General features: G+C 41.6%; 13 protein-coding genes, 2 long non-coding RNA genes and 1 other non-coding gene across 25 annotated transcripts in view; 9 read left to right on the top strand and 7 right to left on the bottom strand.

Moving 5' to 3' along the window:
- The first annotated feature begins 4230 nt into the window (after positions 1 to 4230).
- hps6 (HPS6 biogenesis of lysosomal organelles complex 2 subunit 3) lies at positions 4231 to 8525 on the top strand. The gene has a single exon (XM_072436543.1). The coding sequence runs from the start codon at positions 4533 to 4535 to the stop codon at positions 7305 to 7307; it is 2775 nt and encodes a 924-aa protein (XP_072292644.1). The 5' UTR covers positions 4231 to 4532; the 3' UTR covers positions 7308 to 8525.
- An 831-nt stretch (positions 8526 to 9356) lies between these two features.
- LOC140350779 (uncharacterized) lies at positions 9357 to 9797 on the bottom strand. Its single transcript, XR_011925325.1, has 3 exons — positions 9714 to 9797; positions 9582 to 9635; positions 9357 to 9508 (listed from the first exon to the last, which is right to left on the bottom strand). It is a non-coding gene; the product is annotated as an uncharacterized lncRNA (long non-coding RNA).
- Positions 9798 to 9966: 169 nt separating this feature from the next.
- LOC140350790 (uncharacterized) lies at positions 9967 to 10438 on the bottom strand. Its single transcript, XR_011925330.1, has 3 exons — positions 10328 to 10438; positions 10118 to 10255; positions 9967 to 10035 (listed from the first exon to the last, which is right to left on the bottom strand). It is a non-coding gene; the product is annotated as an uncharacterized lncRNA (long non-coding RNA).
- Positions 10439 to 25836: 15398 nt separating this feature from the next.
- Positions 25837 to 27159, top strand: LOC140351436 (uncharacterized). The gene is made up of 4 exons (XM_072437274.1): positions 25837 to 26295; positions 26396 to 26616; positions 26660 to 26791; positions 26908 to 27159. Exons 1-4 carry the CDS (start codon positions 25848 to 25850, stop codon positions 27157 to 27159), a joined length of 1053 nt encoding a protein of 350 aa, XP_072293375.1. The 5' UTR covers positions 25837 to 25847.
- An 11818-nt stretch (positions 27160 to 38977) lies between these two features.
- On the bottom strand, positions 38978 to 50488 carry prom2 (prominin 2). The gene is made up of 23 exons (XM_072437488.1): positions 50190 to 50488; positions 48898 to 48962; positions 47410 to 47615; positions 47206 to 47326; positions 45686 to 45749; positions 45517 to 45606; positions 44465 to 44658; positions 43803 to 43877; positions 43665 to 43728; positions 43424 to 43580; positions 42724 to 42876; positions 42514 to 42637; positions 42337 to 42419; positions 42153 to 42237; positions 41943 to 42080; positions 41792 to 41860; positions 41539 to 41628; positions 41407 to 41460; positions 41253 to 41333; positions 39615 to 39683; positions 39440 to 39529; positions 39240 to 39352; positions 38978 to 39152 (listed from the first exon to the last, which is right to left on the bottom strand). The coding sequence occupies exons 1-23, from the start codon at positions 50434 to 50436 to the stop codon at positions 39101 to 39103; spliced, it is 2484 nt and encodes an 827-aa protein (XP_072293589.1). The 5' UTR covers positions 50437 to 50488; the 3' UTR covers positions 38978 to 39100.
- Positions 50489 to 56155: 5667 nt separating this feature from the next.
- On the bottom strand, positions 56156 to 68208 carry ldb1a (LIM domain binding 1a). 4 transcript variants are annotated; one of them, XM_072436860.1, is made up of 12 exons: positions 67922 to 68203; positions 66070 to 66170; positions 59496 to 59598; positions 59323 to 59367; positions 59171 to 59246; positions 58852 to 58954; positions 58599 to 58771; positions 58398 to 58520; positions 58249 to 58326; positions 58037 to 58172; positions 57803 to 57945; positions 56156 to 56462 (listed from the first exon to the last, which is right to left on the bottom strand). In XM_072436860.1, the coding sequence occupies exons 2-12, from the start codon at positions 66095 to 66097 to the stop codon at positions 56409 to 56411; spliced, it is 1062 nt and encodes a 353-aa protein (XP_072292961.1). In that variant the 5' UTR covers positions 66098 to 66170; positions 67922 to 68203; the 3' UTR covers positions 56156 to 56408. The 4 variants fall into 4 exon arrangements, with proteins under 4 accessions (XP_072292961.1, XP_072292958.1, XP_072292960.1 ...); XM_072436857.1 differs by lacking the exon at positions 56156 to 56462 and adding an exon at positions 56480 to 57072 and having other exon boundaries at positions 67922 to 68208; XM_072436859.1 differs by lacking the exons at positions 56156 to 56462; positions 66070 to 66170 and adding an exon at positions 56480 to 57072 and having other exon boundaries at positions 67922 to 68178.
- Positions 68209 to 69853: 1645 nt separating this feature from the next.
- Positions 69854 to 77648, top strand: pprc1 (PPARG related coactivator 1). 2 transcript variants are annotated; one of them, XM_072436677.1, is made up of 14 exons: positions 69854 to 69993; positions 71356 to 71451; positions 71561 to 71710; positions 71836 to 71913; positions 72590 to 74342; positions 74472 to 74525; positions 75054 to 75114; positions 75399 to 75460; positions 75539 to 76172; positions 76243 to 76425; positions 76510 to 76573; positions 76655 to 76776; positions 77019 to 77170; positions 77239 to 77648. In XM_072436677.1, exons 1-14 carry the CDS (start codon positions 69913 to 69915, stop codon positions 77337 to 77339), a joined length of 3591 nt encoding a protein of 1196 aa, XP_072292778.1. In that variant the 5' UTR covers positions 69854 to 69912; the 3' UTR covers positions 77340 to 77648. The 2 variants fall into 2 exon arrangements, with proteins under 2 accessions (XP_072292778.1, XP_072292777.1); XM_072436676.1 differs by having other exon boundaries at positions 76498 to 76573.
- Positions 76814 to 76950, top strand: LOC140351703 (small nucleolar RNA SNORA50). Its single transcript, XR_011925396.1, has one exon. It is a non-coding gene; the product is annotated as a small nucleolar RNA SNORA50 (small nucleolar RNA).
- Positions 77649 to 82894: 5246 nt separating the features above from the next.
- Positions 82895 to 92396, top strand: oga (O-GlcNAcase). 2 transcript variants are annotated; one of them, XM_072437461.1, is made up of 19 exons: positions 82895 to 82993; positions 83256 to 83423; positions 83545 to 83596; positions 83667 to 83764; positions 83849 to 83979; positions 84095 to 84266; positions 84358 to 84456; positions 84548 to 84832; positions 84909 to 85067; positions 85138 to 85334; positions 85412 to 85663; positions 85753 to 85956; positions 86402 to 86576; positions 88921 to 89006; positions 89938 to 90042; positions 90167 to 90255; positions 90334 to 90526; positions 90607 to 90766; positions 90864 to 92396. In XM_072437461.1, exons 1-19 carry the CDS (start codon positions 82954 to 82956, stop codon positions 90998 to 91000), a joined length of 2802 nt encoding a protein of 933 aa, XP_072293562.1. In that variant the 5' UTR covers positions 82895 to 82953; the 3' UTR covers positions 91001 to 92396. The 2 variants fall into 2 exon arrangements, with proteins under 2 accessions (XP_072293562.1, XP_072293563.1); XM_072437462.1 differs by having other exon boundaries at positions 82896 to 82993; positions 85138 to 85325; positions 85406 to 85663.
- A 439-nt stretch (positions 92397 to 92835) lies between these two features.
- Positions 92836 to 95013, top strand: npm3 (nucleophosmin/nucleoplasmin, 3). Its single transcript, XM_072436671.1, has 5 exons — positions 92836 to 93020; positions 93167 to 93252; positions 93366 to 93485; positions 93666 to 93759; positions 94725 to 95013. Exons 1-5 carry the CDS (start codon positions 92951 to 92953, stop codon positions 94826 to 94828), a joined length of 474 nt encoding a protein of 157 aa, XP_072292772.1. The 5' UTR covers positions 92836 to 92950; the 3' UTR covers positions 94829 to 95013.
- A 3965-nt stretch (positions 95014 to 98978) lies between these two features.
- Positions 98979 to 103872, bottom strand: trim8a (tripartite motif containing 8a). The gene is made up of 7 exons (XM_072437223.1): positions 103735 to 103872; positions 102938 to 103527; positions 100483 to 100578; positions 99985 to 100218; positions 99885 to 99916; positions 99693 to 99808; positions 98979 to 99619 (listed from the first exon to the last, which is right to left on the bottom strand). Exons 1-7 carry the CDS (start codon positions 103745 to 103747, stop codon positions 98991 to 98993), a joined length of 1710 nt encoding a protein of 569 aa, XP_072293324.1. The 5' UTR covers positions 103748 to 103872; the 3' UTR covers positions 98979 to 98990.
- A 546-nt stretch (positions 103873 to 104418) lies between these two features.
- On the bottom strand, positions 104419 to 110697 carry sufu (suppressor of fused homolog (Drosophila)). Of its 2 annotated transcripts, none has more exons than XM_072436910.1 (12): positions 110400 to 110697; positions 109875 to 110009; positions 109486 to 109622; positions 107974 to 108116; positions 107803 to 107888; positions 107590 to 107662; positions 107323 to 107479; positions 107145 to 107247; positions 105794 to 105928; positions 105438 to 105576; positions 105291 to 105359; positions 104419 to 105209 (listed from the first exon to the last, which is right to left on the bottom strand). In XM_072436910.1, the coding sequence occupies exons 1-12, from the start codon at positions 110546 to 110548 to the stop codon at positions 105120 to 105122; spliced, it is 1416 nt and encodes a 471-aa protein (XP_072293011.1). In that variant the 5' UTR covers positions 110549 to 110697; the 3' UTR covers positions 104419 to 105119. The 2 variants fall into 2 exon arrangements, with proteins under 2 accessions (XP_072293011.1, XP_072293013.1); XM_072436912.1 differs by having other exon boundaries at positions 107323 to 107476.
- Positions 110698 to 115354: 4657 nt separating this feature from the next.
- mettl18 (methyltransferase 18, RPL3 N3-histidine) lies at positions 115355 to 117236 on the bottom strand. Its single transcript, XM_072437175.1, has 2 exons — positions 117043 to 117236; positions 115355 to 116371 (listed from the first exon to the last, which is right to left on the bottom strand). The coding sequence occupies exons 1-2, from the start codon at positions 117139 to 117141 to the stop codon at positions 115418 to 115420; spliced, it is 1053 nt and encodes a 350-aa protein (XP_072293276.1). The 5' UTR covers positions 117142 to 117236; the 3' UTR covers positions 115355 to 115417.
- A 614-nt stretch (positions 117237 to 117850) lies between these two features.
- On the top strand, positions 117851 to 121323 carry zdhhc16a (zDHHC palmitoyltransferase 16a). Of its 3 annotated transcripts, none has more exons than XR_011925381.1 (11): positions 117851 to 117998; positions 118602 to 118860; positions 118957 to 119151; positions 119224 to 119312; positions 119394 to 119422; positions 120042 to 120175; positions 120298 to 120381; positions 120476 to 120561; positions 120677 to 120795; positions 120858 to 120928; positions 121031 to 121323. XR_011925381.1 is itself a non-coding variant. In XM_072437583.1 (11 exons), the coding sequence occupies exons 2-11, from the start codon at positions 118627 to 118629 to the stop codon at positions 121131 to 121133; spliced, it is 1149 nt and encodes a 382-aa protein (XP_072293684.1). In that variant the 5' UTR covers positions 117851 to 117998; positions 118602 to 118626; the 3' UTR covers positions 121134 to 121322. The 3 variants fall into 3 exon arrangements, 2 of the variants coding, with proteins under 2 accessions (XP_072293684.1, XP_072293685.1); XM_072437583.1 differs by having other exon boundaries at positions 120672 to 120795; positions 121031 to 121322; XM_072437584.1 differs by lacking the exon at positions 120298 to 120381 and having other exon boundaries at positions 120672 to 120795; positions 121031 to 121322.
- A 1286-nt stretch (positions 121324 to 122609) lies between these two features.
- Positions 122610 to 130976, top strand: ubtd1a (ubiquitin domain containing 1a). Of its 2 annotated transcripts, XM_072437585.1 has the most exons (5): positions 122610 to 122911; positions 127961 to 128032; positions 129749 to 129976; positions 130405 to 130590; positions 130674 to 130976. In XM_072437585.1, exons 1-5 carry the CDS (start codon positions 122860 to 122862, stop codon positions 130880 to 130882), a joined length of 747 nt encoding a protein of 248 aa, XP_072293686.1. In that variant the 5' UTR covers positions 122610 to 122859; the 3' UTR covers positions 130883 to 130976. The 2 variants fall into 2 exon arrangements, with proteins under 2 accessions (XP_072293686.1, XP_072293687.1); XM_072437586.1 differs by lacking the exons at positions 122610 to 122911; positions 127961 to 128032 and adding an exon at positions 128552 to 128824 and having other exon boundaries at positions 130674 to 130975.
- A 2113-nt stretch (positions 130977 to 133089) lies between these two features.
- The window catches only part of rrp12 (ribosomal RNA processing 12 homolog), a 7701-nt gene continuing 3225 nt past the window's right edge, over positions 133090 to 137565 (top strand). Inside the window, exons 1-19 of the mRNA XM_072437582.1 lie at positions 133090 to 133309; positions 133855 to 134081; positions 134160 to 134243; positions 134316 to 134392; positions 134471 to 134576; positions 134647 to 134763; positions 134835 to 134973; positions 135066 to 135193; positions 135282 to 135380; positions 135454 to 135545; positions 135621 to 135732; positions 135808 to 135908; positions 136180 to 136294; positions 136365 to 136507; positions 136579 to 136700; positions 136786 to 136850; positions 136924 to 137086; positions 137157 to 137311; positions 137561 to 137565. The exon at positions 137561 to 137565 is cut by the window's right edge and continues 63 nt beyond it. Of these exons, the coding sequence (XP_072293683.1) occupies positions 133171 to 133309; positions 133855 to 134081; positions 134160 to 134243; positions 134316 to 134392; positions 134471 to 134576; positions 134647 to 134763; positions 134835 to 134973; positions 135066 to 135193; positions 135282 to 135380; positions 135454 to 135545; positions 135621 to 135732; positions 135808 to 135908; positions 136180 to 136294; positions 136365 to 136507; positions 136579 to 136700; positions 136786 to 136850; positions 136924 to 137086; positions 137157 to 137311; positions 137561 to 137565 (2189 nt within the window). The 5' untranslated portion in view covers positions 133090 to 133170. The remainder of the gene's footprint in view (positions 133310 to 133854; positions 134082 to 134159; positions 134244 to 134315; positions 134393 to 134470; positions 134577 to 134646; positions 134764 to 134834; positions 134974 to 135065; positions 135194 to 135281; positions 135381 to 135453; positions 135546 to 135620; positions 135733 to 135807; positions 135909 to 136179; positions 136295 to 136364; positions 136508 to 136578; positions 136701 to 136785; positions 136851 to 136923; positions 137087 to 137156; positions 137312 to 137560) is intronic.

The following is a 137565-nucleotide window of genomic DNA, read 5'->3' as shown; positions in this document are numbered from 1 at the left end:
TGTTCAAAATGCCTTCTTTTACACACTATTAAACTGATGTCAATCTACAAACCGCTTGTGCATCATCATTCGTTTTACATGTTTGCAAAATGACTTGAGTGATGGCCTTTCATGGCAACACTTTATAATAAGCTGTCTCCTTCAGAATCCCTGGCAAAAGAAGTGGGCCTTATGCCTAGATCTTCATGTGATGGCAAGAGACACTGTTCAATTATAAAGAGCATCAAAAAATAGCACCGAAAAGGAGGAGAGTTGGACACTTGTGACAGAGCAAGGGCAGCAGATGCTTTCATTAACATGCTGTCGTCTCAACTATCACGGCAGCCCGTAAAATATCAGAGGCACATAAAGGCGATTGTTGCAGAGGCTTTCCAATGCCAGCGCACAGAAAAAACTGTAGTGGATGATTCATAGGTCAACGAAATGGATAAAATTCCACAATTTAACACCTTTAGCTAAGCGTAAGTTAGAGTTTAGGGGGTACTAATGCGAGCTGCTTCTTCCTGGAACTCGTTTTTAACTGTGATTGGTTAAAGCTGCCACTCAGACATGTCAAAATCTAATCTTATTTCATATTATTACATCCCCCACAATTCAACTTAAATGGGCTAATTTGGGTATTGGTATTTGTAAAGTGGTGAATCTAACTCTAATATTGTCTGACGCAATAATCAATATGGCAAAAAATTAAATATATTCTGATAACATCCAGGTTCTCCACCTGACATAAATGTACATATATAAATATGAAAGGCAGGCAGATTAAATGTATTATTGTCCCTCAAGTCCTAAAATAACTGATTTAATATAAGCATACAGTGATGATCCCCATTTGGCTGTAGTGATAAGTCTACGGTCTGATCTAAAGTTATGAAAAATATTGCAAGTAATTATAAAGGTAATTAAAGGTAAAGTAAGTAGTCAAGAGTCACGAGCCCGTTTGGTCCGTGGGTGGAATTTTTGGCAGTTCATACAGACAAATATGAAATTAAGATGCTTTTTATAACCATCCTGAGAAGAAAATATGATTTATTTGTGCTCACCAAAGCCCTTCATGGATACTGTCCTAATCACTTTGACCTTTCATCCTGGTTGAGCCATCTCTTCTGTGCAGTAGCGCGCGCATGTGGCCACTCTTGGTACTGCACTTGAGGGTTTTTCTGAGGGGGAAAACAGGGACAGAATTAGAGATGCTGGGATAAAAGAGTAGCACAAAACATCCGGCAACGAGCCAAGGGCCATGAATCCGAATTAATAGCGTGATGTGTCAGGATGTGTCATGAGTCAGGGTATGGATCATTGAGATAAGTGTATAGATGCCTAATGTGCAGGGACTGGCAATGGTAAAAGGCCTAATGTGCAATTAGCCAATGAGGCCAATGAGGGGTTGTTGTTGTTGTCGTGACCTCTGGATAACAAACAGCCACTTGATTAATTTAGAGTTTATTCTTCTTTGGTGATATGCCATTAATTCTCCATAAGTCAAATATAAAAATGTTCAGGCTAAAAATTATAACGGACCACACTTGTTGTTGATACTTTCAGTCATTTCATTACAAGATGGATACAGACCATTTGTCTCGTAAATGAGCCGCTAAGAACTGATCAAAAATCTGTTTCAGCACATGGCGATGAGTGGATTTATGAGAGATCCATTAGACAGTCAATATTTCTCTGAGTCAGATGTTTAAAAAATAATGGAAAACATGGAAGTATTTCTTCTACTCACAGAAAGTTTGTTTAAGCAGCAGTTAAAATCTAATTCAAATGCCAAAAAAATGATGTGAAACAGCAAGTGCGTGTTTGACCAAAGGAATGACTCAAAGTGAACAAACCAAAAGCACAATAGAAGCTGTATCCGACAAACATCTTCAAATTAAAAATCTGTGAATTTATATCAACTCTGGACAATTTTCATCCAATTTTGATTGAAAAATGGCTCAAGAAAGAACTTGTGTTGTCATTGTACTTAAAATTGTAAAAGCAATAACATCTTCACAGAGACAGATGAACAGGTGGTGTACCTGTTCATCTGTCTCTGTGAAGATGTTATTGCTTTTATTATTACGCAGTATGGCATTAAACTGATCCGTCTCTATGGTGACGAACAGGCGAAGCTCCCAGGCCAAGTTACAGGTCAGATCTGTGGAGAGTAATGTATGTTTTTCAAAGTAACATTCAGCAATAAAACGCATGTGATTAAATAAATGCAATATATATATATATATATGAGTTTAATGCCACACTGTGTAACATTCCAGGCAAAGCAATAACAACCTCTCCAGAAAGGTCAGTGTTGATGTTTTTGCATCGACCAAACGCCAAGTGTGCTTTAAATTTAACAAGGATTTTTACAGAGCAGAGATTTGACACAGGCTTTTGTGAATTGCAGCTCAAATCTTGAAACACAACTCTGAAGTGAAATACAGAAATATGCACTATGTCACATGACCACACCCGAGACACACAGCAGCACTTTATCTGACAAACTATCAACAATCTCTCTTCTCACAGCTCAGAACAAGCTTATAAACAGCCCTTAATTGGACAGAATACATTTTATTGAAGTGCCAAGCTTAAGTTCACATGGCAAGATCAATCATGTGTAACTAAATTGTTCTTGCACTAAAATAATTGTCTCCTAAGGCGGTGCAGAGTTGACAGGATACCCATTTTTTATTCTTAATGCAGCTCTTTTCAAAAGACCTCGATTTGTTTACCCCACCATAACTCAAAAAAGGAAATCTAGTCTGCCTCCAACGCTCTTTAGTCTGAGACAAGCACTTTATCATCCTGACTGGCACAGCAGACTAAACACACTTTAATAATGGTTGTTTTTTGCATGTGCAACTTCACTGGAGGCCAAGGCAATAGCTTACATCTGCAGTTTAAATAACACTCCATTAAGTCTTTAATGGATGCATGATTGGATAAAGTGTATTCATGCTGCAATTTCCAAATGAAGAACAACAGGGCAGTTCTCCAAACAGAAATCATTTTGTGCCAGACCCAAACCCAGATAAAAATAAGTTCCATAGATATTCCATTTTATGGACTCAATAAGCTCAACCTTTAGAGCATTATATTTCATTGGTTACTCTATGAAGGCCGTGGCCTTGATGTATGTAATATATGTGACGTATATGGTGGTGTGACATTAGGATTCAGTACGAATTTGACAGTTACAGGTGAATTGAACTACGTCCTACTTTTAACATGTAATGAATGACAACACTGCCCCCTTGTGGCCAGTTCTTTTTCAATATTTTATTTTCAGTCAATAAACATGACGTTTTACCTATTATCAAGGCCACTGTCTTCATCGAGTAAGTTCAATTAAGTCCCCGTATAATGAGACTAAAACACATCAACTGATGCAGAAATATTCATGAATCAAACGGTAAAACTTTGACTCTTATTGGATTATGTTTATTGGTATCACAAGCGCATCCACTAGCCTACTAACTTCATTATTGACATCACATAAAGCAAGACTAATCTTAATTTGTAGCTGTCTGTCTCAAAAACTAGGACGTAACGAAGATAAAGAAGTGAAGAAAGTACAGTTGGTTCATCTCAATGACAATTGTTTTCAATCAAAGTGGCCACTGAAGTCACGGAACCAAAAGCATAATTACATTTAGGAGAACATACATTTAAAAATAGCTTCTGGTGTGTAGTAGTGTATAATACCTTCAGTATATATGAACATTTTCTTGAGTAAAACGAATGCAAAAAAAGCAAGCTCCACTTCCCTAAGCAATTGACAGTTGTTCCAAAAATAACCAAAAGTTTAAAATAGGCGTCCTCTTTTTCCCTGTGACGTGAGGCGGGTAAATGTGTTGTTTTCATGATTAAGAGTTTCGTGTAGATGTATCACTCTGCTACTGCCGGTTGGTCTCTGACACAACAACTATTCTAGTCACAAAAACACATCATGACCTCATGGGCTTTGTAACGCCAAAGCGATGGGAGGAGTACTTTTACGGACTACGACAGAGTCTGAGGACTACGAAACGTCTGAAGAATAAAGTCTGGCGGTAATGCAACACTCGGATGCCAACCGCCATAAAACAACAACAACAACAACAACTCTGCTACTGCGCGCTTACGTGACCAATTCACTGCACAAGCTGAAACGACTGGGATCATCTTGTCATCGTGACTTGTCTTTACGATCTTTGCTCTTAAGCCCCGCCTTTTATGCAAATAAGCTCTGGTATCCGGAAATTGACAATCCCGTGATGTCAGGCGAGTGTTAGCATAGCGCTGGAATGTCAAGAGAGATTTTCCAGCCTTCAGACTCAAAAAGTAAACAAAGACTAGCATAAAAATCACAGCTCGCGTTCGCCGTCGCATGTCAAAATGGATTTACCTTTGTCGGGACGTGTTGTTTGACTCATTTCGTCTCTCGGGACAGTAGCAGGAGGATGAGGAGGAGGGCTTCGTCTTCATAACGGGGGGGGGGGGGGGGGGGGGGAGATGCTCGCCGGAGTCCCAGCTCGGATTCCGTGACAAATAACTTCGGAGACATGCACGCGATGGCACGGTTTGTGTTGGAGCAGATATCACATTTCCTGGATTACACCAATGGTCGCGACCTCATTGACATTTTAACGCAGAGGGGCAGCGACCTGTCAGACGTCCGAGTCAGCCCCGACGCGCGCCACATTCACGTCATCTTACGCAAACCCACCGCGGGGCTCGTGACTTTTGACAAATACGAAAGACCGCAGCTCGCCCTGTCCCAGAAGCAGAAACAGGATTATTTGTTGTGTTTAAATCGCACCGTGCCGATCGTGGACGTGCTGTACTTGGCGCAAAGCAGCAATGACACAGTCGCGGTGATTTACGAGAATGGGAAAGCGGAGTTTTGGAGATTTCAGGAGGCGATACCGGGCTGGCATCTGCAGCAGACGTCAGATTTGTGCAACAGCCCACGGGCCAAAGTGGTGTCCGTGTGTTCGTGCGTCAACTCGATTCTGTGGTGCGAGGAGAGGCCGCCCTCGGAGAGCTCGCCCGTCCTGAGCTCCTCCAGGAATAAGCTGAAATACTGTGTCTGCAGGCGTGACTTTGAGCTGCAGGAGGGCGGGGTTGTTTTGAGAGGGGTCAGAATTGCACTGCACAACAATCCCAAATTCACTGTTATCAGTTCTGGGGAGCACGCTTATCTCTTGCCTGACATCAAAACCAAACCATTGGCCGTTATCAACAAAGTCATCCTCTGCTGGTCTCCGTCCCATGACACTTTGAGGCTTAGCACCACTTGTAAAACTGCCCCACTCAAAGAAGACACCTTATCCACCAAAGAATCTGACTTTAAAAGATTGCTTACAGACTGTTTAGCTTTCTTATCAATACTTGACCTTCCTGAGATCTGTTTCTACTCATCCTCAGGTTGTGGAGGATTACTTCTTCTGCTTGGCTCAGGGTGGGTGTGTCTTCTGCAAAAAGATGGCATATTACGGCAAGTTTATAAACTGGAGAATAACTTTGTGCATACATTTGGTTCCCACACTAGCCTCTGCATGTACCAGGAAACTCTTGCTTTACTGACGGAGCAATCGCTTCATCTTATAGACATAAACTGTGGCACAGAACGTGGGAAAATAAAGGTTAAAAAGGCAGGGTTGTTATTCAGAAATCAGATCGAGAAATGCACACCACAGTTCGTCTCGGAGGAGGGAATCTTTACGGTGCAACAGGAGACGGAAACAAAGGATATACATTCCAAGCTGAAATCTTGCGGATCAAACAAAGTGGAGAACTTTCAATCTGGGGAGCTCCTGATTGAGGCTGTTTTCGAAGAGGCCTGTAAATATTATCAGCAGAGGAGCCTAAGCAGCACTAGGCTCACTGTGGATGCTCTTAAAAAAGGAGGCAAGTTTCAGGCACCAATCTCTTTAGCCACTATACTCAGGACCTACCTCAGCACAGGGGGGGGGCACAGTGGGGCGCAAAACGGCGTTCACAATGGGGGCGATGCTGTAGCAGGACAGGACAAATTGATGAGTTCGTTAGAGCCAGAGTTGAAGGCTTTGGTTGCGCTGGAGGATGTCAAAGGTCGTCTGGTGAAGGCTAATGTTAAAGACGTGGAGGCGCTGTGTGAGAATCTAGTGGAGAAGGAGGTGTCCAGGCTGCTGTCGTCCGCCGAGATCGATAAAGACTCACTGCTTTACCTCAACTCCATTTTCAAACTCTTCCCCTGCCAGGCGTGGAGGTCAGTTCAGGCCACGCTTCAGTTTCACTACAACAGCGATGGTTTGTCCAGCAGCTCTCCTCATGACATCTGGAAAACTGTGTTAAGTCCTGCTCCTAGCTCCCCCGTTGGCAAGCACTGCACGAACGGGGAGCAGAAGCACAACCTGAACACCAATCATATCACTAATGCGAAAGTGAAAGCTTCACGTGTGCCCGCTGTTCTGCCCGTGTTTGAACTGCTTTGCATGTCAGTGTACCAGTTTGAACCCAACCGGTTGCCCTCATTCCTGGAGTTGTCCCAGAAGCAACAAGGGGCCACTGGACTAGGTCTGAGCCTGGCTTCGTCATCGTGGGGGTTTCCTAGCGGGAGAGGAGCCGAGAGCAGCGACAAAAACGTGCCGCTGTACAAACGGGCCTTGTCTGTGGTCTCCAGCTGCAGCTCAGACCGAGAGCAGAACCAGGACTTACAAGTGGAGTTGTTGCTGGTGAGCGGGCGACCCAATGCCATCCTGCAAGCGCTGAGGATTCTTATGGGCAGGCAGCAGTGGGACAGGGTCACTCAAGTGGCGGAAAAGTTCTGCAAACAAAGTCCACTACTTAACAAGGAAATCTTCAGTACGTTACTTTGTGAAGTGGCACAACACAGAGAACTGGATCCTTATCTGGAGCTACTGTGGTCACTTTGCCCCGAAGACATCACTGTGACCCATATTCTCAACATGGTTTTAAAAAATCTGCCTCCTTCAAAAGCTAATTCATCTTCATCTTTTCCCCTGTCCACCTCAGCCTCCTCTTCCCCAGCCCCGTTTGCTGACCCTCAGAGCAGTCAGCTGACCATCGGGCTGCTCAAACCTCTGCTCCGAAAAGTGCTGGAGAGAGAGACAAAAAGTAATCAGGGCTATGTGGACATCCTCCAGTCACCGTCGTACCCCCCACCCGCACCCCCTCGGCAGCCCGTGGAGCGCCGCAGGACGGGCACAAGCGACAGCACAGAGTCAGACCAGGCCATCACTTCTGCCGGTCTCTCAGAACAACACGAGCCACCATCCTCTCAAACCAATGTCCACAAAGCTGGAATCATGACTTTACCTGCCAAACTGACTTAATTATACCTATCATCAAAGTCAGACAAAACTGCAAAATAAGTGACATTATAATGCTGCGTTATTGCTTTATTTAATTTAGAAATGGTCCAATGATGTATGACTACTAATAATGCAGTACGACTACTGATCTTACCAGTGTAAATAGCCAAAGTCTATTTTAAATGTGTATTTGCCTTGTTATTTAATGCCTTAATGTCTGCATGAGCTGTATAGTACAAACTTAGTGTTATAAATTCCTCATGTATCATGTTTGTGTTATAGTGCCTCAATGACTACCAATACAAGCCACTTTACCCAATTGGGGGAAATCAATTCTAACCTGTTAACTGCAGGGCTTTTATGTTAGTCAGCGCCTAAATGCAGTTGCGTGTCACTTTTTGTAGCCATTGGTCTGTCCAGATACAGTAGACATTTTAACAAGCCATTTATACTGTAATGTAACGGAGCTGATTCAGTATTTTGAAGTGAACATATTACAAAAGCTCAAGCAGTAACTATGCAGCTAATGTATCCTAACTTAATCTATCTTGAATAGCTTTGCTTGTGTGTCTCGTTTGCCCTCACTGTCTCCAGACCTCGTCCCTTCACAGTGCAGCGGGACATTCCAGACCAATGCCCAGGAAAAGTGACTCACAGTTTGACTTCAAATTAGATTTCAGAGCTAATTATGTTAGAGGGCGAGGTGCATAGTGACCAATACAGGCCTCTTTTTTACATGATAGTTGCACTCAACCTGTCAGTATTGTCTCTACTGTTGTAGCATTTTATGTTAATGTTTTAATAATTGTAACTATGTCTTTTATTTGTTTGTCTGTTTTTAATTTCTATTGCTGAAGCTGTTGAATCAATTGGAATACCTTTAACATAGTATTGATTTATCGAATCCAAGTGGAATAGTTATCATTGCTGCAGAATTGCCTACCGGTGCCTTTTTTCATTCAGGGTAGTGCCGAATTACTACAGCAGTAGCCAGCTTTAAACTAAATAATTAAAATTTTATCGTTAACATGGCCTTTAAGATCTGTTTGTTTACAGAAAATTGTAAGAACTGGATGACTTTACATATTTTGCTTTGCATGGCCAAACAAGTCACGGATCCCTATTAAGGAGAAAGTGTTGGAAAAGACGGGATTGTTTTTCATTTAAGGGTTCTCCATGAGAATCATCAGACCCATGTGTTGTAATGGTGAATGCTGCAATTAAACAACAATAATACAGTCTGATGTCTTGGGCTTCTTTTTCAACCTATCTACTTTCTGCTGCAATTCAGGTTTATTTAGTTTGTCAGCACAATCTATTTATAACCACAGTGCCACCACAAAAAGGCTCAGTACATTATTAAACATGGATGGGAGGGGGAATCAAATATCTTAACTTACAACACTAACAGTATAAAGCAAAGACATCATGTGCCAGTCTCGCATAATATTAACATTACAATTAAACATACAAAAATCATATGATAATTATCATTTCAAAGCAGTACAAAAACATTATACAGACAAATTAAGATCAATTAAAAACATCCATAAAGCATTGCATAGTATGCTCAGTAATAATAATGTAAAAAGGGTTATTTTTTTAAAATAGATTTGACTAAAAACTCCAATTAATATACAGTGAGAAAAATAAGTAATTGAACACCCTGCAATTTTGCAACTTAGAAATTATGGAGGGGTCTGAAATTTTCATCCAGAAATCACATTGTATGATTTTCAAATCATTTAATTGAATGTTATTACTGCAAATAAGGATTTGAATACTTGCCAATCAGTATGAACTTTGGCTCTCAAAGACCTGTCCTGTGTGAACAGGAAAGGTTTGACCTCTGTAATTGTAAACAAAGGCATTGACATTGATTTTCTCATGTGTTCAAATAGTGGCAGTAGTTAGAGCAGTGTGGAAGAGATAATTGTAGAATTAAAATAGCATAATGATAGTGCTTTCTACTGTTTATTCCTTTATGTTGGATAATTGTTGAGAGTGAGAGAGGTAATGTTATGACTTGTTCTATAAATGAGCCCTGCAGGCTAAATGAGTGAGAGTGGACATTAGAGAGGCGCATGCACGGCCTCTCTCCCTCATGTCCCGCTCATGTGACCTGCTGCGCCTGTACTCACGGTCTTCACGATATCAGCTGCATTTTTGTCAAAGAAGTCTTGTGCTGCGTCCAGGCTGCTCAGCACCTCCCCCACAATGGCCTGCAACAAATGCCAACATTTAATCCAATAGAAAGATAAAGTACTACTATTAGTACTGCTTTAATAAACCCACATTGATTCCTCCCACAGCCGTCTCGAGCTCATCAATGGTTGAGTTCACTGTTGCCTAAAAGAAGAAATTAAACACTAAAATTAAGACAATAAACAACAAAGATAAAAATGTGTTAAAGATGAAAAATCTCACCAGTTCTGGAAATATAGTAGTCTCAATGTCAGTCTGGATGTTCCTTAGACTCTGGGCTTCATTTTTTAGTTCTTGTTTTGAATCCACTAGCTAATAGAGTAATAATACAAATAATAATAACTAAAGATCCTATAAATGTTGTAATTTAATTCAGGGTTAGATTCAAGAACATTATTATTATTTATCAAGATGAGCCTGTCTGAAACAGGACTTATTTTATCTCTAAATCGTATAGTTATTGATGTTTACTCACTGCTACTGTTGCCAATTGGTCGAGTTTGGCTATTGTGGGGTTGAAGTCGATGTTGGAAATGTCATTTATCTGAGGGGAAAAGCAAAAGATGTGAATAAAATTAGATTTACAGTCATTATGAGCAGTCACTTGTTCAACATGTGCCTCGTACCTTCTGAACTGGAGTTTTAAAATCAAAGCTTTTTGCCTTAAAACTCTGTAGATCCTTTTTCATGTCTGGAGTAAGGAAAGTGACAGGGGACAAGGTGATGTTGTTGTTGTCAAAGTCCTTTGCAATCGCATCTGTGTACTGGGAACAGAAAAGGGTCATATTGGATTGCAAAAAACAGCACAAATTACTCTCAATAGAGCAAGTAATTACTTTGGATACATTGAGCATGTCATCAAGGTTTATCTGTTGATTCAAATGAAAGACAGACCAAGCAGGCTTGTTTTCGTTACAGTCTCTATAATTATAAGAAGAAGAAAAGTACTATATAAATACAATTTTGATCTAATAAATAATGTTAGATTCTGAATCAGAAAAGGTTTATTGTCATTGTAAATGAACAGAATTCACAAACAGGAACTTGCTTTGGTGATACGGATATGGTGCAACATAGAACAATGAACACTGTTAAAACAACTGATATAAAATAAAAAACAAAAATAATTTAAATCTGCAATAGGAAAGAAACAAAATAAAAATAGGTTTTCTATATACACAAAATGTACAGTTGAATTTGCAAATGTAGTGTAGAAAGTGAACAGTGCAGTGAGTGATTGGTTAAATGATGGCTAAATTATAGTTGCAGTGGCAGATGTTAGGAAAGGTCCATGAGTCCAACAGCAGAAGGAAAGAAACTGTTCTTGTGGCGGGAGGTTCTGTTCCGGATGAACCGTAGAAATGTGTAGTAATAAACTTAATCTCCAAATTTCAGTTGAACCTTCACCAAGAAAAAAACAATTGTGTCTTTGCCTACTATTCCTGAGGTAATGATTTCTGACTTTGTGTCACCGTAATTACATGTAATGTGCAGGACTTTGTGTATTAAACTAAACTGTGCCCTCATCTTTTCTGTTGTTTTTCTCTCACATTGAGAATGGATGCAGCACTGGCAGAAGAACCTAAAGCACAGAAGTTATAGCAGGTAATGTACATAAAATTACTAGTACGTCCATTACTATTATTTGACACACTTTTGACACACTTATTTGGAAGAGCTTTGATAAATTGTTTGTTTTCTGCTTGAAACCAGAAGCAAAATGTTTGAAACAGCTGGAGAGTGAAGAGGTGTCACAGGCGCTCAAAGAACCTTTGTGGCCTCTAACAGACTGGTGCGACTGGTATGTGGAGTTTAATATTTGTCTGAACAGCCAATAGAGTTTAAGTTTTTAATGCTGATAGTGTACCATGTTTACAATACAAGAAACATGTTCTTTTTTTGCTCTTGTCTTTAGAATCTTCACAAGCACTAGTGCTGAGTGTGTGCTGGAACATTGCAAAAGTGAGTACAAAATAAATAATGTCTTCATGTTTTTTAGAGGCTCAAACTTCAGATGATGTGGAAAAATGAAAGACTGCAGTGCTGTTTGCATCAGTGTCAGAAATTATGTCCTGGGAAAAGTAATGTGACCAGTTTATAATTGGATGCTGTAAAATATATTAATAGTTATTGTTCAAATATTGTATCACAGACTTAATCACAGTTAGGGAAAAGCACAAAAGTGTTTAATTTAGCAATGTATAAGATTTCAAAATAATTAGTTGTTGTCCTGTTTTCAGTGGAGTTGATATTGAGTTAATATTTTCTGTTTATATTACAGGAGCTTCATGATTTCACTCCAAAGGTGCAGGAGGACACCAGGACACCAGACTTTCCACCCGCTCCAGGAGAATCAAATAAAACATAAAGGACGAGAAGTAATCAAACAACAGAACTACTTTAACCCTTAACCCTACATTTTAAGGCAGACGCCTGACGCGCGTCCTGGACAAAAGCGCGTCCTGGATGACGCTCAAACGCAAGCTGGACGCATGTGAACTGGACGCTTTGGATGGCGCGGTGTGAACACTGCTAAGAATATATAGATGTTTCTCCGCTTTGGCAGTGATTTTTTTTTTAAGCAATACTTGAACTCAACAAGAATCACAATATGTTGATTTTGCCCGAATGGCCCATTGTCACAGGAATGAGATCACGATTCGATTTTTATCATCATATTGCCAAGCTCTGTGCTCTGGTCCTGCTCTAGTGCCGCTCTAGTCTAAAAAGCATTGCCCTATAGAATATATTAATTTTGGTTCTGTTTTCTTCAGCAGCTGTGCAGCACAATCACCTCACCTCAAATGCAACTGTTCAGGACTCCGAGATCAAAATAACCAAGTGGATACAGAATGCTCCGGACCGGAATGGTGGATGCACAGAAAGGGTGATGAGAAAATAACTTCCTTTGTTTACTTTATAGTTCTCTTTGTTATATTTACCGTATTCCATAAAAGCAAAAGAAAAAAACTTTTAATACAAACTACAGAAATATTTTAGCACTCCAAACATGCTTGTATGAGTGCTATGGTTGTTATGTTGTACAAATGTAAGACCAAACTGCATGTGATAGGTCAGAGTACACGTTTCAGTCAAATTGAGAACGTTTGATTATAGTTAATAATTAGTAATTCCACAATGTTTACTTTGCAACCCAATGCAATAGCTATGATTTGCCTAATAATAGCTGATTATTCTGTCTGAAAAATGTCAGTTGCATGGAAATTGTTTGCATTTTTGACTTTGATGACTTTGAATGAGATTTAATTTTAGAACTCAGCTCTACTTCCTGTATTGTTAAACTTCTATTTGTCCATTTTTCTTCACAAATTGCAACTTGGCTGGTGTAAAACTATGATAAATATTTACCACAGGGAATCTCCACTAAACATTGCAAACAAAGAAAGGCGTGGGATTGAACCACAAAAGTTCAGAAATACTACGATACTACGACATTGTTTTGGGGGGGGGTATTTGAACTACCAGTTCTGTATTTGTTTTATATTAAAAACCTAAGCGGGGCCAGGTCCTGGTGTAGTTTCATGTTTGGCTCGTCAAATAAAGAGATGTTGTGTAATTCTGCAGTTGTTGAGGCATTTGTATAGTAAATGTGACCAAATGATAAAACAATTACCCACATAGCACTTACATCTGGCCCATATGGGGCAAAGAATCACGGTCCCCCACAGGCTCAGTGCTGGTTTGTCAGAACTGGGTCAGCTCAGAGTGTCCACATCTGGCCCAGACATGGGCCACCTCTGGCAAACCAGCACTGGGTCAGTGGGGGCCAATGTATTGGCATTCAGATTATGTGCTTATTTATACCAATGGGTCTAAGGACCCTGAGCATGGGTGAACAGGCACTGCTTTTTTCATACCTTACCTGGAGATAGCGGTCAAGAAGAGGTTAACAGATCATCTCTCTGTCTTCACCACAGCTCATAGCAATACGATTAGCGATGGAATGGGCTGAATCTACAGTGTCACAACATTGTGGCAGCCTCTGACAGTCTCTCTGCACTGCAAAGCATTAACTCTGGATCAGATTGTGGACAGGATTTTCTTTATAGCATCTTCTATCTGATACTCTCCGTCCAGAAGGATGTGAGGGTCTCTTCATTTGGGTTCCAGCACATGTTGGGGTGGATGGCTTATTCGCTGGCTAAAAATTACCTTAGACTGACATCAATTGAAACTTTGGCAGGACAAATGGAATCGTTGTGATACTGGACAGCATCTGTATCAAATACAAAGTAGTGTTGGTCCATGCAGATCCATGGGCAGGAGTGCGGGGGAAGAGAGGGCCTTTACCCGCATGAGAATAGGCCACACTGGACTCAATTGGTCGCTGAGTAGGATAGGCAAACATCCTACCGGTTTGTGTAATCACTGTCAAGAGCCAGAAACTGTTGAGCATGTGCTGATTCACTGTACAGCGTATGAAAAAGAAAGAACTGGTTTGGCCTTATGGCTTCAGAATAATAGGCAGGAATTCAATCTGCAAAAGAAAAAGGATGCTAGTTGCCGTTGAACACCAAAGAAGAAGAAAACAACTACAGAGGACTAATAAAGTCGAAGGTTTAGAGAGTCTAGACGTAGAACTATAGTTGGTGGCGGTTGTTGTTGTTGTTGTTGTTGTTTTATGGCGGTTGGCATCCAAGTGTTGCATTACCGCCAGACTTTATTCCTCAGACTTTTCGTAGTCCTCAGACTCTGTCGTAGTCCGTAAAAGTACTCCTTCCATTGCTTTGGTGTTACAAAGCCCATGAGGTCATGATATGTCTTTGTGACTAGAATAGTTGTTGTTGTTTCAGAGACCAACAACAACACAACAACGAACAATACCTCGTGCACTTGGATGCCAACTGCCATAAAAAACTACAACGACAACAGTTTGGATATTACGACAACATAGAGGAACGCCTCGGTCCGTATGACGGGGAAGAAGAAGAGGAAGCGTGACCTGGTCGGTGACGATATGAACAGCGGGGAGGACTCCCCTGGAGCCACTGATCCTGTGCAGCGTAGGGCGTCTTCTTGCTCGTCTATGGAGGGCTCTCTCAGTGAGGAGCAGGGCGGGGGGGTTGCAGATGTCGGGGATGTGAGTTCAGAGTGTAAGGTGTTCATAAAGCTCGCGCAGGATAATGCGTCCTTTAAGGGGTGGGATCCGATGGCGTTGACAAGGAGCCTGACTGTAGCTGTGGGAGTGGTCAAGCATGCGAGTGTCCTTAGGGATGGCTCGCTGCTGGTTGTGTGCAAGGACGTGGCTCAGCAAAGGAAGGCGATTGAAGCTAAGTGTCTGGGGGGGAAGGACATTCTTGTGTCTGATGCTGTAAGAGGCACGGTCAGGGGAGTTATAGTAGGCGTCCCTACGACGACATCTGTGGATGACATAAAGGAGAATTTGACTGGAGCTAAGGTGGTGGATGCTAGGCGGTTGAAGATGACCCGGGATGGGGTAAGGTGTGACAGCCTGTCGATAATGATTAGATTTGAAGGTGGGATCCTGCCTCGTGTGGTGTGCGTTGGGTACATGCGCTATGGCGTACGCCCATATGTTCTGCCGCCCCTGCGTTGCTTCAAGTGCCAGCGCTTTGGGCATATTGCAGCGGTCTGTAGAGGGAAGCAGAAGTGTGGTAAATGTGCAGGAGACCACGAGTATGGGAAGTGTGACGACGGAGCAAAACTCAAGTGCTGTAACTGTGGGGGAGAGCATAGCTCTGCCTACGGGGGATGCGTGTTCAGCAAGAGGGCTGCGGAGGTGCAAAAAGTTAGAGCCTCTCAAGGCATATCCTACGCGGATGCGGTCAAGAAGGTGTCTGGTAGTCAGGTGACGGTGGATGCAGTGGGGGCTGCCAGTGCTGCTGGTGTCCTAGGCGACAGGGGAGGGGGCAGCGTTGCCCGCAGCCAGGGGGAGGTCCCCACTGGGATGCCCGTGAGTGTGGCTTCCACGGGCAGAGGCCCTGTGGGTGCGGAGGATGTACTGGTTGTGAAGAGGAAAGATTTCTTCCTCTTTATAGTGGAAGTGATTAACTGTACTGGGCAAACCAAGAAGAGATCCGAAAAGACTAAGATCATCGCTAAGGCTGCAGGGAAGTACTTTGGAGCTGGGGGCCCCGAGTGGACGGAGATAGAGGATGCGCTGCGGGAGGGCGCCCTGCCCCATTCTGGCAGTGGGAGTGGGGGGGCTCCCGATGCGCCGTCAGGTTCCGGGGGCTCATAATGGCGGTGGTTGTCTTGCAATGGAATGCGCGTAGTCTTCGTGCTAATGGCCAGGAATTTAAGCATTTTGTCTCTACCTTGTTGAACAAGCCTCACGTTATGTGCGTGCAGGAGACTTGGTTACGACCTAGGTGGGGTTTTGGGATACAAGGGTATGTGTGTGTTAGGAATGATAGGGAGCAGGGTAGAGGCGGAGGTGTGGCTGTGTTTGTCCGAGATGACCTAAATTACGTTGTTGTCAGTGTGAGTAAAGCGCCGGAGGCCCTGGCGGTGAGGGTCTGGCTGGGTGGTGAAGCTGTTACTGTGGTTAACCTTTATAATCCGTGTGGTGAGTTAACGCTAGAGTCCTTACATAGTATCGGTAAGGATGTTCGGGGAAAGGCCGTGTGGTGTGGGGATTTTAATGCGCATAGCGCTTTGTGGGGCGGTAGTGGTACCGATAGGTATGGGCAGGTGGTAGAGGGTTTTATCAATCAAAGGGAGTTGGTTTGTCTGAATGATGGGGGTGGGACCCGCTATGATATGGGGACCGGTGCGGAAAGTGCAATAGATCTTACACTTGTGTCCAAGGAGTTAGCTGGTGTTTGTAGTTGGGAGGTTCTTGGTAATCTTTCTTTTGGTAGCGATCACTATCTAGTCCGCACCGTGATTGGCTTTGGGAGCTGTGTGGTCAGGGGGACGAGGATCCAGAGGTGGCAGTTGGCAAGGGCGAACTGGGGGGCTTTCCTGAGGAAAGCTGATGATGGTTCTAGGGTTCTGCAGGAAGGAGGATTGACTCAGGTGGATGATCTCAATAGTGCAATTGTCTCGCTCATCACGCAGTCAGCGGTAGGCACGATTCCTAAGAGTGGTGGTAGTGGACATAGGAAGCGGGTGCCGTGGTGGACTGAAGCATGTGGTCATGCTGTTAGGGCGAGAAATGCGGCGTTTCGCCGGCTAAGGGTTGCCCACACTGAGGGTGCCCTCATTGACTACAAGAGGGCCCGCGCTGTTGTGCGGAAAACTGTGAGAACGGCCAAGAGTGCCTATTGGAGGCGGTATTGTTCCAAAATTGGGAGAGAAACGCGTCTCGGGGATGTTTGGGGGATGATTAAGCGGATGCATGGGGTTGAGCGCCGTCGTGGGACCCCGGTCCTAATACTGAATGGTGTTGAAGCAGTCAGCGACGTTGACAAAGCTGAACTGTTGGCCAGCACCTTTGTGTCGGTGCACAGCTCTGACAATCTCTCACCTGCGGAAAGGCACTACAGGGAGAGTACTTTGGCCCAGAATTCTGAGCTGATTGGGCACCAGCCTTCGACTCAAGATGACCTTGACCTTCCGTTTAGTTTGTTTGAGCTAAGGAGAGCACTTTCTAAGGCGAAACAGACAGCCCCGGGTAAAGATGAGGTGTGCTATGACATGCTCTCTCATTTGACTGATGACACGCTTGGGCTAGTCCTGGGTCTTTTCAACCGTGTTTGGGATTCAGGTTGTGTTCCATCTGCGTGGAAACAGTCTACGGTGGTGCCGGTTCTGAAGCCGGGTAGGCCAGCGTCTGACCCTTCAAGTTATAGGCCGATTGCCTTGACGTCGCAGCTCGGGAAAACGATGGAGCGCATGGTTACCGAGCGGTTGGATTACTTCTTGGAGAGTCAGGGTTTGCTTCCCGCGCACCAGAGTGGTTTCCGTAGGGGCAGGAACACCATGGATTCCGTGTTGTGTTTGGAATCTGATATCCAGCTGGCCAGGGCTCAGAAAGAAAAGGTTATTGCGGTGCTCTTTGATGTGGAGAAGGCGTACGATATGGTTTGGAAGGATGGGCTCCTCATTAAGCTGCGGAAGTGTGGTGTGAAGGGTAAACTGTTTAACTGGGTCCGGAGCTTTCTGTCTGGCCGGCGTATCCAAACCAGAGTGGGCGCTGCTTACTCTGGGGTCTATGGGGTGGAGAATGGGATCCCGCAGGGGAGTGTGTGTAGCCCTATCTTGTTCAATGTTATGATTAAGGACATCTTTGACGACGTGGATGGGTCTGTTGGGAGGAGCCTTTATGCTGACGATGGCGCTCTATGGGTGAGAGGGAGGAATCTCCGGTTTTACGAGGCGAAACTGCAAAGGGCAATACAGCAGGTGGAGCAGTGGACCCTGAAGTGGGGGTTTAAACTGTCCGTACGGAAGTCTCAAGTGATCTGTTTCTTCAATGGACATAGGGACGTCTCCCTTCGACTGCATGGGCAGGTGCTCGAACAGGTCAGGGAGGTGAGGTTCTTGGGGGTCACCTTTGACGAGAGGCTTAGTTGGCGTCGGCACATTGATGAGGTCAGTGGTAAATGCAAAAGGGTGAATAACTTGCTTCGTTGTCTATCCGGCCAGGACTGGGGGGCCAGCAGAAGGTCGCTCCTGGGTATTTATCGGGCCGTCATGAGGGCGGCTATTGATTATGGCTGTATAGCCTACATGTCTGCGGCTGAGACTAACTTAAAGAAGCTTGATGTGGAGCAAGCCCAGGCCTTGCGCATCTGCTGTAGGGCTTTTAGGACCTCCCCTGTCTCGGCGCTGCAGGTTGAGTTGGGGGAATTGCCGTTACGGCTCCGGAGGCTAGAACTTCTGTTGGCTTACTGGGTGAATGTGCAAGGTCATACGAGCTCTCACCCGGTGAGGGACTTTCTCAGGGTTGATGGGGGGCAGAGTGAGGCTGGCGGTATGATTTTCAGCCAGGTAGGAAATGCGAAGGCGCGGCTTGCGGGGGTTGGTGATCTGCGTGTGAGCCCGTCGGTGGCTTTGTCTGCTATAGCTCCGTGGAAGTTTGTCCCGGCTCCTGTTGATGTTAGCTTGCATGGCAAGCTTAGAGGAGTCGCTGGGAGGGCACCGCAGTTTGCCGTTCAAGCGCTCATCGATAAGCACTCAGGTGATGTGTTTATTTATACCGACGGGTCTAGGGATCCTGAGAGTGGGCGTACTGGCGCCGCTTATTTTGTGCCTGACCTGGGGCTAGCGGTCAAGAAGAGGTTGACAGATCGCCTTTCTGTTTTCACGTCGGAACTTATAGCGATACGGTTGGCGTTGGAATGGGCGGAATCTGCTTTGCAGTGTTGCGGCATTGTGGTGGCCTCTGACAGCCTTTCTGCATTGCAAAGCATTAAATCTGGGAAATCGGATTGCAGACAGGATGTGTTGAATGGCATCTTCTGTCTGATGCTCTCCCTGTCCAGGAAGGATGTGAGGGTTTCCTTCATTTGGGTCCCTGCGCATGTGGGGGTGGATGGTAACGAAATGGCTGATGCACTGGCTAAACGTTCCCTTCGGCGGCCATCAATTGATGTGGCGGTTGAGTTAAGCAAATCTGAAATCAAGCCTGTTATCAAGAGTCATGTGGTCGGCCTTTGGCAGGAATTTTGGAGCCACTGTGTTACTGGACGGCATCTCTATCACATACAGGGTAGTGTGGGTCCTTGCGGGTCTATGGGCAGGAACGCGTGGGAGGAAAGGGCCTTCGCCCGCATGAGGATTGGCCATACTGGACTCAATTGGTCACTAAGTAGGATAGGCAAACATCCGACCGGTCTGTGTGGTCACTGTCGGGTGCCAGAGACTGTCGAGCATGTGCTGATTTGCTGTGAGGCTTATGATAGGGAAAGGGCCGGGTTGGCCTTGTGGTTTCGGAATAATGGGCGGGAGTTCAATCTGCGGAACGTTCTGGCGATCCAGTCACAGGGTTTGTGTCAGGCTGTGGTTGCTTACTTATGTAGCACAGGGCTGGGTAAACGTTTATAGAGGTGGGGGGTGTTGGAGACTGAGCCGAGGATGAGGAGCAAGAGGATGTTCTAACGCGCTTGGACTTCATGGGCCTAGAAACGCCAAAGTGATGGAAGAAGGACTTCTAAAGGATAAAACGACAAAGACGTCCCATGACCTCATGGGCTTTGTAAAACGACAAAGACGTCCCATGATCTCATGGGCTTTGTACTTCCAAAGCACCGAACGTCAAAGAGGGCGAGGAAGGTGAAGAAGAGTCTCCCTGGAATAAAGCCGGTTGGTCTCTGACACAACAACTATTCTAGTCACAAAAACACATCATGACCTCATGGGCTTTGTACGCCAAAGCAATGGGAGGAGTACTTTTACGGACTACGACAGAGTCTGAGGACTACGAAACGTCTGAGGATTAAAGTCTGGCGGTAATGCAACACTCGGATGCCAACCGCCATAAAACAACAACAACAACAACAACAACAACCGGCTTTATTCCAGGGAGACTCCTCCTCATCTTCCTCTCCCTCCCCGACGCTCGGTGCCTCCACCACAAGTGATCTGTTTCTTCAATGGACATAGGGACGTCTCCCTTCGACTGCATGGGCAGGTGCTCGAACAGGTCAGGGAGGTGAGGTTCTTGGGGGTCACCTTTGACGAGAGGCTTAGTTGGCGTCGGCACATTGATGAGGTCAGTGGTAAATGCAAAAGGGTGAATAACTTGCTTCGTTGTCTATCCGGCCAGGACTGGGGGGCCAGCAGAAGGTCGCTCCTGGGTATTTATCGGGCCGTCATGAGGGCGGCTATTGATTATGGCTGTATAGCCTACATGTCTGCGGCTGAGACTAACTTAAAGAAGCTTGATGTGGAGCAAGCCCAGGCCTTGCGCATCTGCTGTAGGGCTTTTAGGACCTCCCCTGTCTCGGCGCTGCAGGTTGAGTTGGGGGAATTGCCGTTACGGCTCCGGAGGCTAGAACTTCTGTTGGCTTACTGGGTGAATGTGCAAGGTCATACGAGCTCTCACCCGGTGAGGGACTTTCTCAGGGTTGATGGGGGGCAGAGTGAGGCTGGCGGTATGATTTTCAGCCAGGTAGGAAATGCGAAGGCGCGGCTTGCGGGGGTTGGTGATCTGCGTGTGAGCCCGTCGGTGGCTTTGTCTGCTATAGCTCCGTGGAAGTTTGTCCCGGCTCCTGTTGATGTTAGCTTGCATGGCAAGCTTAGAGGAGTCGCTGGGAGGGCACCGCAGTTTGCCGTTCAAGCGCTCATCGATAAGCACTCAGGTGATGTGTTTATTTATACCGACGGGTCTAGGGATCCTGAGAGTGGGCGTACTGGCGCCGCTTATTTTGTGCCTGACCTGGGGCTAGCGGTCAAGAAGAGGTTGACAGATCGCCTTTCTGTTTTCACGTCGGAACTTATAGCGATACGGTTGGCGTTGGAATGGGCGGAATCTGCTTTGCAGTGTTGCGGCATTGTGGTGGCCTCTGACAGCCTTTCTGCATTGCAAAGCATTAAATCTGGGAAATCGGATTGCAGACAGGATGTGTTGAATGGCATCTTCTGTCTGATGCTCTCCCTGTCCAGGAAGGATGTGAGGGTTTCCTTCATTTGGGTCCCTGCGCATGTGGGGGTGGATGGTAACGAAATGGCTGATGCACTGGCTAAACGTTCCCTTCGGCGGCCATCAATTGATGTGGCGGTTGAGTTAAGCAAATCTGAAATCAAGCCTGTTATCAAGAGTCATGTGGTCGGCCTTTGGCAGGAATTTTGGAGCCACTGTGTTACTGGACGGCATCTCTATCACATACAGGGTAGTGTGGGTCCTTGCGGGTCTATGGGCAGGAACGCGTGGGAGGAAAGGGCCTTCGCCCGCATGAGGATTGGCCATACTGGACTCAATTGGTCACTAAGTAGGATAGGCAAACATCCGACCGGTCTGTGTGGTCACTGTCGGGTGCCAGAGACTGTCGAGCATGTGCTGATTTGCTGTGAGGCTTATGATAGGGAAAGGGCCGGGTTGGCCTTGTGGTTTCGGAATAATGGGCGGGAGTTCAATCTGCGGAACGTTCTGGCGATCCAGTCACAGGGTTTGTGTCAGGCTGTGGTTGCTTACTTATGTAGCACAGGGCTGGGTAAACGTTTATAGAGGTGGGGGGTGTTGGAGACTGAGCCGAGGATGAGGAGCAAGAGGATGTTCTAACGCGCTTGGACTTCATGGGCCTAGAAACGCCAAAGTGATGGAAGAAGGACTTCTAAGGGATAAAACGACAAAGACGTCCCATGACCTCATGGGCTTTGTAAAACAACAAAGACGTCCCATGATCTCATGGGCTTTGTGCTTCCGGGGCGCCGAACGTCAAGGAGGGCGAGGAGGGTGGGGAGGAGTCTCCCTGGAGTGGAGCCGAGTTCATTCTTTCCGCTTTGATCCCATGGGCTTTGAAAACAATGACACATAAACACAGTGGTACAAGTATATATGTCATATGAATGGGTTCCAAGTGTGGAGCTCATGGGCTTTGTACTTCCCAAAGCACCGACCGTCAAAGAGGGCGAGGAAGGTGAAGAAGAGTCTCCCTGGAATAAAGCCGGTTGGTCTCTGACACAACAACTATTCTAGTCACAAAAACACATCATGACCTCATGGGCTTTGTAACGCCAAAGCAATGGGAGGAGTACTTTTACGGACTACGACAGAGTCTGAGGACTACGAAACGTCTGAGGAATAAAGTCTGGCGGTAATGCAACACTCGGATGCCAACCGCCATAAAACAACAACAACAACAACAACAACAACAGCCTCCACCACACAGCTCCATTCTTTAGGCTTCACTCCATAGGCCTCAACATGTCCACTGATGTCGCCGCTTGGCAGCCGCGCGTCCACGAGACCGGGCGAGGACAGGAGACCACCCCCACCCCCATCCCGCCACTCCGATCACTCTGACTCCCCAAAAGCAGACCCCCATCACTCCGACTCCCATTCAGCGCCCCCAGCCCGCCCTCCACATCTGCCCAATCAAGCTCCCCCGCTCCAAGGAATCTCCCCGCAGCTCCAGCAACGATCCTGATCCTTTCAGCTCTGCCCCGAGTCTGAGCAGCACAGCCCACAACATCCACCATAAAGAGCACAAAATCCTCTCTATCCACAACCAGGGCACTCTCACTAACCCTGGAACCTGCACACTTGGGACCTCCACTCCCGAAACCCTCACACTTCCCGGGAGCCACGCTGGCCCCTCCCACCTCGCCCTGGCTGGGAGCAGCGCTGGCTCCCCTCTCTGCACCCACTCCAAACTCGCTACTTGAAACTTTCTTGACTGCATCTGCACAGGATACACCCCGAGAGACCTCCATTTTCTGCACCTCAGCAGCTCCCCCGCCAAACCTGCATCCCCCGAAGGCAGAGCCATGCTCCTCCCCACAGCCACAGCACCCCAGCCCTGCACCCACGCCACACTTCCCACACTCGTGGTCTCCTGCACATCCACCACATCTCTGCCTCCCTCTACAGACCGCTGCAATGTAACACTTTGGATACCAACCAACATAAGACACCGAAGAAGAACATTGGTGCTTTGTGATGTCATTGTCATGGCAACTACAGAATATGGTCATGCATCACTCGCAATCGCAAGGTCGCATCTTGTGTCCGATTTTCGTCATTAAAAGTTTTTTAGCTATTTTTCGTCTCAAGGGTGGCATTGCTATTGGTATTCCTCTAGAAGAAGAAGAAGAAGAAAGTCTATAGAATAAAGTAGATGGTGGTAAATGCACCTTTGCAGTTGGCTGTCAGTTGACATTAAAAGCAACAACCACAACCTTGGTCTTGTCAATTTTTTGAGATTCCTTATCAAAATTGTCGTGTTGCTTTTAATGGCGGTTGGCAGCCAACTGAAAAGATGCATTTACTACCATTGTGTGGACAGAAGATCAACAAACCATAATAATCCTTGTACATTCCTTGTACATTCACCTAATAAGCTAACATAAGCTTTAACCTCTTGACCTGTAGTGGCATTTCTCCCAATTAAACCTGCATTGCAGAGACAGGGGGAGTCTCAAAAGCCTAAAACGGATACGTAAGGCTAAGTCTTGCTCTACATTGAAGCAATACAGCCATATTTATTTATTGATTTATTTATGTATATATTTATTGATTTATTTTTATCTTTATTATTTTTTTCCCTCCATCCCTGTCTATGGGAGATTTTCTTTGTAGGAGATCTTCCACTGAGAGTGTTTTTCAGACTTCCTATAAGTGATCTGTTCTTCTGTATCTACCTCTGTATCTTCCTGCGTTGCATCAATGAAATTTCCCCATGTGGGACAATAAAGGATTATCTTATCTTATCTTATCTTATAATCAATAGTAGCTCTATAATAGCCCGGTAAATATTCAGAAGCAACATTCTGCTAGCTCTAGTCCTGGCCAGATAGACAACGCAGCAAATTATTCACCCTTTTTTAATTTAATTTCCAACCTTGTCAATGTGCTGTCGCCAACTTTCATCAGAGATGACTCCTGAGAATTTCACTTCCCTGACCCGTTCAAGTACTTGTCCATATCATTTTAGAGAGACATCCTTATGCCTATCATAAAAACAAATCACTTGAGATTTCTGTACAGACAACTTAAATCCCCACTTCAAAGTCCTCTGCTCAACCTGCTCTAACCCACAATGAACCATCGTCTGCATAAAGGCTTCTTCCAACAGATTGATCTACATCTTTAAATATGTCATTAATCATGAAATTGAACAAAATGGGGCTGCACTCACTTCCTTGTGGGATTCCATTTTCTACCTCATAAACCTCAGAGCAAACTGTGCCTACTTGTACTTGTGCTTTTAATGGCGGCTGCAAAGGTACCATACATTTACCGCCATCTACTTTATTCTTTAGACTTTATTCTTACTAGTCTTACTGTTCAGCACACGCTATGTCGTAATATTCTCTATATTTTAGAGTGGTGGAATGCCAGCGTGTTGGTGCTGTGTGACATCACAAAGCAGGTTTGGACATGTGATTCATGCTTTGTGATGTCACAGATGCTGTGAGACATCACATAGCATGTGTGACATCACAAAGCCACTTGCAATTGTTATATATAGAAGCTTCGTCTTCTTGCTTTATGTTTTTTTTTTACGGTATAGCATTTGAAGACATACAACGACAGTCTGAGGACTACGAAAAGTCTGAGGAATAAAGTCTGGCGGTAATGCAACAATTGGATGCCAACCGCCATAAAACAACAACAACAACAACAACTACAGTAGGTGGCTTTTTGCAGAGGGAGTAGAAAGAAAAAGAAGACCTTCGACATTCAATCTAATTCTAATTTAATCTGTATGAACGGTCAGGATTTTGACTTCAAGATTGAGGAGAGAAATAAATAAGGTGAGCCAAGTTATTTACTATAAGTTACTTTTACAACAGTAATGAATACCTGAAAATAAACTGCAGACAAGTGAATATTATTTGATTTAAGAATGTAATCCTACATGAACAGCGCATAGCTATATCATATAAACGCAGATTTTATATATATTTATATATATATATATATATATATATATATGTGCAGTTCTTTGGATATGTCTTCAAATGCCTATTTGATTCATCTCATAGGCCAGGGGTGGGCAAACTACGGCCCGCGGGCCACATACGGCCCGTTTGTCTTTATAATCCGGCCTGCAAAACATGCCAAGTAAAATTTAAAATAATAATAATATTCGGCATGTTTTAATCCGGCCCCTAGAAAGATTTTAGTTAATATTTTTTAACTGTCTGTAACATCTGGTTGCACGTGTATCCTTAATAAAGATGACATGAAATGAATTAAATAATAGATTCAATACATGCGTTCGCACATCCGGGAACTTGTGCAGTGGCAACCGAGTCCGCCATTTTGAAAGGGGCACAACCACACGTCTACTACATACAATATCCAAGATATATGAGGCCAAAATGCCAAAAACCTGCGTTTTGTTAGGACATCATTTGACTGACCAAGAAATGATAGCTTTGTCGTGTACCTTAGTTTGCCGTTATCGTCTAAAGAATCAAAGTATTCGCAGCTCATGACGCTGTAGAAAAGGATTTTATATATCGCGTGCCCCTTTTAAAATGGCCGCTATGGGGAAGTCCCGGCTGTATGACGTCACTGAGAACGCATGTATAGCCTATATTTGACAGAAAAGTTATATTTTATTTGATATTTAATTTTTTGTAATTTATTTTTTTTCACATCAATGAACGCGGGCCGGCCCGGCCCTCAGATACTTGCCTGGATTCGAATATGGCCCTCGGAGGGAAATAATTGCCCATCCCTGTCATAGGCAATTGAATTAGGCCTAATTGTTTGATTTGTTTTGCTTGCTTTTCTCTTAGATTTCTGTTGCAAAAATGGCTGATGCTAATCTCCCAGAAACAATGAATCCCAATCATTTCCCTCGCAAACTCTGGTGTATGGTGAACGACCCAGCCAACATCGCAATCCGCTGGGACATCACTGGCGAGTTCATCGTTATTTTCCAGTCACTCTTTGAGAAGCTCGTTCTGTCTCAATGTGGCAAAGATGATGAAAGCCACTTCTCCTATTTCAAAACTACAAAGTTTTCCAGCTTTTTTCGCCAGCTCAACCTTTATGGCTTCAAAAAAGCAGAACCCCTGCCCCTCGCAGACTCTTCTGACCCCATTCATCACTTCTTCAACCCAAACTTCAGGCGTGATAATCCTGCACTGCTAATCAATTTAAAGAGATTAACAGTAGATAATAAGGCCAAGATTGATCGTGGTATTGATGTGAGGTGTCGACCTCAAAGAAAACCACAGCGTTCGATGAAGGGTAATTGTTGCTGTAATTGTTGCTTATAGAAATAGGAGGGGTTTGAGGGCACTACTGACAAATGTCCAAACCTGACAATTCTTCTTATGTTTTATAGGTAGAGCAGGTAATCGTTTGTTGTTTACTCCACATACCTACAATAACATACAGACACCCCACACCAGAGCCCAAGACCCATCATGTCACCTGGCACAGGGGTACAATGTACCATCCTTAGGACATCCCTACTCCCCTGTGCCATCTTCTGCCCTCCAGCAAGGTGTGACATATGGTATCAACTATGAAGCCCCAAATATTACAGCAATACATCCTCAAAATGAATACAACTCCTCATGTAAGAACTACATAAAACTGAATTACATATCAAAAAGTTACTATTTGCTTTCATATACATGTAAACTTATATTGTCCTTTTATTTGTCCTCTGAAAGCTCGTCAGCATGTGCCACTGGACATGCCAAATGGTTTGAATGTACCCTTTCCATCAATATCTTACCACTGGGTAGGTTCTATTCAAATAAGCTTTTTACATTTATTGTATATATATATTGTGTATTTTTGACCAATGTCTTCTTACTTGGTGACTATTTTTTAAAACTATATATTTTGTTTATTTAGGCTCATTACCCTCTCAACCTTGGAGGTGACGGTCCTGGCCCGAGCTTACCAAACAAGAATAAAGAGGAGAACCATAAAACTGATGTCAATCTGGACAGAATCTTCCAAATGGCTGATGAATTGATGCTAAATCAACCGAATAACAACCTGATTGAAATTGTGAGTCCTGAAATGCACTCCTCTCTACCTTCACAAGGAGTGATGGGCCGATCAGCTGTGGGAACCTCAGCTGATGCAACAGTACACCGTTAATGGATTCTGACTGAATGAATGATGTAAATAAAAAATGTCTGGACAATATTTCAGTTTGAGTGTTGACATTACTTATAACACTGTTCAACGAAGATCACCAGCATCATCCGTCAGTTTAAACATCTGGTGCTACAACTGGAGGAAACAGACATGTGTTTCATTGTTTTAACAATATAGCAATAAATAGCTATAAAACTATTTTATTTTGGTCAGCTCTTCTTTGTTTGCATTTGTCATCTGATCCACAGTGGAGAAAGGCTTTGGTGGAGTCTTCTTCCGACTGATGGTGTCAGAGGTTGCAGCTCTTGTAAATCATTGTAAATACAGGTGATTGTTCTATTGATAGTGGCCTCTATTTCTGACAATAGAGAAGTCAGCTCCTCTTCCACTTGTAGAAACAGTGAATTAAACAACTGGTGGTGTTCATCTATTAAGTGTTTCGAACTATTAAAACTGGGGAAAATCAATAAAAGCAGGAGTCTCCAATGACATCTAGTCTATCCAAACAATATTACTTAAATAGACAAGGCAAGGCAAGTTTATTTGTAGAGCACATTTCATACACAAGGCAATTCAAAGTGCTTCACACAGCAGGAAAAATGCATTAAAATCACAAAGAAATTACAGAAACGGAAATACAATAAAATAACTAAATTAAAACAAATGTAATTAAAAAAAACACCTAGCCACAAAGGGCAGGCTTAAATCCTTTTTAAATCAGTCCAACTGATTGTACGTACTTTTACACGTCCAACGTGTTTCGGAGTCCAACTCCCTTTTAAATCAGTCCAACTGATTGTCTAAACTAATAAAATCACAAACAAAAGAGAAGAGTGCAAAGAAAAAATCCTTTCAGTCATATGCGCAGCTAAACAAAACTGTTTTTAGCTTAGATTTGAACATTGTCAGAGTTGAAGCCTGTCTCACATCTTCAGGAAGACTGTTCCAGATTTAGCTGCATAAAACTGAAACACAGATTCCCCATGTTTTGTCCTGACTCTGGCACCAGCAGGAGGCCGGTCCATGTTTAGTCCTGACTCTGGCACTAGAAGGAGGCTGGTCCATGTTTAGTCCTGACTCTGGCACCAGCAGGAGGCCGGTCCATGTTTAGTCCTGACTCTGGCACCAGCAGGAGGCCGGTCCATGTTTAGTCCTGACTCTGGCACCAGCAGGAGGCCGGTCCATGTTTAGTCCTGACTCTGGCACCAGCAGGAGGCCGGTCCATGTTTAGTCCTGACTCTGGCACTAGCAGGAGGCTGGTCCATGTTTAGTCCTGACTCTGGCACCAGCAGGAGGCCGGTCCATGTTTAGTCCTGACTCTGGCACCAGCAGGAGGCCGGTCCATGTTTAGTCCTGACTCTGGGCACCAGCAGGAGGCCGGTCCATGTTTAGTCCTGACTCTGGGCACCAGCAGGAGGCCGGTCCATGTTTAGTCCTGACTCTGGCACCAGCAGGAGGCCGGTCCATGTTTAGTCCTGACTCTGGCACCAGCAGGAGGCTGGTCCATGTTTAGTCCTGACTCTGGCACCAGCAGGAGGCTGGTCCATGTTTTGTCCTGACTCTGGCACCAGCAGGAGGCCGGTCCATGTTTAGTCCAGACTCTGGCACCAGTAGGAGGCCGCTCCATGTTTAGTCCTGACTCTGGCACCAGCAGGAGGCCGGTCCATGTTTTGTCCTGACTCTGGCACCAGCAGGAGGCCGGTCCATGTTTAGTCCTGACTCTGGCACCAGTAGGAGGCCGCTCCATGTTTAGTCCTGACTCTGGCACCAGCAGGAGGCCGGTCCATGTTTAGTCCTGACTCTGGCACCAGTAGGAGGCCGCTCCATGTTTAGTCCTGACTCTGGCACCAGCAGGAGGCTGGTCCATGTTTAGTCCTGACTCTGGGCACCAGCAGGAGGCCGGTCCATGTTTAGTCCTGACTCTGGGCACCAGTAGGAGGCCGGTCCATGTTTAGTCCTGACTCTGGGCACCAGCAGGAGGCCGGTCCATGTTTAGTCCTGACTCTGGCACCAGCAGGAGGCCGGTCCATGTTTAGTCCTGACTCTGGGCACCAGCAGGAGGCCGGTCCATGTTTAGTCCTGACTCTGGCACCAGTAGGAGGCCGGTCCATGTTTAGTCCTGACTCTGGCACCAGCAGGAGGCTGGTCCATGTTTAGTCCTGACTCTGGCACCAGCAGGAGGCCGGTCCATGTTTAGTCCTGACTCTGGCACCAGCAGGAGGCTGGTCCATGTTTAGTCCTGACTCTGGGCACCAGCAGGAGGCCGGTCCATGTTTAGTCCTGACTCCGGGCACCAGTAGGAGGCCGGTCCATGTTTAGTCCTGACTCTAGCACCAGCAGGAGGCTGGTCCATGTTTAGTCCTGACTCTGGCACCAGCAGGAGGCCGGTCCATGTTTAGTCCTGACTATGGCACCAGCAGGAGGCCGGTCCATGTTTAGTCCTGACTCTGGCACCAGCAGGAGGCCGGTCCATGTTTAGTCCTGACTCTGGCACCAGCAGGAGGCCGGTCCATGTTTAGTCCTGACTCTGGCACCAGCAGGAGGCCGGTCCATGTTTAGTCCTGACTCTGGCACCAGCAGGAGGCCGGTCTCTGAGGTCCTCAGAGTCCGAGATGGTTCATATGGCACTAACATGTCCAAGATGTACTTTGGTGCTAGGCCTTGGAGAGACTTGTACACAAGCAGAGCTGCTTTAAAGTCTATTCTCTGAGCCACAGGAGCCAGTGCAGAGACCTGAGAACAGGACTAATGTGATGGTACTTCCTGGTTCTAGTCAGGACCCGAGCAGCAGCGTTCTGGATGAACTGCAGCTGTTTTACAACTCGTTTGGAGAGGCCAGTGAGCAGGCCGTTACAGTAGTCTAATCTACTGGAGACAAACGCATGGATAAGTCTCTCTAAATCTGGTTTTGACACTATATTTTTTTTTTTGGCAATGTTTTTTAGATGGTAAAAAGCTGCTGATTTGATGTGGCTATTAAAGCTCAAGTCTGAGTCCATTATTACCCCCAGATTTCTTGGTTTGTAGGTTTTAGAGCGAGACTCTGGAGGTGACTGCTAATACTTTCTCTTTGTTTCTGTGGCCAAAAACGATTATTTCAGTCTTGTCTGAGTTCAGCTGGAGAAAGTTGTTTTGCATCCACAAACTGATCTGTTGGATGCAGCGACAGAGTGAATCTACTGGTCCATATTCACCTACCGACAGTGAAACATAGAGTGTCGTCTGCATAATTGTGATAGGACACATTTTCACTGCGTATCAACTGACCTAACGGCAGCATGTAGAGGTTGAACAGAAGGGGACCCAGGACTGACCCTTGGGGCACTCCACAGGTCAGGGTCATGTGGTCTGAGACACAGCTACCAATTTCAACAAAGTACTTCCTGTCTTCCAGATAGGACCTAAGCCAGTTTAGGGCAGTGCCAGTGATGCCCACCCAGTCCTCAAGTCTCTGTAAGAAGATCCCATGATCGACAGTGTCAAAAGCAGCACTCAGATCTAACAGAATTAAGACTGAGGCTTTGCCCGTGTCAGTGTTCAGGCGGATGTCATTTGTTACCTTGACAAGAGCAGTCTCAGTGCTGTGATGAGGTCTAAAACCTGACTGAAAAACATCAAATGAGTTGTTTATTAAGAGGAAATCTGTGAGCTGTTGGCAAACAACCTTTTCAAGGACTTTGCCCCAAAATGGCAGATTAGAGATGTTGTTGTTGTTGTTGTTGTTGTTGTTGTTGTTGTTGTTGTTGTTGTTGTTGTTGTTTTATGGCGGTTGGCATCCAAGTGTTGCATTACCGCCAGACTTTATTCCTCAGACTTTGTCGTAGTCCTCAGACTCTGTCGTAGTCCGTAAAAGTACTCCTTCCATTGCTTTGGTGTTACAAAGCCCATGAGGTCATGATATGTCTTTGTGACTAGAATAGTTGTTGTTGTTTCAGACAACAACCGGCTTTATTCCAGGGAGACTCTTCTTCATCTTCCTCTCCTTCTTTGACGTTCTGTGCTTCCACCGTACAGCTTTATTCTTTAGGCTTCATTCTATAGGCTTTAATATTTCCAATGATGTCGCTGCTTGGTAGCCGTGCGTCTACGAGACTGGGCGAGGACAGGAGACCACCCCCACCCCCAGCTCGTCACTCTGATCACTCTGACTCCCCAAAAGCAGACCCCCATCACTCCGACTCCCATTTAGCGCCTTTAGCCTGTTTTCTATATCTGCCCAATCAAGCTCCTTTGTTCCAAGGAATATCCCTGCAGCTTTAGCAATGATCCTGATCCTTTCAGTTCTGCTTTGAGTCTGAGCAGCACAGTTTACAACATCCACCATAAAAAGTACAAAATCCTCTCTATCCACAACCAGGGTATTCTCATTAATTCTGGAACCTGCACACTTGGGACCTCCACTCTTGAAACCTTCACACTTCTTGGGAGCCACGCTGGCCTTTCTCATTTCGCCCTGGCTGGGAGCAGCACTGGCTCCTCTCTCTGTATTTACTCTAAACTCGTTACTTGAAACTTTCTTGACTGCATCTGCATAGGATATACCTTGAGAGACCTTTATTTTATGCACCTCAGCAGCTCTTTTGCTAAACCTGCATCCCCCGTAGGCAGAGCTATGTTCTTCCCCACAGTTACAGCACATCAGTTTTGCTCCCACGTCACACATCCCATACTCGTGATCTCCTGCACATTTACCACATCTTTGCCTCCCTCTACAGACCGCTGCAATATGCCCAAAGCGCTGGCACTTAAAGCAACGCAGGGGCGGTGGAACATATGGCCTAACGTCATGGCACATGAACCCAATGAACACCTTACTAGGCAGGCACCTCCCTTCAAGTGTTACCATTACTGACAAGCTGTCACATCTTACCCCAGACCGGGTCACCTTCAACCGCCTAGCGTCCAGCACCTTAGCTCCAGTCAAATTCTCCTTAACTTCATCCACAGACGTCGCCGTAGGGACGCCTACGATAACTCCTCTGACCATGTTTCTTTCAGCATCAGACACAAGAATGTCCTTTCCACCCAGACGTTTAGTTCCAATCGCCTTCCGTTGCTGAGCCGCGTCCTTGCACACGACCAGCAGCGAGCCATCTCTAAGGACACTCGCACTCTTGATCACTCCCACAGCTACAGTTAGGCTCTTTGACAATGCCACTGAATTCCACTCCTTAAAGGATGCACTATCCTGTGCAAGCTTTATGATCACCTTACAGTCTCTGCTCTCACCCCGGATATCAATAGCTTCAGCCTCATCCTGCTGCTCATTCCCAGAACCCTCGGACGAGCTAAGGGACTTTTTACGTTTCCGGGCACGTGCAGCCAGAAAAGGCTGCTCCTCCACGCCGTCCAGAACGTCTTCGACCACCGATCCACTCTCCTCCGCCATCTCCCGTCTCTCCCAGACCGGGTCACCTTCAACCGCCTAGCGTCCACCACCGTAGCTCGTGGGTCTTCTGGGTGGGATGGGCCGGTAATGACTCTAATGCTCTTCTTTAGGAGAGGCTTTATGACCGCAGTTTTCAAAGACATTGAGAATGTTCCAGATTGAAGCGACATGTTAACCATGTGAGTGAATGGTGCAAGTAAACTGTTCAGCACAGTCTTTAGAAATCTGGTGGGTAACACATGGAGGCAGCATGTAGATGAACTCAGACTGATGATGATCTCATGGACAGTGTTGTCAGTTACTGGTGCAAAGTGAGTTAGCTCTAAGTGTCTTGGTGGTTTTAGGGTAATTTTTTGCATTGTGGGATTTATAGCATTTTTAATGCCCTGAACTTTGTCATTAAAGAATAATGCAAACTCATTACACTAGGATGTGGAAATGAGTTCTAACGGCAGCTGAGCTGGAGGGTTTGTTAATCTGTTTACTGTGGCAAACAGGACACGCCAGTTGTTACTGCAGCTTCCAATTATTTCAGAGAAATATCTTTCCCTAGTTCTACATAAAATGAGGTTGTACATGTTCAGCTTCTCTTTGTAAATCTCTTTTTGAACCTGGAGCTTTGACTTGTGCCATTTCCGTTCGGCCCTGCGGCACTCCCTTTTCTGTGCCCTGACCGAATCATCATTTCTCCACGGCGCCTTCTGCATATTTTTAACCATTTTAGCCTTCATAGGGCAGGCTGCAAAATAGACGGGGGCCCGGGGCCCACAAGCAGTTGAATCTCCGGCGGGCCCGCGGTTTGAAATAGGAGGGGGCACGCCGAAAAAAATCTAGATTTAACTAGTAATTTGGCCATATTCGGGGCATTTTCATCGCTTAAAGGTTGAATGGACAATTGTTTTGGTATCTAAGCGCATTGATCTATCATAATATAGTTCCCTCAGTGTACGGGACAAAATTAGGACGGAGAAAGACAGTTCGAGCTGACTCATAAAAGACGGAAATCTACGGGAGACGAGAGATGCGATGCGATTGGTCGCGCTAATAAACAAACGCACGTGTGTGTTGTATCAGTCCGCAGGCGGAAGTGCGCATGCGCACCCGCCTGCGTTCTCAAATCGCCAAAAAATCGTCCATTGCGCCTTTAAGTTTCGTTTTGACAGACATGCCCACTTTGCACGTCTTCTCGCTTCTTATTGGCCGAGCGGTCTCCGTGATGTAATATCGATGAAAGCGGGCATCTGATTGGCCGCTGCGTTCGCGTTGCGTTCACATGTCCTCGGAAATGCCCAGTCTAATTTTCTGGGCAATGTATGTAGTAGTTTATTTTGTAGGACGTGATTTTATATATTCCACAAGATCTCCTTGTGTCAAATGCTGTAAACAGTATTTATTTTGTATATAAGAAACATTATTTATTGAATTAAACAGTTTTAAAGATCATCATCTCTGGTTTATATGATTCAGTATTTGTGCTCTTCATATCAAATAACAGATAAAAGTACTTTAAATTGTTTTACATGCTAATAACCAGGTTTAAAACAACACATTTATCTTGTTCTTATGACACCGCTATGCCGTGCGCGCTTGTGGGCCCCTGAAATTGCTTGGGCCCCTAACTTTGAAATGTTAGGGGCCCCCCAGGCCCCTAACTTTGAAAATCTATTTCTCAGCCTGTAGGGGCAATGGTGTCTCGAACATTCAAAACACTAGATGTAACAGAGTTCAACAAATAATTTACATTAGAACATGAGACATTTTCAAAGTTAATCATTTCCATAAACAGTGCACCTGTGCCATCATTTATGTGTCTCCTCTGAACAACTGCAGGACCAACCGGTGGTTTGGGAAAAACAGACACACAGAAATGATCAGACAGAGCAGCATCAACCACATTGACATTTGAAATATTTACCCCCTTTGTAATTATGAGATCTAGAGTGTGTCCTTTGCTGTGGGTGGGGCCTCTCACATGCTGAGTAAGACTGAATGTTTCAAGGACAGCATCAAGCTCTTTAACGTTTCTGTCACAAATATTATCAACATGCACATTGAAACCACCTGTAATGACCAAACCATCAAAGTCTGTGCATATGACTGAAAGCATCTCAGTAAAATCATCAATAAAACTTTGGCTGTGCTGGGGAGGCTTGTATAAAACAATGAAGAGAATGGATGGAGACTGTTTTAGCTCCATTTTAAAGGATACATACTCAAATGATGAAAACACCCCAAAAGACAACCTGCGGGTAATTATTTCATCTCTAAAGACAGCACAGACTCCACCCCCTTTTTTGTTTTCTCGTGTTTCAGATTCAAACTTAAAGTTGGGTGGAGCAGATTCTATCAGAACTACATTTCCTGTGTTTTTGCCAAGCAATGTTTCAGTTAAAAACATAAAATCAAGATTATAAGAAGAAATAAAATGATTAGGAGTGATTTGTTACATAAGGATCTGACATTTAGCACAGCAAGTTTCAGACTAGTTTCAGTAGGACTGGGCTTTATCTTTTCACAGGGAATATGAATCAAATTTCTCAGATCGGGTCGCCTGACTCGCATTTTGTTTTTCCATCTGTGTGATGTGACTACAGAAATAGCACTAGGGGGGGCTCTTTTTACATAGGGCCCCGGGTTGGTTTGATTTCTAATATGACAATAAGTCCCGGCAACGCTGAGATCCAGTGCATCCTATGGGAGATACCAGGTGAAAGGCAAGGGGGGATGGGTGGTGGGGCTTTTGTAGCCGAGGAGGGTTTGGGACCAGGTGAGAGGCGAGGGGGGATGGGTGGTGGGGCTTTTGTTGGTGTAGTCGGCTTGTGCAGGGAAGAGTTGTTAAGTATTGACATAACCCTTGATCTTGCTATATTGGGAGTGAGTGGAGCCATCTTAATGCCTAATTTGATCAGACTTTCAAAATGGCTGGGAAGGCCCATGGGTGAGGGTGGAGATGAGAAGGAGAATGATGAATCTTTAGTGGGAGTAGATGTTGCAGAGGGAACCCAGGGATGGTCTGAAGGCAGGGGCAATGACAGGGATGTTGTTGGGCCTGTCACAGATGGGTCCGAGGCCTTTGAAGATTGTTGTGGTGCTGTTGCTGATGAGTCCTTTGCTGGAGGCGGTGGAGGTGAATGTGGAGCAGCTGGAGCTAAATCCTTTTCTGGTGGTGATGGAAAAGGATTCAAAATACATTTCACACTTTTCACTAAGTACTTTCCCAAACATTCCGCTGTCACTCGCAAGGTCTTTTGCCATGCAAAGTTTCTAGTTAGGCCCGAGCGCTACAAGCTGACAGTGGCACAGCGAAGCAAGAAGGTCCTGGGATCGATTTCCGGGCGGTCCAAGGCTTTTCTGTGTGGAGCCTCTGGTGTTTCTTTGTTATCCCTTCAACTGTTTCCTGCTTTTTATGTTCTTGTGTTTATATGTTGTGTTCAACCCGAGAGTTTAAAGACACTCGGAAATATTTAATGGCAAAATCAGTCCAATGACATCAGAAGTTTTACAAGTGGCATCCTTTAACATTAACTGTAGGTATATTGAACCCAACTATTTTTGAAACAAAAATAACAAAAGAAGAATAGACATTACATATTTACAAGAGACCCATTTGAACTACATTGGACTTCAAATACTAACCAAACTTTGTTATGGAAAGTCGTGCTAGTCATCACACAGGGGCAAACACAGGAGATTTGCAATATTGACCTCAAGTTGAATGAATAGCTTTTGAACTGATTTTTTTATGTAAAGACAAGGAAGGCAGATACTGATTCTGGGAGCTATTAACGGAAGGGGTTTTGTTGTTGAATGAGTATGCTCCACCAGGGAGATATCACCTTTTATATGGACGTGATTATAAACTGGGGAACCCTGGTCTGTGACAGCAATTGGAATTTTCACATCCAAACTACTTTGGACGAGTCAACCTGGAGAGGCACTGGGGGAACGGGAAAAGAGTTCTTTAAATTAGTGAATATAGGACTGATTGACATCTGGAGGGAGATAAACCCTAATGCACACCAGTACATACTATTTCTCTAGCATCAATAAAGGCAGATTTAAAATCACAGAGGCAGATGTAGGCAGTTGACTTGGGCACTTAAAAAATATGCAGTGACTGTATTTTTGTTTAGTTGATGTCCACTTGTGTGTGGCTTTTCTCTTGTCGCTGTTTTATTTGTTTATACAAATTTGAAGGGGGAAAAAGAAAATCAGGGGCCTTTAATCATAACGCAGTGCTCGAATATATTTTCATAATCTGAAAAAATATTCGAAAAATATAACCAAGTATAAAAAGTTGTACCAACTTGAGGAAAACTGAACCAGGAAGAGCTGTTTCGGATTCCAATCCCCTTCCATGTAAACACTAAGCATATTTAATACAGTTTTTTTAAACACAACAGTAAATGTGTGTAAACAGAACAAATAAAGTGCTAAAAACAAAATTTACATATATCACAGTATACAAAAATCATATAATCATAATTACAAAGCAGTACAAATTATTCCTCATTATAAAGACAAGTTTAAAAAAAGAAAATCTAGAAATAATTGCATAGTATGCTCATTAATAGTGCAAAGGAGAGATTTGCTTTTTTTTAAAATAGATTTTAAAGTAACTAAAATTAATACACAGTGAGGAAAAGTATTTGAACACGCTGCAATTTTGAAAGTTCTCCCACTTAGAAAGTATGGAGGGGTCTGACATTTTCATCGTAGGTGCATAGTAGAAAAAGCTTCAGTTGTAGTCATCTGGACTCAGTTAGAAAAAATAGACGTTTCGACTCTCATCCAAGAGTCATTGTCAATAAAAGAATTTAGGTCGAGAACTCCGATATTAATACTGTTCTGTGGTAAGACCCGCCCATTGGGAGGAGCCTTCCTGAAGTAGAAAGAGTTGTTTGTTTCAACAGAAACTCCCCCCTTGTATCTACCGAGCTAGCCTATTCAGAATTTTAATGGGCTATTAGAATCCTCTTTGTCTTTGTGAGACCCTGGCTCAACCACCCTGAGTACCTGATTAGCATCTAAATGTCCTGGGCCTGGTCCTCTACCTTTCCAGGGGTTCAGTATACCATTATAGATACCAGGGAGATTGAATCTTAGCCCTCCATTCCTGTTTAAAGAAGGTCTTTCTTTTTTAACAAAATAGCTTCCTTAACTCCTCTTTCAAACCATCTTTTCTCCCTGCTTAAAACCTTCACATCACCGTCTTCAAACGAGTGATTAGAGGCTTCAAGATGGAGATGCACGGCGCTCTGTGGTCCTGAACTTGTATTTCTTCTGTGCTGATAAAGCCTCTTGTGTAGAGGCTGTTTGGTCTCACCTATGTAACGTTCTTTACAGCTTTCTTCACTGCATTGGATCGAATAAACTACATTGCTGTTTTTGAGTCGGCAACTTGTCCTTAGGGTGAACCAGTTTTTGTCTTAAAGTGTTTCCTGGTTTAAAATAAACAGGGACTTCGTGTTGTCTAAATATTCTCTGCAGTTTTTCCGACAGGCCAGACACATAAGGGATAGAAACACCCTTCCTTCTCTGTTCAGTTTCCCTTTTGTCCTGCTTCTTGGTTCTCTTCACTCTGTTGAGGGCCCAAGCGGGGTAACCACAGGCTGAGAGGGCATTTCGGACATGTTTTTCCTCTTTCTTCTTGCCCTCTGAGCTGGTGGGCACACCTTGAGCTCTGTGTTGTAAGGTTCTGATCACCCCCAGCTTGTGCTGTAGTGGGTGGTTGGAACCAAAGAGCAGATACTGGTCCGTGTGTGTAGGTTTCCTATATACTTCTATTTGGAGTTTCCCGTCCTCTCCTCTGATCGTGCAACAATCAAGAAAGGCCAAGCGATTCTCCTTAGCGTCTTCTCTTGTAAACCTGATTTGTGGGTCCAGCAGCACAACAGTTTCAACAGAAACAGTTGTGCTGCTGATATGAAATAGGATAAATATCAGAGTTCTCGACCTAAATTCTGTTATTGACAATGACTCTTGGATGAGAGTCGAAACGTCTATTTTTTCTAACTGAGTCCAGATGACTACAACTGAAGCTTTTTCTACTATGGAACACGCCTGGACAAATGAGGGATTACACCGACATCGTAGGTGCAGTTCTATTGTGATAGAATCTAAAAAAAAAAAAATTCAATTCAAAGACTTTATTTTTCAAATAAATGTAAATGTAATGAACATTTCAGACCCGTCCATAATTTCTAAGTGGGAGAAGTTGCAAAATCGCAGGGTGTTCAAATACATATTTCCTGACTAAAAAACACAATCAAAAATTCATTGAGCAATGTGTCACAGGATGTAACCAAGCCATTCAGAAATTATTTCTAAACACAATCAAGAGTCAAAGGCAGTGCCAAGTAGTAAATAGTTAATCAGAAATTAAGAACCAGAAAATACAGAGAAGAAAAATATGTAGTTGAAAACAGATAGATATAAGTCATTATCTGACTTGAATAAAGATGTGGACTTGGAAATGAATAAAGACGTGTGCAGTAATGTTTTCATGCTGATGCACTGTGGGCCATGTGACATGAATTTGGAGCAGCCATTTCAGTGGAAATTCATCTGGGCCCTTGGGATGTAGTTCAATTGTATGCGTTCACTGGACAGAAAATATTGCAGTTAAACACACGCAAAACAAAAAATGCATGGGAACAAAGCAGTTTTCTAAAAAGAGCTGTTCACTCACTCAAACACATCAGCATACTTCATTCTTCTGTAGAATTTGGCCAGTTTGATGGACAGAATGAGGCTTGGGATGAGAAAGATCATGCACCATCCAAGGCTGAACCAGAACGCATTCTAAAAATACATAAACATACACTATAAGACCATTTCTACACTTGTTTATTTCACATGTGGTGGATCAAACTTTTGGTCATATCTCACCAGCGACTCCACCATGTTGGAGCAGACAATAATCTCAGCAGAGTTCACAGCTCCTGCCACTGGCCCACAGCGACCAATCTCCTGTGTGATCTGAAAGCATACATCTCGTTATAAATAAATACTATATAAACTCCACTAGACCAAGCTAAATTTTATTAAAAACAGTAAAGGTTACCATCTTTTTGGCCCAGCCAGCAAAGGCAGAGAAAATTCCAAGCTGACAGTCCAAAAACACTCTACTTTCCTGGAACAGAGAGTCAGAGTCAGATAAGGTTTATTGCCACTGTCAATGAACAAAATTTACAAACATAGGAACTTGCTTTGGTGATTCGGTGCAACATAAAACAATTATAAAACCTATATAAAGTCAAAATATTTTTTTTAAAAATCTGCTATAGGATAAAAATAAAAATAGGTTATAAGATAAAAGATTCAGTTGTAGTCATCTGGACTATGTTTTTTTTCTATGTTGAGTCCAGATGACTACAACTAAATATTTTTCTACAATGGAACACTTCTGGACGAATGAGGGATTGCACCGAGATATAAGATCAAAATAGAAATAGGCTTACTATGCACACAACTTTACTTTCAGATAGAATAGAAGGAGTTAGTCCTAAGCATTTGTGAACTACATTGAACTACATTCTGTTGAGGAGCACACGGCTAATTCAATGAATAGAATTATGAGTATTGCCTAATCCTCAGAAGTGACCTCAAAACAAGTGTGTTTCTAGTAGGACAGGGGGTAAAGTGCACAAAAATGTTTTAATTATACTTGCTATTGTAAAAAAAAAGTAGGAATTGTAATACAAGTGATAAACTAGCTACGACGTCACAAAGGCACCAGTCCAGCTGGCAGCCCGGTGTAAACGCTCCGCTCTTTTCTCACACTTTTTTCACACTTATTGTGCTTTATCTTTTGTATTTTGTAAAAAAAAAAAATCTACTTTACTTGTACAATAGGGACACGTGCTGGAATCGCTTTAATTTAACTTGTTTTTGACTTTGTTCGGCTGGATTATTGAGTGTTTTCGTCGTGATGTGCGCTAGCTCTGAGCTAGCCCCCGGCCCCCCCGCGCCCTCCGGCCGTCCTGACGTACAGTATGCCGCCGGTACACGTTTATATAAAAGAGGAACTTCATGAATGATCGGGACACGCACTGGAATCGCTTTAATTCAACTTGTTTTGACTTTGTTCGGCTGGATTGAGTGTTTTCGTGTCATCGCGATGTGCCCTGGCTCCGAGCCCCCCCGGCCCCCCTGCGCCCCCCCGGCCGGCGCCGTACCGCGTTTACACAAAGGAGGAACTCATGAAACTGCGGAGAACAGTCGTCTTACCCGGAGATCGTCACGTTATCCCGGCGGACATCCTGAGATTTTTATAAGAGATCTTCTACTGAGAGTGTTTTTCAAACTTCCTATAAGTTATTTGTTCTTTTCTTCTGTATCTATCTCTGTATCTACCTGCGTTGCATCAATGGAATTTCCCCATGTGGGACAATAAAGGATTATCTTATCTTATCTTAAATGTATCAAGCAGGAATGATGGTAGTAGCAATGGCAAAAACCTATTTTCATAGTAATAGTGGCAGTAGTTAGAGCAGTGTGGAAGAGATAATTGTAGAATTAAAATAGCATAATGATAGTGCTTTCTACTGTTTATTCCTTTATGTTGGATAATTGTTGAGAGTTCTATTGTTCTATAAATGAGCCCTGCAGGCTAAATGAGTGAGAGTGGACATTAGAGAGGCGCATGCACGGCCTCTCTCCCTCATGTCCCGCTCATGTGACCTGCTGCGCCTGTACTCACGGTCTTCACGATATCAGCTGCATTTTTGTCAAAGAAGTCTTGTGCTGCGTCCAGGCTGCTCAGCACCTCCCCCACAATGGCCTGCAACAAATGCCAACATTTAATCCAATAGAAAGATAAAGTACTACTATTAGTACTGCTTTAATAAACCCACATTGATTCCTCCCACAGCCGTCTCGAGCTCATCAATGGTTGAGTTCACTGTTGCCTAAAAGAAGAAATTAAACACTAAAATTAAGACAATAAACAACAAAGATAAAAATGTGTTAAAGATGAAAAATCTCACCAGTTCTGGAAATATAGTAGTCTCAATGTCAGTCTGGATGTTCCTTAGACTCTGGGCTTCATTTTTTAGTTCTTGTTTTGAATCCACTAGCTAATAGAGTAATAATACAAATAATAATAACTAAAGATCCTATAAATGTTGTAATTTAATTCAGGGTTAGATTCAAGAACATTATTATTATTTATCAAGTTGAGCCTGTCTGAAACAGGACTTATTTTATCTCTAAATCGTATAGTTATTGATGTTTACTCACTGCTACTGTTGCCAATTGGTCGAGTTTGGCTATTGTGGGGTTGAAGTCGATGTTGGAAATGTCATTTATCTGAGGGGAAAAGCAAAAGATGTGAATAAAATTAGATTTACAGTCATTATGAGCAGTCACTTGTTCAACATGTGCCTCGTACCTTCTGAACTGGAGTTTTAAAATCAAAGCTTTTTGCCTTAAAACTCTGTAGATCCTTTTTCATGTCTGGAGTAAGGAAAGTGACAGGGGACAAGGTGATGTTGTTGTTGTCAAAGTCCTTTGCAATCGCATCTGTGTACTGGGAACAGAAAAGGGTCATATTGGATTGCAAAAAACAGCACAAATTACTCTCAATAGAGCAAGTAATTACTTTGGATACATTGAGCATGTCATCAAGGTTTATCTGTTGATTCAAATGAAAGACAGACCAAGCAGGCTTGTTTTCGTTACAGTCTCTATAATTATAAGAAAAATAATACGGTTAAGTAAAAATGTCATATCCTGAAGATGAAGGAAGCTGTATATTTAGCTCAACATTATGAACAATGACATACTGATAAACACCAGAAATGTTTACGTTGACCCCAAATGCTGCGTTCGGGTTAAATCCAGGAATTACACCTGGAGTATCAATGAGCTGGGGAGAAAAATAATGAGAAATGTATTGATTAATAATTAGTCCAATATTTTTCAACATATTACATACTGAAGTACATTTCCTTGACTGATACCTTGAGAAGTTCTCCATCTTTCCATGGTTTACACAACAATGTATACGCATTCCCACCAATTAGGAAGAGGATCAGCACCAAAAGCATGAACAGCCAGGAAATAAGGAAGCTTAAGCCAGCGCCCCTGCAAAGAAATTAAATAAACAAATCAGCAACAATATATGACTAGTTTATGTATTATATTCATGTGTGCAGCGACGAAGATCTCACGTCATGAAGAGGGTTCCTCCACAGTTGGACATACTGGAGCGCTTCGTTGGCTCCAAGTTGGGCTTTAGACCCAGAGGACCGAGAATCAGACCACAAATGTTACACAACACCACCAGAAGAATCACACAGCATAGGACGCTGCACACACACCACCTGAAACACATGATATTAGCAGCAAAATATTATACAAAAAGATTTAATTTTGCAGGCTGCTGTGTAGAAATGGGGCAAAACAAATCCGTAAAAACATCACATTAAAAAGCAAATAACCTCTCTATTTAACCGCTCATATTAAAGAGATAGCTAGTTGACAGTGTTTAATAAATCAAGCTGAATATATTGTATAAATATGCAAAATTGTTCAAAAAGGAAACATTTGTGAACAAGGAAACATGTAACGGGGATAAGGCAGGATTGGGTGTATTACTACTAAAAAGAATATATTTTGCTGAGGTAATAACTACTGGGGACCCAAAATAAAATACATGTTACTAGAATACAAGATACTTAGAATATTACTCGTTTACTCAGGGCTCAGGGCATGGAAGAGGACCTCAAGTTTGTAATGTGCCTTTGTCATATAGAGAACAGGCCCACCAAGATGCTCTGTACCCAGGGCCCTGCATGCTATGTTACACCTGTAGTTAGTGTGTTATGTTATGGCAGATTATCGTGTGTTTGGTCCATACTGCGGTTTTACCTGATGTACTCTGCGCGCTTCACTTCAGGTGAGAAATTGTCAACGTCTCCCTGAACCTGCTTCAGCTGAGATAACACACCATCGAGAGCAGACAATTTGAGCTGAGTGTTCACTGTGGATATCTGGCTTTTGATTTTTTCCAGTTCAGTTTTGATGTCTGGGGATATAAAAATAACACAAGATATGATGTACTTCATTTTAATACATTTGGATTTTCTAAAGGTCAAGGTGTGTGACTGACTTTGAACAACTTTACTTGTTTCATTGGTCACAGTCTCTTGAATGTCGTTGAACATCCCTTGTGCCTGAATCACAAACATACCATGAATAAAATACACTGTCAACATTTAATTATTATTACAATTTCCTCTCTGTTTACCTCTTTGATCTTTGAACTTAGATCAACGTTTATAATTTCATTTAATGGCTTCTCCATATCACTTACAATGGAGGTCTGTGAAATGAAAAATGACAGAATTACAAAAATCACAACAAACATTAGACAAATTCAAACAGACATTCATATTTTTATTTATTTTTTGTAATTTCAAAGATTTTTATAGAAATACGCTTTTATAGAAAATATGCTCATGCCAGTTGTGGCCCAATGTAGCAATGCCACAAGACTATATAATGTAAGCCAAGACATAAACTATAAAAATAGAAAATACAAAGTAAAATCATGCGTGCCATGCAATCATTTACCATTAGAGGGCGGTAAATCGTTGCTGTACTTTCCGGGCCTCACTCGCATTACTGTCATCTTTCTACATTGAATTTACAGATTGAATAGTTATATAACATTTTCTCATGTATCGAATATTCTACCCACTAAATATTATTGTATTTGAAGTTATAGAAAATAAAAATAAAGAATGAACAAAATAGACTAGAAATTATAAACTGGTACATGAGTTAAGTGAAAAATTAAACCAAATTACCCTATTTTTTCCAAAAGAACGTCAGGAATGTTTACAGCATAACTTTTTCTACAGCTTGTTTCAAGACGTATTGTTTTTAAGTTTGTGTAGTAGTTCTTACATTAAGGGAAGACACGATGACTTTGTCGATTTCAGGCTTCAGTTTGTTGCAGTCAATACAGCCAGGTTTGGCAAAGGTGTTGTCTACTTTGGTTTTAAAAGTATTAATGTCGCTATCGATCGTATTCATTCTGGACTCCAAAATGGTCAAAGATGTGTTCAGCTTGTTCAAAAGGCCGCTAGTGTTTTCAACCTCTGTTTATGTAAAGAAAACACAAAGTTGGACATTTAAATTTAAATAACAATAAAGCTAAACAACAGCTACTCACAGAAACAGAACTATTTGAAAATGCCCAGTTCATAAAGTGTACAAAAAGAAATGTATTAGATATTTGTTACAATGCAATCACTTTGTGATTAAAAGAGGATCAAGCAAGTTTGTCAATAATGTAAATAAATTCCTCTAGGGTGCATCCATTCATAAATATTTTTTAAAATCAAGTAACTTATATATTAACTTGTGTAGCTCTACACATAGCTCAAGCTAAAACCAAATTAAAATGGGAGGGCTTGTAACTACGGTAACTGTGGTAACACCAAAATAATAAACCATAAGAAAAGATTTGTTATAATTTATATTGTCAAACAAAAAATATTCAGCCAAGACACGCTACCCTGACTCTTAAAGGTGCATTGTGTAACTTTTCTGATAAGGGTCCACCGCCTGCTTGTCTCCATGGAGATGATACTGCTTTGCCTGGAATGTTCCACAGAATGGTATTAACTTCCACATCTCCGTGGAGACAAGCAGGTCAGATCTGTGGCGAGGCGACCTCTTGTGTATTTGAAACCAGAATAACACCTGTAATTTAACAAATGCAAGATAAATCAGTTTAATGCCATACAAGATAACTTTCCCTGCATCGCATTATTACATTGTACGCCTTTAAAATAATCCTTTGTAATTAATTAAAACCACAATAATGTAAAAAATGTATTACAAAAGTGCAGTTGTGTGTATCTGTGCAGACAAGCCTGTGACATCACTGCTTTAATCTAGCGCCTCTCGTGCATCTACATGTTGACTTAGGCAGGATTGAGCTTGTGCTTTACCTTTGTCCAAAGAACCCAGAGACTGAAGAGCTGAAGTGAACGTTGGTTTAAACTGTTTCTGAATTTCACTTCCCAAATTTGGCCCAATAGCTGACACGGGGACAGGTAAAGGTGTAGTTAATTTTCAAATCGTAGCAACAAAACAATTGATAATTTAGTTCATTCTTACCATCTAAGTTGTTGGTGACCATTTGTATGCTGCCGTAGCTCTCGTTAACAACAGATTGGGCTTGCTGAAGATAAGACATGAAAACATAACCATGATAAATTAGGATTTATAGCACAACAGTTTCCCCATCAACTGTTTCCTTCTCCACATCTTAAGATAAGTTTGTTGACGCTGCTATGGTTGTATTTGACCAGCCGGATGACTTGACTGCTGTTTACACCAAACACTAAAGCACAGAGGTTTTCTTGTAGCCACCCTGAGTACACTGAGTACCGGTGCATAATGGTACTAATGGTATAGTAATTTTGTATAAAACACAAGCTTTTACTGAAATGCATGTTGCAGTAGTTCCAGCCTTTTGACGCTTATCTTTTAAACAAACTTGTGCCAGTAGTTTGAGATGATTACGGTAAATGATTGTATGCCTTTTAATGAATTCAAAGCACTGGTTTAAAATGATCCAGAGCCAGCGCTCTTGCTTTGAATGATTTTAACCCATATCATATGTATAAGTGTGTTTAAATGCATTTGTTAATCTTATTGAATGTTTTATTGGCATTGTATCTGTTGTTCTATATTTGTTTCTTATTCTTACTCAATAAATACACGGTTGAAAAAACAAAATTGTGGTAGTAGCTGTCTCTTTTTGCAAGTGCTCTGTAATATAACGTACTCTTACTTACTAAAACTGTTTCATAGGTGTATAGACTGACTTTTTGATTGGTATATTGCAACATTGTTTTTTCCTGCAAGGCAACATTAATCTAATAATATTCATTTGTTGCATTTTTACCGGCCTTTAAACATGTTCTTTTATCACATATACTTGAGCATATCATGTTTTAGAACAACAGCAAAACAAACCAAAGAGAATGATTTCATGTCACTATGGCTCTGTCTACTTGCTGCAGAGGGAATTACAAAGGAGAGAGAACGCTAATGCAGCCGAACAGCTGTAATTAATGAGATTTAAGATAAGATAAGATAAGATAATCCTTTATTGTCCACACATGGGGAAATTTCATTGATACAACGCAGGTAGATACAGAGGAAAAGGACAGATCACAGAATTTGACGGCAGAAATTCACAGAACAAGCCTGACGATGATTTTTGAAGCTAAAAACAGTGAGTGTTTTTGACTTTCTAAACAGGATTCATCAACTAGTGTGAATGAACAATGTCAGAACAAGGCTACAAGCTCAAAAAGTCAGTTTAGCATCAAATGTGTTTTTTAAAGGTCCACTGCTTAACTTTTCATGAAGATGTTATTGCTTTCCCTCAAATATTCCACTGTAAGGTGTAAAAACTTTTTGGACCTGTAGGCTTTATTAGAGAGGACAGTTTAGCATAAAATGGGGTTAAGAGAGCAGAGAGGACACTGCGGCCAGCTGTACATTAAAATCAGTTATAAGTTATCAGTCATATTGTGGAAGCCAGACCCCCACTAGAAATGTTACACAGTTCACCTTTAAATAAATAGAATCTAATCTGATGATTCGTTCACTGTAAACTAACTCACCTGAGGCACAGCAGTGATAAAGGTCTTGATGTTGTTGAAAGCTTTATTCAGCTCCACTGTGCTGTTCTCCACACTCACTTTGAATGCTTGGTTGCCTCGAAACATGCAAACATTCCCAGCTCTGTGAACAGAAATTAAAGCATTGCACAAAGTGGGAGCCACAAATTAAAGCTGTTTTCATGACGGCAACTCGCAACCACTCACAGTATGATGACAGTGGTGACGAATGTGGCGAAGTAGAGCATTCTCCTGCGAAAGTGAGTGGAGGTGGTCTGTTTCTGGTGCATCTTGCCTCCACATTTACCATTGCAGCGACAGCACGCCAAGAAGAAACCAACTATGGGCATAAGCACGATGTACAAGATCCCAATGGCCGCGCCGACCAGAAATCCCTGTTCATACAGCAGCACCTGCAGACAAGCAATAAGACACTAAGTCATGTATTATATTTAGTTTAGACATGGCAGTACGCGGCATGAAATGGGGCGAAAGAGTGAGGAGAGACATTCAGTAAAATCTCTGAGGACTGAATTGACGAAGCAATGCAAACAGTTTGGTTTAATACGGTTTTAATAAGGATGGAGCATTCAGATTTTTTTTTACCAGCGATATTGATATGACTTTGTTGTTGTAATTTGTCTCACACATAACAATTTGAATGAAACTAGAAAACAAGGATCCAGTCACAGCTGAAAAGTAATACCAATACCAAGCAATTTCCCCTGTGGATCTATAAAGCTTGTCTAAGTCTACAGTTGCCAATGTTGTTCTACTTCTAATACAACGTTTATGAGGAAACCCTGTTATTTGCATCTGATTTGATTTCTGACATACTTAGATGATGTCAGGTGGTTACATCTTGTTTTTTTATCACCTCAGGCTTTTATCTAGACTCACTTTTAGCGATCTGGAGAGGGTGATCCGTGCTTTTATCTCAACACGTCTTGACTACTGTAATGCACTGTACACTGAGATCAGCCAAGCTAACCTGTCACGCTTACAGTTAGTTCAAAATACCGCAGCACGTCTTTTAACTAGCACATGTCGTAGAGAACATATTACACCCATTTTATCCTCACTGCACTGGCTCCCCATTCATTTTAGAGTTGATTTTAAAATGTCATTGTTTTTAAAGCGCTTCATGGACTGGCCCCCGCGTTCATTTCAGATCTCATTGTTCCCTACACTCCTGCACTCGCTGAGGTCTGAGGGCCAGCTCCAACTTCTGTCCCAAAAACGAGACTCAAAAACCGTGTCGACCGGGCCTTTTCTGTGGTCGGCCTCAAACTTTGCAACGCTCTTCTTCCCACATAAAGACTGCACCTTCAGTTGATGCTTGTTTCAAAACACAATTTGCTTCAATGGCATTTAACCCGGCATGAGAATTGTGTGGTCCTCTGACCATCTTTTATAATTGTGTGTATTTTATGTCGTTTTTAATTTGTTTAAATTTGGTTTGTATGTTGTTGTTTTGTTTTTTTACATAGTTTACTTGTGCTCGTTTTGTACTTTGGAGACTTTGTGTTGGTAAAATGTTCTATACAAATAAAGTTTGATTGCATTGTTCACTTCACTGAAACTACTAGAAACCCATAAAAGGGTGTTCAAGCCGTGAAACCATATTAGATTTCTGGCTGTAGGGGAAATGAACACCTTTTCTTTAAATGAGCAAATTGAGTTACAGGTACTTACTTCTTTGACGAATTCCTGATTAGTCACTACATCGTCAGGATTTTTCACAATTTCAAGAACTAGATCTGCAATGAGAATTGTAAAGATAAACGTTTGATACAAAATCAGCATTATATCCATAAACAAAGCCTGACCATGTGAACAATGCTCCCAACAATTCCTTTTGCCCCTTTGTAAAACTTGAAATTTAAAACCATATAGGAAACTGGAAGACAGGGCAGGTTTTGGGGAGTAGAGCATATTTTTGAACAAAAGCCTGCTCTCAAAGGCCTTGCTGAAACTTTATGATTGGACATTGTTTACAAAAGAGGTGGAGATGAGCCACTGCAAGAGGTTATAAAGACTAACACAAATATTTGGTTGATTTATGTTCCTGTGTGATGGCCCAGAGCCTCATGTATCATAAGATAAGATAAGATAAGATATTCCTTTATTGTCCCACATGGGGAAATTTCATTGGTGCAACGCAGGTAGATACAGCATGTATTATTGTTCGGACATCTGTGCTTGAATCTTTAATATTGATGAGTGTCCTTAATAACTTGAAATGATGCTGAAAGTATGGTTACTTTATTTCCCTTACTATTTTACAATTCCTGAGTTTTTGTATTTAACTAGAAGCATTTACTGTATTTTAATGGCATCTACTGTTTATAACAGTCTTTTTATTTCTCATGAAATTTGCTTTTGTCAGCAATAGAAAAATGGTCACTTAGATATTTTTTTTTCCAAGGTTATTCAAGTCTTAATTTTATTTTGGACTTTTGCAAGAATGGTAAGTAAATGACTAAAAACAGGAAACCCAAAGGATATAATATACAAACTGACTAAGGGGGAAACCGGCCAACATAAAGTGTTAAATATTGACTTGGTCAAACATATTCCATTGAAGTACACATTAGCCGACAGTCATCAGTCACAGGATTGTATTTGCTCTGAACAAATGTCAAAGAAATAAGTAACCCTTACCACCATATTAAAACTCTTTTCCTGGAACATTATGTGAAAGCCACAGCATTTGAATGTTCTATGGGCACCTGCTGAGTGCACAGAGAGAGAACGCACTGATCTACATCTACTAAAGTAATATGTGCATTATCAGGCCTAAAATCTGTACTTATTGTTAATACATTTACAAATGGCATGAACAAAGGGAAAAGTCCATTCATTCATTCAAGGAAGAATATTTCATAAAATTAAATAAAAGTACATATGTATCGTCTAGGTAGATTTAACATGGTTAATATATAGTTTGTCCCCCAAAACAAACTACAATAGCTCTTGATACTAACCTTTAGGAAACGATCTGGACTGCACTGTTTGGAGAAAAGACTGCACGAATGGAGCCATGAAGTCTCCCACTGGTGTCGTGGACTCTTCATACTTCGGATGCTCCAGAGTTTGGGGCATAACTCGAGAACAGAGGCTTGGAGAGGGGACCGCCTGGGACAGACCTGAGCCCACCAGCAACACCATCACCACCATAAACTCCATGGCTCTTCTCCACAGATACCTCCTCATCATTTCAGACGTCCCCATGATGTTTGGCACAACACTCCAGACTAAGTCACCTCATTGCAAAAGCTCTAGTTGCATCTACAAACAGAAAAAAATATCACATAACACAGTGACGCACAACGTTGTGACCATATTAAGCAGACGATATGAGACATCCTCTAAAAGACTGAGACATGTTGAGTATATAGAACAAATGGGAACAGTTTTACAGAACTGATGGAACAATGTTCTGTTTTTAAAGGGCTCAAAGCAAAGGCCATGAGGAAAGAAAGCTGTACAAAGGTGTACAAAACTGAAAACTTATAACTAGGTTATCCCGCTATGCCTACTGTACAACAACCTGTAGGCCTACTCAGACTCAATTATGTTGTAGTTCAGGGATAAATGCTTTTTGTTGGAAGCCCCAAACTTTGCATTACTCATGTTGGTAAAAATGTACTCCCCAAATGTTTTGGTCCATATCTCAAATTGGAACAGTATTAAAACTAAATCTAATTTAATAATCTGGCATTCAATAAACTTTTCAAGTTTACAAAACTAAAACAAATCAATACACTTTACAATAAAATAAACTCGCTTGAAGCTGAGAAAACGTGTGGCATTTCTAAGCTTGTTAACAGTGTCAACACAGTGAAAACAGAGTGAACAGTGTGACAAACTGAACAACACTAAAAGAGCTAACAAACAGCCAAAAGAAAGCTGAGAATTTGACAATATGATACTAACATACAGTCCCACAAAAGATAGTTCAATTGCACAACAGATTCATATTTACTCCATTTTTTCAGCACTGTTTATAGACTTCAATACATTATAAGAAGAGTAAGAAATGAATGGGGACTCACCCTCAATGACCGGATAGCAGCAAGTAAGCAGCAGAGTAGATATTACTGTGGACACCTGCTATTTCTGCCTGTGCTGAGTGTTGACTATGAAGAAAAGCGGCTCTGTGCGAGTGAGAGAGAGAAAGAAGGGAGAGGAGAGGGTGGGACGGTCCAAAACAGGGAGGGGAGTCGGGAATTGACCAAAATCCAGTAGAACAGAGCTTATCAAACTTTTTCTCGGTAGATGAAAAAAAATAGTATCCACGCCGCCCACAGCCTCTGGGACAGCGCAGAATTGGCGCCACCCACTATAGTTGTATGTCTTCAAAGTATGTGTTTCACGCTATACCGTAAAACACATACACACCAAATAAATAATACTAAATAAGAGCGAGAGAACCCAATGACGGCGTTCTGTGGCGTTGTTGTTGTTGTTGTTGTTGTTGTTGTTGTATGGCGGTTGGCATCCAAGTGTTGCATTACCGCCAGACAAAGTTCTTCTTCCATTAACTTTGGCGTTGTTGTTGTTGTTGTTGTTGTTGTTGTTGTTGTTGTTTTATGGCGGTTGACATCCGAGTGTTGCATTACCGCCAGACTTTATTCCTTAGACTTGTTGTTGTTGTTGTTGTTGTTGTTGTTGTTGTTCTTGTTCTTGTTGTTTTATGTTGTTGTTGTTGTTGTTGTTGTTTTATGGCGGTTGGCATCCGAGTGTTGCATTACCGCCAGACTTTATTCCTCAGACGTTTCGTAGTCCTCAGACTCTGTCGTAGTCCGTTTTATTCAAAGCCCATGAGTTTATGAGATTTAACGTTTCAAAGAGACCGTGAGATCAAAGCGAAAAGGAATGTGGGGGGGTGGTAATGTAACATTTGGATACGAACCGTCATAAAACAACAAGTCTAAAGAATAAAGTCTGAAGAATAAAGTCTGACGGTAATGAGTACCCAGAGTTTTGTTTATAATGTTTTTTCTACTGTTATAAATAAAGCTTTATTCCTGTTTGTGCATTTATTGGGAATTGCATTATTCTATTATTTAACAGAAAATAAATAGTCTGCACGCACACCATCTAACGCAATACCCCAGCTCTGCTTTGCTGCCACTGGGCTGACAAGTTGACACAACGGTCAAACCACAAGACGCGTTTCTGCAGAAATGTATCATGCATTAGCAGAAGATAAATGTCACTTCTATAAGTGTTAAGGCGTCTTAAAAGTGGACAAAACAACACCGTATGAGGAGATCAACTAAAAAACGGCCGTTGGATGGAGCCTGAGGCATGACCAGATTCTACCGTCATGAATATTAATTTTGTCTTGTATTATGTCAGCGTCAGGGGAAAACGGAAGTTGGACGTCCAGAGCGCCTGCTCCACTTTGCGCATGCGCCAGGGAGAGTTCTGCGCTCTTTCTATCTATCAGTGTAAGTGTTAGGCATTCAAATCTTTTGAATTATACGACTATCTCTTTGTCTTGTTAACGCAGAATAAATAGAACCCGACAATACCAACCGCCATAAAACATCAAAGAAGAAGAATAAAGTCTGAAGAATAAAGTCTGAAGAATAAAGTCTGGCGGTAATGAGTACCCAGAGTTTTGTTTATAAGAGTTTTTCTACTAAGAGTGTTTTTTAAAGCTTCCTATAAGTTGTCTGTTCTTTTACTACTGTATCTACTGCGTTGCAACACCGAAATGTCCCCATTGACAAATAAAAGCTTATCTTATCTTAATGTAACAACACTTGGATACCAACCGCCATAAAACATCGAATAAGAATAAAGTCTGAAGAATAAAGTCTGAAGAATAAAGTCTAAAGAATAAAGTCTGAAGAACTAAGTCTTGAAGAATAAAGTCTGAAGAACTAAGTCTGAAGAACTTTTAGGACTACGACAAAGTCTAAGGAATAAAGTCTGGCGGTAATGCAACACTCGGATGTCAACCGCCATAAAACAACAACAACAACAACAAGTCTGAAGAATAAAAGTCTAAAGAATAAAGTCTGAAGAATAAAGTCTAAAGAATAAAGTCTGGCGGTAGTGTAACGCTTGGATACAACCGCCATAAAACACCAAAGAAGAACTGGTTCTCCTCCTGAGTGGGTCCAGCTCCACTGTCCATCTCGCGTCCGTCTGTCCGTCTGAGGGAGTTTGATCTCTCCTTCACTGTGGAACTCCTCCAGGTTTATACTTTTTCCCAAGGAGCATTTGTAGTTTTTCCTGGCCGAGAAGAAGGGTCTTAAGGACAGGGGAGCTTGGGACATTTGTTTAAGGACACGGAATGCTGGGACATAGCAAAGTCCCATGAACATAAGTTAATCTGTGTTCACTGTCGCCCCTCGAGGCAACATGCTTTTGTGATTTTGGGCGTTACAAACATAAATTGAATTTAATTTAATCGAATGCACACGCACAACAAAACAGACTGAAGTCTAAAGAAAAGAGTGGACGGCAGTAAATGCACCCTTGCAGCCGCCATTTAAAAAAACAACATATTTTTGCACATGTTTTCAGTGGGACAGAGGAGGGACAGAGGAGAGACAGAGGGGAGACAGGGGAGAGACAGAGGAGAGACATAGGAGGGACAGAGGAGAGACAGAGGAGCCAACTTACCAGAATCCTAACCAAAGAGCATGCAGTTGAACAATAAAGAATAAAACCGTAAAAAAGAAAGACATTTTATGTTAATTCATGAAGAAAGGCAGGGACAATGACACAAATGTTAAAACAATTGCAATGAGTTGTTATGGTAATGTTATTTTAGCATGTTCTATTCATTGTTAATGCCTACAATTGTTTATATTTTGTGGAAATTAAATGACCTATTAGTGTTAAAAAAAAAAATATAGCCCTAAAAAACATTTATCCCAACCTGAGGTCATTAGGCAAGCTCGCTTTTACTTGTCAACTGGAAAATTCATACCATCACATCACTCATCAGAAAATAGTATCATGCCCACAAAATCTATTGTTTAGTCTACACACATCAATGATTAGTATAAGGTGAATTGTAAGTTATAGAAGTGCAAGTATATTAAAATAGAAAAGATCAAAGTCGATTGTCCTACTTGAAAATATACTGTATTACTGGTGTTTTTCTTCAGTTTCAACTGTATATAGGCTAGCAGTGATTTAATAGTGATCTGTTGATTCTTATGTTTTGGGGGTTATGTCAGATGCCCTTCCTACACAGTCCTATTGTTGTGGCGCAGGAGTCAATGCAGTTAATTGGCGAGATCTGTATAATACATCAGCAGTAAGACCTAAGACCTGATCTGCTTCTCAGCAAAACTATTGTAGCCAACACATTTCAGATACTGGGGCCTATTCACTTTATGTATTTATCAGTCAGTAATATGTTGAATCAATTGTTGTGATCAATAAAAGCACTGATGTCAAATAGCAAGTCGAAACAAATGATTTCAAGCAGCATTGAAAGTAGATTTTGTTTTGACACGCAGGTGGTAAATCAAATGTTCAGTAAGGACATGACCCTCAGGGCCAAATAAGTCTGAACTACAGCCTCTGCATTTAGGACGCTCGAGCGAAAGCACATAAACAGATGTTAGTGATAGGATTAGTTTTGCTACGTGAGTAAAATTTTGCATAGGTTGACATTTCCTGCTAAATAACCTCAACATGTAAACTATAATGAAGACATGGATGAAATGTGACACTGCGACAGATTGTCTCGGGCATGTCAACTGAACACAAACATGTTTTCAAACTTTGCTGTCAAGAGCCTCCCCAATCAGGTTTGAACTTTTGCTTACTATAGTATCTTTGAGCCTATGGTCTATCAGACCATAGGCTCAGTTTATCAAGCTTATTTTCTCAACTCTGTAATTATTTCACTTTGCAGCGCACAATCATACACAAAAAGAATGGACAAAATGACAAGAACGTGCAGGATTTTTGTTTATTTGCTTTATAGTGCATCTGATATGTTTTCAGATAGACCATAAACATAAAACAGCAGCAAATGGCTGTTAAATCTTAATTTTAAACAGGAGGACCCAAGATAATTACACAGCCAGAACGACTCTGAAGCCGTTTTAACAAAAACACATTTCCCGTGAATGACGTCTAAACAGCCCCAAAACTTCTCCATATAATGAGTATTGTACAGATGGATCAAAACAGAACTTCAAAAACATAGAAAAATAAATACGGATTGCTAACATCAGGGTGAAAAAAAAAATCTATTTCAGTGATTGTACCATTAGAAACTTGAAATGGTAAAAAATAATGCCTTTTTTTCTTTTACATTAGATTGAGTTCTCCATAGTTCTAGGGTGGAATACATAGACTGTTTATAGAAATTACTACCTAAAAATATACAAGCACAGACACGAAGATGAGGAAAAGCCATCAAACTGACAGCGCATTGTACTCAATATCTAAAGTTTTTTTTAAGTTTTTTTAAGTTTTTCTTTTTTACAATGTTTCTCCTTGGTCTGCAGCTTTTTGTATTTATGCTTAAAAACTTATTTTTTCTGGGAAACTTAAGTGAATACAAAAGTCTGTTTTATTTTTCACATTTTACAGTCCAAAATGTATCTTTAAAATATTTCATGTAGCAAATTTCAGAAGGTATACATTTTCTTTTAGGAGGACCCCCCACATACAGAACAGTGAGATAATGGCCATTTGGTAAGGAAACCAGTATTGAGATGCAGCACACTACAAAACACAAGCCCGTCTCCTTTACCCCTGCCAACAGTGAGATGTTGGACACTAATGGTGACATTTCAAGCATGGACTTAACATGGAGACTTGTAATCACAAGAAGAATGAAAAACGGCAATACTTATACAATAATATACTGCAGATGTTACAGATCTTTTACATTAGCTAATAGAAACACAAAAAATACACTGTCCGTTCGCTCATAAGAAAAATAGATAGTGGAAACAGTGCAAAAAGCATTTTGGGGTGTTTCATTTTGCTTGCATGTCTGTTTTTAGAAATCGTTTACAAAAATAATAAAAAACACAAATTAAAACGAATCAATACATATGAAAACAGTACACACTTCTGTAGCGCCCGGTGCTGTTGTCCAGGCTGCTGCGTAACTTCTCGTACCATGTTTTATGCTGTACATGTGGTTCACTGTGTGCCATGTGTGTTGTGTGTTGGTACGTGGGCGGGTTTAAGATTTAGCGAAGTGGTTCTCAACTCCGGTCCTCAAGCTCCGGCACTGTACAGGTTTTTGTTCCAACCAGGTCCTACAAAAACAAATAATGGGATTTTAAAAATGTTGAATCTTTATATAGCAGCCTGTAAAAAAATGTTAAATAATAACTATGCAACAGAGAAGAGTACAACAGAAACAATGAGGTGTTAATGAGGAAAACGCAAAGTGAGAGACCCGAGGTTGGAACAAGAACCCACTGAAACATAACTTTAGAACAACAGATAACCAAAAACCAAGGGCCAGGGCTGAGCCCCACTTTGTGTTTTGTAATCAGGGAGTGGGAGATAAACTAAAACTGTCCTTCATCTGGCAGCAAAGAGATTTTTGCCCGCTTGAATATTCAAATAATAATTCAAACCAGTGCTGAAGGTCAGCATTCCTGACTCCACTAGTTTGTAGGCTGAATGAGTCCCTTAAATTTACTGGACAGGGGCCTTCTACTGTGATGACTGAGAATTGTCATTCTTGCTCTCCTGACTGGAGGGACCCTTGTGGTTCCAGGGTGAATTGCTGAAACTGTCCTCGTCGTCGAGACCATTGGCCCCATCGACCTGTGTGTTCTCCAGCCGCGTGATCAGACGCTCGTCCTCGTCACCAAACTCCCCTCCCATCAGAGTGGGCTCTCCCACCATCATCACGTCCTAAAGGGGACAGCAAGGGCCAGTACACATTATCCCTGATGTACAGGGGCGCGCAATGACTGGCTGCATGAAGTCTCAATGAATTCAAATAAAGTGATGATTTTATTTTTGGGAAAAATGACAATAGGAAAATTATGGAATTGCATTTCTCTTTACCAAAGCTGTTTAATCTATAAGTCCATGCGGCTGTCCCTGCTACATAAACTGGGGTCAATAGGGCCCTTTGTATTGACCCGCAGTACTCCCCAATACTCGTCTGGCACCAGGGGTTCTCATTCCACCTCGGGTCTCTCCACAACGACCAGATAAAAGACATAAGTGCTGTGTTCAGATATATTAGGCAATAAAAGGAAATATGGGAATTTACTGGAAACACTCTCGACCTCAAAATCCAGTCAGTGCAAGCTAAACCTCTCTAGAGACTGACCAGCTTCACAGAACTCATCTTAGTTAAGATTTAAGCCTGTGACCCTAGAGAAGGGACTGACCACATTCACATTGTCATTTAATTACGTATTTTCACATTTTGTTATCACATTCATTTGAACATCTGCCAAAATAAATTCAGCCTCACACCCAATAGATTGCCCTGTTATTTCTACACCCAAAGACCACTAACAAATCAACTGTGTCACTTTATACAAACTCATCAGCCCTCCACCCCGTCTGCTAAAAAAGACACAGAGTTCAAAAGGCACAGTCAGTGTCAGAAGGGAGACGTTACGAGTACCTGGTTGGAGAGAGAAAAGCTGTTTGCGGGACTCTTCTTTTTGCTGTTGCTGTTGTTATTGCTGCCTCCACCTGAACTCACATTACTTCCACCAGAAACCTTCCTTTTCCGTCTCTTGTTTGGCGCTTGTCTGGCTGGCTCAGCTGAAAAATACATTTTAGACAAAGAAAACTATAAATGTTAGAAAGGCTTTTAATGAAGTGTACGATTTAAAAGAAACAAAATGAACTGTACCAGCTGTGTTACCAGGAGGTGCTACCATTCTCTGCCACTTTTGGAAAAGACAAGTCTTCAGGCAGTCTCTGGGGCTTAAACTGTAGGTCTTATGTCTGGACATCAACTCTTGCATGGGCTCTAATATCACACAAAGCTACAGACAGAACAATGATTTTAGTTAAATGCAATAGCATTTTATTTTTATTTTGAAGGACTATTTCCTTTCTTACACGGAGGTAGTTGAGTGTTGAATTAGACAGCCCACATCTGGTGATATTTTTAGCTAGCTGATCAAGCATCTGGGGATCCTACATGAAAGGTTCAAAGGTGGGTAAGCAATGAACAATGAATGTATTACACACAATTTTGCTCAACTTACATGCATAGCCAAAATGCTTCTGGGGAGAACCTCTCTGTGTTGCCGGATACTGAAGTGCCATGTCTTAATTCTCATCATGTCATCAAACATGAACTCTAGGTACAAGCGACCCTCAACGCAAACCTAAAAGGGTAAGGAAGAAAAAAACTGACTGTTGCAGATAAAATAAATAATTAAAACCAGAAAATTGTTTGCAGTTACCTGCGTGAACATAGGTTTGCCATTCTGAGTCACCATTGTGCACTGGTCACAATCCAGAGACACAAAATTACTGTGGAAGGACTCTTTAGCATGTTTCAAAACATAAAATAGCTCTGTGGCGCCCCCTTCAAAAATACTCCGGAAGTACCGCGGAATTAGGGTCCTGCCGATTGCTGCGAGGAAGAAATTTTATTTTCAGCAAAAAAGATTGTTTGGGATATAATATTTTGAGACTGTGCTGGGTTCTTCTTACTGTATCGTTTAGGCCCATCTTCCAGACAGAATGTGACTGTGAGCATGGCATCGTCCTCAAAAAACTCTGTGGTGAAGGCGTCCCACCAAAGATTGTCACAATCCTTGAAAAATTAAGAGAGGATACAAACATCTGAAGATTAATTCAGTTGCAGGAATATAGTGTTTCATCTTCAACATTACAGGCAGGTTGATCAGACAATCATTAAAACTTGCATGTAAATGACTGCATGCAAGTCGTGCATTCTCACGCTTCTATTTGCCAACGCCAGATTATTTGAACCCTTTAAATGATCATAACTATTACTGAAGGTGCTCACCTCTGTCCAGTTCTGTAGCCTTTTGTTCAGCTCATATATCCGGTAGTCAGTCTGGTTACCGTACGGCGTGGGTCTCCTGTGGAAAGAAACATAGTTTGTCTACACTTGTCTGAAATTATTGCCATCAAATGAGCTAGGTACAAATGTCTTACCCCATCCCAGGCTCCATGTAAGAAGGGGGGTACATGGGTGTGGGCCTGAAAGAGGTAAAAAAAAAAAAATACACATTGATTGATAGATAACAAAATTTAAAAAATAAACAATTGTAAAATATATGCACTAATTAGCAAAAAGTTATATGTAAAATTACAAAGAAGAAACATACCCGACATCTCTGTCCAGCATAGCGCCCGGGTGGAAGGGGGGGAAGCTGCCACCGTTGGGGGGCTCCTTAGGAGAGTACAGCTTGAATGACTTTGACGAACAGCCTATAGAGAGAAGAAAAAAAAAAAGATTTAGAGGAGATTTAGTGCACTAAGATTAAGACCCTTTAAAAAAAAATCACTACATCAAAGTAATCTAATGTCGAATGATTTTGTAGAGATTTACTCAAATAAAAGCCAGCTGCCAAAACAATTTCCTGCTGGCTTCATTAACTAATGCATCTTCAATCTGGTAAATGGACAGAAAACTAATCAGTGATGAAATAGCTATATTTATGAGCCTGCTTTTATCAGCTAAAACAATTAGGACACAAAACAAAGTCTTGCATTACATGCAATGCTTTATGTTACATACACCCCCCAAGAAATCTGTTTTTTCTGCAATGTGTGGCAGTGTCCCCTCTAGTTGCAGCCACCCATCCCCCTCTGCCTGCTCCGGCTGTTGTTAACCCTTGTTTGCCCAGATGAGACTTTCAGGCTCTAACAAGCTGGGGCTTAGAAACATCTATACATCCATACACTCAGACCTCACACACTCACAAAGCTGCATATAATTAGGCCTAAGAGATATTTAATACTTAAACAGAGAGTGCTGGACTGAGTTATTTGAGACAACGGCCACTGGAAATTTGACACGGGCCATCCCATTAGTGTGCCCTTTATCATAGATCCAGCACAGACTTCAAAGCATGAAGCAAATGAATAGTGAACCATCAGTTCAAGTCAGTAGGATAAATTTATGGAGAAAAAAAGACCTTCTACCACCATTCAAACAAAGACATTCAATTACACCATACAAAACCAGCATTCATGCATTTCTGAACTTTGATCTCGCAGTTCTTCACCGCAGCGCCGTTTGTCTCCCTTTCTCTTTATTTTCATACCCGTTGGGTCATGCTTTACTCCGTTACTTTGAGGGAAACCATGTAAAAAAAACTTATCACATTGACCTTTGCACCCCAAAAGCTAAAACCAATTAGTCACAGAAACACGGCACCAAAAACAATCCATGTAACATCCTGACTTAATAATATCTTTGTAAATGGGGATGCAAATGCAAGGGGAAAGCAGCCTGAAATGACAACATGTGACAGCTGGTTGAGCTTAATTAGTAGAGAAGTCAAAGTGAGATCTATTGCCTTGCCGTAGAGTAATCTATCCTTCGTTTTTCAGTTTAAAACTCTTCATGCACCGTAATACATGTACAGTGTAGTTGATAACCTAATCAAAATTAGCAGGGATCATCATCCACTTTGGGGGCAAATGGCTCTATTCCAATAAAACATCCAAAGATATGTGCAGACCATAAACACAAGCGCGTTGAATTTTTTTTTTAAATCAAGTTTAAATAAGACTTGTGCAAATGTGCGCGGAGTCAAACATCACAAACAAGATCAATACTGAATAAATAGCCAATGAGTCTTTCTCTCAAGACAAAGCATAAATTGAACCACAGGGCCGCATTCATCAATGTTGCCCGAGATCGGATGCCATTGCTAAGCTATTAACCTTAATTGCTAAACTACAGCAATTGCAGTTGCACTACTCATCAGGGACTCTTGAATACAACACAGTATAAATTCAGTATTGGGTTTAAACAATGGTACCAAAGCAAGTGGAGGGGAGACTTGCGTTACCTGCAGAGAAAGGTGCACCAAAGTGCGGTGTTGCTCAACACCTCGACTCGGTGTAGCTGCTAGCCGCTGCTAGCTTGTGCTAGCCTCAATGCTAACCAGAACGTCCGGAGGAGGAAAGCTTCAAACGCGGAAAATGCACCGTGTAATCCACAAAAGGAGTGTAAACCAAAGGAAGAAGAGCAGTAACTGTTTCCTCTCTTGTGGCAGATAATCCACAATGTTCACCGATCTTATTAATGGCGCAATTAATTGGAACAGTGCTACCTATCAACTACTACGGGACCCTTTGTTCCTGAAGCCGAGACGCGAACAAATAAAAGCCCCTCCTCCTCGAGCGGCTCCTCCGCCCATCTGACAAACAGCCCGGTGCAGATTAGCTACAGGGGCCTCTGTCCTCTCCTCTGACAGGGGCCCAGCATCCCCAGGGTGGGCCACCACATGTCCCTCAAATGTAACACAAGTTAACAACAACAACTACAACAGCAGTAGAGGTAGTAGTAGTAGTCTTTTTTTTTGCCGTGAACATGGTAGAGGTACTATAATGGCACCACATTTATACACTGTGTTAGCCTAATTAATATTGTGTGTAAAAATCACAGGTCTGTACAATTTAAATGTTAAAGGTGCACTTTCTGATGGATGATCCACTTACTGCCTGTATCATGGAGATCATGTAATAGCTTTGCCTGGAATGCTCCACATTATGGAATTATCTACTGTAGACAAGCAAGTAATGCCACTATGAGTCAAGTTAAGTCCCAGTAAGAATGCACGTTTTTCAATGTATTGCAATGATGTACAGTGAAACATAATAGGTAAAGCAATAGCTTCTTAACTGTATATAACTAAGTAAATAACTTACTATAAATATCTTCATGGCAAAAAAGAAGTGGTGGGCCATCCGCCAGAAAAGTCACATAGTGTCATACATTTGCTTAGGGCAGTAAAGTAGGCCAATATACACATACACACACACACACACACACACACACACACACACGTATATATATATATATATATAAATATATATATAGATAGATCCATTATATGTATATATATATATATATATATATATATATATATATATATATATATATATATATATATATATATATATATATATATATATATATATATATATATATATATATATATATATATACATATATATATATATATATGTATGTGTGTGTGTGTGCGTATGCATGTGCGTGTGTGTGTGTGTGTGTATGTGTGTTCTGCATGTTCTGTGGTACTTGAAAAGCCCTTTCTTATTCAAGCCAAGACAATTATGCGCAGTTACTTTAAAATCATTGACTTGCTTGCCGAGTAAAATCCCATAGACCACAGCCTGAGCTTTTCATAGCCTCTGATTATGTAAGCCAATCTGCAGCTTTTTAATCAATAACCACTCCAGTGTTTACAAGCAGCTAATCTGAAGACTGGAAAACCTTTTTGTGGTTGCAAAGTGAGTATAAAAGCCGCAATTTGTTATAGTCTGTCCCGCAGTGGATCTGCCAGTCATTTCGTGGAATTGTATAAACCAAAGAGCACACAATGCAGTCCATCTATTTAATTTAATATGAACACAGTTTAAGCATAAAACTAACCCAGGTCAGGACACCAATTGCACATACAACAGAAGCGTAGAGCCAGGACAGAATCAAAAAACATTTCAGGAATCCCAATCTTATTATTAAAAAGCAATCCATAATTGTGTTAGGCGAGTGTTGATGCGCGACAAAAAGGCAACTTCAATAGAGCTTCATCTCCCTCTTGTGGTGGCATGACAACATTTTACAACAGCAAATCCCAGGTAGGTTAAATTATTATGATACAAAGGAACACACATCCATTTTCAATTCAAACTGAGATAAAAACAGAGATTTAATGCAAGCTGAAATGAGGCTATAACAACCTCAATGGCTAAAATAAAAGACAAATAAATAGCATTATGGCAAATTGGGAATGTTCACACTCGACCATGACTATCCATCTGCACACAATACAAAATTAATGTACAGTATATTCCTGCCTTTTATGTATAATGTCCCTCATCTGTGCTGGCTTGATTAAATCAATGGAGCAGCATTTATTCTTTATTTGCACACTTTCAAAATCGATTGGCACTAACATGCAGTAAGAGATCTATATGCCTGCTTGAGACTTGAGACGACTGGCAGTGTGATGCTATAAGGTCCATTTACTTTATTACATTTAGAGTAACCCTAAGCTTTATGGATTTATCTGAAGGGGTAAGAATGACAATTGTTGAAGCTAACTTAAAATGTTCTAATTTAATTGATTTGTTCTGGCAATTTACATTTTTAGATGGTACTGGGTCTTGTTGAACTACATTTTTCCATAGTAAGTGAGATCAAATAAGTTATGTAAACTGTTATAAGCTTGACAATGTAATCGGGAATAAGCCTGCTAAAATCAAAATTGCAGCGTCTCCCAGACTGCCCAAGTCTGTAATACATTGTTATCGCATTATACAATTAATTTCAGTTTGAGAGTAAAAATAGACCATGCTTATCCACCATTATCCTTTAGTGTCCTTATGTCCCCTCCCTCCTCCCCTGGGCTGCGTGGCACAAGACCTGCAGCTGCTGTGACATCACCGCACTCATCTCCTCCATACACACAACTTCAGACAGCTCTCTCCCACGTATCCCTGCTTTTTTCTTTTTCTCTGCCTCTGTACGGCATTTTTGATCAAACAAACAGGGGCAGCGCGTGAAGAGAGAGGAGAGTTAGAGATACAGCTGAAGTATCACGCAGTTGTGTAATCAAAAAAAGCACTGGCTGTTTGGCTGCCATCTTGGCTCTGCTTAAAGTCACTTTTCTCTAATCATGAGCCATGTGACTTTCTGCATGAGGTAGCAGCAGTGCAAAAGACAGCAAATGAGGGATGAGGAAACGAACGAGGGGGAGATGTGGAGAGAGGGAAAAAGGGGGATGTTTGAGTGGATGCATATGAGAACGAGAAGAGGAGGGGGGGGCATCTCGGGCGCACAGGCAATCTATTTTTACCATTAGTTGGAACAAAGGCTGTGATAGGCTCCGCTGTGATATGACGGTGATCTCTTTCATGCTTAGGAACAATGATTTTCAAAGGCCAGATCAAAGTCAAACTACTGTACACTCTTCCTGGGTCAGTATCATTGATCATCTGCATCTCATTCATCGTGATTTACTGAAAGCCTTGTACAGGCATGGGGCCGAAATTCTTAATTTTTAGCTTCCAAGTCTGTGTTTTAGTTTGCAGTGATTTGCAATATGAATGGGCATATTGGGGACAGACACAATGAATGCCGGATTAAACCTGCCACCGTAAGGTCTTCATTATGAACAATTTCTGTGACGATGTTTGTATTATGTATGCATGCGTGTGTCCACATTTACCCAGACTTGAGACTGGCAGAGGGGTAAACTGACTTTGTTTAACCTGCCACTTAAATTAGTTTTTCGTTTAGTAATTTTGTTTTACTTAACATGAAAGTATACATTGCAAGGAAGTGATGGCTGTACTGTTTTAGAGTGCGGGGAGCCTCCATCTACTCCTGTGCAAGAATGTAAACAAACCAGACTACAAATTCAGCGATTGTGAACCCTCTCTGATCAGCGCTTCTCCTGATCTGAGACATCTGAGAGCTCATACTTGTCCTAACTTGTCATGAAGGTGCAACAGTGATGTACTTCTTCCACAAAGGCCTACAGCTTATTATTTTTCAAAACTTGTGCAAAAGAGCGCAGCCGTTTTTGTGGGAGCCTTCTCATTCTCTGTGTTGGAAACATGTGGATGTCATTAAAAGTTTCAGCTCTACAGGAAAGTCGGTCGACCGAGGGAGAAGGAAAAATATGGTAAAATATAACCAAGCAACATCAAGAAAGCTTCATAATATTATTCCATCTGATAGCTCATAGCCAATGAATCAGATTGTCTCCATTAAAATGATACTGACACTTTAATTCAATATAGGCTCTCAGAGATGCCCCAGAGCAGATGTTGCAATTCAATTTCTGTTACTCACTCCCTTGTGTTGCTAAGTCTCCTGGCAGTATGTACAATGTCTCCTTAGCTTATCTATTGCCACTAAAGAAATAGCTTTTGCTTCTGAAATCGTTGAAAACGCTTTGAGGCAATTTATTGGATAAAAAGCCAAAACATGGAGCTTGCACAGTAATTTACATGTGCAGAACAGACGAAGAAAGATCTTTTTAGAGACCACCAAAATATGATAATAATAATAATATTACCAAATTATTTTCAGTTTTTGTAAAGTTTTGCCATAGTTTCCTTACACACAGTAGGAAGCATACACTGCAGTCACCACTACTGCAAAATGAGCATACTATCAAAAAGCTCCAATATCCAACGTCACACCAAACTCCTCTTTAAACTTTGTTAAATCCTCTTAAGTGCCATCATTAATAGCTTGAACTCATCAAGAGAGACCAGCTTTCACAGTAGTTGTAGTATGTCAACTTCAGGATGATGAAACATTTTCTTTGTGAAAGCTTTTTAGTGGATCTACAAAAGCACAAAAGATCACAAAACTAACCTTTGGAAAAAGTTATTGAATAAGGCAAGAAAGAGAAGAGGGTTTTGATATTTCAGTATCTCTACATGTGGCCAAACTCAAAGAGCTATTGATCAGCAACACAGTGGGGTGGTGTGACTGAGTCTTGCTAAACAACTCAATCTGAAAGTGTGCAGTTTTTTTCCAGCTTGTGTTGAACCCACTGATATTCACGCGCACAGCTCTGCACACAGCGTTACACTGGCCCTCAGCGTAGTTCTAGCACTTTTACATAAGTCATCTTTACAGACAAGCTCACACATTGTAAAGAACATTCAAGGCAAGGAACTTACCGGGACAAGCACAACCTCCAACAGACATCTTCTCACATGTTGGGCTCTGCTATGATGGAAACAGCTGCACTCCGTCCACACGCTGCTCGCATGGGCCAACTCTGTACAAAACAACACAAACACACAGGGAAAGAGAGAGCGCGGGAGAGAGAAAGGACAGAGGGTGGAGTGATCAGAGGGAGTGGTACAACTAGAAGAGCAAGTACACCACTATATACTCCCCTCTCACCGTCAGGGGCAGGAAGTTGGCAGTGGTGCATCATTAATAGGCATATTGCAACACAAGTGGGAGGAAAAAATAGCATAAGACTTGAGTAAGTAACATCATGGCATGGAATAAAGAGCAAGACTGTAGAGGGGGAATGCAGGAGGGAGGCAATTAGAGCAACAGAAAAGAAAAGGAGAAAAGGCACAAGGTGTGTGTTGCGACTGGCAATGCATCATCTATTTCTGCCTGCTGCTGCTGTGGGAGATAAACATACTCAGTAGGAGCCCAGAATCAGAGGGTCATTACCACCACTCATGTGCACACGCTCGCTCACACATTCACCATGACGCATTTCCATCTATCTCCCCGGCTCCCTGTGATGCCTTTTCCTACGCATTATACATTGCACTGAGAGGACTGAGAGGACTGGTGTTAATCACTACAGACAGTATCGATTAAAAATGCAAAGCCCACCTGCAGCTCTGGGACACTGAAGAGCCATGGGAGTCAGTGTGTGCGCGTCACACATATGCACACACTGCCGTGCATGTAAACAGACTGTTTGCTCAGCAGCCATCTCATCACTCTTGATTCCAATTTTAATCTTACCTCAATGTAATCTCCCCCACTGCTGATATTACCTTGACCTTTTTCGCAGCTTTAGGTGATGCCATTTTATTTTCTCCTCATTCGTCACATACCTAGTTTCTCATCTTCATCTCATGACTTCTCTGAGTGCATCCCACATATTCACAGGGCAATTATTGCATTATCTTGACCTTAACAGTAGAAATACATGTGCGCCTAAGAGAGCCTGTTGCACATATCCTGCCCAATAGAAAACATACTCAGTTCAGTCATTCAGTATTCTATTAGAGTATATTCATCTATACATCTTGTTCAGTTGAACTACATTTCACAAAGCACTATCACTCACATCCGATAGACTGACTAAAGACAAACAAGTGTCTCTTATGAAACCAAAGCTGACTGACAGAATCTCTGTATAGCAGCAGGAGAACACAGGCAGAGGCATCACAGTTAAATGTCATACAGTGTGTCAGACACAATGAACTGCGCTCCGGGCCTCTCCTTCTGTTCTCCTCTACACGCCTTGTCACAATCACTCCACTTGTCATTCACACTGCCCTCCCAATATTTACAGTTTATGACAATAGGTTTATTATTTAAAAAATATATATTTATTGGCCAATGATAATCTCAAGAATATAATGTACACAAAGCATGGGGGGAGTTTTAACAGTGCAGGAATGTGATTTGGGAAATGGCTTCTGTTTTGTCTGACGCTGAGCATTTGTTTTTTCTCTTCAATGATGCTCACACTGCTGTAGATACTCCCACTTTGTCAACACATTTAGAAATGATGAGAGGATAAAGTCCTTTCGCTCTACTGTGGTGACTATGGTGTCAAAATACTACATCAACATGCTGGCACCGAAACATCACTTTCCGCTTAATATCTGCATTGAAATGTAGTAATTGCTGCACTTGATCCTCAGGTGAGTTCATAACAGCATGCAGCCTAGAGCTTTGTTAAGCAGCTGTTTCCACATTCCCATATCTCCTCTGTCTGTAATTGTGTTTCGCTCCATCACACAAGACTTAAGCATTGTTCAAGCTTACCTATTGTGTATCGGTCTCCTTATTGGCACGCACGTCCACTCTGCACGCGTCTTCCTGGGTCAGCTACGCAGATAGGAATGAGTCAAGCCTGGCCAGTGCTGCGAATGAGAGGCAGATGAACAGATACAGTTATAAGACACAAACAGGAGGGGGGGGGGGGCTTTAGCAGTCTGCAAATTGGATGATGAGAAGGCGAGGGGAAGGAGGAGTAGAGTGGTAGTGGTGGTTTGGCGGGGGCAATTGCACTGGTATGAATATGACGCAGAGGTAGAGCCACTTCTCTTCCTCTCCAGCACCGAACCCACCAAAGGAGACGCATGGGAGGGGGCAAGAGAGGGCACTGTATCCATGGCAACGGCAGAGCAGCAGTAGGTAGTGGTTCGGCAGAGTGTCGGGGGCATAGTGGAGCTCCTCTCTTCTGCTGTTTTTCTCAAACCGACAAGCTCATAAGTCTGGTAGCTGCCACAGTTGTACACACAGTGCTGATGCTATTAATACATTGGGACATGATGACATTGTAGATCAGTCTTGAACTTTGATCCCCCACCTCCAGCCTCCTATAATATTATACAATAGTATCACAATCAGTTTAAAAAATAAAAAAACACATATCTAAAGAAATTAGATGTGAACATGACAGACATTGGTCATGTGAGTCTACCACCATGTTTATGTCTGAGTACAGTATAAACACTATTCTAACTTTTCTAACTTTAATTTGTTCAATTACAGAAATGTTATTGCAAAAAAAGAAAGTCTCTATGGATTGCTAGGTTTTATGCCATTTTGTAGAACATTTAAGGCAAAAGGACAACATCTCTGTGGAGAAAATAACATGGATCCTCCAACTCAAAACATACATAGTGCCCCTTTAAATATATTCCTAATGATATTGCATCTAGCATTCCAATAACTCCCAAAGAAGAATGCAACGTCAGTAGAAGACAATCACATGAATAATCAATCAACTCATTAAATGGGGAAAGAACAAGCAAACCACAATGAACGAGCATGGATGGATTCACCTGTAATCCATCTCTGCACAGAGCCAGAGGGAAGTGACTTTTCTGTCCCATGCATTTGGTTCAGAGCGGATTCATCATCGCCACTTTTCCTCTCAATTGTCAAAAAACTGCACAAACAATATTTTTTTGGGGGGAAGAACAAATATGACTGCTACGGCTAGTTAGTTTAAAAAAAGGGAAAAAAGTTGATTTTGTTTACAGCTGATTTAAGTACATTACTGGCTAGATGGGTTCAGAAATATTTTTGTATTGAATGTGACGTTGAAAGCTAAGTGAAACCCGCAATTCAACACCAGCATTAAGCAGGAGAAGTTGGCATTTAAAAAAGGACAAGAAATCAAGCTGTCGTTTTAATTGTCCTGGCAAATTCTATTCAGTTTTAATGTAATTATCCTAGATATCGCTATCCAGGTGACCATTGAACAGTGATTCCCAACCTTTGGCCTCAATTGACCTCAGGCTATACCTCATTTTCTCACATTCCGAGTCCAAATCAGTTCCCTAGTAACAGTAGGCAAGTCAGTCATTACTATTTGGCATAGATTTTCAGTTTTGATTATATTGATGTTTCAAATCTTTCAAAAACATTCTTATATTTACAACAAGAAACAGTTTATACATTCAAATACTTTTCAATTTCACCTTCTTTTGAGTCATTCCAAGTGAGTCATTCCCCCCGCCTTCCCGCAGACCTGATTGGGAAACAAACACATAGCATTTATTTTTTATTTTTTTACAAACAATGACAATCAAACTGTAAAACATCCACAAAACGAAGTAATTACCATAGACTGCATGCATTATCCTCATTATTATTAATTATTTACGAATGACCCTTAACCTCACGCGTCATATCACGTAATTTTGCCGGGAATGTCAGACCACGTGACGCCCAGCCGGTCCCAGCGTGCGATTCATAGCTTTTCAGTCGGAAACGCACAACGGGCCAGGGAGTAGTGCGGCAAGATGGCGGTGCGGTGGGGTGCAGGCGAGGAGACATTAACAACGTGCAATATGGACATGTTTCCTCTGGACACACTGGATGAGGTAAATACACGTTTTTACTGTGTGTTTTATCAGATGCAATTCACACTCGTAGCAGAAAACTCCCTGTATAGAGAAGGAATATGGATGGAATGGGCCAGCGTGCGTGGAAAAGTGACACGTGGGAACAACCAAAGTAATGCTAAAATTCCTACAACAAATGAACAACTCTCAAATAAGGCTAAAACTATAGACTGGTATCGAGACACTTTCGAATAGTAGCTATATATTTTTTTTCAAGTTTGGTTCGATTTCATTTCGATTGCTGTAGCTGTACTGAGTCGTGTTTACTCGTGTGAAATGTAGTAGTGGTTGTATTAGTGAAGTGACAGTTTTGTTTCTTGCAACAATTTGAAACGTTATAGTCACTGGATGAGTATCGGCTACTTTATTATTTAACTGAAGGCAATTTGGACTGGTATTGTTACTGTTACTGTAGCCAAACATGTGTTGAGACGTGACTCTAAATGAACAGTGGCTGCTAACTGTAGTTCAATTCTTGCGGGTTTTGTCAATTAGTAACATTACGCTTTCCAAACCTTGCAATGAGCCCTGCGTTGCTGTCCTCTTTGGTGCTTCAGTGAGAAAGCCTTTTATTGCCATCAAACTCGTAGCACCGGTAGTCGTGAGTCATGGTCGTGTGCAGATGTAAATGAATTGCGCAGGCTACAAACTGAGTAAAGGAGACAAAGTTCGACTTGAGAGGGTTAAGTATGTACTGTCACGGCTTTGGGACATGATACTGACCTGATACGTGTATTATATCTATGTTGCCTCCACGTGTGTTGGTAAAAATCACATGTTGGGTTTCACGCATGCGCAATAGGAGCCGGGGCTTCATAAACTACGATTTAGCTTTGCAATTAAATTATTGACTGGTTAATGCGTTTGATTAGTTGTGTTACCATGTGTTAGTTTCTTTTATCCGGTCTGTATAGGTGTAATTCATTGTTAAAGCGGCTTCCTAGCTCCATTTGTTGTAAAGCAACACGTGGGATTGGTGTCCTCCTTGTGGCAGGATGGGGCTACGGGTGAGGCCGTGGACAAACATGTCTGCGCTCAGTCTGTGCATGTGTGCAAACAAACACGTGGGTCACTATGACATGGTTTTAAAAGTACATTGGTATTATTACTTCTATGTTGGCAGAGTAGCCTATGTAGTATTAAAGGCAATTTAAAGATAAAAAAATAATAAGCATATTTCCCCCAGGTTTTTATTGAATACCATAAATTAATAATTGTATTATATAAACTTGCCTTATTCAAATGGAAATAAACCACTTGCCCATTTCCACACTGTTTTGAAGGATTGGATGTTTGAGTACAAGATTGTACTTGATCTAACTTATTTTTTTTTGTTTCAAGACAACTGGACTGAACAGTGAAGATGCAATGATCACCTTTCAAAGCTGCTTAGACCCATCTATCCTTTCTATGTTTGAAGACACACCAGCAATAGAGGCAAGTCTATACTCAAACTTTGTATTTTTCTCTGGAATGTAGTCTGTAGTTTTTCACAGACTATAGCAATGCAACTATTCTTACTTGACCTCATGTTGTACTTCTGCAGACTAGAGGACTTGAAGAGGAGAGCGAGGCTACGCTGCTTTCGGCTCTCACAGAGATCCTTGACAATGTGGATGATGAGAATCTGTCTCCGTTTGACACACTGCCCGAGTCAGAGCTGCTGTCAAGCCAAAAGGGCAGGGAGCACTCTCCGGTTAGTGCCCAGCTGTCTGCCATACAATACAGTTGATCAGTCTTTTGAACAATGCAAAGCGAAAGTGTGCAATTTCTTTAATATTTCTGTATTTTGTCTTTATTTTCCTTATGTTCTGTTTTTAGCTGGGCCGATTGTTTTGTCTGTCACATTCCCCGCCGGAGAAAGACTCATTATTTGGCAAATATCTTTCTACAGGAAAGGTAGCCATTTTAGATTTATTAAGTTCAAATCTGTGTGAGTCCTCTGTCGTTGAAAAACTTTCCGATGTTGTCATTTGGACTTTGTTTTTTTTTTTAAACGAGACGTTTCGACTTTCATCCAAAAGTAATTTTCAATCTGTGGATGTAGTCTGAGAACTCTGATTTGTATCCTCCTATTGTCTGTGTAAACACTGCCCACTAGGCGGAACCTCCTGTCCTGTTTATATATTTGTTAAAACAGTCTTTTAGATTTTATCTGAAACTCCTTTGTTACCCTTACTGTCCTGTTATGGGTCACAGAAATCCTATTGTTGGCTGACTGCAAATCCCTGTATCATTGAGTACCGTATTCGCATCTGACTGAGCTGATGCTGCCCCATGGCTTCAAACTGCAGTTATATGCTTTAGTAAAATTAATGAAGGATTATCTTTTTGTTTTAACTAAATTGGGCCCCATAACCCTTTCAAACCAACTCTACTCCCTCACTTTTCTAAACTAATAGTTTTAACAAGACAGGGTATTATTAGGAGGTTCCACCCAAAGGGCAGGGTTTACACGGCCCGGAGTAGGATGATAATAATCAGTTCTGAGACTAAATCCACAAATTGTGGATATTAATTCAGTTTAACAAATTATTTCACCTACTTTCCATATACTTCCCTTTCTTCATGCCAGACACTGCCTATGGTTCAGCAAAGGAGTGATGGGGAAGAGGAGGAAGATTCTCGCACTCCTAGCCCAGGGAGACTTGACTTATCTTCTGACAATGTGCTGCTAGACTGGAATGATCTTCCCATTTCATTTGAGCAAGATGATGAAAATGGACTTTCTGTCAATTTTGGTGATTTGGTCAGACAAATGCATCCATATTGTATGGCCATTTCTTTAGAGGATGATAAAGGAGAACAAATGCTTCCTGAAGGAGGCATTTTACTTGAAGTCGTCGACCAGGGTGAAAATGGAGAACCCATACTGGCCATCCCAGAGATGGATCAAACTATTTCTGTTAATCTTGACACGTCGGCCTTAAATTCAAAAGTATTGGATGAAGAGGATGATGCGGCCTCAGACAGTTCAGAACAAATAATAGTAGTAGTTGATGATGATGATGATATTGTCACGCCTGTACTGAAAGTTGCAACGAATAAAACCAGTTCAAAAGTGAAGGACAAAATGACCTGTAAGAAACTTGAAGATGGAATAAATGAGAGAAGTCACTCCAGAAGAAAAAGAGGAAAAAAATCTAAGCGTCAAGCAGCTTGTCCTTCTGAAACTGAGGTCAGGGTTCTGTGTAGTTCCCCTTTAAAGAATGCATCTCATGAAGGACCAAAAAATGTCAATAGATTATTAAAAGATAAAAGACACAAAGTCGAGAAAAACATTCTTCAGGATTCTACTTCTTCAACCCCTACTTTGTTTACAAAACCCAAGAATGTAACTGTTAGCCAAACTAAAGTGTCTGAGGGCACCATTACAACTATATCAAGTATATTGGAAATTTCCCAAAAAGCGGCGATGAATCAATCAGTACCTCTACCAGTAGAGGCTGTACTTCAGCCTGAAGCCACACCATCTCATTCAGTCCCCACTTCTGGACAGCAAATTGCTGCACCTACTTCCAAAGATGAACCCTCTGTGCCAGTTGAACAAGTAGCTCAAATATCCCATTCAACAACAGTTGTTGACGTGCCATCTCCTCATTTACCCGTCACTGCAGAACCAAAACCCAAGGCCCTCAGTTTGGCTGAATATCGCCGTCTCCGGCAGCAGAAAAAGCCAGTGCCAATGGAAAAGCAGGATGACAATAGCACCAAGTGGCCCAGCCTTCCAGAACCGCCAAAAGAACTCCCACCAATCCCCCATCTCCCTGAGCCCAGCCCCAAAGATCCGCGTCTGTCCTGGGCCCAGCCAAAGGCGGTAGAGGAGGAGGTCAAACCTGCCTGGATGCCACGTGGCCCAGGTGTACCGCCCACACCTGAGGCGCTGTTGGCACCACCGGCCTACATGGTTAACGCTGTCAACAAAGCTGCTACTAAACCTCAGCAAACTGTTTGTTCTCAGCAGAATCGGAATACTTCAGATTCTGCTCCACATACACACACTAAGGAACCAAGAAGTGCCACTAATGATGCCCGATCTCTTCCATCAGTATCAACCACTACAGATGAGATTAAACTTGCTGCTAATGTTTTGACATCTGTCCCTCCCAACAATGCTGCTTTACCTGAGACTAAAGCGTTATTTAACCCAATTGAAGAGCCACCAAAATCCAATAACTTGCGTGGTCAGGGCTTGTCCCCTCCTGTCACTCAATTGAACTTGGTGAATCAAAGTAGTTCTGGAAAGTCTGAAGAATCTCTAGCTGTAAATCCAGTGGAAGCAAAGAGCCCCACTCAAGAACTGATTGAAGCCTTCACAAGTGAGTTGGGTAAGTTTGGAGTTTGGAAAACGTGTTGTTATACAGTTATTCTTGTACTGTATTATTGATTACTGTTGGCATGAATGCTTCTTAAAATATGCCTCATATAATACATTGTGTTTTCTCAATATTGTATAGGTATTGAAGCTTCTGACTTGACCAGTCTGCTGGAGCAATTTGAGGAAACTCAAGGTCTGTTAACTTGTTTTCCCTCCTATAAAGTGTATAAATGTAAATTTTGGATTAGCTTTTCTAGTTGTAACATTTCAAAGGGAGCCCCTCCACGAGTGATTGGGAGGTGCTCCATAGCTGTTGGAATGTTGCCCCCTCTGCAGATTTATTTCACTCTGACTCTTTGTTGGAGTGTACTAGCTCATGCCCTAAATTGGCTGCGTTGAACAGTGATGCCACTTATTAAAATGTTCTACACTTTCTTATAAATTAGATGTCAACTGTAGGTATGTGTTTATGTACTTTTTCTTGCTTGTTAAATCGTAGATAAAGATGCAGTAGTAGACATCTGGACACTGTTTTTGAAAACAACTTAACTCTAATTCTCTAAGAAGATTGAGAATTACTTTAGGATGAAAGTTGAAACGTCTTCTCAAACCATGTCCAGATGACTACAACTGCATATTTTTCTACGATGGAACACTAACGGGCAAATCAGTGACCACACCGACTTGCTTGTTAAATTAGTTTTCTTTTTTTCCCCTTTAGCCAAAGAGGAGCAATGTTTGCCGGAGGTCTCTGGTAGAGCAGTAGCTGTAGGAAACTCTAGGTGAGTTACCCTACAGCCCACAAACTGCTCAGATTGAATGGCATAAAGTTTGTGGATGTATTTGATTCACACCAAATGCATGTGCACTCAGTTTGCTTGTTCAATGGACAAGTGTTCACAATTTAATGTAAATTCTTGTCAATTGAGTGCTTGAGGGTGACAACTTTCATCCTATGCCAAGACCTACCGCAGAAGTGTCATCAACATTTACTTTATATTGAAAAATCAACCTTTTATATATGACATTAGCAGTAATGACTAATCCCCTTTTCCCTTTTCTGCAGCTCTGACTTGTCTGAAAAAATAGGATTGGAGCGTGTGAGAGCTAATGATCTCTCAAGCACAGGTATTTTATTTCTTGCGTTGAAAATAACTTTTCTCATTTGTCGGTGAAAGCATCTTTAGACTCCTTACTCTCTTGCAGCTCTAACTCCTCCAGCTACTCCTCCTGATCTGCTATGGAAACCTCTAGACCCCGTGTCGCTGTTGGCGAAGAACAAAATGACAAAATCGTGTCACTTAAAAGTGATTGAAATAGAGGCCCAGCCTCTGCCCCTGGCTAAAGCTCGCAGCAGATCTGCTACTGTTGTTGCTTCAGCAGTTGATCCAGACATGGCATGCCAGGATCATGATTACTGTCTTCCTAACAAAAGCGTTTCATGCGGAGAAGCTGGAAAGCGGTGGAATGTCAAACAGCACTCTTCAATAACCATTAAACCAATAAAACAGAATGCTCAGGTTCCTAGTGTCCAGGTCACCACATGTGCCACCAAAGCTAAAGCGCTTGATAGAAAAAAAAGTTCAGTTTTAGAAACTCCTGATGCTTCTCCTACACAAGATGAAGATGATGATAATAATACATGTCCGAAACAAGGGCCATTGGTAAGGTCCTATCGCCAACGGGCTTCCTCCCGCACACCCAGCCCCAAAAAGAGGTCTGTGGGCCGGTCTAGAGTCAGAAGATCCCACCATTCTTCAAGTTCTAGATCCGACTCCTCTGGGTCTGACACTCATTCCTCAAGATCCAGGTCGAGATCATACACTCCTCCTAGAAAAAGGTATTATTACGAAGTGCCCAAACATGTTAAGTCCTTTGTCCTGGTTAAATGGGCATCATGATGTTTTCAGGTATCGACGCCTTCACTCAAGAAGCAGTTCCACCACCTCCTCGCGTTTGTCCTCCCGGTCTCGGTCACCGTCACCTACTCGCAGGAGAAGATACTCTTACACTTCATCCCGCTCTGGATCCTGGAGTGGTTCTAGATCTCGCTCTAGATCTCCCCAGTGGAGTGGGAAGAGGCATTGTTACAGGTAACCCAATTAGTTTGTACTTATCATGCATTTCTTGTAATTCTATGTCATTGTTGAGATAAAATCTTGCAGCCCTTTCTACAGAGACTCGTATTGTGCAAATGTGAGGATGAATCCTGAACTGAAAAGACTGAAGGAAAAGGCTATAGTAAGTTTGATTTTTAAAACGCAAGATGAAGGGTAAAATGAGAACTTGCTAATTTAACCATATTTTTTAATTTTATTTTAGGAGGAGCGCCGCGTTGTTTACGTTGGCCGAATTAGGGGCACTATGACGCAGAAAGAACTTAAGGAGCGCTTCTCTTATTTCGGCGAGATTGAAGAGTGCACCCTACATTTTAGAGACCATGGGTGGGTTTAACTACTGCCTCTAGGATGTATTAAATGTATGCACTGTATTTGAACCTGTTTGGTCGTCTTTTATGACCTTTTGGGCCAAGCTACAGTGCTATAGCAAAGGCTTGTTCATAACTGGAGCATTCTGGTAGCACACCCGGACTGCTCTTTTAAAAGCAAGTCACATTTAAAAATAATAAGCTGGAACTCTGAAGATTTGTTCCCCATTTACTCACAGGCTATTCTTTTTGCCATAGGGATAACTATGGGTTTGTGACGTACTATAACACTAACAATGCCTTTATGGCCATTGAGAAGGGAAGCAAGCTGCGCAAACCTGATGAGATGCCGTTTGACCTGTGTTTTGGAGGAAGGAGACAATTTTGCCAAACCAGCTATGCTGACCTAGGTATACATTTTAGTCATTTAATTTACATTTTAAAGCTTTTAAATACTCATTTATAATTGTCTTTACAGATTCTAATAAAGAGTACGAATCATTGCCTTCAAGAAACAAATATAATGCACTTGACTTCGACACTTTACTGAAGCAGGCCCAACAAAATCTCAAGAGGTAACATGAGGCCTGCTGCAGATGTCTGCAGACGGTACCTCCAGAGCCAAACTCTGCCATCGTTGTCTTTACTTTTAGTTGTTGCATTTGTTTTTTTTCTGAAAGCTTAACACCTTCTATTGAAGTGAAGATTTATAATGAAAATGGCAAAAGATGTTTAAAAAAAAAAAAAAAAAATTTTTTCCAAATGTTTATTTAATTGTATTAACAAGTTTGAATATAAGGACATTACTTTTTAAATGTGTAAGATATGGAATGAAACTTGAATATGTAATACATTGAGTGTACTACATAATAAATCTGAAAAGGTAAACTTCTCTGCTGGTTTATTTCAGTTTTTAAATGGTCCTTTTTAAACGCATCTAAATAAGCGAATGATGGTCCTATTTTGTGGCTATATAATGTCTATTATATGCCATGCTCTCCAGGTGTCACTGTCATTGCCCACGTGGGCGGTGAAGTCCCCCAGTAGAACAACTGAGTCCCTGGTCGGTGCACTGTCCAGTACCCCTCCCGAGGACTGCAAGAAGGCCGGGTACTCTGCACTGCTATGGCAAACCGTCCGGCGCCTCGTGGGGGGGGAGCAGTGCCCCACCAACACCATTTACGGTGCGGGTGGAGGCCTGCTGACCTCGACGGGGGATGTCGTTGGACGGTGGACGGAATATTTTGAGGATCTCCTTAATCCCGTCTTCCGAAGAGGAAGTAGAGACCGGGGACTCGGAGACTTGCTCATCCATGACCCAAGCTGAAGTCACTGAGGTTGTTCGCAAACTCCTCGGTGGCAGGGCTCCGGGGGTGGATGAGATCAGCTCTGAGTACCTAAAGTATCTGGATGTTGTTGGACTGTTTTGGTTGACACGTCTCTGCAACATTGCGTGACCCAACCGTGCCTCTGGACTGGCAGACCGGGGTGGTTGTCCCTCTGTTCAAGAAGGGGGACCTGAGAGTGTGTTCCAACTACAGAGGGATCACACTCCTCAGCCTCCCGGGTAAGGTCTATTCCAAGGTACTGGAGAGGAGAATCCGGACCGATAGTCGAACCTCTGATTCAGGAGGAGCAGAGCGGTTTTCGTCCCGGTCGTGGAACACTGGACCAGCTCTATACCCTCCACCGGGTGCTCGAGGGCTCATGGGAGTTTGCCCAACCAGTCCACATGTGCTTTGTGGATCTGTAGAAGGCTTTCGACCGTGTCCCTTGGGGGGTGCTCCGGGAGTACGGGGTCCGAGGCCCTTTGCTCAGGGCTGTCCGGTCCCTGTATGACCGGAGCAGGAGCTGTGTTCGCATTGCCAGCAGTAAGTCAGACCTGTTCCCAGTGCATGTTGGACTCCGCCAGGGCTGCCCTTTGTCACCGGTTCTGTTCATAATTTTTATGGACAGAATTTCTAGGCGCAGTCGGGTCGGAGGGTGTCCGGTTTGGGGACCACAGGATTCCATCTCTGCTGTTTGCAGACGATGTTGTCCTGATGGCTCCATCAAACCCGGACCTGCAACATGCACTGGGGCGGTTTTCAGCCGAGTGTGAAGCGGCTGGGATGAGAATCAGCACCTCCAAATCCGAGGCCATGGTTCTCGACCGGAAAAAGGTGGCTTGCCCTCTCCAGGTGGGTGGGGAGTCCTTGCCCCAAGTGGAGGAGTTCAAGTATCTCGGGGTCTTGTTCACGAGTGAGGGAAGGATGGACCGTGAGATCGACAGGCGGATCGGTGCAGCGGCTGCAGTGACGCAGTCGCTGCATCGGACCGTTGTGGTAAAGAGCGAGCTGAGCAGAAAGGCAAGCGGTCGAAATGAGTTTCCTCCGCTGGGTGGCTGGGCGCTCCCTTAGAGATAGGGTGAGGAGCTCGGCCGCACGGGGGGAACCCGGAGTAGAGCCGCTGCTCCTCCACGTCGAGAGGAGCCAGCTGAGTTGGCTCGGGCATCTGTTTCGGATGCCTCCTGGGCGCCTCCTGGGCGCCTCCCTCGGGAGGTGTTTCAGGCATGTCCCACCGGGAAGAGGCCCGGGGAAGACCCAGGCCAGCAGAGAGACATATTCTCTCCAGCGTGTCCTGGGTCTTCCCATGTCTCTCGGCTGGCCTGGGAACGCCTCAGGATCCCCCCGGAGGAGTTGGAGGAAGTGTCTGGGGAGTAGGAAGTCTGGGAGTCCCTGCTCAGACTGCTGACCCGGCCCCGGATAAAGCGGGAGAAGATGGATGGATGCCATGCTATTTTCCTTTTGTCAATTGTGGCCTTCGATAATTGATACCTTGCAGTGACATGACTCTTGAGGGGAACAATTGTCTTAAAGAGGACAGTAGTAGAAAAAGCTTCAGTTGTAGTCATCTGGACTCAGTTTGAAAAAAATAGACGTTTCGACTCTCATCCAAGAGTCATTGTCAATAAAAGAATTTAGATCGAGAACTCCGATATTAATACTGTTCTGTGGTAAGACCCGCCCATTGGGAGGAGCCTTCCTGAAGTAGAAAGAGTTGTTTGTTTCAACAGAAACTCCCCCCTTGTATCTACCGAGCTAGCCTATTCAGAATTCAGAATTAGAATCCTCTTTGTCTTTGTGAGACCCTGGCTCAACCACCCTGAGTGCCTGATTAGCATTTAAATGTCCTGGTCCTGGTCCTCTACCTTACCTTTCACTGAACCCCTGGAAAGGTGGAGGACCAGGACCAGGACATTTAAATGCTAATCAGGTACTCAGGGTGGTTGAGCCAGGGTCTCACAAAGACAAAGAGGATTCTAATAGCCCATTAAAATTCTGAATAGGCTAGCTCGGTAGATACAAGGGGGGAGTTTCTGTTGAAACAAACAACTCTTTCTACTTCAGGAAGGCTCCTCCCAATGGGCGGGTCTTACCACAGAACAGTATTAATATCGGAGTTCTCGATCTAAATTCTTTTATTGACAATGACTCTTGGATGAGAGTCGAAACGTCTATTTTTTCAAACTGAGTCCAGATGACTACAACTGAAGCTTTTTCTACTATGGAACACGCCTGGACGAATGAGGGATTACACCGACTTAAAGAGGACAGTTCCACGGTTAACATATAGACGCAATGCAGTGGTTTTAAGTTTCAAGGTTAGTAGATGGTATGAAACTTATAGAGCACACTAATAGGACACTGATCATCAATATGACAATGGTCAGGTGATTTTTCATCTAAAGTATATGTAACTCACTGAAAAAAATATCTTGGTTCATGTTGGGCACTGCGTTAAAGCCATTTAAAGGTGGTTCAGATTAAAGTCTCATTTAAGTGGCCACAATTAGCGTTAGCGTTGACTTGTTTAGCACAGTTTAAAATGTATGTAACTGGTAACTAAAATGTGCCATTTGTGTGTAAATGTTCTGCCTTTTGGATAAAATGTAACTTATTGTAGGGTTTTATTGTCCATCTGCACCAATCTGAGCTGGAGGATGTCTTTACTTTCCTCTCTCCTTTTGATAATTCTGAGTTGCTTGTTTTAGGTGACACAAACATCAATTGGTTATCCAAAACTTCTGACAGTCTAAAAAACTATTGTAAAGAATTTAACCTCACAACGTATTACTGCTCCCACCCAACTGGACCCTAAAGATTCACTTAAAGCAACATTACTGGACATCAACGTAAGCCACAAGCCTCAGAATTATCAATGTAGTGGTGTCTTTCCTCTAGATTTTAGTACCACTGTCCTATTGGTGTGTGCGGAACACCAAATGTATTAAATCCAAATACAGTGAAACTTAAAAAGATCCTATAAGCGTTTTAATGAACAAGCATATCTGTATTGATCTATAGTGACATTGGTTTTACCACTAGTATTCCAGAACCCAACTCATTAAAACATTTAATGATATGACTGATAAACATATCCCTTTTAAAAGAGTCAGGGTCAAAAATAAGAATAATCCCTGGTTCTGTCCAGACATTGTGGCATTATCTCGAGACCATGACAAAGCCTGGGCAAAAGCCAAGGCAACCAAATCAGCAGCAGATTGGCAGCAGTTTTGTCAAAAGCGCAATAAATATGTCACTTCTGTTCGTAATGCCAAAACATCTCCCTACGTCAAAACTTTCACAGAATCACAGGGCAATTCTGCAAAATGTTGGCAAACGGTTAAATCCTTATCTCAAAATTCTACCCCCTTTTTAGCAAATTAAATTATTAAAGATTCAATCTGCTTGACAACAAAAAAGATATTTGTGATGCATTTAATAAGCACTTTGCTGACGCTGGAAATATCTTTGATGCTGCTGCTCCACCTGTTCTTTCCCAAATACATGAGAATAGACCTGATGATCAAGTATTTTCCCTTAAGCTAAAATACAGTTACAAATTACATAAAGTTACAATTTATATAAACTCAATTGGACATAATCTAAAACACAGTTGCATCCACTTGTATGCAAATTATGCAATTCTGTGTGCTTAGGCACTCCATTAAACAAAACTGTTAATTCTAAAATTAGTAATGAATTCAAATAAAACAAAATGTATTCTGTTCTCCAAAAGACACTCTAGAGACCCAAAAAATATATCTATTCTTAGGCTTGATGGTAATATGATTGAACAAGTACCCCATTACAAATACTTGTGCATCTGGATTGATGATAAACTCTCCTTCAATAAACAGAGAAACTTCAAAGAGCTGACAAATAATCTTAAAGCCAGATTGTCATTCTTCTTTAGAAGTAAAATGCTTTCCCCTTCACTGTAGAAAACAGTTAATCCAGGCTACATTTCGTTCAGTTCTCGATTATGGTAATATTATATATATGCATTCTACAGCAACAGTGTTAAAACCTCTGAACTCAGTTTATCACTCAGCTCTAAGGTTCTTTACAGGAGAAGGAGACAGAACTCAACACTGTGAATTATTCTCTAAAGTAGAATGGCAATCATTGGGTGCAAGACGAGAACAGCACTGCCTTTTGTTTGTGTATAAGGCTCTAGTTGGTATTTTGCCTGATTATTTATCCAGTTTATTGCTCATTAGTTCAAGTATTCACTGTTTGAGGTCTCAGGACATTTTTATCTTACAATCCCATCGTGGTAACACAGACAGGAAAAAAGGCTTTCATCAACTTTGCTCCCTCCCTGTGGAACAAAACAGAGACTTTTTTAAATTAAATCATTTTATGCCTTTTAATGATTTTAAAGCACTGGTCAAGGACTACCCTCAGTGGCAATGCACTTGTTTTACATAATTGTATCTCATGTTTAAATGTGTTTTCATGGATTGATTAATTTATTGATCGTTTTATTTGTGTTTTAGTGTCCTATGTTTGTTGTTTATTCTGTGTTGTGTTTTAACAGGGTACCCATGAAAAAGAGAACTTTTCTCATTGGGTTTTCCCTGTATAAATAAATAAATTAAATGAATAGAGGGATTCTGTTATAGACCTAAGCATTGCTGTAATTTTCAACTTATTTTTCAACTTCTTCAAACTGCAAATGTATGATATTTGCCACTAGTCTACAATGGCAAACTAATTTGTAATTAGACTTATGCCGGACATGCGCATGTTTATGCCAGCTTCTCGCAGTAGGTTGAAGATTTGTTTCCATGGTGATCTGGGTCATTCGCTCAGAGCTGTGCATTGTTGTGTTCCAGTTTGAACTGGTTTCAGCCAGCCTCGTGCGCATGCGCAGTTGGTGTAAACAGGAAGAACAGCTAAAACCAGGTCAGAGAAATCAAAAGACCGATTGTGCGTTTACCGAAGAATATTATCTTAAATTGAACTTTTGTAGTATATGCAAATGTCACCGTCAAGTACGGGGTATATGATTTGGTTGTATTTTGGTGAAATACTGCGACAGACCAAATTGTGAAGTAGCGTTAGTCTTCAACGGCGACGCGATCGCTCCTGAATTTGCTTGTCTGCTTTGCCTGCTGACCTAAATTATTAACATATTGAGGTGATCCAGAACGTAGTAGTTTTCCAGCGATGGTTCAAAAGGATAAGACTGTAGAGGCCTCACAAATCGACGGTGATCCAACCACCAGCCCGATCTCCGTGGAGGCTTGTGTCGAGGCCCCAAGCTCGGCCCAAGAGTCCAGCCATGGAGCCGAGCTGTCGGATCAGAGGAAATTCATCAGCGGGGTTGTGGAAGGTAATGTTTAACACCGGAGTTCAGTTTTTCTGTCTCAAACATATAAACCAGAAATAAGATACACACTAGGACCTCTATCCTTCCCTAATGCACATTTTCACATTTTGCTGTTATGATAAAGGGTTTTACGGTCGTCCATGGACAATGGAGCAAAGAAAAGAACTATTCAGGAGGTATGTCCTTCTACTGTGTTTAAAGTAACTATACATAACAATTTCTTAAATAATTTCTACCTGTTCATAGGGAGCAGAAGTGGGGACTGAACACATACTTGTATGCACCTAAAGATGACTACAAACACAGAATGTTTTGGCGAGAGCTGTACTCCGTGGAAGAAGCTGGTAAAGTAAATTTATGTTACATTGCCCTTGTTCAATGTTTTCTATCGATGTTTGCATTGATTTCCTTGTTTTCTTTTATCACAGAGCAGCTCATGACCCTTATTGGTGCAGCAAAAGAGCATGGTATAGAGTTTATCTACGCCATATCACCTGGACTAGATATAACCTTCTCCAATCAGAAAGAAGTTTCTGCTCTTAAAAGAAAATTGGATCAGGCAAGTATGATTTCAACTGTCTGCTCTACTCAGCTCGGCTCCGTGTTACTAACACTTCTGTGGTAAACACTATTTTATAATGCTGAATATTTCCCACACCTTTCTGTCTTTTTAGGTTACACATTTTGGCTGCAAGTCTTTTGCCTTACTTTTTGATGATATTGATCCCAACATGTGCCCTGCTGACAAGGAAGTTTTTAGCTCATTTGCACATGCTCAAGTTTCAATCACAAATGAAATCTACCAATATCTGGGAGAGCCACAGACATTCCTCTTTTGCCCTACAGGTAAAAAGAAAAGGCTTTATGTAAAAAAGGAAATGGACACCTCTAGTTCAGTATGAGGTTAAATAATAGTTTGTATCTTCTGATGTCTCAGAGTACTGTGGAACCTTCTGCTTCCCAAATGTTCCTCAGTCGCCTTACCTCCATACGGTTGGAGAAAAGCTACTGCTTGGTGTAGATGTACTTTGGACAGGTGAGCATCGTCTGTATACATTCCTCAGTATATGATCCTGTGATGAAGTCCTTACAAGGTTTTATTGATCCAAATTATTATTTTGTTCAAGGTCCAAAAGTTGTGTCCAAAGACATCTCAGTGGAGTCTATTGAGGAAGTTTCTAAAATCCTCAGAAGAGCACCAGTAATCTGGGATAACATTCATGCAAATGATTATGACCAGAAGAGGTTATTTCTGGGACCATACAAGGGTCGGTCAACCGAGCTTATCCCTAGACTGAAAGGAGTCCTTACTAACCCCAATTGCGAGTTTGAATCCAACTTTGTAGCTATCCACACTCTTGCCACGTGGTATAAATCAAACATGAATGGTGTCCGCAAAGATGTTGTTATGAGTATGTACTGGTCACTAATATTTATATCCAGAAATAATAGTAGATACAATGAATAACGGTGTAAAACTTTTTCCAGCGGATGGTGAAGACAGCACTGTTTCTATACAAATAAAATTGGAGAATGAAGGCAGTGATGAAGAACTAGAGACAGACGTGCTCTACAGCCCACAACTGGCCTTAAAACTTGCCCTAACTGAATGGCTAGGAGAATTTGGTGTGCCACACCAATATGATAGTAAGCATACTCACAAGACTATTGTTTTCTGTATATTTGATGAACCTAATGAACACATTTATTTACTCAGGCCGGCAGGTACCCCAAAGTGGGGCAAAAAGCACAACCCTAGCTATGTCATCAATGGCTGCTTCATCCCTCTGCTCATCTACGACAGTAACAACAGTCTTTCAGCAACCAATTATGTCTCCCGCAATCCCCTCCTTGTGTCTGGATCCATTATCTCTTCCTTTGACAAAACACACGGAAGAAGTGGAGGTAAAACCAGTTTACATCTTGATTTATTTTTAAATGAAGTACATTTAAAAATAAACTTTAACATTTTCATGTGCTCGAAGGTGGAGACGGAGAAAAAGGATTCTGAGGAAGAGCCCATGGAAATGGTTGTTGAGAAGCAGGATGATACAGTACCCGAGGTGCAGACAGACTCTGAGGATAAGCAGGTTAGTCCTATTCAGAATGAGAAGATGGCTGAGGACCTGAAGCCCATGGATACGGACAAAGAGAGCCTCACAGAGTTAAAGTCTCCTGAAGAATCTATTCAAGAAGACTCTGGGGATATAGCCCCAATGCAGACCGATGAACAGCTTAAACTGGTATTCCTGTCATTTGAGATTTTAAATCACAACTTAAGTACTCAGTATATTTGGGAAAACTAACAGTCTTCTATTGTTGTTTCATGTAGGATGTTTTTGTGCCTGGTCCTGATGAGAAGCCATTATTTATAGCAGAGCCTCTCACAATTGAGGATCTGGCCTTGTTGGCAGAACTTTTTTATCTTCCATACGAACATGGGCCCAAATCCATTCAAATGCTGAAGGAGTTCAACTGGCTCCGGGCAAATAGCAGTTTTGTCAGCGTCAACTGCAAAAGTAAAGATGATGAAAAGGTAAATGTTTACGTGCTCGCCGATTGTGCCGTGGTAAATGGTGTTTTCTGAATGTCTATACCTTATCTCTTCCCATTTCACATTATAACTTCCGTATCTGATAAAGCCAGTCAGAAAAATAGAGAGAGAAAAAGTTAATTAATGTTGATTGTTTTATAGATGTATGGGGGGTTCTTATGTTAAACCTGCCCAAGGACTACAGATGAAAATGAGCTACTTGCTAAATCTGGTACAGAAATTAATGTTGTCAGTGCACTGTCCTTGTTTTAAATAAATAAATAAATGAATTCTTCCTACAAAATGGTGGATAGGTGCTACCATTAGAATCCTCTAGGTGGTGTGGTTGCACCAAGTGTGCCATCTTACTCTCAGATTTGTAATGTTTCTTTTTTAAATTCAAGTTAATGCACTGAGGTTAATGAATCATAATTTGTATTTTCTACAGATGACAGAATGGAAGACAAGAGCCGAGAAGTTTGAAGAGATGTGCTGCTCCGTTATACATATGTTTACACGCCTTTCCAATTCAGCCAACAGAACCATCCTCTACGACCTCTACTCGTACATCTGGGACATCAAGAGCATCATTTCTATGGTGAAGTCGTTTGTCCAGTGGCTAGGTATGTATAAGGAAACGGTGCTATCAATGTTATACCATTGAGCAGCACGTAACACGTAGCAGCGAAATACGAAATCTCATAACTAAATTTTATGCACGTATTTAACATTTTAGTTTAGTAATATGTAGGTAATTAATTAAAATAAAGGTTTTACATTCTTCACACATAGTATATGTACCACAAGATGACGTCAAGACTAAAAATTGTTAGTGAGCTTCATTGCTTTTACCGTAAATGGCAATTAAATCTGATCACATTTTGCCATTTTGGAATAGAGTAGAAGGTCGCAGACCAGACATGGGTCTCATTTTCTTAAGTCTAACATGTTTTACTTTGGACTGAATGCCACTTGCATGGCACAATTCATTATTAATTTCCACATAAAGTCTCTTTATGGCAAAGACCCAAGCATGGTGTTGCTGCTTGCTGTGTATTCAGTATACACTGTCTGTGGGGACGGGCACTAGGGGAAGGCCATCTCCTCCATGCCCTACCGCGCGCGCGAGCGAGCTTGGAGAGCAAGTTGAGTGAGTGACTGACTGTGAGAGGCCATTCTGGTGCATATAACACATGTGTTTTGGTTTTTAATTGACCTCACTGTTGTTTCTTGAGGTGTGCCTCCTCTGAGTACTCTCAGACAGAGGTTGTACTTGACCTGTGTCATGTTGTACATCAGTCTTTTCTCTCTGTTCCTCTTTCTTGGTTTTCATTCTTTTTGCACCTTTTTAGATGCAACAAGATACAGTCGAAGTATTCATTGATAAAACAATATATAACTGAAAATACATTTTCAAACTAAGAAGCACCAGCATGGTCTGTTGGTTACTTCCTGTAACCCAGTTACATTCACAGGTTTCTATCTTATCCGGCTAAACATGACGACTTTAGCCATGGTACACAGCAAGCAGCACATCCACATGGACAAAGCCATATAAGGCAAGAGGCTTTAACTGCTTTGAGCCTGAAAATATGTAATTGATTATTTTAGCCCTCTTTTGGATATTTGGTTCATACACATGATCATAACATTTCCTCCAATTTATAGCTGTGCAGATGGCACTCAGTCACTTCCTGGTTACTGTACTAAGAATACTAATGAATATTTCTACTGTTTTCTCCCCTCACTATGTACAGATGGAAGAATCCAGTCCAAAGTTTCTACTGCTGTTGGATCGACAGTGGGCGATGTATACAAATTGCTGGCGTTTGTGTAAAATATATTTATGCTAAATTGTTTTTAAAAAATAAGCTAATTGAAGGTTTTAAGATATTTTGGAGAAATTGAACTGTCCTCTGGATGAAGTCACATTTTGCGCAGCGATTTAGGTGCAGACATTTAAGTGAAAAATTAACTAAAATTTCTCCTCGGCAGCATCTTTCTAACAATTGTTTTGTTTCTGTCAGTAGGCCTGTAGAAATGACTCAGCATGATGCACCTATTCAGGGGAATTTGCACTTGAAAATGAATCCGTTGCACACCATCCAATTTGTTCAGGAATGTGTGTTTGAGGGACAGGCATAGAATGGCAAAAATGAGCAATACTGTATTCAATGTAGCGCTTACTCAAAAAGATGAGGGCCATACACTCTTTGTATCTTAGTGGGCTTTTGGTCTTTTGGCTGGGCGAGTACAGAGTTCCTTCCCTTAGGTGCATCTCTTGGCTTTGTTGTGCCGGTCTCTATTTGAAGCAGTGCTGGATGTTTTTCTGTATGCTGCGTTTGTCTGGTCACATGACAGTTTATCATAAGTTAGATGTAATTGTTGATGAGGGGGTTTTGAATTATGGTAAGATTTGAACATTGATCGTGAGAGGGGCATTAAAGTGGGTTATTCCCTGTTGGTCCTGAGGAGGACTCGTGCTGAGCCAGTCATGTGACAAGGCAGGTTTTAGAAATGTGACTTCACTTGAGGTGGGGTGATAGCAGCTGAAGCTTACTTTATAAACAGATGTGGCTAGTAACAGTATTAGGTTTTGGAAATGCCTACAGTTTGTTGTCATACAATTACTGCGCTTATTACTTGTTGGCCTGTGCCAAAGAGTTGTTTTCGAATGTTGAAATTAAATTTTACACCTCCACCTCCAAATAGTTGATCAGGATAACTATCATGGCTCCAAAGTTTGTATTTGTAAGCTTTTGTTGCTTGAAACCCCTGAAGTATTAGAAATTATGTTAAATGTTCTTATCCCGAACTAGGTTGATTTATGTTTCTTGGTTACAAGTAATACAAAAATATGTGGAATTAGACACATTTGACCCTTCGCCCCATCTACTCATTTCTCTCATCTGTATCAGAGAGCCCAACTCTGTGGTAACAATCTCCGCTTGGCTCTGCTCCTAACAGGGTGTCGTAGTCAGTCCTCAGCACAATTCCTTAAAGGAGACCAAGAGCCCTCGGCCTTTAGGGGAGGTCTAGCAGGAGAGTTCCAGGTATCTAATGCACTTAAGTCACAGCTATGAAAACGAGTGCTATCAGCAAAGTGGTAATGTTGGTCAAATCTGCAAGCATAAAGGGTTTGGTCTGTCTAAGGTGAGCTGATGTCTTAGACACAAATTTAGAATTCACATTTGTATTGTATACTGTCACTCCTGGGCATTGTTATGCCTCAGTTAAACATAAAATACAGAACAAAATACAATAGTTGAATGCACCTTTTTATATTTTCAGCAACTGACCAAGGAGATGCTGCTTTTCCGAGCGCAAGCGGCGCAAGCGAGCATGACTAGGTTTATCATGATGACACGTCATTTCTTTGCAGGAAAAGTATACAGATTACCAGCCCTACTCTTTGTAAGCGCAAGCAGCAGCATCGCAGCGCAAGCGGTACGCAAGCATGTTTTCAATGGGTATACTCCAGGATCAAATCTTCCTGTGGCACCAGTCTTGGAGAGTAACCAGACTCGCATTGTCTGGAGAGTGAATGTAATTTTGCCTTGGCATTTTTTTTTTTTTTTTTTTTTTTTTTGGAGTTCTCCACTCTGCGCATGCTTCATTATTTTTCTCAACAGGACTTTGCGCAGCGAAAAAATGCGATGCCTCAAAAGGGACAGAAGCATCTCCTTCAGTCAGTAAAAACTTAGTCAGACCAAAGTACAACCCACTTATTACAGAATTTGTAAAGGAATCTGATGTACTGTGTAAATATTGTCTGAAACACCTGTGGGGAAGTGTTTGCTTGTTGTCCACTGTCAAATGAACAGGGCAATAGTTAATTTGTTATTTTTAAAAGTACTGTAAATCAAGTAAGAGCGTTTGGCATTGTGCCTCTTCTTTTAATAGTGGCACAATTGCAGCAAATACATTGAGTCAACAAAAGATATCACACAGAGAAACTAATCCTTCCTTTTTTGAAATCCACAGAGATTGTTGCCAATAGATGGGGCAAACGATCTCTTCTACCAGCCTCCACCCTCTCTCCCAACATCCAAAATCTATTCCATAAGACCATACTACCCCAAAGATGAGGTAAGGCACATTTTAATCATTATAATGTAGATACCCTTACTAGCTTATATTCTAATATAGTTTAAGAATTTATATTTCATTTTTTGAAATGCAAATACATTTCATTTCAAACTACTCTCTTCAGGTTGCTGTTTATAAAATCTGTAAAGAAATGTATTTTGAGGGAATGGATGATCTTTTCTCTGATCAGGATCCAGACCTCATAGGTGACAGGTAAAAAAAAAAAAAAAAAAATTCTCTGGACTCGTGTTGTTTTGCGACGAGGTCACATAAACTATCGTTTTCTTACAGATATGTGGGAGGTCTCCTCACCTTGAGTCCAGATTATGGATTTGTGCTAGAAGACGAGGACAGCATTTGCGGCTATGCACTTGGAACAGCAGATGTTAAGCCGTTTGTCAACAAGTGTAAGTTGAACTGGCTTCCCTTCATGCAGGAAAAATACCTCAAACCTGATGATGAAAAGGACCTGACCGAAGCTCAGGTAAGACTAATTTAAAGTGTAGTGTCTAGAAGCATTGGCCAAAGTGTGGTTGAAACCTTTGTGTCTGTATCATTTTGCAGAAAATTATGTTAAGTTTCCATGAAGAAGAAGAAGGTCTTCCAGAGTCATTTTTATCTAACTTTCCCTCACTTATCAAAGTAGACATTCATGCCAAGGTCACTGACCCCAGTGTAGCTAAAAGTATGATGGGATGTCTATTGTCCTCACTCAAAGCAAATGGTAGGTTTTACACACCTGTGGTTCTCTTTGCTCTAACCATGCTGCAATTACAACACAGAAACCGTTTTTAATTGCGGTATTTTTTCTTCCTTCTAAGGGTCTCATGGAGCTTTCTGCAAAGTCCGGCAGTCTGATAAAAGAATGTTGGACTTTTACGGTAAACTTGGATGTTTTGAAGTGGCAAAAATGGATGGTTTTCCCAAAGATGTCATCATTATGGGACGCAGCTTATAAAAAAAAAAAAAAAAAAAAAAAACAATACTGGGAAAACGTTATGCCAGCAATAGTTACCCTTATGAAGTGAACTCCAATCTGACATATTCCAATCCGGAGACCCAACATTAGTGTCAATGTCCCATGCTGTTTTGGCTTCTTGTGTTCAACACAGTTCATGTGAATTTGATAAACCAATAATTATGGCACATCATGCATTTATTTGCAGAGTACTTTTGTCTGAGGGGAGTAGCTTCTTGATAATTAAGCAATTCATGATCCTTCTGTAAAGTAAAACTGCCTGAGGAAGACGAGTTCTGTCTGGTTCTAATTTCAAAACTAAAACGTTAGTGGCAAATAGGATTATAGAATTCAAATAGAAATATAGAAAAAAATGTATTTTCAACTGCCTAAATGAATGACCGTTTGCTTTGTAAATTTTGCCTTTTTGCATTTGAGCAATTGTATTTTTGATTTTGGTCAATGCCTTTTGGTTTTGCCTTGAAGTTTTGTTATATTAAAGACAAGTTGTAATAGGGTGGTTTTCAAACACATTGTACTTATAACTTGGTAGTGATGTACTATTTATTGCAATCTTAAAATATCATATTGCTATGTAATAAATTCTTGGTTGTACAGGGTGGGTTTTGTTTTTAGTTATATATTTTTTCAGTTTATTCTAATTCAGCGATCTGTATCATACCTTGTAGATAACAATGTGGTTGTTTCGTTTCAACCCGTCTTTGTTGTCCCTGTATATTTTCAGATGAATGTCTTCTCAAACTGTAACATGCGCTTTTAGGAACACCAAGATGACTAAACCCTGTCAACTTTCACCAAAGTAGCACTGATGCTCACATTGTTGAACTGTGGGTCAAACTTGTTGGTCTTTTGTTTGTTGCACGTTTTACAAACTCATTCAGTTTAGTTATATTGATGGTTATCAAAAAGCACTTTGACCACAGTGTTCAGTTTGAAGATTTTCTCTTCTCGCTCTTCGGTAGCTGCGCCTGCCAATGTGATGTTTTATGTACATTTAGGATGTGTACATGCATGAAGTGTAATGCGTGTCATTACAATTACCTTATCTTCTGTTGCATAGAAATAGAGAAAAATAAGCATGCCACTTGCCTCTGTGTGCATAAAATGTACTATATTATACACTATTTGTAAATGCTGTCAAACAAAGTGTTATTATTTTTATACCTTGATTCAAAAATGTGTAACATGGTGTGTTCTGTTAAAGGAAGGCAAAGGCTGTTCAAATGTTGTTCCGCAGTTTGCTATTCTGATTTCTTGGTTTGTTATAGACGGACAAGACGTGAAGGGCTCAATTACATGCGAGTTCTCAGGCTTGAGGAGGGTGGATTAACCATTTTCAAAATTGTGTAAGATAAATAAGTGATAACAAACGTCATGAGTTCCTTGTGTGTCCTTTTTTTTGATAACCAGCATATTATTCAACAAAGTAAACTATTAATAAAGTGAAATAGTTAATCGACAGACAAGTTGGGTGTTTTGCCTTTATACTTTTGGATAAGTTCAGTTTCCTGGTTGATTGAAGCATCCTTTATTATAAAGGAGTGTCTATTTTGTGCCGAGGCTTCTGAAACTGCTGGGCTATTTGACCGCGCCGCGGTAACCTTATATAATATATCCACCTCATGAGATAATTATACATTTGACAGATCCAATCCATAGTGTTTCTGATCGGTCCCTGGACATGACATGGGAGTTGTTGTTGTTGTTGTTGTTGTTGTTTTATGGCGGTTGGCATCCGTTGTTGTTTTATGGCGGTTGGGAGTATAGATATTATAATACATCCATGCATGGGGCAAGGATCTGTGCTATAGAAGATCGCGTGATGATGACGTAAAAGTGACGCATAAATTGGTCGACAGGGCATTTATCTTTCTTCACGGGTTTAGTTCATGGCTTTAGTTTTAATTTCTTCTTAGGTTTTTTCTGAAAATGTCTTTCGAAGACGCGGACTCCGACCTCGGCCTGTGTGGACCATCAACGATGGAGCGATTCCTTTTCAGTAAGTCACTGTTTTCATGGAGCTCATTTGGCGCACACGTGGGTCCCTCTATCCTTACAATTAGCAGGACGTGCATCTATGTTGTTTCGTCCATCATAAATTCACGATTCATTCACAACTTTTTTTTTTTAACTTGTGTGTCCCAGGTTGCGAACTGTCCTCTAAAGTGCCGTTTTTCACTTTCCAAGGAGATGACGAGGATGACACGGAGCATTTCCTTGAGTTTAGGACAGTATGTACATTGTGCATTTTGATCCTCTCTTTTAAAGAAGCGTTGGGTTCTACCGTGCTGTACGCGTTTCATTTGAGTTCTATTAATGTCCTGTGAAATGAATTGTGTTAAAGGTGTGTTTGGGAGAAGGTGCAAAAGAGGAGTGCAACTTGGTGGAGGTGACAGCCATGAACTACCAGGGAAAGACCATCTCTGTTCCTGTAGCCAACCTTCACATTAACTGTCTCCCCATGGTAAGAATTCAAGCAAAAACATGGAACTGGCTTTATTGGTGTTTAGTCAAGCTGTGTACGATTATGGCAGTGAACACATTTAGGCCTTCTATAATTCGGAGATTAAACGGTGTTTGGTGCTGGGTTTATGATGTTTTGACTAGTAAACTCTTCCTTTTACTTGTTTTGCACTTGTGTTAGGTGACTTTGGGTGAATTTGAGCTCAAAGCACCTGTGACCATCCGTCTCAAAGCGGGGACCGGACCAGTAAATATTAGTGGCCTGCACCTCATTTGTAAGTTTTACCTCTACCGACTGTATATTAAAGTGGGAAAAAGTGAACGTCCGTTTGACCATGGGAGGAAAACTATGGTTTGAGTTGATGGTCCATTTCAAATGTATTCTTACATTTTCCAAATGACTAGGAATTTAATGTGACCTAATAATTTTTGACAACATTGTAAAAACAAATGGTCACATTTAATATAGTGCTTTTCTACCGTCAAGGCACTCAAATCGCTTAACATCAAGCAACCAGTCACCCACTCACACACACACGATCACTCACCAGATGTTCGCAGACATTGGAGGCGAGTAGGGTTAAGTGTCTTGCCCAAAGACATAACAGCAGTATTCCCCTGAGGCAGCTACGATCGCACCGCCAACCTGTGGGTCAGTGGATCTGACCGCTCTGCTGGGAGAGAGCGGGCCTTGAGGGGCAACAGTGGAAAAACAGATTAAGTTCATAGGGACTTTGCAATGTCCCAGCATCCTGTGTCCTTTGACCAATGTCCTTGGGCCCTCCTTCTCGGCCAGGAAAAACTGCAAAACCTCCTTAGGGAAAAAGTATAAACTTGGAGTTCCAGAGTGAAGATGAGGTCCGACTCTCACAGATTGACGCGAGACGGACAGTGGAGCTCAGACTCAGGAGGAGAACCAGTTCGTCCAGGCAGATGAAGAACCCTTCATATGGACTAGAGACCATTTCTATAGTGCGGTTGAAACTTTTTCTACAGTTTTACCCCTGGACAAATGTGTGATTAAATTGACTCGTTTGTAACATTTTATGGCTTTGTTAGTTCTCAATTATCCAATCAGAAAGCTGCAACATTGTCCCATTTTGTTACTCAAATTCTCCAATTAAAGCCAACCTTTGTGTCTGTCCAATTATGTCTTTTTAAAGATCTGTAATATTTCTGGGTGTTTTAACTGATAATATATATATATATTTTTTTTTAATTGTTGTTCTTCTTCTTGCAGCCTCACACGCTGAGGAGTCCGACCTGTCTGGAGAAGATGATGAGTTTGAAGACGATGAAGACTTGAGCCCCATAAAACCAGCAAAAAAGAAACAGAAACTGTAAACGTGACACTTGTTTTGTACCAGTTTTCTACTTTTCCCTTGCAGCCATGTGAGTAATCTGCTGGGCAGCAGCACAACCTCTGGTCTTCATGTTTGTCTTAACCAGCAATGTTTCTGAATTTCTTGGATGTTTATTTTGAATAAGCTGTCACACTGATTGTTATGGACATGACATTAAAGGAAAAACCTAACTATGAGTTAGCCACTCCCACTTTCCCCCTGTAATTTCGAGCCGGAAGAAAATTGTGGTTTTCTAATCAGAGTGATTAATAAAAATGTGACTTTGTGCATTTGTACATCTGAAGCTGTATTTTTGACTGGCACATCTGCAAACACACAGTATAGATTCCCTAATGAAGTATTGGTTCACTTGACAAACTTTGTTCAACAGCAACTTAACTTCACGACCATAACTTTATGTAGTCTTAGAAGAAAAGACAAAAAGTTCAGACAATGATTCTCTTCACCTGATCCTATATCCTGTGTTAATAATCACATGTACAGTAGCCACAGAGGTTGGGCTGATTAGGCTCTTTTGTTGAGGCTGTGGTAATAGGCTTCACAAAATGTTTTACACAATTGCAAATACTGAAAGTTTGCTTTCTGCATATTCAGGCGCAGAGTCCAAGCTAATATCCTTACATAGTGCTATTTCAGGTTTAGTACATCTGCTCTGTCACAGCCAGTTTGAACATGTCTGACCTTCATCTGTGCAGTAGGTGTTATCAACTTGATGTGGATCTTTATATTATAGATTTAGTTTTCAGTACTTCACTGGGTGATATTGGCAAACAAATGTATCATGATTTTTCTCATGAATACATATCAATCATGATTTTCTTTTTATCTTTATAGAAATGGCTTTCAATATTAATGTCAAACATAAACAAATGTTTGATAATTAAAAATCCTTTGAATAAGAACACAAGGGAAAATAAGCCTGACTATTTACTGGTTTATTCTTTGGGTCAGTTTAATTCCTGCTTTCTGGTCTTAATCAGTTTTTTTTTTTTTTTTTTTTTTAAATAATGAATTTCAAAGAACACAAATTCCAAACCAAGAAGAACCACAACCAACCAGACCACATACTTTTACTGACAGTGGAGAGCCCTAACCTCTCAGTTAAAACAACCCAAGCACGTCATTGACAATAGATGACTGAATCTACTCCATTGTTTTCATAAACTGAATTTCTAGGCGCAGTCAGGGGTCGGAGGGTGTCCGGTTTGGGGACCACAGGATCTCATCTCTGCTGTTTGCAGATGATGTCCTGATGGCTCCATCAAACCCGGACCTGCAACATGCACTGGGACGGTTTGCAGCCGAGTGTGAAGCGGCTGGGATGAGAATCAGTACCTCCAAATCCGAGGTCGTGGTTCTTGACCGGAAAAAGGTAGCTTGCCCTCTTCAGGTGGGTGGGGTGTCCTTGCCCCAAGTGGAGGAGTTCAAGAATCTCGGGGTCTTGAAGGCTGAGTGAAGGCTGGAGCGTGAGATCGACAGGTGGATCAGTGCAGCGGCTGCAGTGACGCAGTCGCTGCATCAGACTGTTGTGGTAAAGAAGGAGCTGAGTCGAAAGGCAAAGCTCTCAATTTACTGTTCAATCTAAGTTCCTGCCCTCACCTATGGTCATGAGCTTTGGGTATACAAGCGGGCGCTCCTAAGAGATGGGGCATGTGACTCTTCACCCTCAGTAGAAAAAGCTTCAGTTGTAGTCATCTGGACTCAGTTAGAAAAAATAGACGTTTCGACTCTCATCCAAGAGTCATTGTCAATAAAAGAATTTAGGTCGAGAACTCCGATATTAATACTGTTCTGTGGTAAGACCCGCCCATTGGGCGGAGCCTTCCTTAAGTAGAAGGAGTTGTTTGTTTCAACAGAAACTCCCCCCTTGTATCTACCGAGCTAGCCTATTCAGAATTTTAATGGGCTATTAGAATCCTCTTTGTCTTTGTGAGACCCTGGCTCAACCACCCTGAGTACCTGATTAGCATCTACATGTCCTGGTCCTGGTCCTCTACCTTTCCAGGGGTTCAGTAACCCATTATAGATACCAGGAAGATTGAATCTGAGCCCTCCATTTCTGTTTAAAGAAGGTCTTTCTTTTTTAACAAAAATAGCTTCCTTGACTCCTCTTTCAAACCATCTTTTCTCCCTGCTTAAAACCTTCACCTCACCGTCTTCAAACGAGTGATTAGAGGCTTCAAGATGGAGATGCACGGCGCTCTGAGGTCCTGAACTTGTATTTCTTCTGTGCTGATAAAGCCTCTTGTGTAGAGGCTGTTTAGTCTCACCTATGTAACGTTCTTTACAGCTTTCTTCACTGCATTGGATCGAATAAACTACATTGCTCTGTTTTTGAGTCGGCAACTTGTCCTTAGGGTGAACCAGTTTTTGTCTTAAAGTGTTCGTCCAGGCGTATGGAACACGCCTGGACGAATGAGGGATTACACCGACATATCTTCACCCTCAGTTTATACTTTTTGAAATCTTGCAACATCTGGATGTCACTGCACCTGCTTTGTTCTTTCACACCTATTCGAATATAGTGTGTTCATTATATATTCAGTTACTTTATTCTGTAGATATCAGTGACACATTTGTTTTGTTTATTTCTTGTTTGTTAAGGCCTTCTTGAGATTGTTAGATTATTTTTCAATCAATAGTTTGTCCTAATGTAGGTCAATTTGTTTAGTCCGTTTGGTTTCTTAAAGATTACACACACAAAAACTACAAAGCTGCAGCCAGGTAACAATAGGATTTCTATGGCCCATTACAGGGCCGTTAGGGTAAACAAAGTAGGTTTCAGGTGACACTATTACAGACTATTATCAGGAGGTTCCACCCGGTGGGCAGAGCTTACTCAACAGTAAGATTTAGATCCATAGATTGAGAAAAATGTCCTGTTTTTTCTAAAACCAGTCATCCAGATGACAAACACTGAAGCTTTTTCTACAAACTAGTAAAATGTATATCAGTCCTATAGTCTTATATTTTGTGAAATATGAAAATTGTTCTTTTAATATAGGCCTCTTGCAATGTATTGTTCTAGTATGTTTTATCAATAAGTCACACAAAGATGGGGTCCAAAAGGCAAATGCTAATACTGTATGATGCCACACAATAAACACCCCTCTACAATATATGTCCCTCCCACTTTTGTGCTATGTTTTAATAACGCAATGCTGGTTGAATAAAATCAGTTGCATAGTATGAATATATAACAATTAATTTCACTTTCCATGGTGCTCAGTCTGTTGAATCGAAATGGGGGAGGTGTGACAGATAACATGACTGCACTGTCCCTTGAGAAGATTTGATCAATATTATCTTTCTGGAACTTGACAACTTGCTCCAATAATAAACCCTTGAAAGAGATTTCGATCTCAATGGGTTTACTTGGAGCTTACTCATGAGCTTTGGGTGATGACTGTAAGGACAAGATCGCAGATACAAATGGTCGAAATGAGTTTTCTCCGCAGGGTGGCTGGGCGCTCCCTTAGAGATAAGGTGAGGAGCTCAGTCACACGGGAGGAGCTTGGAGTAGAGCTGCTGCTCTAGAGCCAGCTGAGGTGACACAGGCATCTGTTCCGGACGCCTCCTGGGCGCCTGTTTTGGGCATGTCCCACCGGGAAGAGGCCCCGGGAAGACCCAGGACACGCTGGAGGGACTATGTCTCTCGGCTGGCCTGGGAACGCTTCGGCTCCCCCTGGAGGAGCTGGGAGAGGCAAGTCTCTGCTCAGACTGCTCCGTCACCCGGCCCCGGATAAGCGGAAGAAGATGGATGGATGGTTGGATGGGTTTACCTGGTTAAATGAAGGTTAATAAATAAGAGAACAAAAAGGAAAAAAATTACTGAGCCAGAGACTTTTGTTGTTGTTTTGCTTTTACATCTAAGAAAAGAGCACCTATTGGATTTGGTTACAGTATTTGCTTGATGTCATTAAAAGGAAACAGAGTTATATGAACACTTGCTCATATAACTTATTTAGTTTAGCTCATGGCAACTGTAACTGTGCTTCAGAAATTCATACAGTTCAATATAGAGTCTTTAATTATAAAATCTTTTTTCAGCGCAACTGAGAAATGCAGACACAAATTTGCTTTTTGTCTCCTTACATTACAGCAGACACTGCACTGATCCAGAAAACATGCATTTGTTGTTTTTATTTGTTTCCATAATGTTTTGTAGAAGACGGTCCATAGAGTCCATTAAAGTCTGAGTGTCTGTTGGACTGTGGTGCGTCCATCACGCTGTGCATTGGAAAATGATGCAGAGGCTGACTCAGGGGAATGGAGTGATGACTGAAGTCTTGAGAGGACAGAGAGGAGAAGTGCTCCGTCGGAGTATAAGGAGCACCAGTGCGTGCAGGCACGGCCCGGGAGCAGCAGCAGTTATTCAGAGTACACAGCAGCTTTCTCCCTTCAAACATGGTGGCTGGTTCGGAGGCACTTCCTCTGAGAGAATGGGAAGAAGGAAAAACAGTCCCTGAGTGGTGACTGGAGCCGGGGCCAACGGCCAGCTGGTGGTGAGAGGAAGTATCCAGCAGCTGCCTCTGACTGGGGCCACTGTGGGGGCTCGGCAACAGGCTGTCACAGGAATACATTGCACTGCGAGTATGGTCAGGAAGCAGAGGCCTTTTACTGCCGTAAAGTAAAGATGAAGGATCATTTTTGTCTGAAAAGGCCACACTGTATTTTCTTTTGCTCAACCCAGAAGAGGTTGTTGTATGCATGTAGACTGAACTGCAGTGAGACTGGACAAGTTCAAGAACAGACGCGTCACTGATTGGCACTGAAAAACAGAAGTTAGACAAAATTAGGTGTAAAACATTACACAATTAAGGGTAACTGTAGTTCTTTCGTACCATCAAGTATTTTTCGCAGATGTGTCTCTCTTGCCACCAGTTCAGACCGAAACTGATGACAGCTGAGCTTCCCGACTGTGAGAGGAGGAATGGCACTATTGAGATGAGAGTGTGACCTGAGAAAAACAGATCCACAAGAACGTCAAAGTCAAACCTTAGCCCTTTTTACAGTTTATGTAGCATTTAAGTCACCTGTTCATCATAAGTTGGTATGGCTTTGTGTTCTGAAACAATACAGTGACTTTTCATTTTGTACATCAGAATCTGAACATGAACAAATTGCCGAACAAACCTTCATGAAGTTGATGCTGTGTGATTTCTGAACGACTGTTTGCAGCGAGCAGATGAGTTTTGCGGCTTTTTGGCGCATGTCATTGAGCGTCACAACCTGCTGAGAGTTCTTCTTTATGTAAGAGCTGTAAGTGCCCTCCAGCACTTGCATGGTCTCAGTTTGGTTCAGCTCCAACAGCGCTTGCATTCGCTGGTATTGAGCCCGTACACACTCTTTTAACTGACAAATCGCTTCCTGAGGTGAAGACACAAGAGCAAGAGTAGATTACCCGAGAGCTCACACAAAATTGGCACTCAACTATAAAACTTATAGAAGGGTATAATAATATTCATTCGTGCCACTGCCTCTTTTATCTCAGCATGTAAGATATTGTTGTCACATTCATACATCCAAGTGCACAATAACAGTATACACTAGAGTGGGTTTCGAACTGCCAACATTATTACGTAGCATCAGTTAAAAGTTTGGCGGTAAATAGATGAAGAAAATTGTCACTGCCTTTATCAGAGTCTTGTCAGAGTCGAGCTTGGTGAGCTGCTCATCAATGTTCTGAACACGATCCTCCAGTTGGTCTTCGTGTTTCATTAGCATGGCCTGAGGAGACAAACAGACACATCAAATAAGACAAGAGTGTAAACATTCACAGCAGCTGTGAGACACAATTATTGTGTTTGTTAACCAGAAACACAAAGTTTTCAAAAGCTTGTCATTGCTAGCTACTACATTTAACATAAAGAGCCAGTAAACATTATTCTTATTGGCTTAAAGAATATGCACTCAATGATATAACTATTGGCAGAACTATTTCTAATTAACAGGCTCTACATGTGGAGTAGGGTACCTGCTGTCATGGAAACAAAGTATTTATATAAGAGCACTTTATATGAGGCATTGGTAAGAGAGTCTCCACCCTTTGTGCGTTCTCATTTTGCCACATGCATCACTGCCCTTGTTTGCTCTGGCCTCTGTCACTGACAGATCGTCATGTCTGTGTGCATAACGCAGGAGGCTGGTCTTCCTGTGCATGAGCTGTGCAGAAGAGCGAGAAGGGAAAGCTCTGCTTGCACCCATGTCAAGTGTAGACATTCATACAAAAACATGAATGATACGGAGTAGATACGAGGGATGTGGACAATGGACATTCCTGTGGTCTTTAGTGTCAATGTATCGATGTGTCGGTATAAGATAAGATATTCCTTTATTGTCCCACATGGGGAAATTTCATAAATTATTATTAAATTATTAAAAAGTATCTCAGCATCCGGCCACTTAGGCTGCTTTACCACTGGAGCTTTATGGAGACAAAATAACTTGTATATTCAGGGTGCCATGTTTAGTTAAGTTGAATTAGCTGTGTGTTCACAACTGCACACTATAAAAAACAAATGTAAAGAGGAGGCACCTTTTCTACACAGCAATCCTAAAGGGTGCATACTCTTTTGTTCTCCCAGAAAGGTTACTGGGCCTTCCTCATTTTGTAGTCCCTCCATGGTTCTAGTTTTATTTAGACGTTTCCCTAAAATAGCATTTGAACAGAAGCAACTGTAGCTCCGTGGACAGTGTGTGAAAGTCTACCGTGACTTTATCAAGATTAAACCCACCAATGATCACTTTCCCACTGTTCTATTTAGGCACACGCCAGGGGCTGCCAGGAAGCTCATGTTTAAATGAAGAGCTCGATGAACAGAGCCTCTTTCACAATCAGCTGACAACTATTCTCCACACTGGATGTCAACGGATGGCTCTGGGCAGTCTAGAGACTCACTCACTCCATTCACGACACATGGAACTGCAAACAGCAATGGTTTACTGTGGAATGAGGCGGGGCTTCTGCTGGAGGGCCACTCTTTTGTCTGTTTCCCCATCATAATATTGTGCTCAGTGTTACCGTCTCCTAAACCACCCATTTAAAGTCAAAGATGATTTACCAAAGATAACAATGCACATTACTTTCCTGTCCAAGGAATAAGAGATGCTTTGACCAACACCAGTAACAAGTTGAACATTTTTACAGGAATTATTATTTGAGGGCAACAAAGTGCATATTATTTTCAACAGTCTGAACAGTCAGTGCCAGGCCACTCTTAATCTACAAACTAGTGGTGTCACAATACTAATATTTATACTAAAACTCAATTTCGATCATAAGGAAAAGACTTGATAGTCAGAACCAAACAGCCAAAAAACTACCTGTGTATAGTTTTCAACACAACATACTTTATTTAATATTGCCATGTGGTCTTAAACAACTTCTGTTATAAAAACCTTTCTAAAACTATTCAGTAAAGATCTAATTGTGCCGTTTTTTGTGCAAGTATGTCCAAATTGCAAACCTGCAGTTGTCAGAGGCCAGAAAGATGGGTGGGTGCAGTTTGTGTGGACAGTGCAGCTGTGGAAAAGGCTGAACAGACTCCAACAACAACTCCAAGTCTAAGTAGCGGTTCACATTCTCCCAGAACTGGTCATCCTATGGGTGATCTGTTCTTCTGTATCTACCTCTGTATCTACCTGCGTTGCACCAATGAAATTTCCCCATGTGGGACAATAAAGGAATATCTTATCTTATCTTATCCACTTTAATACATAAAAAGCATTTGGGATCATTTGGGCGAAGCATATGGCCAAGACACAGTAATAGGCGAATTTGAAAGAGTTGAAAATATTCAGTATTTCACAGCCGTAAACAGCCCTTTTATTGCCCTCATGTGAAAATAACTCTCCCAGCACTGGTGAACATGACCAGATTGCATGTGAAAACTCCCACACTCAGATTGCATCATATGGTTCACCCAAAGTTAACGTGGATAAGTGGCTCTGGCTCAGAGTGGGATGTGTATGGAGGTGGTTACAAAAAGATGACAGAAAAGTCAGAGTAAAAGTATGACATGTGGGGAAACAATAGTGCCGTGAGGGATTATGGATGGAGTCTTGATTTGTTAAATGACTTTCATACCTGCATTTGTATCCGCTGCGTCTCCACATCGCAGACGGTGTGCCTTAGGCTGGTGCAGTGAGACATGCAGCAGAAGGGACACAGAGACACCTGCTCTTCCTCACAGTGCAACAGTCTGTACTCCTCATGACTGGGGCAGGTCCAGGCACTCAGCTCCTCTGCGTCCACTAGCAGGTGCCCCGGGGCCGCGCAGGGCTGCTGGAGGTGCGTGTGGATGTGGCTCTGGCAGCAGGGCTCTTTGCAGCGCAGACACACTTTGCGCACCGGCAGCGGGGGCCCTCGTCTGCAGAGGACACAGTGCAGCGCAGCGGGGACTTTCTCAGCGTTCAGCGCGTTGAAGCGCTTCACGATGTTGGCCAGATTAAAGTTCTTGTCCAGCGCGGGTTTAGGGTCATATTCGTGGTTGCATTCAGGGCAGCGCACAGCAGTGCCCTCTTTGGCCCAGGCCTCACAGATGCAGTTTTTGCAGAAGTTGTGTTTACATGGCAACTGCACGGGCTCTTCGAAGACATTCAGGCAAATGGGACACAGCAGCTCCTCTTCAAAGCAGTTTTTCCAACTCTCAATCGCGGCTTCAGCGGGACGACAAACTAGAAACAAACAGACTATATTGACTATCAGAAGATATCAGACATATCAGTAAGTGTTGATAACCATAAAAGTGCAGTTAGTTCACAGTCTTTCCAGTACACGGAATTAATTTGCGGATTTCCTGTTCTTAAAAGATTACAGCTACATCAACGCGAGTCATTCTATTAACGTTGAATTTAGGCTGTGTTAATACACGCGTTACTCACGATTGTGCAGCATGTCGTCGGTGTAGTCCGGTGTCTCCACTCTCTTCAGACCGCGGTAAAGCCCGTTCCCCAGGTTCAGATCTCACAGATACGGGCTGGATTTATCCGTGCGCCGCTTTCACTGCGAAGAGCCGTCAGTCTGAGCCGATCGACAACGTGACCCACCGGAGAGAGGGAGGAGCCGGAGCAGCCCCGCGGAGAGGCACGTGGGGAAACTTTACACCTTATTTACACGGACAGTCATTACATGTCATTGTTGTTGTGTTTACATGCACAAAATACATATTATAATCAAAAACACCACGTTTCAGTTCATTTGTGGATTTTTTTTGAGTAAGATAAGAGCATTGATTTTTTTTTTTTTTCATTTCCACATTAATTTCCTGTTTTACTATTTATATGTTGTATGTATTTATGTTTCAGCATCATTTAAATGGTCAAAACCTGTACGGTTGTGATCAATCAGAAAGACATCAGATTACTCACACAGTAACGTGGCATTTTAATAATCTGATAACTTCAGAAATCAGATAATGATCAGATTGTTGGTTTGCATGTAAACATAGCCACTGGTCAGTTAACCAATGACACCAACATGAACTTCTCCATCTTATTTATCAGTCGACTCAATTAGAGATGATAATCAATTAAAAAAGACAATTCAATAAAGGTATAATCAGGGTAAAGAAGAATAGTTGTAACTTTATTCTCTCTTATATGCACGGAATGATTAGTGTTGTTCAGAGTTTTGAGCAAAATTACAAGTACTTTAGCAATTAAAAACGTACTACGGGACTAATACAGATCAGAATAATGGCATCTGAGGAAGAACAGTGGCAAACAGTCAGTCATACATTTCTTGCGTAAAATTTCATACAAAACATAGGATGAAAGAAAAATATTATCAGTTTTTTTAGGGTTGTAGGAGTCTGAGAAAAAGACAGGGCATGTGAGAGAACTTTGGTATGACTATAAAACAAAAAAACATCCAGCATTGTTTTATGCACATCACAAAAGAATATATTATAAACAATACACAAAAACAGTATATCTGTTGTCCGTACTCCACCACTACAATAAATAAGCATCTTTATTGCCTGGATCTCAATTCTGTTGATCACTCGATGCATGATAAAGTTGATAGGGAATTGAACCTTTGACCTCAGGAGACCTTAAGACATCTTGCAGCTAATAATGGTGTTTTCAGATCCCTTGTGTGAGGAGGGCGAAGTGTTTTAAAAGCAGCAAACTTCAGAGAAATGTTGGCACTTATATAAAGGCAGTAACAATAGTGAGCAGGCACAATGCATTTCTCAGTTGATGTATCTTGTGGTTGGAGAACCTTTTCCCTTTAGTCCTTTCAGAGAAGTGTACCTGCGCATCTCTCACGGCAGTGGATTATCAAACACAGCGTCAGGAAGAACAGAAATTTTCAACTTCTTTTCTGGCCAACTGTACTCCTTAGGTAGCTTTGGCTGTAAAAGGAAAAACAATATTGTGTTTTTGTATATTTAATGTTTTGTTAATACAATTTGAACGTTGTGATGTTCACTTACCTCCTCACGAGTGTTCAGGTCTCGAATTTCACTGAGCATCTGCTCCACAAATTCTTCAGTCAACAGTATCTAAAAAGAAAAAAACAATGAAGATTAAATTACGAAGAGCTTTTATTTAATCCGTCATGTGTTTCTATGTGGAGGCACCTGGAGCCACGGGCCATGAGCTGCGTATGGATGCTCTTCAGTAGCGAAAGCTCCTTCAACTCCTGTCGACACAAATGTTATGGCAGTGTCTCCATTGATGCTTTTAAAGGTAAAGTGTCTCCCATGAAGCAGTCTCCCTCTGTCAAATATATGAAACATAATATATACCAGAAGTTAAACACTATCTGACAAAAGCCATTTGTTTTCAGTCTAATTGCAGTTAGTTTAACGTCCACTGTGTTGCCTGTAACGTCTTCTGCAGAGAACCAAATCTCTTCAAGGCATTTTAATATTTATGCAATCTACTACCGTAGAACTGTGTAAAAAAAACTTTAAATATAGAGAAAAACTACTACCGTAAGCAGAGAGGAAGCAGTGTGCCTGACTCCTGGTTGAATTTTAGATGGACACTCTCCAGTTGTCGTGTTCGAACTAGCTCATGTGGAACAATGGCTGATGAGCTCTCACTCTCCAAGCTGTCCTTTCTACTTCTGTTAAAAAAAATGAATTATATATAATTTGAGGAGGGGAAAGAAACCAGGATTCACGTTTGCTTGTAAAATGGATCATGCCGTGCTACATGTAAACAAGGGCTACCATTGTTACTACAGTAGTTTAGACTAAAATGAGAACGTAATATGAACAAAACATGATTGTCCTGAAAGAGGAGAAGAGAGGAACAGACATGAGCAGAGAGCAGGACAGACAGAGTCCTTTTAGAATCGGATCTGAGCAGTAGTTTAGCTTTACAGCTTCATCAGCATTTAGCAATACAGATATTGCTGATATATTTTCAAATCATAAAATATAATAAAATAGCTCTGTGGGCAAAATTCTTCTGGTAGATTAAAAAGAATGAGTCAAAACAGATGTGAATTACAACTTAAAACACCAGATTTAAATGTATTCAATATCAACAGGGCTAGTTTAATTATCATGCAGGAGAATAACAAAATGCTATGAATCCAGAACTCAAAATAACCTCCATGCCTACCTATATATAGTAGGTATTTTATCACACAAGGTAAGCCTCAAAAGAAAGGGGGAGCCTATAAAGTGAACATAGAGGCCACAGTGGATCCTTCACAGTGAAGCTTTTAACACAGGGGCTTGTCTGCTCCGTGTTGCATTTGACAAGACTCAAAAAACGGCCCAGTGGTAAAAGCTTCCCTGCATAAATCTATGTGTTGCGGCCCAGCAGCACACGGAGCAACTCTCAACGCGTGTTCATGCTCCGAGCATCTGTGTGTACGGAAGAGGAATCTGTGCAGCAGAGCAGGAGACACACGGGGCTCACACACACGGCAACGCTGTAACCATGGCGCGCTCAAACATGTAGGGGGGAGGGGCAAATTAATCAATGTGTCAATTTGTGTTAACACAATTAAAGGGGGGGGAAATGACACATTGCTTTAATGCAATATTTTTTCTGGACCTACCAAACATATATCTGATATTGTCCAGGTTGTTTCTTCCTCAGTGCTGTTAAATGCCTCTCCTAACGTTGTCAGAGTGCAGTTTACATGCAGTGGTGTTCTGAATACATACATTGCATACGGTACATACAGTCCAATTGTGCTACAGTGATTTGGGAAATTCAAATCACGAAAGTTTATGTGATTTTTTTTGCACTGGTCTGCATGGTAGAGCAGCTACTAATACATGCATGACAATTTCCCTGATATAAATGTAGTGCAGGACACTTACTGAGGTCGGTCGTGGTTCTGCCTCTGGCCACTAATGGGTGGTAATGCTGGTTTTGTGTTGAACTCCAGACCCTTTCTGAGGGTTTCCCTTATTTGTTCGGTGTCTGTCAGTAAATAAATGTTGTTTCATCAAACAATGGTCAAAACAGTATGACGTGACCAAGTGTGTACTTTAGTACCTTTATCTGAGAGTCTCCGTGGCTGAGAAGCTACACAGATAGAACGACTGTCCTCCTCGTCCTCTGGTGGTCGGCTCAAATCATCCCACACACACTTTGCACTTACTCCACTCAGGTTTGAGCCCTCTGCTTCTATGCCCTGGTCCACTCTATCCTGCTTAGAAGAGCAACAAAGAAACGCAATCATCAACACAAGTAAAGAACACATAAAAACCTATACAGCAATACAATGTAAGCTATAGCCAATATAACTCAATTAAGCCTTACTTGTAGATGTGGATCAATGTCAAATATAGTCTCCCCTCGCCTCATGTCGGTAATGAGCCATGGACCACCAGCTCTGATCACAGAAATAAAGAAATATTAAAACAGTTTGATACTATACTACACTTTATTGTGTGTATTTATTTACATTTTACCAAGGGATAGCACATTTAGTTAAACCACACTATTTGATTTAGTTAGGAACAGATGACTCACACTCGGACTCCTCGCATCAGCTCCAGAATGCCCTGTCCATTCCACTGCTGTGCCGCTTGCAGCTCTTCTGTACAAACCCCTACAATCTACAAAGGACAACAACAATAGTAAGAGAGTAAGAGTAACAAATGTGTTAAAAAATATACCGTAGAAAAACGGCAACCTACTCACTTGTAAAAAGCTCACTGTGCCAAATGGTGTGTGAACTGTTTGCATCTGTGGATCTTCTGTGAGCAGCATGTGTTGAATGCGAGATTCACTGTTGTCTAGAGGGCTGTGCCACGACACATGATCACCACTGCAAAAAGTATTTTCTAGAAAGAACAAATGTAACAAAACAAAAATAGAAGAATTATCATTAGATTATTGCCTATAAGATTTTCGGGATGATGGCTGCCTAGGTTGGCCGTGTCTGTCGGGCTGTGGTCGAATCTGTTGGATTCATCCGTCTAAATTACGAGTTCACCTAGTGAGATTTATTATTTCTGCGTGGGAGCAGACAAATAATGAGCTTGGACACCTACTACTACATGTCTAAGAAACCCAAGAAGAAAAAAACGGCCCAGAAAACCGGTGGCCATGCTACACCTGAGCTTGCTCCCCCGCTGCTCAGGCCACCTACTCCCGCTCCGGATCAGACTCGGCTCCAGAGGAGTCCACAAGCTAGATAGATCCAGTGATTATGGCGGCTTTGCGGGAGATAATTGATCAGATTAAAAGGCAGTAGAAGCAAGGAATGGCAGATATGCATGATTTTAAATCCAATATTATATTACTGTAGTATAATACAGAAGTTCCATAACAACAGCGTGTCATGGCTTCATCCAGACATCTCTCCAGACAAGCCCTACGTCTCTTTCTTCAATGACTACTCTGCGACAGTGGTCAAGAAAGGCAACAAGTGAAATTTTGTGTGAGAGAGAAGAATGTGGATTACGCTCTGCTTTATCCCGCAACAACCCTCTTTATCCCGCTCAACGTTGGCATTTGCAGATACACCACCAGACCCCTGAGCAGTTTGACATTCCCCCCCTTTTTCCCTTTGTTTCAATGAAAGGGACATTCACATTTACTGAAGACATGTGAATATTTGCCCAATGTGCAACAGTGTGTTCCAAATGTTAAAATGTATAAACTGTACAGGAGGGCCTTTTTTTTAAACCAAGAAAATTGTTTTCCCTCCATCTTCAGATCCCTTTTTGGACCAGTCTTTTTTTTTTTCTCTCTCTTTTTTGCAGTTTGTTTGTTTTATTATGTTCTGTTATTGTGGTTCCTGTGTTTATGTGTTTTGTTCGACCAGAGAGTTGTGTAGCAAAAGCAGATTTACAAGAATGATTTTTTTTAATCACCCACGTATTTAAACGGTCTGGGAGGTAACATTGTATCCCAACATGGCTAAATGAATGCAAGCATTTGGAAAGCAAACCGCGGTTGTGTCACATTCATATTGCCCATGGGCTCAGCCCACCCAAAGTGCAAATTGACCCCAGCTGGAGAGAAGAGAGGGGATGTGTGGAAGAAATCTTTTTCTTCATTTTACACAGTTTTAAATCTGATCTCTTCCAGATATTGAATAGCTATTCATTTTGCTATGTAAATACATACATCTTGGGGACATAACTTATGTATACATGTATGTATTTTTTAATTTTTTTAAATAAACATTTATATTTTGACACTTACCTGACTGAAAAACATAGCGTGCCAAGCCTTGCATGAGTTCAGCTGGCCATGTTGGGGGTGCTGTCTCTCCGACTTCTCTTTTAAGCCTAAATGTGAGCTCGAAGCCAAAACCGCTGGGTCCGCCAGCTCCTGCAAATCTGACACACACAAAAAATATCAACAGCTGCATTTTCTTCCTCATATGAGGCCGTAAAGACTGAAGGGAGTGTCAAGACCAACAGCTGAATTACAATGATAAAAGCTCATTAGGCTGCTGGCCCTAGGTGGTCTACTGTTGAAGAATTTCAACAAAACCAAAGAATTTGAAAACACTGTATGCAACAAGGGAAATAAAGGGATATTTCACAATGTGAATAAGTAAATTAAACAAAAAAGAATAAAGCTCTTACTCATGAACTCTGTTGTCGCCATAAAGATCACTCAGTCCAAAGCTGACATAGTGCCAATGCTCCTGGATGTCTTGAGATGGGCACCCCACATTTCGATACATGCTAATATAATCTAGTGGGTCTGGTCCTCCTAACCTGTGAAACATGTTACATTAGTGCAATACATTTCTTAAACGTTCACAGACATTGTGGTGTTAACGTGCAAAAGTCACTTAATCTTTACAATTAAAATTTAAATTACGTATTAGTTTTATATAACACAAACATAAGAGTTCAATTACTTTTACGTGATTTTGAAGCATAAGATAATTGTATTGTCAAGCCATAATCTCGTTCTAAATCGTGTTATTTGCAACAGTAACAACAGTGCTTTTTGCAAAACCCTGAAAAGTTTTAACCATAACTACTCTGTAATAGCATAAGAGCTAGCTGTTAGCTGTTAGCCAAAAGTCCAGTTTGCTAAAGTTTATTTTGTTGTTACACGAGGAAAGCGAGTCCCACCAAATATGTCCTGAGATTACATACCAGTATTTAACGATGGCTGTGACTTGTAGCGGGTTGGCCTGGTCCGGGTAAAGCCGCCGACACTCTCCGTATATCGCCTGCAGTCCAGGGGGAAACAGAGGCACCATCCCGTGGGCCTGGGGTCCGCTCTTAGGCCGTGCTTCATCCATCGCACGGCCTTACCAAATAAAACCGTGTCTCTAAAATACCTGAGCAAAATATTCAACTATAGAAATATGTTACTAAACGTTGCCTAAAAATTCGAACAATTTGGCTAGAAACGTTGCAAGCGTAAAAGTTGGACAAAAGCTTGGTGGAGCAGTGGGGCCGCAGCCTGTTGCGCACGGCTGTGGAAACTCACGCTGCAACGCCATTGGCTGCAAGGGTCAGCTACGTCATTGACAGACAACCCATTTGATCAATCAGATTAAGGCTTGACTTTTGTTTAGATTTGTACGGAGTATTTATTAGGCGGCACGACTGTCAATCACATTTCACTGCATGTATATAAAAGAAAAACGAAAATCGCCAAATGGGATTTAAATGGCCAGTGTGGGACATAACCATGGATCTATTATATTATGGGGCATTATGGGCAGTGCTCTTTGTGTTTGATTCGTTTTCTTTCACAATACCTGTTATTCCAAGATAATTCTGCATTGTGATGGATGCAATACTCAAACAAGTTCCCTCTCGGCTAGCTTAAACACTTTCTCTCTGTTGGAAATGTCTGTGGGGAAAATATGCTTTTCATCTTCTCCAATAAATTGCAACTACAAGATGAGAAACCTCTACTGTAGGAATATTGTCACTGTACCTAATGTTCACCGTCACTGGACAAGTCATGTTTAAAGTATTCCGTGGAAAAAGTCATACAACTGAGCAAAGAGCAGTGCATACAAGCTCCATCATCGCTGTTATCCAGTTAAAGGTAACCGCAGTCAAACTCCTTCTGGATAAGCAAGGCCTGCACGGATCTGATCGGTGAAACTCGGGGGGAGTTTCTGGTTTAAGCTTATTGGTCTGCACTGGGTTGTTGGGCATTTTTTCTACGCCCCCATTGGACAATTCAACTTTTATTGATCATCCAGACGAGGCGCAGCTAAACACGAACGTGCCCCTGTCCCAATACCGCCACCCTTTGGAAATGTTTTGTCGGGTTCATTAAAAAAAATATATCACGTTTTTATTTTCGGTTTCAAGACATACTCTTTGAGGGTTTTTTTGCAAAAAAATTAACCAACTTTACATAATAAACTTTCTGATAATTCTGGCAAAAAATATATATATATAAACAAATCGAAATTCTTGAATCAGGAATCCATTGTTAAATTATTTCATAAGGAAATCACCCTCTACAAACAAACCTTTCAACTCTCTTCTCACCCCAAAGATGTCAAAACCAAAGAACTCCTTAAAAACCTTTCCTGTCTAAATTTATATAATGCAACCAAACACTGTTTTCGTCCTCAAATTGGGGAAAATTATTTCCTCTCTAATTTACCTACACCTTTTTGGACATAATTTAAGGACGTATGCTTTATTCCAATACAACAGGGGCAAGTGCTGTGAATTAGCTGCGGCTATTAGCATTATGATGCATGCATCACCCTGCAGTGTTACAGTTAGTCTGTGTTTTTGTATCTGTCCCTGTTCAAATAAACAACTAAATATATAATAAACAAATAAGTAAAATACAATTGGATAGTTTTTGAGATTGAATGGGTGGCTAAACTCACCCATGCCTCAACTTACCCCAATCTTCTATTGCCTTTTTAGTCCTGCATTTTAAAAAAAATGATAGTTTGTGTATTCTAATGTTTTTTCTATCGCAACTATGTAGCGTTCTGCCCAAGACAAATTGCCCCTTGAGGACAATTCTATTCTAAACGTTAAACCCTTAATCAGCTATATTCAAACTGTAGACTAGAACAGGCTTAAATATAAGACATTAAACTAAAGAAATACTGACAAATGACAAATTCATTACCAAATAAAAAGGGGCTGTGCTATGTCAATGTTGTTGTTTTTTAATGTCATTTAATCAAAATAGCAATACAGTAAAAACTTTAAAATTAACAGGGGGAAATGTTTTAATGGTGAATCATGAATCAATATTTGCTACTTGTAGGAATCATCATAAATCACACAATTCGTACAGTTGAGACTTCAGCAAACTTTATTAACACTGTATAACATTTACAACAGTCTACATACAAGTAGGCAAAGCAAGTGGTCCAATTTATTTAGAAGACAAAATGGTGGTATACCAAAAGAACTGAGCCCATAGATGAACCTGAACACCATCTATGGAATACAGTTCTCAGGGCAGAACACTTACCATCACATATTGGAAACAGAAACTGGTTTAAGGCCAGAAAGTATGACACACTTCCCCGCTTATTTCTTGAGAAAAGTGATGCAAGCATGACTCAGTAGCTTCAACCTTCTTTGGAAAATTGTGTAATAGCCCCTATGTCTGATTAGTATTTAACACTATTGTACAAAGAAATGCAATTGTCAGATGGGTCTACTTGTGAGTAACATGTTGATAACGTTGTACTTCTAGTTTTTGCACTGCATACTTGAACTCCTATTTGAGTAATATGAATTGAATTGCAGTAATAGTACTCTTGCTTTATTAGAAGTTTTGGTTACTCTTTCTTCTGATCTGATCTATGCCTAATTTACATTTATTTTAAATATTGAAGACATACTTTTCTACTCTTACTTGGTCGACATTTTGGCTACTCTACCTACCTCTGTCAATAGTAAATGCTATTTGCTACTTGGTACAGAATGACATTTAAGCGATTTCACACAAAGGCTCTCCACAGTCACCTAAAGGAAAGTTTGAATGGCTTTTAACTCCCTGTTGTGTCCACAGATTCAACTCCTAGTGACAGTGCTGTCCAGGACTTAGTATGACTCATCTATTACAACAGCGCACTCCCAGTGAAAGAACGTGTGGTCATTTGAGAGTGAATCTTGAACCCTGAGACTAGTTTGATATTAACTAACTGTCCGACGTTTCAAGTTTTCAAATCTTTCTGTTAAAGTGAGCAAGATAATTCAGTGTTTACTTTGTCATGAGTCACGACAGGATAGTACATTCTATTAGGATAGAGGCAATGAATGGTCTAAGGAAGGCCACACCTGATCATTTTCAGGAAACTGCTATCTCCCTGGCAGTTAGACCGAGAAGCAACCGGTTTTACTGCCTGTCACAGAAAATAAATATCTCAAAACATACTTTAATCTCACTACTTATAGGACCTTTGAACATCTTATCATGATAAACACAACAGAAAATACATGTATTTGATATAATATAGACATTGTAAATTGTATAAGAAAATAGATACAACACAATAAAACCCTATCACAAAATGTAATGTAATGTATAATCTCTATACTTACCTGATTTACTCCATTTCCAACATAAATTCCTTAGTAACAGTCTTCCATTGATTTAGAAAGAAAGTCAAACTCATTTGAACCTACTCCGTGGACCCACCATCTCAGTCAAAACAAATACTTCAGCATTGAATGAGTGAGCGCCACATGCCACAGCCTTGACCTGTCCACCTGCATGTCCCACTCCCATGAATGGATACAGTGCAGTGACATTCAGCCGCCAAGGACCTTAAATACAGCACCTTTCACACAACCCATTAGGCTCCCTCCCATTCAAACTGTTTATCATGCCCTCCCCCTGTACGGTAAGCCTGACTGTCACTTCCCAGTAAAAGGGAAACAGTGGGAGTGAACTGCACGCCCCCTCACCGAGAGTCAACACATAATAGTTTCTGAGGAAAACCATCCGAGTTTGGCCCAGCCCTCTAGTTCCCATAAAGTAAGCAGAGGAAAGGCCGGGTCTGCAGGAGGAAGCAGGAATTCCCCCACAAGCTCTGAACAGCTGCTGTGATGATGTGACGATGACAACATACATTCACCGGGTGACCCATTCGAACAGCGATTGACAAAAGCATGTTTGGACACATTTGAGATACATGTATCAAAGCCATAATGTAACTGTAATGTAATATAATGAATAGGGAAAAAAACACTAAAACAAAACTGCTTAGGTGACGTTCTAAGGACATACATAGATAAGATAAGATAAGATAATCCTTTACTCTCAGTAGAAGATCTCTTATAAAAATCTCAGGATGTCCGCCGGGATAACGTGACGATCTCCGGGTAAGACGACTGTTCTCCGCAGTTTCATGAGTTCCTCCTTTGTGTAAACGCGGTACGGCGCCGGCCGGGGGGGCGCAGGGGGGCCGGGGGGGCTCGGAGCCAGGGCACATCGCGATGACACGAAAACACTCAATCCAGCCGAACAAAGTCAAAACAAGTTGAATTAAAGCGATTCCAGTGCATACATAGCTAGTCATACAAGATAAAACATTTTATATTATGGACCATTGGTTAGACATTTTATTTCCTCACTTCTGTTGCGTCATTTCAAACACGAGAAACTGGCTCAGAATTTCCTGAAAATGTCAGTTGGCTTATTAGTAATTAATACAATAGGTTTCCTTGAGGTAAGCGAATGGGGGATTTTATTTTAAACAAATGCTTCCTGGTTACAATCCTTTGGTCTTAGACATACAATGAGATAGAGACAAGGACTTCTAGTGAAACCAACACAGGCCAGTCCTATATTAAGTGCTAGAGACCCCATACAGCCCCACTATTGATGTGCGCTGACACCAGAGTCCACTTTCAAACTACATCCTCAGGCTAGTAGGATAAGTTGCAATTGACATTTTGTGCTGGACTTCAGAAACAATCTGGGCTTTCATGCTGCTGTTTGAACACTGGGGAAATCACTAGCAAAGGTCACTGAGCCCATTTCCCTTCTTTCCTATTGGTGCATCTAAACACCTGTAATAGCCACTTTATAACATTCTACAATTACTGACAGACATATTCAGACTTCTTAAGCACTTGATATTTGATATTTTATTGCATATTTTAGAACACACGCATTAAATGAACAGTACATAAGATTGATGCAACCAAACAACTTATTAACCGGCTTGTTTAAATTTAAGCGCAACAATATGACGCTGAAGTCCTTCCTCTCCATCCCAAAGGTGATCTACAGAAAACACTCCTCTTTCTTCTACAAATTTTTCAAAAAGATGGAGTCCACCTCCAACTCCAAAATAGTGGGATTTGGTAGCAATGTAAACCAGACCTGTTGGGGCTAAAAGGTTCTGTAGGGTGTCATGTAAGGAAGGATAGTACGCGGTATTATAAATAGTCTCTGAAGTAAAAATAATGTCATATTTAGGAGGTGGGGTTTCTTTCACAAGTAAAGCAAGAAACATGCTCCAGTCACCAGAGAAGAATCTACATTTTGCTAATACTGTGTGCAGAGTTGGGTCTATTGCTCGCTTCTTTTGTGGTGGGTCGCCATCTTGTGGGTCTTTCTTGTCAACATTAACACAATCTGTTTTGGTCTGTACTTTACCCTTGCCCTTTGCTTTTTCATCTTCTTCACTGTCTACTTCATCTTCTTGGCAGTTCAGTATTACAGTTGGCACAGTGAGCTGCTCAATAACAGTACTGTTGTAATCTTGGAAGTGGACATGCATGGCTCCTCTCTTCAGCGCCACAATCCCCAAAAGACCGGCGCCACAGCCCAAGTCCAAAACCATCTTTCCCCTAAATGTCTCCATGTCTTCCTCAATCAATTTTAAGAGATCATAAGTGCACTCCCAAACTTTCAGCCCCCCCTCGTAAACACCAGAGATGAGATCGGACTTCTGTTTCAAAGTACGAGACAAGATCTCCTCGTCATCATCTCTCTCTGAGGCCGTCTGCTCAAACACCGTCTCATTCAGGAAATGCAGAGGAGGAAAAGTCCCGATCTGAACAGTTTCAGGCACAGCATCGACAAGGAGGAAATGTGGATCGTTTGGGACTGGGTGTTCTTTAGCCGCTTTCATGGGCTCAGCTGGTTTGGGGTCATCTTCAACCTGAAAGAATAAGCGATAGTTATATATAATTGAAAGATGGCAAAGTGCATCAAATAAGAACTGAAGTGCATTATTGCCAATTTGCCAGTGTCAAAAATGTTGCCGTTAATCACAAAGTACTAAATAGGCTTCATGAAAGTCATATAATCTCTGTCACTGTTCAGACTTACCGTAAGTATGGGCCAAACCTATTTTGACGCCACATCACACCCAGTGTTTTCGTAGCAATTACGCTCTCTAGTGTATGTACTCATCATGCCAATAGATTTTTATTAAATATGTTAATTGTGTGTACACATACCCACAATTAATAGGCAGTAGTTTTATAATTTTCTAATTTTTTTATTTGATTTGTCATATTCAATGTCCATACTCAGCAGACAATAACATTATATTAACACAATTTGAGAACGAATACTGAGGTAACAGCAAGATTACGGTTATTGGAGGAATCTTTATTGACAATAATTATATTACATTACAAGGAAAATCCATTTTCGCCCAATTTCTGACATAGCCTAATAAAATAACGATATTCTTATACTGACTTGTCCAATGTACATGCTTATTGAGGTAGTGGCAACGATTTTATTTTAGTTTGGTTATTTATAAAACATTCACGGGCAAGCTGGGTAAAATGAGAACTAAACGCTAGTGCTAAAGCTACTCACATGTTTAGCTGACTTATATTTTTCGTTGTTTTGCAAATCGTTCTTGTCATTCAAATCTGTAGGTTGTGGCTCTAGATCAAAGTTGAAGCAGAACGACATTATGTCACCTCGCACGATCAAATACTAAACTTCAAAATTCAATTCAAAGTCCACATGGCAAATACAGTCCACACGGTGCGTCCATGCAGGCAAGGCAGGGCTGCTCTTTTACTAAAAAAAAACTACATCTCCCATGACCAAAAAACGAACGTCTTCTTCTTCTGTTAATTTTAACAGCATTTGGCATATACCGCCACCTGCTGGATGGAATATGGACAGGCGCGCTACGTCCTAAAATGGGGGCTGTAGTGTAAACGCTACAAAAACACTTAATTAACACTATGATCTTCCAATTAATCCTGCGTTATTTAAGTAAGCAACCAAAGCCTTGCATATTTATTGTGACTGGGTTGTAAAACGATTCAGCATATTGAAGTCCTGTTTATTACTTTGAAACCATAAAACTAATTAAGTTATTTCTCTTTCAAGTGCTGTGCAGTGAATGAGCACATGCTCAACAGTTTCTGGTTCTTGATAGTGATTACATAAACCGGTAGAATGTTTGAACAGACAATGGACAATGGACAGTTTGGAACTTTGAATTAATAATACATACAATGTCAAACCAGTGTATGTAACAAATTGATTTTCCAACAATTAATCTAAACGTGTTTCTTTCAATAAACTATTATTATTATTCCCTTTCTTTCTGGACTCAAACTACCACACTGCATCGCGCTACTCCATTGCGCATGCGCACTCATTCTTGATTGGGATACAATACAAATCTGTAAACTGTCAAAAGGCTTCTGCAGCTTCATGGTCGTCCTTGCTATACGGTTATCTTACATGTACCGTGACTTTAACATGTCGATGGGGGGATTTGAGCAGAACATATTTGCGTGCTCCTAGAATCTGTAAGTACTTCTTCGAATATCATTTATAAGAAACTGGTTTTGATGTCGGAACAGGCTGCATCACAAACGAGATTTAGGGCACTGGGCTGTTGCAATGCTATGCTTTAACCGCTGTTTTTAGAACCAGTGTATGCGTTTTTGTTTATTTTCATTTGGTTTTCATGTTGTTTTTACAATGCTATATATTATTACCTTCCCCGTGTGAAGCCCCCAGCGCGCTCTCTGCCACCTCCGCCCAGCTGCACCCAGCCACTGCCCAAACGGAATGTGGTCAAGCGAGAATTTTGGCTCAAAACTGACCCTGCTTGGCACATATTCAGACACATATGAACTAACCTGTTTGCACGTCCGTTGATTGTATAATATTGGCTATTATTACACTTCAAAATAGCACTGGTGAGTTTATAAACTATTTTACAATCTAAACATGGCAAAATGCTTTAAACTTGTTATTCAATTGGAAATATATAAATGTGTAGGTTACATTTCAAGTCATAGTTGGCTCATTTAGTTGGATTCATATAGACCGTTACCTAACATGCTTAATAATGGTAACATATAAGCATATTTAAAACCTGTTTTTCATTACTGTTTGTGTTGTAGGTGTGGACACTGGCGCAGATGCAGAATGCGGTGGTGCCCCAGCCCTCTTCTTCACCTGGTGCGGTGTATGCTTCTGCGATCATGCGCCAGGAAAGGAAGGATCAGACTGCCTCTGTGCTTAAAGGAAAGATGGGCCTACACCAAAGTTTTGAGTCGATCACTTTACTTCAGCTCCCTCACTGACTCTGATGTGGTTTTTGACTCTGTGTTTGAGCCAGTGTTCTGGTCTGTAGATTATGTAACTCGCTGGTTTGGACTGGTAAGTTGTATTTTTAATTAAAAATGATGACACATTACTGTGAACATTGAGAGATATTGAATTTTAATCAAATGTATTATTTTAACTGTATTTAAGGTGTTTGTTTGTCTGGTTGTTATCCTAACCAGCACCGTTGTGATCATTGCCTATGCAGTATTACTGCCAATGGTTCTTAGAACGTACTCCGCTGGTTGGATTGTTTGGCATATATGCTATGGCCACTGGAATCTCGTAATGATAGCTTTTCATTATTATAAAGCTACTAAGACCTCTCCTGGACACCCCCCTACAGTAAGTTTTGTAATTTGTGTATTTTGTGTCTTTTACTCAAACAGCATCAAAGTAACAACAAACATTTTCCAGGTCAAAAGTGACATTCCTTTTGTGTCAGTTTGCAAAAAATGTATTATGCCCAAACCAGCAAGAACTCACCACTGCGGTATTTGTAACCGGTACATCTTCTTCTTTTTTGCGTTGTATATTTATAACTCTTTGACTACAATAATAAAATGATTCTTCTGTTGTTCCTGCAGGTGCATCTTAAAGATGGACCATCACTGTCGTATCCTTTAAATTATAAAAGACGTCTACATTGTCTCGCAATCCATATCTGCTTGCGACAGCTGTCAATTGTCTTCTACCTTTAACTATTAACTATACAAATTTTAGGGTATAATTTAGGGTCCTTCAAGATAAACTTTGTTATGTGTTTAAGCTAAAGCTTAGAGGAATACATTTTAAAATTATATATTTTATTTAATATTATTAATTTAAGATAAGAGATAAGATAAGCCTTTATTTGTCCACACAATTGGGAAATGTTGGTGTTGCAATGCAAGTAGGTAGAGAAGTAAAATAACAGATAACTTTAAAACACTCTTAATAAAAAAAAAGCTCTTATAAAAAAAACACTTATACTTTGCATATGTAGTGCCAAAAGTGAACAGTGCAGTGAGTGATTAAATTAGTTAAAGTGACAGATGTTTAAGAAGTGTTCATGAGTCCAACGGCAGAGGGAAAGAAACCGTTCTTGTTTGGTGAGGAGTGTGGAACCGTTCTCCTCAACAGGATCTTAGTCTGCACCGCTAATGTATTATGAACAGCTACTTTTTTTTTTTGACTGCTCTGTGTTTCACATTCAAATTTGTTTCGTGTGTTGCTCCTTAACATATGCCCCTTAGCCTGGCTGAATAACTGTGTTGGCCATTTTAATCATAGATATTTTTTTTCCTTCTGCCTCTTCATGACCCTGGGTTGTGTCTACACCAGTATTAGTGGTAGAAACCTGTTTTTAGATGCCTACAACACTCTTGAGGTAAGATAGTTGCACTCAGACATCGCTTTTGGTGTCTCTCAAAATGTCTCGGTGATCAGAGACTGGGCCTTTCCTTTCTTTTTCTGTCTCTTAACACTTGGGCCTGTGGTCTTTTCCTTTAGCGCATTAAGCATTTGGACTTGGAAAAGCCAGGGATTCCTGTAACTGGGATTGGTGCTCTAATTGGACTTTTACCTTCCGGGCAGGTATACATAATCAAAAATGCTTTTGTGTATGTACTTTACTAAGGGTAACTATTTTCAGATAACCAAAAATATGAATTTTTCTTTGTAATTTTAGACTAAGTTTCAGACCCCTGCTCCTTCATACTCATTTCTGGATAAGTTGTTCAATAAGTCTATCATCTTCGTGTGGGTTCTCACCAGGTATTTTCCCCCAAAACCTATTAATAAAGAACCTTATTCTGACTGTTTTCAAAGCAAATAAACCTTTACAATTATCCTGGCAATGTGTCGAATAAAGTTTTGTTTTTCAGCACAGTAGCCGTATCTCTGGGTGCGCTAACTTGTTGGCATGCAGTCCTGATATCCAGAGGAGAGACCAGCATTGAGAAACATATCAATGGAAAAGAGACTGAGCGGCACGCACAACATGGACAAGTGAGTTTCATATGGTAAGGTTAATTTGTTTTCTGTTGATATGTTGATACTTTGTGTTTCAGATATACAGAAATCCCTTCAATTATGGAAAACTAAATAACTGGAAAATCTTCCTTGGTGTGGAGAGGAAACGGTATGGGCCATTAGTTTGATTCATCCCTGTGTGGTTCATCTTTATCTTGTAACTGCTTTACAAATACTACAAAATAACACATCTTTTTTTTCTTTCTTTTAGTCACTGGGTAACACGTGTTTTGCTTCCCTCTGAACATCGCCCTTACAGTGATGGTTTAACATGGGACATATACCCCGGCAAAAAGGATGTAATACTTGTATGACCATTTTAGCTTGCACAAGTCACATTTTTAATCCTGCCTACTTTGGTGGTTGTATCAGTGAGGCTGACAGAGGCTTGTGCGTTCTGGCTTTATACGACTAAAGGTTCAGAATACCTCATTTATGCTTTAGGATGGTTTATAGATCTTTGTTTTCTTGTCTTTTTTCAAATTGAGTCCGAATGTCCTTTTTTTTTCATTTGTGTAAAAATTTGTGTCTATTATTATGTCGGTCCAGTGTTTTGATTGATCAATTTTTTTGGCGATGCCTTCTTCCCTACTCCAAAGGTATCCATTTATTTTGTCCATGGCAGGAGTTTTAAGGCCCAAATACATAGTTCTGAAATCCAGTGGGAGGAAGAGTTAAAAGAATTAATGCTTTGTTAATCTCAGTCCAATATTTTTGGGCAACAGGACAGTCCCAAAACAAATGATAATGGTGTTTCACCTGGCAACCAGTTTCTCCAGCAGTTTGTACTGTATTTCCTTGTGAATAGTGAGCACTTTCACATGGTGTTAACAAATCTTTCAAACGTGATTCTGTGGTGCGCCATTGGATGGTCTCCATTTTCAATACAAAGGCAGTGGCTTTCTCTCTTCTCTGGGGACAGGACTCCCCTGAAAAATACACTCTAAATATCAGTGGGACTATCCTGGTTAAATTAAAAATCAATTCTGCTTTTCTTGATAAAACTTGTCTCACTTGACTCATTTGATACTGTTTTGATGAAAAAAGGTTTGTTTAACCCATTTGCATTGACTGACATATCAGCTGACAGAATCATATATTTTTTCTAACCTTCTACAGTAGAGTTTTGTTTTTGTTTTATAAAGGGGAAACTGAAGGGTGAAGATTGGCATTGCAGTACAACAATTCAATTTAAATCCTCAGTCTGAAATAATTTACTTTAGACATTAAGAAAAACTTCTTTGTTACATTACAACTTATTGTATTGTTATTTATCAACTTTTGTATGTGTTGATGTAATAAATATTTATATTTGCTTTGGTCTACCCTTTCTGTGTTTATGTGCTTGTAAATGTTCAATTCAGTCCATTGGCAGACAAACCCTCGTGTTGCGTCACAGATTCAGAAGAGGATTAACTGATTCATGACACATTTGATCTGCAGGGTTTTTGTGTATTACATCAAAAGATAGTGCGCCGAATGTACATATATAAAAAGTGTTTTAATGGCACATGTCCTTAAACAATCTTTTGACCAAACAAAGAACATTAATATAAATATTTAAAATTATGGTTCTTTTTTTAGTGTTATAATTCATTCATCTAAATTATGGATGGATGTAATGTATTGTAATCAAGTGTGATGTGATAATGCATTTGACTATTCCTGATTTTGAAAAGCCGTATTAGTCTGTCCTTCAGCTTTATTTACATAAATTGTGTAGTTTTTGATAGATGACAACCTGCTCGTTGCTCATGTATATTGCGCATGCGCAGAATGATGACGCTCAGGCTTTATTTCGGGGCAGCGCATAAGAATCGTGCGGGGACCGACCCTCATTCATTGTGGTTTGGGGGGACTCAAACTCGGGTAGCACTTCTAAAATGTTTTTAATGAGGTTTTCTTATTGAAGCCTCGGGGTCGAGAGCACGCGTGCACGACCCGCTCACGCTGCGCGCGCGCGTCTTTATGTCGCAGAGTTTGTTCTGCTGACTTGCATTTTTGGACCGCTACTTCAAGTGAAACGTCACTAAAGTTCGGATGTGGCAAGCAAACTGCAGACGGATGCACAATTTAGCAGACTGGATTTCTGGTAAGATGTCATCGGCAGCTCCATAATAGCCCTGCACTCTGAGAACACATGTCAGCTTGTTTCAAATGTATAGTTTTACTCCATGTATGCCAGCATGCCTAAATATTTAGCTATTAGATGAATAATATGAATAATATGGGATGTGGTTTAGGCGCGTGTCGGGTCTGTCCGAGTCAGCTGGCAGTACACGTGACGTAAACATGGGCTGACCTGAAGAGTGCTGAGCTGTCATTTCCCCGTGCATGATGCTGTTGGTCTATAGGCTGCATACGGGTGAGCAGCGCTTCTCAGGGCACGTGCCCGTCAGGGCCCTGCCCAGGGGCGCGAGACATTTGGACAAATGTGCGCACATGCGTGACAGACGTGTTTTGAGCGACAGAAAAACGCGTCTCTCCTGTCTCTCCCTCCTCTGTCCCTCCGATCTGTCTCTCATCTGTCCCTCCTCTGTCTCTCATCTGTCCCTCCTCTGTCCTTCCTCTGTCTCTCCTCTGTCCTTCCTCTCTCTCCTCTGTCCCTTCTCTGTCCTTCCTCTGTCTCTCCTTTGTCCTTCCTCTGTCCCTCCTCTGTCCCTCCCCTGTCTCTCATCTGTCTCTCCTTTGTCCTTCCTGTGTCCCTCCTCTGTCCTTCCTCTCTCTCCTCTGTCCCTCCTCTGTCCTTCCTCTGTCTCTCCTTTGTCCTTCCTCTGTCCCTCCTCTGTCTCTCATCTGTCTCTCCTCTGTCCTTCCTCTGTCTCTCCTTTGTCCTTCCTCTGTCTCTCCTCTGTCCCTCCTCTGTCCCTCCCCTGTCTCTCATCTGTCTCTCCTCTGTCCCTCCTGTCTCTCCTCTGCCCCTCCTCTGTCCCTCCGGTTTCTCTTATATCCCTCCTCTGTCTCTCATCTGTCCCTCCTCTGTCTCTCATCTGTCCCTCATCTCTCCCTCCTCTGTCTCTCATCTGTCCCTCCTCTGCCCCTCCCCTGTCTCTCATCTGTCTCTCCTCTGTCCCTCCTCTGTCCCTCCTGTCTCTCCTCTGCCCCTCCTCTGTCCCTCCGGTTTCTCTTATATCCCTCCTCTGTCTCTCATCTGTCCCTCCTCTGTCTCTCATCTGTCCCTCATCTCTCCCTCCTCTGTCTCTCATCTGTCCCTCCTCTGTCTCTCATCTGTCCCTCATCTCTCCCTCCTCTGTCTCTCGTCTGTCCCGCCTCTGTCTCTCATCTGTCCCTCCTCTGTCTCTCATCTGTCCCTCATCTCTCCCTCCTCTGTCTCTCGTCTGTCCCGCCTCTGTCTCTCATCTGTCCCTCCTCTGTCTCTCATCTGTCCCTCATCTCTCCCTCCTCTGTCTCTCGTCTGTCCCGCCTCTGTCTCTCATCTGTCCCTCCTCTGTCTCTCATCTGTCCCTCATCTCTCCCTCCTCTGTCTCTCGTCTGTCCCGCCTCTGTAACCTTTGAACTTGCTCGTCTTCTTCCTCTTCTTCTTCTTTGGTGTTTTATGACAGTTGGTATCCAAGTGTTACCACCATCCACTGTAGTTGTACTTCTTAAACTTGACACTTTATTCTTCAGATTTTTATACTTTACGTTGTTGTTGTTGTTGTTTTATGGCGGTTGGCATCCGAGTGTTGCATTACCGCCAGACTTTATTCCTTAGACTGTTGTTGCTGTTGTTATTGTTTTATGGCAGTCGACAGCCGAGTGTCGCATTACTGCCAGACTTTATTCCCCATTACCGCCAGACTTTGTTGTTGTTGTTGTTTTATGGCGGTTGACATCCGAGTGTTGCATTACCGCCAGACTTTATTCCTTAGACTTTGTCGTAGTCCTAAAAGTTCTTCTTCCAGTGCCTTGACTTCCAGTGCTTTGTCCTCAGACTCTGTCGTAGTCTGTAAAAGTACTCCTTCCATTGCTTTGGTGGACCTTTGGCCCATGAGGTCATGATATGTCTTTGTGACTAGAATAGTTGTTGTTGTTTCAGAGACCAACCGGCTATGGGGGTCAAGGCCGGTGCAGTGCCACACACAGATGCAACACTTGGATGCCAACCGCCATTATAGTACAAAACTGTGAGGAGACCTTGCTCAACACCCGGTCTGGAGAGACGGGAGATGGCGGAGGAGAGTGGATCGGGGATGGAAGACGTTCTGGACGGCGTGGAGGAGCAGCCTTTTCTGCCTGCACGTGCCCGGAAACGTAAAAAGTCCCTTAGCTCGTCCGAGGGTTCTGGGAATGAGCAGCAGGATGAGGCTGAAGCTATTGATATCCGGGGTGAGAGCAGAGACTGTAAGGTGATCATAAAGCTTGCACAGGACAGTGCATCCTTTAAGGAGTGGAATTCAGTGGCATTGTCAAAGAGCCTAACTGTAGCTGTGGAAGTGATCAAGAGTGCGAGTGTCCTTAGAGATGGCTCGCTGCTGGTCGTGTGCAAGGACGCGGCTCAGCAACGGAAGGCGATTGGAACTAAACGTCTGGGTGGAAAGGACATTCTTGTGTCTAATGCTGAAAGAAACACGGTCAGAGGAGTTATCGTAGGTGTCCCTACGGCGACGTCTGTGGATGAAGTTAAGGAGAATTTGACGGGAGTTACGGTGGTGGACGCTAGGCGTTTGAAGGTGACCCGGTTTGGGGTAAGATGTGACAGCTTGTCGGTAATGGTAACACTTGAAGGGAGGTGCCTGCCTAGTAAGGTGTTCATTGGGTTCATGTGCCATGACGTTAGGCCATATGTTCCACCGCCCCTGCGTTGCTTTAAGTGCCAGCGCTTTGGGCATATTGCAGCGGTCTGTAGAGGGAGGCAAAGGTGTGGTAAATGTGCAGGAGATCATGAGTATGGGAAGTGTGACGTGGGAGCAAAACTGAAGTGTTGTAACTGTGGGGAAGAACATAGCTCTGCCTACGGGGGATGCAGGTTTAGCAAAAGAGCTGCTGGGGTGCAGAAAATAAAGGTCTCTCAAGGTATATCCTATGCAGATGCAGTCAAGAAAGTTTCAAGTAACGAGTTTAGAGTAAATACAGAGAGAGGAGCCAGCGCTGCTCCCAGCCAGGGCGAAATGAGAAAGGCCAGCGTGGCTCCCAAGAAGTGTGAAGGTTTCAAGAGTGGAGGGCCCAAGTGTGCAGGTTCCAGAATTAATGAGAATACCCTGGTTGTGGATAGAGAAGATTTTGTACTCTTTATGGTGGATGTTGTAAACTGTGCTGCTCAGACTCAAAGCAGAACTGAAAGGATCAGGATCATTGCTAAAGCTGCAGGGAGATTCCTTGGAACAAAGGAGCTTGATTGGGCAGGTATAGAAAACAGGCTAAAGGCGCTAAATGGGAGTCGGAGTGATGGGGGTCTGCTTTTGGGGAGTCAGAGTGATCAGAGTGACGAGATGGGGGTGGGGGTGGTCTCCTGTCCTCGCCCAGTCTCGTAGACGCACGGCTACCAAGAAACTTTCTTGACTGCATCTGCATAGGATATATCTTGAGAGACCTTTATTTTATGCACCTCAGCAGCTCTTTTGCTAAACCTGCATCCCCCGTAGGCAGAGCTATGTTCTTTCCCACAGTTACAGCACTTCAGTTTTGCTCCCACGTCACACTTCCCATACTCGTGATCTCCTGCACATTTACCACATCTTTGCCTCCCTCTACAGACCGCTGCAATATGCCCAAAGCGCTGGCACTTGAAGCAACGCAGGGGCGGTGGAACATATGGCCTAACGTCATGGCACATGAACCCAATGAACACCTTACTAGGCAGGCACCTCCCTTCAAGTGTTACCATTACCGACAAGCTGTCACATCTTACCCCAGACCGGGTCACCTTCAACCGCCTAGCGTCCACCACCGTAGCTCCAGTCAAATTCTCCTTAACTTCATCCACAGACGTCGCCGTAGGGACGCCTACGATAACTCCTCTGAACACAAGAATGTCCTTTCCACCCAGACGTTTAGTTCCAATCGCCTTCCGTTGCTGAGCCGCGTCCCTGCACACGACCAGCAGCGAGCCATCTCTAAGGACACTCGCACTCTTGATCACTCCCACAGCTACAGTTAGGCTCTTTGACAATGCCTTTCAAAGGTCTCATGGGCTTTGTACCACCAAAGCAATGGGAGGAGTAATTTTACGGACTACGAAAAGTCTGAGGAATAAAGTCTGGCGGTAATGCAACAATTGGATGCCAACCGCCATAAAACAACAACAACAACAACAACCAAACACCAACCGCCATAAAACAACAACAACAACAACAACAACCAGATGAAGAAGAGTCAGCTCTGGAATAAAGCCGGTCCGAGTCTGAAAAATGAAGTCCAAAGAAAATAATAAAGTCTAAAAGAATAAAGTCTGGCGGTAATGTAACACTTCCCTTGGATACCAAACACCAAACAACAACAACAACAACAACAACAACAACACTTGGATCCCGCCATAAAACACCAAAGAAGAAGAACATCCTCTAAGAATTTCCTTCACCGGATGTGTGGCTTGGCAGTTTTTGGCAATTGGTGACATCATCAACAGTGACATCATCAACAGTGATATCAATTGTGCTTTGAGGTCTAAGACGTCTGGCGGGAATGTAACTATAGTCTATTGGATAAAGTCTGAGGACAGTCTGAGGACTACGAAAAGTCTGAGGAATAAAGTCTGGCGGTAATGCAACAATTGAATGCCAACCGCCATAAAACAACAACAACAACAACAACAACAACAACAACAACAAAGTCTGAGGAATGAAGTCTAGAAAAGAAGAAGTCTAAGGAATAAACTCTAGTGGGAATGTAACACTTGAATACCGGCCGCCATAAAACAACAACAACACCAACAACTGCCATAAAACAACAACAAAACAAGCAGTCTGTGAGTGACGGTCCTGGACCTGCAGTGGTAAAAGTGTTCCACAGTAACGAGAAGTAACGAGAGTAAGTCTCCTTGAAACACTGTATTTACAGCAATGAAGCGCTGTCCCAGAGGCTGTGGGGGCGTTGATACTTTTTTATCTCCTAAGGGGGGCACGCCAGCTCTGTGTTATAAATGTATGTTACGTTTAAAAGAATAGGCTGCTAAATTAACTACGTTTTCCTTCATGTTCAGGGACTGTGATGGGAGGCTGCCTTGGGCGGACCAGGAGGAATGGACGCAGGGGGAAGTGTGGGACAAGTACAAGTATGGATTGAACTACTTTTTCACAACATACCTGGAGATAAATACAATGTAATGAAACTACATCTTTAGTAGGCCTATATAGACAAATGTGTATATATACTGTAATAAACTGAACAAATCCAATTGGTGACTGAAAATGAAAAGGTACAAGTTAAGTAGTTTTTAATCACTACAAGCCAGATTTTAATTGGCGCTAAACTTTTTGTTGGGTTGACTTTCAATTCAAGTCGTATCTTATTGTATGATTTGCAGTTTTACACATGGTCACATACAGTTATCTGACAGATTTGTAAGATATTGGAAAGATATCTTTTGATCACATTTATTACACATTTGACAAATCTGGTGCAACATCTTTCACTTATCGGGGGCATCGCCCCTGCACCTTGAAAACCCCCAAACAGACTGTATGTTAATAGGTTTAGCATCTTGGTTCTGGGTATTTGTGTCCTGGATCATAGGATTACAGGCCTCCTGCCTCGTCCCCGTGAGGGATACTCAGGTTACCTACACCTGCCCTATTCTCTACTGAGTCTCTCCATGAATTGATCTTGAGATATTTATGGCTGTTTGAAGGATATAAGTGGAGCCACTGTTGTGTTTTTAACACTGGAGGAATTGTCACAGTGGCCTGAGCTCCGAGACGTCCAGTTCAAGTGCAGTGCAGCTGGATTTAATATTGTGGATGTCATTTGATTCTTATTTTCCTATAACATTCAACTACAATGGGAGTACCCAATTCTCGGGAATACACTTACTTCCATGAATCACCGATTAAAATTTTTCTAAAACGTAAGTAACTTAGCAGTTACATTTTTTACATGAGGTTTTAGTTTACTCATCTGATAAAATATATATTTATTTAATAACAATTAATTACTTGTAAAATATTGTTTATTTTGTTAGTGTTAGAACTTTAAACTGACACTGTGTTCTGTACAATCCATACCAAGAAGTGTCTCAAAATGACTAAAGAGCAGTGTTCAGAACATAATAGTTTACCTTTAAGGAAATGATCACTGCCTGTTCTTCACCAATTTCACAAAAGCAAGATATGCTATGATAGAACTACACCACTCTAATAGGTTTGTCGTGAAACAGGGGTGTGGTTGATTAACACATAAACACAGTAAAAAAAACAACGTATTGTTAAATTGTATTGATTGATCAATATTTGTTCACATTAAAGCTGTGGTTAGACCTGTTCAGCAAAAAGATATTCATTTGGATTGTTTTCCTGTCATAAACAATGGGTGATTGTTTATGTATTTGCAACAAGGGTCATTTTATTTACTTCTGCCACTGGCCAAAGAATGCTCATCTCGGCGACTAGTGCCTAGAGATAGAGACAGATAAATCCTGTTATGTGGAACCTGATTAGTGCCATAATCCACCAGCGTGTGCCTGTGTTTGTGCATAACACCACATGTATCTGAGTCTGTCCTTTGCAGTAAGCCAATGGACTATAAATAATCACATCTCCCTAAATCAAGCACAGTTTGTGTTGAATGGTACAATGATTATACAGGTGGACATGGACAGCCTTATACCTGTCTGTATAGTGTGGATGCAAATAGATTATCCTTTTTCCTTATCTGAACTCCCCAAGTCTTGACTTATCAACTCAGACCTGATTTTTGAGAAAAAGGGAATGTAGCATTGAGAATCAATAAACAAAGTCTAAAGGTTAAATAGTTAACATTGTTATCTTTTTAGGACACAATGAGCCCTTGAAAAAGGAGCCCCCAAAGTGGAAGAGTGACTACCCAATGACTGAGGACCAGCTTAGACGTAAAAGAGACGAATTTTGGGACACAGCTCCTGCCTTTGATGGACGTAAAGAGATCTGGGATGCCCTGCGAGCGGCAGCGTTTGCGGCTGAGAGCAATGACCTAGAGTTAGCTCAAGCAATAGTCGATGGAGCCTGCATCACTCTGCCTCACGGTATGAAGCCACTCAGACACAAACCTCAAAACCCAAAACACCTCAGTTATGTGGTCGAGCCTTTGTACCACAAAAACATTAAATATAATGGAACTTGAAGGACAATTGCATCATTCTGACCGTGTCAGTGGACATTCTGCCAGATTCCATGCAACTGAGATTACTACTGTAGTAGTTACATAAGCGGAGCAATTCTGCGTGACCCTTGTGAATCCAAAAGTACACTTAAACCATGGCATAGTGCAAAGAAATCAAGGCTGTTTGGACTTACGCTAACAATGAACTACTCTTGGTTCATAGTGCATTACATAGCAATATTCTGTGTCCAAGCAGCTGACTGGCCCCAGTGGCTTAGACAGTGGGAAACTGTTGGATGACTATTTTTTCCATGTTACATACTGAAACATTGATTATTCCTCTGTTCGCAGGCTCGCTCACAGGGAGCTATGATGAACTGGGAAACCACTACCTGCTCCCGGCTTACATCCTCAGCCCACCTACCAACCTCATCTCTGAAAAATCTACTGACAATAAAGTCCCAGACAACACTCAAAAACCGGCTCAGTCCCCAAAGTCCAGACAGGAATTTAAACTTCGAGTACGCCTATCGACAGGTAGGTTTTTAAATCTTTTATCTCATTCTTTATCTAATCCAAGCTGAACTGTCTTCATTCACCTCTTTCTTTCTTTCTTACAGGGAAAGATGTGCGCCTGACAGCCAGCCTAGTTGACGCTATTGCAGAATTAAAGAAGCAGCTTCAGGAGCATGAAGACATTGATGTTTCCTGTCAGAGGTGGCTCTTCTCTGGGAAACTGCTGACTGATAAGACTCGACTGCAAGATGCCAAGATCCAAAAGGACTTTGTTGTCCAAGTAATCGTCAATACAAACCCACCACCTAAGTGAAAATCCCAAAGTGACGAAAGGACAAAGGAAATACAGTGAGAAAATTAAGTATTTGAATACCCTGCGATTTTGCAAGTTCTCCTACAGAAATTATGGAGGGGTCACATTGTATGATTTTTTAAATAATTTATTTGCATGTTTTTGCTGCAAATATGTATTTGAACAAGCCTTTGTTTACTATTACAGAGGTCAAACGTTTTCCTGTAGTTCTTGAGCAGGTTTGCACACACTGCAGCAGCAGTGACGTGCGGTGAGGTTCAGGGCTAGTGAGGCATTGACTCTTTCAGAGTCAGATTTACAAATGCAAATTAAACCAAAAAAGCACCTTAACAGTTATGCTCTATATCTCATTCAAGCATTCTTTACACAAACATGTGACACATATTTTATATCAGGTCAAAATGAATTCCAATTGAGCCTATTTCAAGCCAAAATAAATAAAAGTTTCTGGTCTTACCTTTATTTGATAAATTGTAAATAAGAATTAAAACTGAGTTCAAGAACGAAGACAATTCAACAGTCCATTCAAGTGCGCCCTCTGCCATGAGGTGGAGATCTTGTTTGTCTCACTGAGTGAACTTTTACTGCGGTTTTATAATGAATCTGAGCCTAAAACACGTTTCAGAACGACATTTCATATATTATCCACAATATGGATGTACAGAGCATATCGTCAGTGTTTTATTCGTTATAAACACAGGAACAGTAGGACACATCTGCATCGCACCTGCTCAGTTTGTGACGCGTTATAGTGTGCTCCGGGGAACAGGAGTTACGGGACATGCGAACATGCTGATGACAAATATTCTCCCAAAATTGACAGGTGAGGCACTGCCTCCCCTGTCTCCCCTGACTGCACGTCACTGTGCAGCAGGGACTTTGGCCCACTCCTCCACACAGATTTCCTCTAGATGGAGACTCTAGGCCACTCCAGAACCTTGATATGCTCCTTAGTTGTCCTGGCTGTGTGCCTCAGGTCATTGTCATGTTGGAAGACCCAGCCTCTAACCCACCTTCAATGTTCTGACTGAGAGAAGGAGGTTGTTGCCCAAAATTTCACAATACATGGCCCCATTCTTTCTCTCCTTCCCACAGTGCAGCCGTCCTGTCCCCTGCGCAGAAAAGCACCCCCAAAGCATGATGTTTCAGTTCAAATATGTATTGGCAGCAATAACATACAAAGAAGTTATACAATGTGATTTCTGGATTTTTAAAAATTAGATTCTGTCTCTGACAATAGAACTGCACCTACAATGAAAATTTCAGAGCCCTCCATACTTTCTAAGAGGGAGAACTTGCAAAATTGTAGGGTGTTCAAACACTTGCTTTCCAGGATGTAAAGCCCCAAGTTATTCTCAGCTGGAAGTGAAGGGAATTTTGTGTACATTTTTATAAACAGAAATAATACTTTTTTATTGCTCTTTTTTGTATTTTACATTCTTTCAAAATAATTTGGGGAAAAAGCACTGAATCACTTAAGATTAGACAAAAGGATGCACATACCACTGTCTGCCTGCTTGTCCACCTGTCACTTTATTTGGACTTCATCTAATGGTTCCTCTGTTGTTTACATGTCCCCATTATGTAATGTCAGTTGTGTTTGCACTGCCTGGGAAACACCCATCTCCATTCCTTTTATTGACATTGACATTCTGTATGACATTCTTGTCATAATTTGTGTAAATTTGATTGCTGAAAATAAATGTAAATTTTGTTTCCATATATAATATATGTTTTGTTATGTATTATGGGCCAGAGAGAGTAGTCTTTATTTATATTTTATATAGCATCAGACTTCAGTTTTTAAAAATGCATTGTAACTGTATTCAAAAATTCGCTAATAAATGGTGTGTTTAATTTGAGTTTGTAATTTCTATGTAGATACAAAAGAGACCAACATTTAAGTGCTGTTCTCACAGATGAAAATGTGAAGTCTTCATCCAGGGGTACAGTATATAGGTAACAATTATTGATTACATATTTATTATTATACTCACACAGAAGACTGCGTAGACCATAGTACAGATATTGAAGAATAAATACAAAATGTACTTATAGCTATAAAATGTTTCATTTGGACATCAGGTTTTTAGAAAAACAAAACGTTTCGACTCATCGGAGACGTTAAAACGTTGTGTACATAAAAATGTCAACAGCGCCCTCCAGTGGAAAAGTGGCGATAAATCATGTACGAACCACATGAGTGTGACGTCATTCTATGAGCGACAGAGTCAACTGGAGTTGTTCGAGGACTGTGGAGCTAAATGTGAATATTTTCAACACTGATCATGGTGAAATCGGGGAAACTTCGGTCTGGGACAGGATCGAAACTCAAACGATGGAAGAAAGGGCACAGCAGTGACTCAAACCCGCAGACGAGCCGGTTCAGACAAGCCGCAAAGAGTCGCTTCTTCAGCCGACCCTCTGGTGAGCTGCACGTGGGTCAGGGCTACAGCATTAGCTCCTGATCGCCTCCTCAATGATCAAAACACTGCTTAAAATACGATGTTTTTAGCGATTTGTCATGTGACTTTATCAGCACAGAACATGCTTTCACAAGCTACCGTGGCAATACAAACCTCTGATTCTGATTGCAGAGCCAGTTTGACCACATCAGCTGTAAAGTGTCACTTACAGCAGATAAGCTCTTTTTTTCTCATTTAATCTTTAAACGTTTTGTGCAGCCCATTTCTGTAATGGTTGTTTAATTTAATAAAACGTGGTCATGTCGTTTTTGCTATAGTTACATCACCTTGATTGTACTTCTGTGTCCAGGCCCCTTGCTCACAGTCCCTCCCCACATGCAAACAGCTTAAACCATTGATCAGTTTGAACAGAATATATACCTTTTTTAAGTTTCTGTATAGATATGGCCATTATGTATGTTACAGTTTTGTCTGTTTCTTTTTGGTATCTTGAAAAGGACTTAATATTGACATTTTTAACGTGTAATTGCTTTTCTCCCTTGATAGATAAGAGTGATCTTACAGTTGACGCTCTGAAGCTGCACAATGAACTGCAGACCGGTCCACTGGAGGTCAAGGAGCGCAGAGATGCCTGCTGTATGGATGAAGAGCCGGAGGCAGCACTGTCAGACCGATCCTCTGGCACCTTCCTCAGTGGTTTGTCTGACTGCTCCAACCTCACCTTCAGGAAAGTGCAGCGCTACTGGGAATCCAACTCTGCTGCCCACAAAGAGGTGCCCCTGGATTTGTAATGACATTTCTTATTTAATCATTTCTTCCCTTTTTGTGAGCTCATTTGTTCCTTGTTATAGATCTGTGCCGTGTTGGCTGCTGTTACAGAGGTGATTCGTTCCCAAGGTGGCAAAGAGACAGAAACGGAGTATTTTGCTGCTTTGGTAAGTACTGCTTTTGGCATACTTCTATACATTGGTTTGGAACATGTTACCACCTTTCATTTTGGTTTTCAGATGACCACTTTAGAAGTTGTTGATTCAGCAGAGTCACAGGCAGCAGTTGCATATCTTCTTAACCTTGTCATGAAAAGGTATGTTTTTTGAAAGTTGTTTTAATTGGCATCAAATGTTTGTTTATTAACACCCTTATGGTTTTATTTGTGCTTCAGAGTTCCTGTTCCTGTTCTCATATCCAAGTTCTCGGACACCAGTAAAGCTCTGATGGATGTCATGTCCAAACAGGCCACTGGCGACTCAGTATCTGCCCTTCGATGGGTAAGAATCATATCAATGCTGATCTATTGACAACGCTTTGAGTTTGAAATGTGTATTTGTCTGTTTTTAGATTCTGTCATGTCTGGCCACCTTGTTGAGGAAGCAGGAGGCTTCAATATGGACGTACCCATCCTCGCTCCAGACTTATCATGGTCTACTTAGTTTTACTGTGCACAGCAAGCCAAAGGTATTGTGTTCGTGTTATTGGTTGGCCTCATGAACTGCTAATAGTTTTAATTTTGAATTCCACATTGTCAGGTGCGTAAGGCAGCACAGCAGGGCGTGTGCTCAATCCTCAGAGGCAGTGATTTCCTGTTTAAAGATGATGCACCTGCTCATCATCCTGTTGCTATGACAACAGCTAAATTCTGCATTAAAGAAATGGAGCAGGCTGGAGGTAACTACATACATGTGTAATGTATACATACAGTTATTTCCACGAATTCTAACATTTTGGATGCATTTGTAATTGTATTTTTGCTGACGCAGGAAGCAAAGAAGACACCACTACCCTTCATGTACTAGGCCTTTTGAAGGAGTTGATCGGGGCATTTCCTCTTGGCGCTGTCAAATCCTGTTGTGAGACTCTTCTGCGAGTCATGACGCTGAGTCACGTGGTGAGAGAACACTCTAGTGCAGCCAGGTTATTTTGGTCGCTTACTCTCTGCGTATAATTAACCCAAATTATGTTTGTTTCTTTAACAGTTGGTAACTGCAAGTGCCATGCAAGCCTTTCATAAACTTTTCAGTAGCAAACCAAAAGCTTCTACCCTGTCTCCTGAACTGAATGCACAGATTATCACTGTATGTATTCTCAAATCTTCAACGTGTTCAATTTCAGACATGGTTATGTAACTAAAACACGTTATTTTCTCAGGCTCTTTATGATTACTTGCCCAGTGACAATGATCTGCAGCCACTACTGGCCTGGCTGGCAGTTATGGAAAAAGCCCATGTTAACTTGGCATGGTATTGAAACACAATTATTTTGTGTTTTGTGACTCTTTGGACAGCATGCACAACTTTAATGTTTATTTTGTGTAGTTTGCAGACATCATTGAGTTTAGGACATCTCCCTCGGCTCTTTTCTGCTGCCATTCCTTGCCTGTTGTCTCCTTATGCACAAGTGGTTTCTGCAGCTGCCAGTACACTTAAGGTAAATGTACAATATGACATTCTTACACCCCCAAAGTTAGTTGTATATTTATTAGTTTTGCTTTATACTTTTCAGACACTGCTGACGGAGTGTGTTGCGCCTCACATGGAAGAGATGGACTTGATCACAACTACGGCTTCAGCAGGAAACGCCTCATACATCTGCAAAATGTTCAAGTAGGTCCCCCTGAAGCTGCCGTCTCTATCAACAGAAGACGTATTTGAATTATTATAATGACTCCAACAACACTTTGTCATTTTGCATTGCTAGTTTTGCTCTGTTCTGTCCACACTGTACATTTTTGTATTTATTTTTAGTTTTTTGCATGTCTTTATCATAGATTATATTTTAACATTTTGTGTTTGTTTACTGACAACGGTTCTAAAACCTTTTCTGATTCTTAAAAAAAATATATATAATGTAAATATTACGTATTTTACTGTTCAGAATTGCAGAAGAAGGCCTCTCCTACCGTTTCCACGCCTCCTGGCCCTTTGTTCTCCAGATTTTGGGCTGTTTCTACAAAGCTGCTGGAAAAAAAGCCCACCCCATCATGACCAAGGTAAAGTAAGCACAGGCAATGCTTTTCTCTTTTCTTTTTTTACGTGACCTTGTATAACTGTGCTGTGCAGTCACTTCAGTCGCTGGCAGATCTACGCTCCACTCCTCACTTTCCTTTCACCGGAGAGTTGGATCTGGCTGTGGGAGCTGCTGTCGAAGCAATGGGCCCTCAGGTCGTGCTGGGTGCCGTGCCACTGAACATCACTGGCCACGAGTAAGCCCACATACTTTAGCTTTATTTTTTGTTGTTTGATTTTACTGACGGACCTTTTTCTGTTTTGCCAGTGATGACTTGGAGTTTCCACGCAGCTGGCTGATTCCTGTTATACGCGATCATGTGAAGAACACCCAACTCGGATTCTTCAATTCATATTTTCTTCCTCTTACTTCAACACTGAAAAAGAGAGGTAATTTTCTAATTATTTACCAACCATGTAATACATGTTAATGTTTAGAAACCACAGTAATCTTGTGACTAATTTTGCATTGTAGCCGAGGAGTTAGAACAAGCTGGACAAAAACTTGAGGCCAAAGTCTACCAAACACTACAACTTCAGGTAAAGTGGCATAAATGTTGATGCTTCAAGGTAAAAGAAATGGTTGACAAATGTGTGTGAAAATGTGTCACAGATTTGGACCATGCTTCCTGGTTTCTGCACTGGTTGTGTAGACCTTATAACATCGTTCAAAGGCATTGCCCGCACTCTTGGCACGGCTATTAACGAGCAACCAGACCTGAGATTAACCGTGTGCCAGGCTTTGCGCACAGTCATCAACAAGAGCTGCACCACAGGTGCAGACACGCAGCACACGAACATATGTCCTGTCATTTTACTGACACAAACTGGTGGCATCTTTTACAGAGGAGGAAAAGGAAGAAGTGGGAAAGTTTTCCAAAAATTTTCTCCCAATACTCTTCAACGTGTACGGTCAGCAGCCGCCTGCAGGAGAGTCTGGCACCTATAGGATGGCAGTGCTCGATACAATCAAAATCTTCTTGACTGTGACGGAAAAACAGGTGCGTTGAGGTTGAGTTGCAGATGGTTCATTTAAGATGATCCAGTTTAACTAACTGACATTTTTCTGCAAAGCTAAACTAATGATTTAATTTTAGTAGATTCTTTACTACTATGTTATTAAGCGTTTATACCTTAATGTAAACGTCTTCTGAACATTGAATATACATGCTCTTTATAAATTGCTTGCTTTTTTTCTGTATTTCCCAAAAATATATATCATAGTTTGATTTTCTTTTCATTGTCTCCAGATGAT

The sequence above is a fragment of the Eucyclogobius newberryi genome, unplaced genomic scaffold (genome assembly GCF_026437365.1).
Source record: "Eucyclogobius newberryi isolate DKJ021-1_F unplaced genomic scaffold, fEucNew1.0.hap1 SCAF_8, whole genome shotgun sequence".
NCBI classification, from domain to species: domain Eukaryota; kingdom Metazoa; phylum Chordata; class Actinopteri; order Gobiiformes; family Gobiidae; genus Eucyclogobius; species Eucyclogobius newberryi.
The sequence above is the reverse complement of the archived record's forward strand: the minus strand, read 5'-3'. Positions and strand labels throughout refer to the sequence as shown.

What these genes read in the sequence shown, in the direction of transcription:
- npm3 (XM_072436671.1), top strand. Translation starts at nt 92,951, where the DNA reads ATGTCTTTCGAAGACGCGGACTCCGACCTCGGCCTGTGTGGACCATCA. An exon ending in ACATTAACTGTCTCCCCATG is followed by an intron (nt 93,486 to 93,665) that starts GTAAGAATTCAA and finishes CACTTGTGTTAG; the next exon opens with GTGACTTTGGGTGAATTTGA. An exon ending in TAGTGGCCTGCACCTCATTT is followed by an intron (nt 93,760 to 94,724) that starts GTAAGTTTTACC and finishes TTCTTCTTGCAG; the next exon opens with CCTCACACGCTGAGGAGTCC.
- LOC140351436 (XM_072437274.1), top strand. Translation starts at nt 25,848, where the DNA reads ATGGCTGATGCTAATCTCCCAGAAACAATGAATCCCAATCATTTCCCT. An exon ending in GCGTTCGATGAAGGGTAATT is followed by an intron (nt 26,296 to 26,395) that starts GTTGCTGTAATT and finishes TAGGTAGAGCAG; the next exon opens with GTAATCGTTTGTTGTTTACT. An exon ending in CATCAATATCTTACCACTGG is followed by an intron (nt 26,792 to 26,907) that starts GTAGGTTCTATT and finishes TTGTTTATTTAG; the next exon opens with GCTCATTACCCTCTCAACCT.
- trim8a (XM_072437223.1), bottom strand. An exon ending in CGCAGCGGATACAAATGCAG is followed by an intron (nt 100,579 to 102,937) that starts GTATGAAAGTCA and finishes TTGTCTCCTCAG; the next exon opens with GCCATGCTAATGAAACACGA. An exon ending in TCTGCGAAAAATACTTGATG is followed by an intron (nt 99,620 to 99,692) that starts GTACGAAAGAAC and finishes TCTGTTTTTCAG; the next exon opens with TGCCAATCAGTGACGCGTCT.
- hps6 (XM_072436543.1), top strand. Translation starts at nt 4,533, where the DNA reads ATGCACGCGATGGCACGGTTTGTGTTGGAGCAGATATCACATTTCCTG.
- prom2 (XM_072437488.1), bottom strand. Translation starts at nt 50,436, where the DNA reads ATGGGGACGTCTGAAATGATGAGGAGGTATCTGTGGAGAAGAGCCATG. An exon ending in TTATCACTGCTGTGCCTCAG is followed by an intron (nt 45,750 to 47,205) that starts GTGAGTTAGTTT and finishes TCTTATCTTCAG; the next exon opens with CAAGCCCAATCTGTTGTTAA. An exon ending in TTAAAACTCCAGTTCAGAAG is followed by an intron (nt 41,861 to 41,942) that starts GTACGAGGCACA and finishes TTTTCCCCTCAG; the next exon opens with ATAAATGACATTTCCAACAT.
- ubtd1a (XM_072437585.1), top strand. Translation starts at nt 122,860, where the DNA reads ATGTGGCAAGCAAACTGCAGACGGATGCACAATTTAGCAGACTGGATT. An exon ending in TTTAGCAGACTGGATTTCTG is followed by an intron (nt 122,912 to 127,960) that starts GTAAGATGTCAT and finishes CTTCATGTTCAG; the next exon opens with GGACTGTGATGGGAGGCTGC. An exon ending in GAAGTGTGGGACAAGTACAA is followed by an intron (nt 128,033 to 129,748) that starts GTATGGATTGAA and finishes TTATCTTTTTAG; the next exon opens with GACACAATGAGCCCTTGAAA.
- mettl18 (XM_072437175.1), bottom strand. Translation starts at nt 117,141, where the DNA reads ATGTCGTTCTGCTTCAACTTTGATCTAGAGCCACAACCTACAGATTTG. An exon ending in AATATAAGTCAGCTAAACAT is followed by an intron (nt 116,372 to 117,042) that starts GTGAGTAGCTTT and finishes TTATTCTTTCAG; the next exon opens with GTTGAAGATGACCCCAAACC.
- oga (XM_072437461.1), top strand. Translation starts at nt 82,954, where the DNA reads ATGCGCAGTTGGTGTAAACAGGAAGAACAGCTAAAACCAG. An exon ending in GTCGTTTGTCCAGTGGCTAG is followed by an intron (nt 86,577 to 88,920) that starts GTATGTATAAGG and finishes TGCTCCTAACAG; the next exon opens with GGTGTCGTAGTCAGTCCTCA. An exon ending in GTCCTCACTCAAAGCAAATG is followed by an intron (nt 90,767 to 90,863) that starts GTAGGTTTTACA and finishes CTTCCTTCTAAG; the next exon opens with GGTCTCATGGAGCTTTCTGC.
- zdhhc16a (XM_072437583.1), top strand. Translation starts at nt 118,627, where the DNA reads ATGCGGTGGTGCCCCAGCCCTCTTCTTCACCTGGTGCGGTGTATGCTT. An exon ending in TTCGTGTGGGTTCTCACCAG is followed by an intron (nt 120,562 to 120,671) that starts GTATTTTCCCCC and finishes TTTGTTTTTCAG; the next exon opens with CACAGTAGCCGTATCTCTGG. An exon ending in GGCACGCACAACATGGACAA is followed by an intron (nt 120,796 to 120,857) that starts GTGAGTTTCATA and finishes TTTGTGTTTCAG; the next exon opens with ATATACAGAAATCCCTTCAA.
- ldb1a (XM_072436857.1), bottom strand. Translation starts at nt 66,097, where the DNA reads ATGTCTGTTGGAGGTTGTGCTTGTCCCG. An exon ending in GGCTACAGAACTGGACAGAG is followed by an intron (nt 58,955 to 59,170) that starts GTGAGCACCTTC and finishes TAATTTTTCAAG; the next exon opens with GATTGTGACAATCTTTGGTG. An exon ending in AGATGGGCCTAAACGATACA is followed by an intron (nt 58,772 to 58,851) that starts GTAAGAAGAACC and finishes TCTTCCTCGCAG; the next exon opens with CAATCGGCAGGACCCTAATT.
- pprc1 (XM_072436676.1), top strand. Translation starts at nt 69,913, where the DNA reads ATGGCGGTGCGGTGGGGTGCAGGCGAGGAGACATTAACAACGTGCAAT. An exon ending in TACACTCCTCCTAGAAAAAG is followed by an intron (nt 76,173 to 76,242) that starts GTATTATTACGA and finishes TGATGTTTTCAG; the next exon opens with GTATCGACGCCTTCACTCAA. An exon ending in CTACATTTTAGAGACCATGG is followed by an intron (nt 76,777 to 77,018) that starts GTGGGTTTAACT and finishes TTTTTGCCATAG; the next exon opens with GGATAACTATGGGTTTGTGA.
- sufu (XM_072436910.1), bottom strand. Translation starts at nt 110,548, where the DNA reads ATGGATGAAGCACGGCCTAAGAGCGGACCCCAGGCCCACGGGATGGTG. An exon ending in CAGAACCACGACCGACCTCA is followed by an intron (nt 105,929 to 107,144) that starts GTAAGTGTCCTG and finishes TTTTTTTAACAG; the next exon opens with AAGTAGAAAGGACAGCTTGG. An exon ending in ACCTGAACACTCGTGAGGAG is followed by an intron (nt 105,210 to 105,290) that starts GTAAGTGAACAT and finishes TTCCTTTTACAG; the next exon opens with CCAAAGCTACCTAAGGAGTA.